Source organism: Leptodactylus fuscus, chromosome 5, assembly GCF_031893055.1.
Source record: "Leptodactylus fuscus isolate aLepFus1 chromosome 5, aLepFus1.hap2, whole genome shotgun sequence".
Taxonomy (NCBI): domain Eukaryota; kingdom Metazoa; phylum Chordata; class Amphibia; order Anura; family Leptodactylidae; genus Leptodactylus; species Leptodactylus fuscus.
In genome coordinates, this window is record NC_134269.1 from 18,420,085 (window position 1) to 18,540,283 (window position 120,199).

At 46.2% G+C, this 120,199-nt stretch overlaps 7 protein-coding genes across 7 annotated transcripts; 4 read left to right on the plus strand and 3 right to left on the minus strand.

Annotated features, from left to right (window-relative positions):
- Window positions 1-7,701: 7,701 nt before the first annotated feature.
- LOC142202424 (RING finger protein 11-like) lies at window positions 7,702-11,842 on the plus strand. The gene is made up of 3 exons (XM_075272527.1): window positions 7,702-7,909; window positions 8,847-9,016; window positions 10,884-11,842. Exons 1-3 carry the CDS (start codon window positions 7,811-7,813, stop codon window positions 11,053-11,055), a joined length of 441 nt encoding a protein of 146 aa, XP_075128628.1. The 5' UTR covers window positions 7,702-7,810; the 3' UTR covers window positions 11,056-11,842.
- Window positions 11,843-16,282: 4,440 nt separating this feature from the next.
- Window positions 16,283-23,110, minus strand: TRIR (telomerase RNA component interacting RNase). The gene is made up of 3 exons (XM_075272528.1): window positions 22,388-23,110; window positions 17,903-17,983; window positions 16,283-16,876 (listed from the first exon to the last, which is right to left on the minus strand). The coding sequence occupies exons 1-3, from the start codon at window positions 22,883-22,885 to the stop codon at window positions 16,769-16,771; spliced, it is 687 nt and encodes a 228-aa protein (XP_075128629.1). The 5' UTR covers window positions 22,886-23,110; the 3' UTR covers window positions 16,283-16,768.
- A 410-nt stretch (window positions 23,111-23,520) lies between these two features.
- Window positions 23,521-32,584, plus strand: GET3 (guided entry of tail-anchored proteins factor 3, ATPase). The gene is made up of 7 exons (XM_075272529.1): window positions 23,521-23,718; window positions 25,043-25,190; window positions 27,838-27,986; window positions 28,176-28,326; window positions 28,415-28,522; window positions 31,676-31,873; window positions 32,040-32,584. The coding sequence occupies exons 1-7, from the start codon at window positions 23,576-23,578 to the stop codon at window positions 32,172-32,174; spliced, it is 1,032 nt and encodes a 343-aa protein (XP_075128630.1). The 5' UTR covers window positions 23,521-23,575; the 3' UTR covers window positions 32,175-32,584.
- A 5,355-nt stretch (window positions 32,585-37,939) lies between these two features.
- On the plus strand, window positions 37,940-44,871 carry BEST2 (bestrophin 2). Its single transcript, XM_075272539.1, has 10 exons — window positions 37,940-37,997; window positions 40,702-40,876; window positions 40,950-41,044; window positions 41,197-41,430; window positions 41,632-41,786; window positions 42,819-42,896; window positions 43,235-43,387; window positions 43,489-43,569; window positions 43,926-44,080; window positions 44,251-44,871. The coding sequence occupies exons 2-10, from the start codon at window positions 40,725-40,727 to the stop codon at window positions 44,666-44,668; spliced, it is 1,521 nt and encodes a 506-aa protein (XP_075128640.1). The 5' UTR covers window positions 37,940-37,997; window positions 40,702-40,724; the 3' UTR covers window positions 44,669-44,871.
- Window positions 44,872-47,972: 3,101 nt separating this feature from the next.
- HOOK2 (hook microtubule tethering protein 2) lies at window positions 47,973-64,936 on the minus strand. The gene is made up of 22 exons (XM_075272538.1): window positions 64,794-64,936; window positions 60,340-60,425; window positions 60,127-60,199; window positions 59,876-59,926; window positions 57,371-57,503; window positions 57,207-57,274; window positions 56,506-56,568; window positions 56,045-56,125; window positions 53,863-54,026; window positions 53,460-53,600; window positions 52,877-53,078; window positions 52,676-52,786; window positions 52,486-52,573; window positions 52,034-52,100; window positions 51,814-51,951; window positions 51,642-51,729; window positions 51,526-51,560; window positions 51,342-51,424; window positions 51,048-51,151; window positions 50,416-50,520; window positions 50,189-50,260; window positions 47,973-50,106 (listed from the first exon to the last, which is right to left on the minus strand). Exons 1-22 carry the CDS (start codon window positions 64,839-64,841, stop codon window positions 49,945-49,947), a joined length of 2,163 nt encoding a protein of 720 aa, XP_075128639.1. The 5' UTR covers window positions 64,842-64,936; the 3' UTR covers window positions 47,973-49,944.
- A 23,903-nt stretch (window positions 64,937-88,839) lies between these two features.
- Window positions 88,840-91,394, plus strand: JUNB (JunB proto-oncogene, AP-1 transcription factor subunit). Its single transcript, XM_075272530.1, has one exon. The coding sequence runs from the start codon at window positions 88,917-88,919 to the stop codon at window positions 89,769-89,771; it is 855 nt and encodes a 284-aa protein (XP_075128631.1). The 5' UTR covers window positions 88,840-88,916; the 3' UTR covers window positions 89,772-91,394.
- A 19,729-nt stretch (window positions 91,395-111,123) lies between these two features.
- Window positions 111,124-116,580, minus strand: PRDX2 (peroxiredoxin 2). Its single transcript, XM_075272531.1, has 6 exons — window positions 116,488-116,580; window positions 116,148-116,258; window positions 114,542-114,695; window positions 111,908-112,030; window positions 111,701-111,831; window positions 111,124-111,345 (listed from the first exon to the last, which is right to left on the minus strand). Exons 2-6 carry the CDS (start codon window positions 116,248-116,250, stop codon window positions 111,260-111,262), a joined length of 597 nt encoding a protein of 198 aa, XP_075128632.1. The 5' UTR covers window positions 116,251-116,258; window positions 116,488-116,580; the 3' UTR covers window positions 111,124-111,259.
- Between the last annotated feature and the right edge of the window lie 3,619 nt (window positions 116,581-120,199).

The following is a 120,199-nucleotide window of genomic DNA, read 5'->3' on the forward strand; positions in this document are numbered from 1 at the left end:
TCTCAAGGTCTTGTAGCTCTTTCTCCACTAGCTTGCGGACATGGAATGGGATGCGCCTGTGAGGTTGAACTGACGGCTGGACTGACTGGTCAATGTGTAATTTCACTTGAAAGTCTTTCAGCTTTCCTATGCCTTGAAAGAGTTGAGGATATTTCTGCATAATAGCTTGGACAGAAGAGTGTGTTACGCTGTTTGCCAGTTTCACTAGGCCCAGAGATACCGCACTATTGCAGCTGAGAAGAGTGTCTGCAGAACACTCCACTACATAGAAAGTGTCCGTGATGGATTTCCCTTCAGCCGTTAGTAATGCCTGAAATTTGCCACATAGGGGTAATGCAGTAGCTGAACCATAAGGATATATCTTCAGGTTAGTACATTGCAAAGCAGGTTTGTTCTTTAGCTGGCTATAAGTGGCATGACTAATAACATTGACAGACGCCCCTGTGTCTACCAGTGTCTCCACCGGATTGCCATGTATTAAGATGACTTGTTTGGGATTAGACATTGCATGCACATTGTGAGACCCCTCAGTCACTGAGAATAAGTAGGTGCTGCTGGGCTCATCCGCAGGGGACACTGACTGCACTGCCTGGACTTTCTGTGGCAAGGCTTGTTTAGCAGAGAGAGAAGATTGTGATTTTGATCTGCAGACTTTTGCAAAGTGATTTTGTTTCCCACAGTTATGACAAGTTCCTCCCTTTGCTGGGCATGGTTTCTGATGAGGATAAGGACCTCCACAGTTGTAGCAGGTTGGAGCCTGTGTGTGAGGCACCTGTGGCTTCTGAGTGAGCTTTGCTACAGAAGATGGCTGCTCTGGTATACAGTCTGTGTTCTCTATAAGTTTAGCTTGATTCTCTGCTGCATCATGAATACGTGCAACGTCCAGTAGCTTTGCTAAAGTCATGGTGGGATCTCTGAGTGCTTGTCTCCTTAACTTAGAGGACACACAACCTTGTATGATTTGCATCAGAATTTCCTTGTCTATATCAGAAAATTCACAGTAAGCTGCAAGTTGTCTTAAGCGGACATGATATTCATCAATGGTTTCTGTTGCTGACTGTTTTGACTGTCTAAACTTGAAAATTTCAAAAGCTGCATTTATGTATGGAGAGAAATGCTTAGTTAGTGCTGCTTTGCTTAGCTCATAGTCACTGTCCTCCCCTGTATTGGGCAGAGTTGTGAAGATATCATAGACTTGCTCCCCTGCATAGTGTAACAACATGGCTTTCTTTCTTGCATTGTCAGTAATGTTCATTGCTTGCAGGAATATCTCAAAGCGTTTCAGCCATTTATTCCAGCATGCTGCCAAGTTTGCTTGGGGCTGGTGCACATCAAATACAGCAAAGGAGGGTAAGCAGGCCATGGCTGGTGCTAGGATTGCAGTCTTGTAAACAGTTTTCTGTAGCAGTGAAATACCTTTAGCTGATTATTCTTAATCCTCGTCGCCAATTGTAGTGTTGTAGTGAGGATGCAGGTCTTCTGGAATAAGTCCACTATGAGATGGTTACTCTTGTAGATCAGAACACCTTATTCCATGCTCCATCATGGCTCCCTGTCTAACAACCCCTCCCCCTAAGCTCAGCTCCTCCTCCATTACTACCTCACTGTTGCTAGGCAGACAAAGCAGAATAAGTAAGCAGAACAGAACATACAGAACATACTTATAACAACATCACACTGCCTACAACATCCTTCAGCATGACCGGTTTGGCAGTGGGTCAGTAATGGTGTGGGGTGGCATTTCTTTGGAGCCCTCCATGTGCTCGCCAGAGATATCCTGACTGCCATTAGGTACCGAGATGAAATCCTCAGACCCCTTGTGAGACCATATGCTGGTGTGGTGGCCCTGGGTTCCTCCTAATGCAGGACAATGCCGGACCTCATGTGGCTGGAGTGTGTCAGCAGTTGCTGCAAGATGAAAGTATTGAAGCTATGGACTGGCCCGGCCGTTCCCCAGACCTGAATACGATTGAGCACATCTGGGACATCATGTCTCACTCCATCCACCAATGTCACATTGCACCACAGACTGTCCAGGAGTTGGCAGATGCTTTAGTCCGGGTCTGGGAGGAGATCCCTCAGGAGAACATCCACAACCTCATCAGGAGCTGCCCGGGTGTTGTAGGGAGGTCATACAGGCACGTGGAGGCCACACACACTACTCAGCCTCATACTGACAGGTTTTAAAGACATTACATCAAAGTTGGATCAGCCTGTAGTGGGGTTTTCCACTTAAATTTTGGGGGTGACTCCAAATCCAGGCAACCATTGGTTAATACATTTGATTTCCATTGATAATTTTTGTGTGATTTTGTTGTCATCAAATTCAACTTTTAACTTCAACTTTTTTTTAATGCAGAGTGAACGCTATAGAAACAAAACCAAAACAATTATTACTGAATTGTAAGGTTTTTTTTTCCAGAAACCCCCCTAAAAGTGTTAATAAAAGCTAATCGCAGCTTTATATGATCTGCAAAATGTGGGCAAATAAAAGTAAAACTCATTGCGAAAAGAATAAGAGATAAGATAAGATAATCCTTTAATAGTCCCACCTTGGGGAAATTTCAGTATGTTACAGCAGCATAGTAATACAGGTACAGGATAATGGTAAAGAAAGGAGCTTCACACGAAGCTAATATATAACTGTGTATTATCCTGTACCTGTTTTCAATTTCGCAGGGATACAGTCGTTGTCCCAGTGTCGAAGCTAGGGTCCCACCCCGTATCAAATGGTAAAGAAAGGAGCTTCGTGTGAATAAGCCCTCATATGGCTTTGCTGAAAGAAAGTTATGAATTTTGGAAGGCAGAATAGGAAAATAGGAAAAAATGTTTTCTGGCCTAAAAAAACAAAATTCCATGTTTCTAAAGGGTTACTTTCCAACAGCCCCAAAACAGCCCAGTGAGTGACAACGAAGCCCATACACCCATTATTCAGCCCTGCTACTACCAACGCTGTGTTTCAATGTCTACAGCACTGGTAGGAAGCCAAGCACAGCAAGGAATTGGCCAATCTTGGTGTTGACGCAGGTCAGACTGTCTACCATTACTGACATTACTGCCTTCTTAAGATGTCCGATGTCTGAAAGGAAGGCTTAGCCCGAACCTTCCCCAGCTTCTTAAGAAAGTCAACCTGACAAAATATGAACAGTTATGTTGAAGAGAACCTCTTACTGCAAGACGTATCGCTATATGCCCAACAAACAATATTTGCCAACCCCCAAGGAAGAAACTCTCTCTGTCCCTATTAGTCATGACTAACCACACACACAAACACTAACAGGAGGTGCTCGGAATAGGAAGACATTTAGGAAAAATAGAAAAGTAGTTTTATTAAGTAAATATTAAAATACCACAAGAATAAGACAATACAATAATAGACAAAAAGTGGCAAGCAGATCAATAACACGGGGGTGAAGAAGTATTTCGAAATGTACCAAATCCCTGGAAGAAGTATTAAGTATCAGTTGTTAGGTACCATAGTCTTTTAAGGCTTGTGTTGACCCGCACCTCTCTACCAGTGTGCCCCCCCTTCCCTACTCCCCCCTGGTCCAGAAAAGGCTGCAGATCCCACACTTTATTGCAGATCCAGGTAGTGAGAGGAGGCGTCTGGGTCTGTCCTGTAACCTTGAGTCTGGTAAGACAATATTGCGCTTGCTTTTGTTCATGTGGCTGGTAATAAGCCACATGTATAGTTAGGTTATCGTTTCTGTTTAGTGAGTCGCTCAGACGAGCAGGATTTTGTTTTGCTTTTGCCTGAGGTTAAGGTTTATTTATTTTCCTGTTTTTTTTTTTTTTTTTTCTAAACAAACCTGTTTGCTGAATATTTTGTGTCTCTGTCTTTGACTGTTTGGGTCCGCACCTTTTCTTGCTATCTAGCTACCTTCCCCACATATGGTGCTTCGGATGAAGGCAAACCCTATTTAAATAGTCTTACAGAGACATACACCAATTTTTTCTTCTGTTCTGGGATATGTGGAAAAAGAAGAAGTGACCATGTTCTGAAAAGGTTAATGTTGTTAATGTTTTGCCTAAGGTTAACCCTGAACCTTTTGATTCTGACAGGGAAACACCAGCTGTAGGGGGGCCTGAGAAAACGTAAAAGTGGTAAACGGTGAACCGCAGTATCCAGGAGCTGATAAGGAGTTTCCAGGGCCGCACCTCTAATGAGGTGAGGTGAGGCGGCCGCCTCAGTCGGCACTTTTGGAGGGGGTGGCGATTTTACGATTTTATTTTTTAAAACAGATCTGAGCGGCCCTGTTCTAGGTTAGCTTTGACCTCTCAGGCAGCAATGAAAGAACATCATCACGCCTGTTGCGCTGAGACATAGACTGCGCAGGTGAAGGAAGAGGCAGCAGCGGCGGCACGGGGACTTTTTTGTTTTAGTTACCTCCCCCCTCCCCCCACACTCTTCCCAGCAATAGCAGAGTCATAAAAGTTCTTCCCCAGCAACAATACAGACAAATAGACTGAGTATCACATGTAAACCTAGTACAGGCCTAAAAGGCCCCTGGTGCGTGAATATGGGGTAGTCCCAAAAAAGGTTGTTATACCGAAATGCCTGTAACATAAAAATATATGAACAACTGGAAATTACTAACAACTGTATACCTGAGGAATACCTAGAGTTTCAAAAATCTAACTAAAATACTTTTACAGAAAATAGAAAACAAGTAACCTGGCAGGCCTGCGAGGCCCCAGGTATGCGTCCGCCAGCCTTTAGCTGGGGTCACCAGGAGGTCAGATCCATTACGGAATCCCGTCCTGGCGGACCCCAGCGCTAGTGGGAATGCATCCTTACTTTGCAATAAACTTTGAAAAGTATTTTTTTTTAGTTATTCCATGATAATTGTAAACAGGCCTAAAAGGCCCCAGGTGCGTGAATGTGTAGATTTCTATGGGTATGCGTTCTAGGGTTAAGAAAGTCACACTAAGTTTTTCTTCAATTCCACTCTATTCTGAATTTTTTTTCCAGCGTCTCAGTACAGAATAATACAGGGTACCATTCCGAAATACAATGCTTCCCGCAAACATTAAGCCACTAATATGGCTCTGAGAATGGAAAAACAACAAAGTTATGGGGTTTGGAAGGCAAAGAGTCAAAAATGTAAATCGAAAATCGGAAACTGCCTGTATGTGGTTAGTTATCGCCAATAAATAATTAAAGTGAACCCTACATGGCACAACTAAGAATGAAGCACTAGTTTATTTTAATTAAATAGACAATTCGGAGTCTGATATTACTATACAGGGTCTGGCTATGTAACTGTACCCTTTAATAAAGGTAACTTACACCTTTGCTGCGACTTGCCATGTGACGGGTTCTCCCAAGTTGATGTCTCTCCCTATTACTTGTATAATAGCAGCTCTACACATCCCCCCCCCCTTACCACCAGCTTCTGACACCCAGGATCCAGGTGTTGGGCCCCCACAGATCACATACTGGTGACCTACAGCACCGCACCTCCCATGAGGCGACCTGAAGTGACCGCTTCAGGCGGCGCTATGTCAGGGCCCCGGGGAGGGCGGCATTTTTGCTGACCTAAGCCAGTCCAGGACAAGCTGTCCTGGACTGGCTTAGGGTCACCGTCGCTGAGTGGTGGATTGGGGAGCTCCAGCGGCCGCCCCTCACGCTCAGGCAGAGAGCAGGTACTCTCCCTGCCTGCTAAATAAGTGGCTTTCTGACGTCCGCCTCAGGCAGCATAAACTCATGGTTCACCCCTGGTGACCTATGCTGTGGATAAGGCTAGGTTCACATCTCTGGTGCAGATTCTGCCTAAAATCGACAATTAAAAAAGTCTCTAGCCTTACCAAAACTGCTATGTAGTATGCCCGCTGCCCCGGGGTTGTGTTTAACCCTTCACATCTCCAACTCGAGCTCTCCGTTCACTCAGACTAACATCTGATAACACTATTATCAGAACCTCCCACGCTCGTATACAAGACTTCTCCCAAGCTGCACCACTTCTCTGGAATACTGTACCCCGGACAATCAGATTAACTCCCAATTTCTTCAGTTTCAAACGCAAACTAAAGACACATGTTATCAGACAGGCCGATCACAATGTCTAACGTAAACCCTTAACCCTCCTCTGTCCCCGCTCCCACATGATATGATGTCATCTCAGGATAACTTCATATGTCCAAGCTCCATCCATGTTACAGGACACCACTAGTGATGGCTCACACAGTTTTCTGTTTGTGTAATGGCAGTCACCTCTATTACAAAGAGTCTGACCTCTGTATAAGCAATGCCGCCCCTGCTACCTCTTGTGTCACCCCCTCTACCTCATAGATTGTAAGCTCTTGTGCATACCTCCCAACCGTCCCGATTTGGGTGACATGTCCCGCGGTCCCGGTTGGAGGGAGGTATGTCCCGATTTCAACTCAGATCGGCGTCCAGAGGACGCCGATCTGAGTTGAACACATACGCGGCTGAAGCAAGGAGCTGACACAGGTCAGCTCCTCGCTTCAGCCGCATGTGTCAGCGAGAGAGAGACGCAGCGGCGAAGCGAGCACGCGAGCAGCTTCAGCCGCATGTGTCAGGGAGAGAGGCGGGCAGCGGGGAAGCGAGGAGCTGACCTGTGTCAGCTCCTTCCTTCAGCCGCATGTGTCAGCGAGAGAGGCGGGCAGAGAGCGGCGAGGGAGCGGAGGAGAAGGTAAGTTTAATGTGGAGGTGGAACGTGAATCTGGGGGCAGATGAAGGAGAGGACAGCATGACACTGGGGGCAGAGATGGAGGGACATGAATCTGGGGGCAGAGATGGGGACATGAATCTGGGGGCAGAGATGGGGGGACATGAAACTGGGGGCAGAGATGGGGGGACATGAAACTGGGGGCAGAGATGTGGGGACATGAATCTGGGGGCAGAGATGGAGAGGACATGAATCTGGGGGCAGAGATGGGGGGACATGAAACTGGGGGCAGAGATGTGGGGACATGAATCTGGGGGCAGAGATGGAGGGACATGAATCTGGGGGCAGAGATGGAGAGGACATGAATCTGGGGGCAGATGAAGGGTGTATATGAAACTGGGGGAGAGATAGAGGGGGGGCATATAGTTTACGGGTGACTGTAGGAGGATTATACTGTGTGCGGGCACATGAAAAAATTAACGAGTGGGCGGAGTCAGCACAAAAGTGGGCGGGGCTAAATTTGCAGCACATTTTGTCCCTCTTTCAGTTCTTCAAAAGTTGGGAGGTATGCTTGTGTGCAGGGCCCTCAGTCCCATTGTGTGAAGTGACTATATCTCTGTAATGTATTGTACAGCGCTGCGGACTATGTTGGCACTATATAGATAAGGTGTAGTATTATTATTACTAGTCTATGTAACCACTCTTCCAGCAGACAGGCTCCATGTTTCTGGTCTCCATATGCCCAGCAGAAATCATCAGTCTCATAACTAAATTTTGGGCCCTTAGAAGACATAGTCATGCCTTGTCTGTATGTTAGTGCACATTAGGATGTATTATCCCCACCCCCTCCCCCATCCCAGTGCTCTCTGTGCCCTGCTGGGACTTGTAGTCCGCCAGCTGCAGGACAGTCTCAGGTAGGAGAACAGACAAGACGTGACATAACACAGCACCGAGGTAACCCATAGACACAGTACTGTAGGAAACCTGGATCACGTGACTGCGCAAAATGCCCGTCACGTGCTCAGAACGTCGCAGGGCGGTGACGTCACCTTCACGCGTAGCGCAGGGGGATGCCGGGAGATGTAGTTTAGCCAAAAGACAGACTTCCCGGACGTGAGCAGGAGTGTAAACAGCCCGGAGCTGGAGTCCCGGGGCAACCGGAGCCCCGGGATTGGGGGATGGGGAACTGCCTGTCATCGCAGACTGCAGATGATCTGTCACTGCTCAACGACTCAGACGGGGCGAGTCTGCCCGGGGAGCCGCCACCTCCATACCAGGTGATCAGCAGCCTATACTGCCCTCTCTATGTGCATGTATGTAATAATGTGGATACATAGGTATAGTATTAGTACTGCAGCTTGTGCTGTGTATTACTGGTCCTGTATACCTGCCCTGACTGACAGCTATATACACAGTAGTCACCCACTTGTCACTGAGCAACCAGCAATCTGCCCCCCTCTGCAACCTTCATGTATCTAAGGGGGGAGGGGGATTATTTGGGCCCTATCAGTAGAGCAGGTATATGGGGGTGCAGAGGCAGAACCTAATGGAAGGTGAGGGGGGTCCCGACCTTCAGAATACACCCCGGACCCTCAGTAGTGCATGTAGCCTGCACATTATGTGATGTCACTGCACTGCACTGCAGGGTGTGATGTCATCAGATACATGGCGAGTCAGTGACGGCACTATAACCCTGCAGTGCTGGAGTCTGAGCAAGGACACATCTGCCTGGGGTTTGTAGGGTCTCCCCCTGTTGTGTAGGTTTCTTGTTATATGCCAAAAATCTACTGATAGGTAAAATGACTCCCCGTACGACAGCCAATAACTCCCCAACACTTGGAGTGAGAACAACACATTACAAATGATGTCCTGTCTACCTCAGTCCTGACCGCCAGCAGAGGGCGCAACGCTAAAGTATGGCAGAATTTTAAAGGGGTTGTACCAAGATTCCTATCCTCAAGCTGAGTGTATAGTGTCAGTGCTGGGAGAGTCTGACCGCCAGGAGCCCCACTGACCCTGAGAACAGGGGCCCTTATAACCCCATCTGATGTAGCGGAGGTTCTGCCGCTATAATACTACAGATAACTGTGCGCTTTACTTCACTGGTTCATTGGCAGGTCCATACAGGAGCTTACAAATTACAAATTTTACTTAGTTTCTTTTTACAAATTCGATTATTTTACTTTATCTTGAAATGTTTCTCTTCATTTTCAGGAGCGGGAGCAGGTCCCTGTTTACCACCCCACACCCAGCCAGAGCCGCCTGGCTACGCAGCTGACTGAAGAAGAACAGGTTTGGATTGCCCAGAGGATCGGCCTTATACAGCACTTGCCTAAAGGCAGATATGACCCGGGGTCTGAACCCCCAGAGAAGAAACCAAAGGAGTGAGTGATATTATAATACTGCCCCCTATGTACAAGAATATAACTACTATAATACTACTCCTATGTACAAGAATATAACTACTATAATACTGCCTCCTATGTACAGGAATATAACTACTATAATACTGCCACTATGTACAAGAATATAACTACTATAATACTGCCCCCTATGGAAAAGACTATACAGTGTTGGCCAAAAGTATTGGCCCCCCTGTAATTCTGTCAGATAATCCTCGGTGTCTTCCAGACAATGATTACAAGCACAAACTCTTTGGTAATATCTTCATTTATTTTGCTTGCAATGAAAAAACACAAAAGAGAATGAAAAAAAAAAAAGTCACATCATTGATCATTTTACACAAAACTCCAAAACTGGTCCGGACAGAAGTATTGGCGCCCTCAGCCTAATACTTGGTAGCACAACCTTTAGACACAATAACTGCGCACCACCGCTTCCAGTAACCAGCAATGAGTTTCTTACAAGGCTCTGCTGGAATCTTAGACCCTTCTTCTTTGGCAGACTGCTCCAGGTCCCCCCTGAGATGTGAAGGGGGCCTTCTCCAAACTGCCACCAAGAGATCTCTCCCCCTCCCCCACAGGTGTTCTATGGGATTCAGGGCTGGACTCATTGCTGCCACTTTACAAGTCTCCAGGGCTTTCTCTCACCACCATTTTCTAGTGCTGACCTGAAGTGTGTTTTGGGTCATTGTCCTGCTGGAAGAGCCCTGACCTCTGAGGGAGACCCAGCTTTCTCACACGGGGCCCTACATGATGCTGCACAATGTGTTGGTCGTCTTCAGACTTCATAATGCCATGCACACGGTCAAGCAGTCCAGTGCCAGAGGCAGCAAAGCAACCCCAAACCATCAGGGACCCTCCGCCATGTCTGTCTGTAGGGACCGTCTTCTTCTCTTTGAAGGCCTCTTTTTTTTTTCCTGTAAACTCTATGTTGATGCCTTTTCCTACTTTTGTCTCATCTGACCAGAGAACATTCTTCCAGAACGGTTTTGGCTTTCTCAGGTAAGTTTTGGCAAACTCCAGCCTGGCTTATGTCTCTGGGTAAGAAGTGGGGTCTTCCTGGGTCTCCTACCATACAGCCCCTTCTCATTCAGACGCTGACGCTGGATAGTACGGGGTGACACTGTTGTACCCTCAGACTGCAGGGCAGCTTGGACTTGTTTGGATGTTAGTCGAGGTTCTTTATCCACCATCCGCACAATCTTGCGTTGAAATCTCTCGGCAATTTTTCTTTTCCGTCCACATCTAGGGAGGTTAGCCACAGAGCCATGGGCTTTACACTTCTTGATGACACTGCGCACGGTAGACACAGGAACATTCAGGTCTTTGGAGATGGACTTGTAGCCTTGAGATTGCTCATGCTTCCTCACAATTTTGCTTCTCAAGTCCTCAGACAGTTCTTTGGTCTTCTTTCTTTTCTCCATGCTCAATGTGGTCACACAGGGCAGAGGTTGAGTCAACTTGAATCCATTTCAACTGGCTGCAAGTGTCAATTAGTTATTGCCACCACCTGTTAGGTGCCTCAGGTAACAGGTGCTGTTAATTACACAAATTAGAGAAGCATCACATGATTTTTCAAACAGTGCCAATACTTTTTTCCACCCCCTTTTTATGTTTGGTGTGGAATTATATCCAATTTGGCTTTTTGACAATTCTTTTTGTGGTTTTCCATTGAAGACAAATTAAATGAAGATAATAATACCAAAGAATTTGTGATTGTAATCATTTTCTGAAAGAAACGGAGGATTATCTGACAGAATTGCAGGGGAGCCAATACTTTTGGCCAACACAAGAATATAACTCCTACTATAATACTGCCTCCTATGTCCTGCTTGTTGTCTCTATACAGGTGTGTGATCTGTATGCTGGATTTCGTCAGTGGTGACCTGGTCCGCTTCCTGCCTTGTATGCACGTCTATCACATGGAGTGTATAGATAACTGGCTCATGCGGTCATTCACATGTCCATCGTGTATGGAGCCGGTGGACGCTGCTCTCCTCTCCTCCTATGAGACCAGCTAAGCAGTCTATAGACGTGTGGTGTCATGGTCGCCGGTGAACCAGTCGTGCTCTGTGCATTGCTTAGTGCTCTGGCCCATAAAGCCCATCTCGCGTGACTTTGCTTCTTCTTGAGTAGTGGGATGATGTACCAGCTGCGTGTTGGAGATGGGATCATGAAAATTGGAGATTCTCGTGTGCGTGACATTGACAGGAATGTGAGGGGACTGAGCCAAGGACCCAACCCCCTTCTTAAAGGGACATCTCTATACAGACAAGTGAGGAGGCGCCATCTCCCAGGATACTCCTCATGGGTACACCACTGCCTCCTGAGTGATCGTAACGTCTCCAGCCAGCAAAGTGATACCAAATAGCTTGTGTGAGTGTGTGCCTGCAGAGACTGTCATGCTTGCATTTAGGATTTAGTCATTTAAAGGGCACCTGTTGCCAAGAAGACCCCATTAAAGGGAACTATACTTCCCCCAAGTAATTCACCAATGTTATATTTAATGCCCAAATGGGTTATCACCCAGCTTTTCCAGAATCCTGAATTGCAAATCTGGTATTATTTTATAGTGCTGCAGGGGTGAGGAGGCAGGATGTAAATTAACTTCACTGTCGCCCCCTAGCTGTTAGTGATGGTCACTTTACCTATAGGAGAGCTCACTAAAGATGCCTCACAAACTTACCTGATGTATCATGACATAAAGATTGAAGGTGTAAAATATATCCTGCTAAATTACTGAGTCTCCGAGTGCTGAGCTGTGTGACAGACTGCCGCTGGACATAATAAAGTATATATAATACAGTATATATAGTGCTGAGTTATATCCTGGACTATCCTCCAGAGCTGCGCTCACTATTCTGCTGGTACAGTCACTGTGTACATACATTACTTATCCTGTATTATACTCCAGAGCTGCACTCACTATTCTGCTGGGGACATACATTATTTAATCTGTTCTGATCTTGAGTTACAGTCAGTTCTGTTGGTTAATGGAAACAGTCAGCAATGGCAGGCAGCAGTTTGTTGTGCACACCCCCAGAAGACTGTGCAGAGCCTGTAAACCACTAGAGAAGCTCAGTGTAGACCTGATATAAATGCGGTCACTGTAGAGTAACATGGCCGTAAGCTGTGCAGCCCTGGGGGACAAAGTGACATCACCTAAAACAATGACGTTTGTACAGAGGTATCAGGGAGTCCTGGAAGTTGCTGTAGAGGGGCTCTGGAGAAACCTCCTTAAGCTGAGGCCACACGTTGCAGAAAAGCAGTTTTTTGTGTAAAAGCCAAGAGTGGATTTAGAGGAGAGAATTAGAAGAGATTCCTTTATATTTCACATTCCTTTTGCAGCTTTTTGTATGGTCTTAGCCTTTAAAGGGGCTCTCCGAAGACTTACATTTACCTGACTGACTCTGGCTATTTCTTTACTCTGCACCTAGAGGTTCTGACCCCAGGTCACATGATCAGATCCAGCATTTAGGTAGCTCCGCCCTCCTAATGCCACAGATAGTAGTAGTAGTCACCTAGCACAGGCAATTCATTAGCTATGAAATCAGGAGGGCGGGGCCTGCTTGTGATCACATGACCAGCGCTCAGACTTCTGTGTCCACCATGAAGAACCAACCAAATTTAGCCATCAATAATGAATGGGTAACCACAAAAACCTATACCACAGCAAAAATTGAGGAACACAAAAAATTTGATAAAAATATCAAATATATTTATTGAAAAATAGTAAAACACATACAAAGACATATAACACACATTGGAGGGCAAGACAGAGGGGTCCGCTGTATGAAAACAGGCGCACAGTACCGTACCCCTCTCACTAGTGATGAACCGGAGATGACATCCCCTACAATATGTATGGCATATAATCCTAAAAGATCTGCTCCTCACAATGGGAGGGAAGTATATATACTGCACTATTCACATATACACCTAAAGGGTAATCAATGTGCGTAATACTAGCCCCATATATAGCAGGGTCTACCCATATATAGCAGGGTCTCTCCATATAGTAAACCTATAATGAATAGTATCCTGAGTGTATATAAATAGATACTGATAAGACATATTAGCAGTGTATGTGCACCATAAGGGGTCAGCACCGGAACGTCACCAGCAAGGTTGTACTCTCTATTTATATACTCTCAGGATACTATTCATTATAGGTTTACTATATGGAGAGACCCTGCTATATATGGGGCTAGTATTATATACATTGATTATCCTTTAGGTGTATACAGTGGGGCAAAAAAGTATTTAGTCAGTCACCAATAGTGCAAGTTCCACCACTTAAAAAGATGAGAGGCGTCTGTAATTTACATCATAGGTAGACCTCAACTATGAGAGACAAAATGAGAAAACAAATCCAGAAAATCACATTGTCTGATTTTGTAAGAATGTATTTGCAAATTATGGTGGAAAATAAGTATTTGGTCACCTACAAACAATCAAGATTTCTGGCTCTCACAGACCTGTAACTTCTTCTTTAAGAGTCTCCTCTTTCCTCCACTCATTACCTGTAGTAATGGCACCTGTTTAAACTTGTTATCACTATAAAAAGACACCTGTACACACCCTCAAACAGTCAGACTCCAAACTCCACTATGGTGAAGACCAAAGAGCTGTCAAAGGACACCAGAAACAAAATTGTAGCCCTGCACCAGGCTGGGAAGACTGAATCTGCAATAGGCAACCAGCTTGGATTGAAGAAATCAACTGTGGGAGCAATAATTAGAAAATGGAAGACATACAAGACCACTGATAATCTCCCTCGATCTGGGGCTCCACGCAAAATCTCACCCCGTGGGGTCAAAATGATCACAAGAACGGTGAGCAAAAATCCCAGAACCACGCGGGGGGACCTAGTGAATGAACTGCAGAGAGCTGGGACCAATGTAACAAAGCCTACCATCAGTAACACACTACGCCGCCAGGGACTCAGATCCTGCAGTGCCAGACGTGTCCCACTGCTTAAGCCAGTACATGTCCGGGCCCGTCTGAAGTTTGCTAGAGAGCATTTGGATGATCCAGAAGAGTATTGGGAGAATGTCCTATGGTCTGATGAAACCAAACTGGAACTGTTTGGTAGAAACACAACTTTTCGTGTTTGGAGGAAAAAGAATACTGAGTTGCATCCATCAAACACCATACCTACTGTAAAGCATGGGGGTGGAAACATCATGCTTTGGGGCTGTTTCTCTGCAAAGGGGCCAGGACGACTGATCCGGGTACATGAAAGAATGAATGGGGCCATGTATCGTGAGATTTTGAGTGCAAACCTCCTTCCATCAGCAAGGGCATTGAAGATGAAACGTGGCTGGGTCTTTCAACATGACAATGATCCAAAGCACACCGCCAGGGCAACGAAGGAGTGGCTTTGTAAGAAGCATTTCAAGGTCCTGGCGTGGCCTAGCCAGTCTCCAGATCTCAACCCTATAGAAAACCTTTGGAGGGAGTTGAAAGTCCGTGTTGCCAAGTGACAGCCCCAAAACATCACTGCTCTAGAGGAGATCTGCATGGAGGAATGGGCCAACATACCAACAACAGTGTGTGCCAACCTTGTGAAGACTTACAGAAAACGTTTGACCTCTGTCATTGCCAACAAAGGAGAGAGAACAAAGTATTGAGATGAAATTTTGTTACTGACCAAATACTTATTTTCCACCATAATTTGCAAATAAATTCTTACAAAATCAGACAATGTGATTTTCTGGATTTGTTTTCTCATTTTGTCTCTCATAGTTGAGGTCTACCTATGATGTAAATTACAGACGCCTCTCATCTTTTTAAGTGGTGGAACTTGCACTATTGGTGACTGACTAAATACTTTTTTGCCCCACTGTATGTGAATAGTGCAGTATATATACTTCCCTCCCATTGTGAGGAGCAGATCTTTTAGGATTATATGCCATACATATTGTAGGGGATGTCATCTCCGGTTCATCACTAGTGAGAGGGGTACGGTATTGGCCGCCTGTGTTCATACAGCGCACCCCTCCATTGTGTGTTACATGTCTTTGTATGTGTTTTACTATTTTTCAATAAATATATTTGATATTTTTATCTCATTTTTTGTGTTCCTCAATTTTTGTTGTGGTACCCCATGAAGAAACTGCCAGGTACATGAAGCTCTGGACAAGCCCTTTAAAAACGGGTATGCTACATTAGAAAACATGGCTACCTTCTCATCAGGGAGCGACCGCACGTCTGGTTGTCTCATGTCATTTTTGTTATGTTCTATTTATAAGAGGTAAGTGGGGATTTGGGATTCCTTTTGTATAGGAATGGCTGCCGATGCCCTCATCTCTATGGGACCACCAGGAGTAGCTGAGCACCTCACTGAGATAATTGGAGAGATGGAGAACATGCTGAGCCACAGTTACACTCACAGGAGAGTGGCGGGACCCCCTGTGCTCATGATTAGAGATGAGCGAATATACTCCATCGAATACCTCTGCCGCATAGCTCCCGGCAATGGGGGAGGGGCAGTAAAAATTTGATGCCCCAGAAGTGTTTTTACACGGGAGCTATGTGGCCGAGTTATTCAATCAAGTATATTCACTCCTCTCTACTCATGATCCCCATTGCTAGTACCAGGATGAAGCATGTTAAACCCGCACCCCAGTTAGGTCTGGATCACCTGGAGGGAACGCTTTTTTCTTTACACCCATAATTCACAACTTTGTTGCAAATGAGCAATTTGGAGCACCAAGGGCGGCTCTGCTGCTCCAAACTGTTGGCGTGGGTGAGATATTGTGCATTAGGGGAGTGTGGGATGCAATAGTTTGGAGCAATCCAGAATATCTGGTCATGGCGGCGGACATATCCATGGGAAAATGGTGTTACATTCAGGGAAGCCTGAGCGGTGTTACTGGTGTAACATGCTTCAACCCCATGGCAGACTCCCTTATAAAGTGACTACTGATCACTGGGACCCCGTCACGCTGATACATATCACTTATAGATTATCTGGTATATTGATACCTGCGGCTGATGGTGGGACATCTGCACAAGTGGTCCTCAGCACTCCTGCCATTGAGTTATCACAGACTGGTATTGATGGAGTCTGCGTAAGACCTTTAGTTCTTCACAGCCCAAAGCCCAGGGGTCAGAGACCGAACGCAGTGCCATAGACCAATGGCAAAATAACACTCAACCTGCACCAAACATTGAGGGGGGAGGCGCATGGGAGCAGCAGAGAAGGCACGGTGTGTAACATGTCAAGACCACTCCAGCCGTTCATTAGGATGGGAATGTATTTCAGGCCAACCTTCAGTTTAATAAGACAACATCCTATACAAGAATATATAACACAGGCATCCTTACAAAACAGAAGTGGAAAGTAAACCAGGCCCCGCACGGGGGACAAACCTAAAGACAATAAAAGGGGTGGGAGGGGGGAAAGAAAGAAAAAATATACAGGACAAAATCTATTCCTCCATGTGGCGGCAGCAGCAGCAGCAGCAGACGGGTTATGGGTCAGAGCTGCCCTCATTGGCCAGGGAAGGCAGATCCGCTCTCCTGTGGGGGTCAGTCACCACTGGCACTATGTGAGGATCCAAATGGAAAGTCTCTTCTTTCTCTTTCCAGGAGTCCAGAGCAGGCTTAGCATTGTATAATCCATAGGACAGAGAGGAGCTCGCAGTAACAAGGTGTGGTGTCGGGTAATACATAACCTATTAGGCCGACCCCGCCGCTGCGTCCTGCACAAGTTCATGATTCTCCGCATTACTTCACCAGCGGCCGGGTTTTGTCATCATCACTGCACTGATGGGCTTTGTATTTTTTCACTTCTGCCATGTACTGTGCCCAAGCTCCACCTTTGTGTGTCATGATCTGGAAGATGGAGGAAAGGAGAAGGTCAGTCACCATCATGAGGCTGGAGAGGTGCCTGTGTTCTGCTCAGGGGCGCTCCTATGTTCTATTTGTGTTTGGGGTTACTGTGTTTAGTTGCAATGTGTGCTTAGCACCACTGGGGGGAGCAATGTCAAGTGCTGATATAAAAGACCTAAAGGGGTCGCCATCAATTAAGAGTATTTCCTATCCATAAGTTAGGGGGGCGAGGGTGTGATCAGGGCGGATCATTTGCACATGCTTGGTGCCGCTCCATCCATCTCAGCTGACTCTGCTTTTGGAGATGAACTCAGGGGCAGCACACGTGTGACCTGCATGGCCGCTGCTCCAATACAACAGCAGGACTTGGACACTACTTGTGATGGTCGGAGGAGTTGGACCCGTTTCCTAACCTGTGGATAGGTTAGAGCAGGAGTAGGGAACCTTTGGCTCTCCAGCTGCTGTGAAACTACAACTCCCAGCATGCTCCATTCACTTCCATGGGAGTTCCCAGAACAGCAGAGCCAGTATGCATGCTGGGAGTTGTAGTTTTGCAACAGCTGGAGAGCCGTACGTTCCCTACCCCTGGGTTAGAGCATTCACTCTTGGCATGACCCCCATATAAGAGCACTACTATTTACAGGCCTGTACTAGGTAGAAGACCAGCATGTTCTTATTGGATACACCAGAAATTCTACGCGCCCTGCCTTAAATGGGTACAAAGCCACTTCCTCCATGTACTGCCTTATTTCTCTCTACAGTTTGGGACTTTAGGGGTTATTATATGAGAATATACTGCAGGACAAGCACTCCACTAGATTAGGGGAAGCGTTGGCCCTCAGACTGGCCTTACTCTAGGCGCTCCCTTAGGGTCTGGCCTGGCTGGATCAGACAGTATGAATACAAACACCTCCAGGATTAGTCAGGCTGAAGCTTTGTGCATCACTTCCAGCAGGCTCAGCCCTGTACTCTGTATAATGGCCCTGCACCAGGCATGAATTTCAGCAGCTCATCGCACACATTTCTTACCTCTTCATCGTCCGTCTTTGGCTTCTTGACTACAATGCCCGTCTTCAAGGCCAGCTTTGCCCCTCCTCTACGCTTGCCCACCTGGGGGTGGAAGGGACAGAAGACTGCAACCGTTATACGAGCCCTGGCAGCCTCTCTGTGTCCCTCTATATAACAGAATATAAGGGAGGCCTGGGTTAGACAGGCACAAGACACTCCCCACCTCCAGACAGCACCACCCTTCCTTCACCAGATCCTACAGATAGGGGGCGCAAGCTTGTGGAGATCAGCAGGATTAAGAGGGGCTGCTTCACCCACAGTGAGTACAAATACACATATGTATCCACCTGTACGCCGGGCAGTAAGGGAAACCTGAAGATGCCAGCACTAGATGGGCCTGGTACCCATAGATACAGCCCAATAGATTTATGGCACCCAAAAAGGTGCCCATACCCTCACTTTACAGAGGCTTGTTTGCTGCATAGATGGATAAGAAAATCCAAAAATCCGGAGCAGTTTGGGAGATTCTCAATTAATTAGATCTGGAGGAGGTTTTCCTTTAGTGGTGTTGTGTTCCTCTGTTATTCCTCTGGGAAATGTATAAATAGATTAGATCTTACATAACTATCTGGCAAGTGCCAAATGTGTATGGAAGCCAAAACATGGAGCAGCCTGGCCAAAACCAGTGCGTGATCCTGCCACCACACCCCACTACATGTACAGGCATCCTTCAAGGGGTTTCCAGGTTTATTAGTCGATGACCTAACCTTACAATAGGGCTGGGGGATTATGACCTAAATCAAAATCCTGATTAATCTGGGATTTTATCTCGATTACAATTAATGGTGATTATTTAGGCCACGCCCCTTTTACAGTTTTGGGCACCTGGTAGTTTCATTCAGACCAAACCGACACGGCCATTAGAGTCTGAGGTCTCTTCAGACCCTAAAGTATAAGAGGAGGTACTGGGAAGTGACGAGACATAAAAGTTATTCACCTCTCCCGGGCTCCGGCATGCCTCCTTGCTGTCCTTGGCACGTCTGCATGACATCCAGGAGAGCTAAGGCCTGAGACTGGGCCACAGCATCACATGGTTGTGTGACAAATACCAGAAGTGCGAAGGACAACAGGGAGCCATGCCAGAGCCCAGGAGAGGAGAGTAATACTGGTTTTTAGGTTTGCTCACCTCCTTGGGGCCTCCGCTTAATATACTCTGGGGTCCAAAGAGACCCCACACTATAATAGCAGTTTTGGTTCGGCTGCAATTGGTGCAAATGAAACTGCAAATATTGTAATAACCGAACACGCCGGACGATCGACTGTGTGAAGACAATGCAGGTTTTGGGTGATTGCAGCAGCTTCTTTACTACAGACCAAGCACAAGGACAGACATGTTACACTGGCTGGCTGCACAGCGTGATTGGCGCTGCGAGGCAGAAAGACGTCTCTGGCTAATGGTCAGAAACGCCCTTCTGACCATACAGCACTACGGTACCGGCACCGTAAGCTCTTTACACCGGGCACGGATTGGGAAAGCCGACAGTGCGCTGAATTCAGCGCACTGTCAGCTTTCCGGCAGTATGTAACACTGCATGTGCCCAAAAGTGGTGAAAGGTCCTCTTTAAATGGGCCATGTGACATCATATGGTCTATGATACAAAAGTTTCCAACAGCTGACCCTTTAAAGAGGACCCTTCACCTCCTGGGGCACATGCAGTGTAATACACCGCTAGAAAGCAGACAGTGCGCTGAATTCATTGCACTGTCGGCTTTCCTGTTCTGTGTCCCCAGTGAAGAGTTGTCAGCGTCGGTACCGTAGCTCTTCAGTGTCAGAAGGGGGTTTCTGTCAGTCAGTCAGGAACGCCCTTCCTCACAGCAGCGTCTATAGCGCTGTACAGTGTGAGTGGGAAGGAACGTACCCTCCCATACTGATAGTAGAGTACATAGAAGAGTACTGGGGGGGTTGGGGCGTTCCTCACTGCTCAGCATCATGGATGGGCAGTAAGGAGCGCCTCCTCTGACAGTACAGTGCAATGCAATAGACACTACCGTGAGCAAGGGCGTTCCTGACTGACTTGTCAGAAACGCCCTTCTGACAGTGAAGAGCTGCGGTACCGACACCTATAACTTCACCAGGGACACAGATCGGGAAAGCCAATAGTGCGCTGAATTCATCACACTATTGGCTGTCTAGCGGTGTATAAAACCACATGTGCCCCAGGAGGTGAAAGGTCCTATCATGCCTGGAATGGTAAATACCATTTGTCACGTTATTCATACATTTCCAGGAGTAGTAACAGAGGAACAGTAGAACACAGTTATAAAAAAAACCCTCCATAATGATGATTTCATGGCAGTACAGTAGATACATATGGAGTTGGTGATGGGTTTCTTTAGGTCACGTCCTATCCTCTACACATAGGGTATGCGTCTGATCACTGGACAGCAGCCACTCATGACCATGGGGGTCTCAATTTCCCTGCTAAGCAGTCGCACATCGCTCCGTTCAGGGTCTAGTGCTGTACTTTACCCTTTCGGTCAGTCTCATAGTGACTGGATAAAAACAGTAAAGCACAAATGTGACACTCGCTCCATTCACGTGACGGACAAGGACCTTCAACCTCATGATGGGTGGGGGAATCACAGTGATCAGTCGTATCCCATGAACATAACCAGAATTTTTTTTTGTAGACAAGTTATTTTTGCAAATATAAATACATTTCTTGCAGCAATTTTTTCCAACAGCATCTGTTGTCTTGAGGGGTTGCTAATGGACACGACTATGAATGCAGAAAATATCTGTGGTCTGAACTTGTCAGAAAACCAATTTTTTTTTTTTTTTTTTATAACTGCAAAATTATTTTTAATTATATTTTTTGTCTACAGATTTAAAGGAATTGTCCAGATTGTTTCCAAGAAGAACTTTCACCACCTTTTTGCATCAGATAATAGTCACTGCTCAAACGATTCTAGTAACGTTGGAATTTTTTTCTCTAGTCCCCACCATTCCTGAGCAATCAGTACTGTTAGTTTTGGTGCCTGATATACTATTTAGGCTCTGCAGTGTCAGACAGGAGCAGACATGGGGTGCGATCCTGAGCCCCGACACTGGCTGCTTCTGAATTAAGCGCTGACATATTACCCCGCCTGACATTACAGAACCTAAATAGATCAGGCACCAGAACTAAATGCAATGGTGGGGGCAAAAGAAAAAAAACTCCAACTGTGCTGGAATCAGTGAAATAATACCTATTAATAGGTTGTAAGAACTGGAATTGGTGGAGGGGTGAAAGGTCCTCTTAAAATTGACTTGCCTGATGTGGTGGATGGCCATAATGGACATGGGGGGGCTTCTGCCTCATCACAACCCCCAGGTCACATGATCGGAAGTAGCGCCCTCCCTCATTGTGAAATCTTAGGCGGAAATCAATGGGAGCCGGTCATTTCTTTGTTCCGCGAGCGTGAACAGAAGTGACCCTGCTCTTTCTTCAGGAGGATTCCGCGGCAGATTCAACCTCGGACGTCCGCGTGAAGGCGCTCCCGACTAGGTCCATTCATTTGGGCCTAATTCGGAGCGCAGTGCCGCGACTGGATGCTGGTGCACTGCATCGGCATCCAGTTACGGCTACCCGTTTTTTGGTCCGGAATCTGAGGCGGCCTCCGCGTCAAATTCCAGACCAAAAAACCCCATCTGTCCTGTGGGATTGGGGAAAAAAGGAGGGGCGGTGGTCACATAACCTGGAGCTCACGATGAGGCTGAAGTCTCCCGGATCCATCACATCAGGTAAGTCAATATAAACTCCCCGGACAACTCCTTTACTCTGGGTTCACACCTTGCCTGGGTTTGTTGTTCTGGTCTGCACTTACCCGCAGACCCCATAGACTATGAGGTTCCCACCCTATAATACGAACAGAAGTCCGGCTGGACGGAGCACAGTCGCAGGTGTGAACCTAGCCATAGACATTTCAGGTTTTCCTTTGGCTGTTACTAATGTGTAGCTATTGCTGTGGATCCTGTGGTAGAAAACCCAAGTGTGAGCCTTGACTCTCTGCTGCGGTTATGGCCACACTACTGAGCGCTACTCAATGTGGCTGCAGATGGCGCTCTCTACCCCGCAGCATCCAGCGGAGCACCTGCAGCCATTTTCCCTGAGCACATTTTGCAGTGTGAATATACTCTTAAGCCTAGTTCACATCAGCGTTCCAAAACGGAAACCTATACGCATTAAATAGCGTTTACCCGGGAAACCCCATAGACTATAATGAGGGCCGTGCGGTCTCCGCACAAAACATGCCGACCTCATTATAGTCTATGGAAATCCCTGGGCCGTACAGTGCGCCATTTGTTCATTGCTAATCCAGCTTTCCCAGGCTCCAGAAAGGCACAGAGCAGATGTACAAGGCTCCCTAGCGGCAGGAGAACTACAAGTACCAGGAAGCCCCAGGACTTGTATTTCCCCAGCAGCAGGGGCCGGGGTGTCGTGTACGGGGCCCCGGGGATCTTACAAAGCTGACGGGCTTCCTCTTGTCCGGCTCGGGCTTCTTCTCCTCCGGCCCCTTGCTCTCCTCCTTCACCCCTGAGCTGGTCGCCTCCATCTTCTTCTTGAAAAGCTCCAGGAAACTGCCGTCATTGGCGAAGTGATTGACCCCGGGAACGGCGGGAGAAGAGTAGGCCAAAGCCTCGGGGATGTAGCCCGCCTCTACCGGGCGTGTGGGGTAGAAAGCCGCGGCCGCGGTGGGGAATATCCCCGGGGGAAAAGTCGGGAGCCGTGGCGGGCGGGAGGGACTGTCCTGCTCTAGCGGGGGCTGCTGTGCTTTGCTCGGTATAGCAGGCGGTGAGGCCTCGTCCTCTTCCCCGGGAGGCGGCGGAGGTGGAGAGTCCGGGGCGGCGGCGGTCTCATCTCCCGTCTCCTCCAGCACTTTCCTCACCGGCGCCTCTGCGGCCTCCTCCCCTTCTTCCTCAGTGTCTTCCTCTGTGCTAGGCCTCGGACTTTCCTCCGCCATTTTGAAACGTTGACTGGTCACTTTAGAACACGCGGAAGGCGTCCACGGCAAGCGGCAGCCGGCCCCTGCCCACACGCATAAAGCTCCCCGTTACACCGGACCCGCCGCCACGTCACGGAGCCAAAACAAATGGCGGGAAAAGGTGTTTGGAGAAGAAATAAAATGGCGGACTGCTTTTACTTCACCGAAGAAGTCAGTGGGGCGGGAGCAAGGGAAGAAAAATACTTGGAGACCCAGTGGCCAATGTGGAAGCGCTAAGGTTAAAACGTTGTCCAATCAAAGAGGATAATAGTTTGACTGACAGCTTAGTCACCCAATAGGCGAAGCTTTCTTTAGCTAAAAGCAGCCAATCAACTGAAACTAAGGGAGATTCTGTTGTGACGAAACGGAAGCTCATTGGCCAGTCCGCTGACTGACCTATAATTGAACCAACCAGCGATTTGGAAGACTCGTAGTGGCCAATGATATGATAGCTTCATTTCGTTGACAGTGATAGGCACCCAGGAGAGCCAATCACAAAACAGGATATCCCTCCCTTGCCCAATTGACATTGATTGACACATGAGACAACCAATGGCTTAAGCGTAACTGTGCGAAGTTGGTGACAGGAGATACCGGACTGTCTGATTGTGTAGGCTCCTGCGGGGGGGAGAAGGTTGGTTGCCTACGGTCACGTGACTGCACGGGAAGATGGCTGCGCCGGTGGATGATGAGTTTGAAGATGCTCCAGATGTGGAGCCCTTAGAGCCCACCCTGCTGAATGTCATTGAGCAGCGATCCCTCCGGTGGATCTTTGTGGGAGGAAAGGGCGGAGTGGGCAAGACCACATGCAGGTAGGGGACGTGTGGACGATTCCATCCCTGCACATAGTGCGGGGGGTGCGCAATATTTGCCCTGTAGATAAGACACCCTCCATACCTCACTGCTGCAGCTGCAACCTCTGGCTCTGAGCTGTGGTGGAACTACAAGTCCCAGCAGGCATTGCTGAGTTGCATTCTGGTCAGTGTACTCTGCAGCAGGCACTGTACTGTATATTATATAAGGGACAAGTACACCCCCCCCCCTGCAGTACAGGAGTTTCGCTGTCCCGCTAGGGGCGTGTCTGACAACAAGCTTGTTGACTGTTTCCAGTAGCAACCACCAGATCTTCTGTTAGCAAAAAAAAAAAAAAAACGTCCAATCACATGGTCTCTCCCGGCCAATCAAATGAAGCCAAATCGCACTATTTTAAAGGGAACCTGTCGGGTTGATTTGGGACACTAAATCTCCCGCAGGTCCTCAATCGCTTGGGGCAGCGCAGGGGGTGTTACATTAGGGCTATCAGAGACACTAAACCCCCGGCCCATAACGACTTGTGTGCTGCTTAAATCTCTTCTAGAAGTGACTTCACGTCCTTTGGTCACATGACCGTCCTGCAGCGAGTTCCCTGGACAAAGATGTGGCATTGTGACGTGACCAATGGACCTAAGGTTACTTGTGAGAAGAAGAAAGCAGCCATGTTTTTGAAGTCCTGCCCAATTCCTTTAATATTGTGCATGGCCAAGGGCTACAGTAATGTATTCTTGTAATAAATCAGTCCTACTGAGGGGTATTGTAATCTGGGCCATGATGGGAACCCGTAGCACCTTCTCCTGACCCCCAGGCTGTGAGGGATGATGGGCGCAGCCTCCTATTTATATCTACAAAGGTTATGGACATGGCGTGGAATAGCCGCGTTGGACTGTCTTCGCAACGGCGTTCCACCACATGGAGATAGAGCGAGCGCTATTCCTGTTATTTTTCACATCTCCGTCCCCATTAAGTGAATGGACTAAGCTATGATGCCCATATTCTGCAACAGTACTGCGCTGTGCTTGGGAAGGGAGGTTGCACGGCGCACCCAAACGCTGCAGCCTCTCCAAACAGCTGAGCGGTGGGGATGCCGGGCGTCCGATTACACCAATCATTATCTCCATAGCCTGTACATCCCCTTTCAGCTTTCCTGACTAATATTCCATCCCCTTGTACAAAGTTTTGACAACAGAACAAATAAAAAAATCCAGACGACAAAGACCTGACTACAAAGGGATTGACTGTAGTCTGTAACTCACTGTAACTCACTGCTGTCTATTCGCTCTATGTTGTATGATGGTGGCTGATCAGTATGTGTCCCCGCAGTTGCAGCCTGGCCGTCCAGCTGTCTCGGATTCGGGAGAGTGTACTGATCATTTCCACAGACCCCGCTCATAACATCTCAGACGCCTTCGACCAGAAGTTCTCCAAGGTCCCCACCAAAGTGCGCGGCTATGATAACCTGTTTGCCATGGTGAGTCCTCCTCTAGTAGGGTCAGATATATATAGTGTATATATATAACCACATCCGCGTCCCCAATTCCTCAGCCCCCTCCTCAATATAAGAAATGTCCAATTACGCCTATTATCGCAGCCAAGAACGAGTTGTCTAAGTAACAATTCTAGAGGATCTTTGAATGGTCTGCTGTTCGGTTCCTCTGTTATTCCTCTTGGAAAAGTCCATATAAATTGACAGTTGGGTCATAATCTTGTGAATAGGTTGTTATCCTGCTATATAGTCAGTGCTGGCAGTGAACATATCCTATGGTAACGCCCACTTGTCAATTTCTAGAAAAAAAAATTCCAGGGGGAATAACAGGATAGCATACAGTTAGGTCCATGTATATTTAGACACTGAACCAAATTTTGTGTTTTTGTTTTTTTCTGTTTACTGAAACATATTGCAGTTATTGTTCTATAATGGACATGGATATAGTTACATAATCCTATAAGGGACATGGACATACAGTCCAGACGTTCACCTTTTATTTGAGGGGATCCACATTAAAATTGGATGAAGGGTTTAGGAGTTTCAGCTCCTTACATGGGCCACCCCATGATTAATTGGACAATTGACTCTTGGGCTGTTTCATGGGCAGGTTTGGGAAATTCCTTCCTCATGTCATTCTCAATGAAGCAGATTTAAGACCTGGAGTTGATCTAAGGTGCGGTGCTTACATTTGGAAGATTTTGCTGTGAAGACAACATGCGGTCAAAGGAGCTCTCCATGCAGGGGAAACAAGCCATCCTGAAAGAGGACCTTTCACTGATTTGGGCACAGGCAGTTCTATATACTGCTGGAAAGCTGACAGTGCGCTGAATTCAGTTCACTGTCGACTTTCACGATCTGTGACCCGGGTAAAGCGCTATTGGTCCCAGTACTGTAGGGCTTTACAGTCAGTCAGGTACGTCCTTCTCCACAGCAGCGCCTATCGCGCTGTACAGTGTGAGCGGAGGGGGAACGCCCCCTCCCTCTGCTCACAGTGCTCGTCCATAGACGAGTATTATCAGGAGGGGAGGGGGCGTTCCTCCCGGCTCACACTGTACAAAGCGATAGGCACGGCTGTGAAGAAGGACGTACCTGACGTGCCTCAGGTTCCAGTCCAAAATACGGTAGCTATGACTGGATGCTGGATGCAGCGGCATCCACTTGCGCACTCCGCCCTGGATTAGGCCCAAATGAATGGGCCTAGTCGGGAGGAGGGAGTGTCTTCAGATGGATTGGTGAGGCGACTCGGTCTGAAAGAATGAGCATCTCACTTCTTTTTCTGGGAGCTGGAACAAACCAGCTCCCGGGAAAGAACTGACCGCCTCTCATTGATTTGAATGGGAGCCATCTTTTTGACAAGGATATTGAGGCGGATACGGCCTCAAAATCTTGACCAAAAAACTCCGCGTGAACTCAGCCTTAGGAGAGGCAAAATCTACAGTTTGGTAGATCCTGAGAAAGAAAGCCCTGGTGAATTCTTCAATGCAAAAAGACCTGGACGGCCAGGGAAGGCAACAGTGGTGGATGATGGCAGAATAATTTCCATGGTGAAGAGAAACCCCTTCACAAGAGCCAACCAAGTGAACACCACGCTCCAGGATGTAGGTGACGTATCAATGTCTGAATCCACCATAAAGAGAAGACTGCATGGAAAGAAATCTAGAAGGTTCACTGCACGGTGCGAGCCACTCGTAAGCCTCAAGAAGAAGAAGCCTAAGAAAGCCAGCACAGATCTTAGATGGAACCAAGATCAACCTTAACCAAAATGAAGGTCAGAAAAAAGGATGGTGCAGGCGCGGTACAGCTCAGGATCCAAAGCAGACCGCACTATCTGTAACACATGGCGGAGGCGGTGTGATGGCTTGGGTAGACATGGCTGCCAGTGGCGCTGGGTCACTAGTGTTTATTGATGATGTAACGCAGGACAGAAGCAGCCTCATGAATTCTGAGCTATTCAGAGACCTACAGTGTGCTCAAATCCACCAAACTGATACCTGATACAGATGGACAATGATGCAAAACATATTGAGCAGGTATTCACTTCAGACAGACTGAAAACCGCTGCAGTAAACAGGAGGAAACGCAACGTTGTCTGGTGATGTCCATGAGGGCAGTCCTTTCCAACAAAGGCAGAACAACCAACTATTAGACATTAACACTAGGGGCAGCACGGTGTCTCAGTAGTTAGCACTGGAGTCCTGGGTTCAAATCCCACCATGAACAACAACTGCAAGGAGTTTGTATGTTCTCCCCGTGTTTGTGTGGATTTCCTCCCATTCTACAAAGACATACTGATAAGAAAAAATGTACATTGTGATCTCTATATGGGGCTACCAATCTACATAGGAAAAAAAAAAGTGACATTTTATTTACAATTCCTTAACTCGTTCAATGAGCCCCTTAAATGAAGCGGTTGGTTTATCTCTAGGTTTTATCTGTCGGGTTTTGGTTTATCTTTAGACTTTAGTTCCTCACATTTTTATGCAGTAAATTTGTTGAACCCACCGAATTAAAGCCGAACGTCTGAACTTCATGTACAGAACAAAAACTAGAAAGATGGACCTAACTGTATATAGCAGAAGCTGTTACTCCATGGGGAGGTATTTACCGCTGCCCTGTGTCCTCTCTGCAGGAGATAGACCCCAGCCTGGGGGTGGCTGAGCTGCCTGATGAGATTTTTGAGGAGGACAATATGCTGAGTATGGGCAAGAAGATGATGCAGGAAGCCATGAGCGCCTTTCCTGGAATAGATGAAGCCATGAGCTACGCGGAGGTGATGAGGTGAGCAGTCTGGGTGTATAGATGAGAACAAACCACCAGGGGGCATATTATATGGTCTCCAGATTGTGATCGCTTTCAGCTTTCACCCTCTCGGTCCGTTCATCTAGTTGCAGGCAGCCATATTTCACTGTTTTAAGATCTCTGCTTGCTGCTTTGCTGAAATCCTTCTGCTGCTTCTGTCTCCTTCAGGCTGGTAAAAGGGATGAATTTCTCAGTGGTGGTCTTTGATACGGCCCCCACCGGACACACACTACGGCTCCTCAATTTCCCCACCATCGTGGAACGAGGCCTGGGAAGACTGATGCAGATCAAGAATCAGATCAGCCCATTTATATCCCAGGTAAAGCTTTTCCTTATTCAGAGGTTGGTATCAGTCCAATATCTACAGCAAGCCCCAGAAATAACACCACCATACTTACTGCCTGCAGATGTGTAATATGTTGGGTCTTGGCGACATGAATGCTGACCAGCTCGCTTCTAAGCTAGAAGAGACACTCCCTGTCATCCGGTCGGTCAGCGAACAGTTCAAGGATCCGGTGAGATAAACAACTAATCTGAATACAAGCTACATGAGATGCATTCTTATATACAAGAGTATAACTACTATAATACTGCCTCCTATGTACAAGAATATAACTACTATAATACTGCTCCTATGTACAAGAATATAACTACTATAATACTACTCCTATGTACAAGAATATAACTACTATAATACTACCTCCTATGTACAAGAATATAACTACTATAATACTGCCTCCTATGTACAAGAATATAACTACTATAATACTGCTCCTATGTACAAGAATATAACTACTATAATACTGCCTCCTATGTACAAGAATATAACTACTATAATACTGCTCTATGTACAAGAATATAACTACTATAATACTGCTCCTATGTACAAGAATATAACTACTATAATACTACTCCTATGTACAAGAATATAACTACTATAATACTGTGGGAAGAATATGCAAATCTGCCTTCCATGATGTAATTAGGAAGACAGTTGCTGCCTCATTGTTGCAAACCAATAGAGGGCGCTCACTGGAATGTGCAAGCCCGTCTTAAGACAGGATTCCAGTGAAACAACCCAATAATGGCTGCTCATTTTTAGCCTCATGCCCGACCTTCCAAGAGGCCTTTGTTTAGCAATGACGCTGGGATTAATACCAGGTATAGTCTCTCAATCGAGGACAGCTGTTTCGATCTGGTTGGATCTCATCAGCCCGATGTAGAGAGGACTATAACCTGGTATAGGTGAGAGGCTTAAACAGGGTTTGGGGGATATTGTCACTCCTTAGGGAGAGACCACCATATATGTGTGTGGAGACTTGTTAAGCCTTTAGCACTCCACTTTGCAAGGAACTATGGGAAGAATATGCAAATCTGCCATCCATGATGTAATTAGGAAGACAGTTGCTGCCTCATTGTTGCAAACCAATAGAGGGCGCTCACTGGAATGTGCAAGCCCGTCTTAAGACAGGATTCCAGTGAAACAACCCAATAATGGCTGCTCCCTTTAGCCTCATGCCCGACCTTCCAAGAGGCCTTTGTTTAGCAATGACGCTGGGATTAATACCAGGTATAGTCTCTCAATCGAGGACAGCTGTTTCGATCTGGTTGGATCTCATCAGCCCGATGTATAATACTGCTCCTATGTACAAGAATATAACTACTATAATACTGCCTCCTATGTACAAGACTATAACTACTATAATACTACTCCTATGTACAAGAATATAACTACTATAATACTGCTCCTATGTACAAGAATATAACTACTATAATACTACTCCTATGTACAAGAATATAATTACTATGATACTACTCCTATGTACAAGAATATAACTACTATAATACTGCTCCTATGTACAAGAATATAACTACTATAATACTGCTCCTATGTACAAGAATATAACTACTATAATACTGCCTCCTATGTACAAGACTATAACTACTATAATACTACTCCTATGTACAAGAATATAACTACTATAATACTGCTCCTATGTACAAGAATATAACTACTATAATACTACTCCTATGTACAAGAATATAATTACTATGATACTACTCCTATGTACAAGAATATAACTACTATAATACTGCTCCCATGTACAAGAATATAACTACTATAATACTGCTCCTATGTACAAGAATATAACTACTATAATACTACCTCGTATGTACAAGAATATAGCTACTATAATACTGCTCCTATGTACAAGAATATAACTACTATAATACTACTCCTATGTACAAGAATATAACTACTATAATACTGCTCCTATGTACAAGAATATAACTACTATAATACTATCTCCATGTACAAGAATATAACTACTATAATACTACTCCTATGTACAGGAATATAACTACTATAATACTACCTCCTATGTACAAGAATATAACTACTATAATACTGCTCCTATGTACAAGAATATAACTACTATAATACTACTCCTATGTACAAGAATATAGCTACTATAATACTGCTCCTATGTACAAGAATATAATTACTATAATACTGCTCCTATGTACAAGAATATAACTACTATAATACTGCCCCCTATGTACAAGAATATAACTACTATAATACTGCCCCCTATGTACAAGAATATAACTACTATAATACTGCTCCTATGTACAAGAATATAATTACTATAATACTGCTCCTATGTACAAGAATATAACTACTATAATACTGCCCCCTATGTACAAGAATATAACTACTATAATACTACTCCTATGTACAAGAATATATCTACTATAATACTGCCTCTATGTACAAGAATATAACTACTATAATACTACTCCTATGTACAAGAATATAACTACTATAATACTGCTCCTATATACAAGAATATAACTACTATAATACTACTCCTATGTACAAGAATATAACTACTATAATACTGCCCCTATATACAAGAATATAACTACTATAATACTGCTCCTATATACAAGAATATAACTACTATAATACTACTCCTATGTACAAGAATATAACTACTATAATACTGCCTCCTATATACAAGAATATAACTACTATAATACTGCTCCTATATACAAGAATATAACTACTATAATACTGCCCCCTATGTACAAGATTATAACTACTATAATACTGCTCCTATGTACAAGAATATAACTACTATAATACTGCCCCCTATGTACAAGAATATAACTACTATAATACTACCTCCTATGTACAAGAATATAACTACTATAATACTGCTCCTATGTACAAGAATATAACTACTATAATACTACTCCTATGTACAATAATATAACTACTATAATACTACTCCTATGTACAGGAATATAACTACTATAATACTACTCCTATGTACAAGAATATAACTACTATAATACTACTCCTATGTACAAGAATATAACTACTATAATACTGCTCCTATGTACAAGAATATAACTACTATAATACTGCTCCTATGTACAAGAATATAACTACTATAATACTACTCCTATGTACAAGAATATAACTACTATAATACTGCCCCTATGTACAAGAATATAACTACTATAATACTACTCCTATGTACAAGAATATAACTACTATAATACTACCACCTTTGTATAGAACTAGTATAATACCTCCCCCTATGGTCAGTAATAGAACTACTAGTGCCTTTCCCTGCTGACCCTTGTCTCGTCCTCAGGAGCAGACCACCTTCATCTGTGTCTGTATCGCCGAGTTCCTGTCCCTCTATGAGACTGAGCGGCTGATCCAGGAGTTGGCCAAGTGTAAGATAGACACTCACAATATTATCGTCAACCAGTTGGTATTTCCTGACCCTGAGAAGCCATGTCGGATGTGTGAGGCCAGGCACAAGATTCAGTCCAAGTACCTGGACCAGGTAGGCCATACATGGAAGGAGTGTTCTACATGACTGTGCGGTCTGTGGACTCTTATATCATTGGTACAGACTGGCTTGTGGTTGTGTAGTACCGCCTGTTACCAGTAGGCGTCACCTGTTGCTATTGATCCCCACCGCCTCCAGTAATGATCTGTGTATCTTGTAGATGGAGGACCTGTATGAAGACTTCCATATTGTGAAGCTTCCCCTTCTCCCTCACGAGGTCCGAGGTGCAGAAAACGTCAACACCTTCTCTAACCTTCTCCTGGAGCCGTACAAGCCTCCCAGCAGCGGGAAATAAGACGCCGGGGGCTGGGCGACAACCACCCTCTCTGATACACACTGCAAAGGCACGACGACACATTACACCCCCGACTGACAGATTTGGTTCCATCCATTCCCAGGACCTCCTGTCTTCTGTTCCTCCCCCCTAACCTGTTCCTACTTCATTTTGGGAGGGGTCTATTTATTTTCTGATTTTGGGGACCCAGTTGCTTTGTACATCCCACTCTCTTCCTCTCTCTGTGTTGTCTCGCCATGTTTGTGTCTTCATCTCAGTCTCACCTACCTGTCAGAATGCTGCACCATCCATATGGAGCATGACTGCCGCACTGACTAGTCACTGACCGGGCGCCTCCCAAACACCGGCCTCCTCCCTAATACCATGCTGTGTAGAGCTCTGGGGCAGGATGAATATTAAACTCTGTTTATAGAAAATCGAAGTCTCGTGTCCTCATTATCGGGGGCGGCCATGATGCCGATGGTCAATCTCCAGCCATTGACTTATAGGGGTTTACCAGGCATTACCTAGTGATAACTTATGTAATTGGTGCTTATGTTGTTGCTACTACAGCACCACCCCTGTCCCAAGTCATAGCTGGTATTGCAGGTGCAATACTACTACTAACCTGAGGACAAAGGTGGCGCTGTTTGTGAAAGAAAGCAGCCGTTTCTCTGCGTTGTAACAGCAGTGACTAGGAACCTGCACTAATACTGAGGAATCTCAGCAGGTTTACATTCCCAGGGCCCGTCGCGTCTTCCTTAGTCGCCCTTCCGGACCCCTCTGTGTTTTGATTTTTCTGCTTAATTTGCGTTAAACAAAGCACCAGAGGAGGCCGCAAAGGGACAGAAAGTTCTGAGCAGAGGGCAGGAGGCGTCTGAGCCCCTTACATAACCCAGCGCCACGTCTTATTACTTGCAGAAGAAAGTACAGCACACAGGAGGCTTAGATACAGCAGACAGTATCACACAGGTTTGGTAGAGATGTCCTGATGCAGCAGGCAGTATCACACCGGAGAGGTTCGGATATATCGGTTTAGTAGACAGTATCACATATGTTAGGCTTAGATACAGCCGTTCAGTAAACAGTATTACACAGGTTTGGTAGAGATGAACCAGCGGGCAGCATAGGTTGGGATATATTGGTTTAGCTGATAGTATCGCATGTATTAGGCTTAGATACAGCAGACAATATTAGATCAGACAGAATTGGCCTAGATACAGTGATTCGGTGAGTGGTATGGGACATGGTAAGCTGGTGTAGCAGAGAATGTCATGTAGGTTAGGCTTATATACAGCGGACACTATCGCACAGACTAGGCTTAGATACACCGGCTCAGCATTCAGTATCGCACAGGCTAGGCTTAGATACACCATCCCAGCAGACAGTATCACACAGGATACGCCAGGGATATACCAGGACTACAGGGTGCATCACATAGGCTTACATACAGCAGGTAGTATTGCATAGAATAGGCTTAGATACACCAGCTCAGCATTCAGTATCGCACAGGCTAGGCTTAGATACACCAGCTCAGCATTCAGTATCGCATAGAATAGGCTTAGATACACCAGCTCAGCATTCAGTATCGCACAGGCTAGGCTTAGATACACCATCCCAGCAGGCAGTATCACACAGGATACGCCGGGGATATACCAGTACTACAGGGTGCATCACATAGGCTTACATACAGCAGTCAGTATTGCATAGAATAGGCTTAGATACACCAGCTCAGCATTCAGTATCGCACAGGCTAGGCTTAGATACACCAGCTCAGCATTCAGTATCGCATAGAATAGGCTTAGATACACCAGCTCAGCATTCAGTATCGCATAGAATAGGCTTAGATACACCAGTTCAGCATTCAGTATCGCTCAGGCTAGGATTAGATACACCATCCCAGCAGACAGTATCACACAGGATACGCCAGGGATATACCAGTACTACAGGGTGCATCACATAGGCTTACATACAGCAGTCAGTATCGCATAGAATAGGCTTAGATACACCAGCTCAGCATTCAGTATCGCACAGGCTAGGCTTAGATACACCGGTCCAGCAGGCAGTACCACACATGATATTTATGCCACCATCCATATCCAGACATGACCACCAGTTAGTGGAGGTGATAGAGGCGACCCTAGCAGTGGAGCAGTACATGGCCCCCATATTCAGCCTTCGCCTTCCTTCTGTCTGTTATGACGTTCTGTCGCCCTCTATAGTGGCCACAATGGCGGCTCATAGATCGGGGGAGGGGGCTCTGACCGGGGCAGGTTTTACCTCCAGAACAATAAACTCATTTGGGCAGACTTATTACAACTCCATCTTAGTTGCCCCTAGTAACCAATCACAAGAGGGCTCCCATTTTGTATTCCACTCCTGAAACATGAAAGCTGCGCTGTGATTGGCTGGTATGGCCAACTAAGACAATTCCGCTATTGGCCACTTTAGTAAAGCTGCCCCAATTGGCCGGATTAATAGAAGAGATGTTGGTTGCCCATAAGAACCACTCACAGCGCAGCTCTAATATTTCAAGTACAGCGTAGGAAATGAAAGCTGAGCTGTGATTGGTTGCCATTGTATTTTCTGTCGATAACATTTTGGGGAAAAAAAAATGGATCTGAGCAGGGAATCTGGTTTTTGTGATAAAACAAGTATATGGACTACGTCTTGGAAGGTGTAGAGCTGCAGTACCGTTTCCGGCCACACCTGTATGAATGTCGCTGTGTCAGAGAGCAGCACTTCCTAGTGACGACCTCCCCGATCACACATTGATCACATCCATTGTATACGATGCTTTACATGGTGTGATATTAGGATTAACCCATGAGCTGCTGCTATTCTATGCAAATAACTGTGAAACCAGATCTGTGTCGGGAGAGGATCATGGCCCCCGCTGTATAAGTGAATGGCACCCATCACCTCCATTTTTTCATATAGATGGAATGAAAATGGAGCAGCTGCCCATGGGGGTCGGCACCCAGCTTTCCACAGACCCTGAAAGGCCTACAAATCAATAATGTCAGATATAGTATTATTTATACAACCATTCAGAGCCTTTAGAGAGCCGAGTATCACAACTATCACTTACACCATATTCACATTTGTGCTGGGGTCACAGGGACCGCTAAATAGTGGACAAAGACGGTGCCCGAAGGTCCCCATTGACTATAAAAGAATCCGTCAGGTGTCCCTTCTTTTGCGCCGAAGTCGCCAGACAAAAAAGTTGGACTTGCAGAGAACTCCGCCTTCGTTCAGTTCACAGAGCTGGAGGGTTGGTGCAGTGTATCCTTCATCCGTACACATATACAATCCTCTCCAGACTAATAGCTTTTACACTGATACAATGGAACGAGACCTCCTACTGTGTAAGCATGGGCTATACAAGGGTCCTTATATACAATCAGTTTCTGCACAGATAATTGGCTTTATTGACCATACAGACTGTACCAGACATGACAGACTTAGATACACCAGCTCAGCAGATAGTATCGCATGTGGTCAGCTTAGATACACCAACTATTTGTGATGTAGTGTAATAATCCAGTAACACCCGTCCTTCCTGAGCCATGAACGCCGCCACACACCTCCGCTCTGGTCTAGTCTTCTTCACCTCCATGTTCTTACTTCTAGAAGATTCTGGACTATTGGGCAGCATCAGCTTTCTATCCTATTGTAGTGTATGATGGATCACTTGGTGTCCTTAGAAAAAGGATGGAATCACCATTATGGCCACCGTGGCGTTACGGTATTATATATACCGCACTATGATGATGTGTGCCGGTACTAGTGGTGCTTGAGGATCTACGGCACCACCAAAACATCTAGAAGTCCAGCCAATGAAGATCACACCTCACAACATTCACGACTTAAAGGATCTATTGTCTATGTGTCCGATACCCCAGCCCAAATCCTTCAGAGGAATCCATGTCTCAATGGGTCAGCAAACGTAACACAACACGAGACAGATCATGTATGTGCATATGTGCATGTATGTATGTGCACCCATTGATCACTACAATGACACTCCCTGGCATCTACTGTTATGAGGGGCATGTGCACAATGCAACTCTGTGGGGGTGACGGAAACAGCCATGCGCATTGGACCTATTTACACAACGTGGGCCTTAGCCTAGGGCTGTGATGGCGAACCTATAGCACAGGTACCAGAGGTGGCACTCAGCGCCCACCCATCTGTGGAACAGATTATACTGTGTCAGGGCCACCGTGGAGCAAATTGAACTGTGTGGGGATCACTGTGCAGCAGATTGTATTGTGTAGGGGTTACTGTGCAGCAGATTATACTGTGTGGGGGACACTGTGGAGCAGATTGTACTGTGTGGGGGTCACAGTGGAGCAGAAAGCTCTACAAAGCCCCATTCATATGATCATATTTTGCAGGTCTGTAATTGTGGATCCGCACATTATTAAGGTTAAATTGCCTTGTTGTCCTTTTGTAATAAATTAGTGGGTTTTGGGTTGCAGTTTGGGCACTCCGTCTCTATGAGGTTCACCATCACTGGCCTAGGGGATATGTATAAGGCAGCATAGTAGTGTCTCAGGTTACCCCATGCCAATAAAGCCGGCCACTTTGCTCAAGCTTTGTGGGGTGTGATTGGGTGGGTGGGCCGTCTTGTGTTTGCTTGTGTTACAGACAGACATATCCTAACGTGATATCTCTTGGCGACTTACCTTTTCTCGGAACAAAAGAGCAGGCATGTTGAAATTGAACATGCCTGATCCTTCGTGGACACATTGTTGGGTCCCACCAAAATTGGCAGGTTCACTTGACCTCTATTCATCTGACCTGCAAGTGAAAGGCCAAAGCTCTGTCACATCTTTCCACTATAGAGAGCCGGTCAGTCAGTCTCAGTTCCTCTTCGCTTTCCGCCATCTGAACAAGCCGTAAGGCGAAGGTCTCAAACAGCTAAAAAAAACACAGCGATGACACCAGGATTTTTCACAGCTTTTTTGCAGCGTGTCGCATTTTTGCCTCCCCCATTTAAAGGGGTTGTCAGGTTTATTCTTTGTATGGATAGGATTGACAGGGGGACGACACCCGGACTGATTATCTCTAGAGAGCCACTTCCGATGCCCGTCCACTACACAATACAGGGCCGGAAGCAGAAAGCTCTGTCCACTGTATAGCGGCCGGGCACCTTCACTGCACCTCAGCTGCCAATGGAGTCAGCGGGAGCTCCGGGCCGCTATACAGTTGACAGAGTTTTTTCTGCTTTCAGCCCCGAAAGCCGCTCCGTACAGATCCCTGACATGACCGCGATGTGGGAATAAGCGCTTATCATGACAATCTGAAGCGTTGGTGGAAACAGAAGAGATGAGGCCCCACGTTGCGTTGCGATAAAGCGGTGTTTTTATTGGTGATTTTGCTGCATTTTTTTGGGCCAGAGCAGAATGAGGGTGGATATGACATTGATTTGGGGTATTATCCATCCCAAAATCGGCAGCAGATCTCACTGTGTGAACGTAGCCTCATACTTCTCCCTTTACTCTTGGCTTTCGCTGGTACCTGCTGTGGAGTATGTGGAGAGGAATGACCCCTAAGTGGTTAACAGTGGGCATCGTGGATTCGAGTGCCCGGCTGGATAATACCAGGAGGTGTAGGCAGAGGTCCAGTTTCGGTCTATGGGGTCCCATTGTATTCCAACCTGCATTCCCCCCTCCCCCCCACACCTGGACAATTCCATGCTGGGGATAGTGGGTGGGAAGGAGGAGAGCAGAGGTGTCTGGGTGGGGAGGGGAGAGACGGGCAGGCTGCTTAGTGGAGAGGGTTTCCATCTGTGCTCTGTGATTTGGGAGAGGGGCAGGCGGTGGAGACCTGGAGTGGTGAGTGTTATGTTATACCATTATTATACTATGGGGGGTCCTTATAATTAAGGATCATGTGACCAGGTGGTGATGTGAATGAGACCCCAGACATATAGCTTATCCTATAGTGTTTGGGTGCCTGGATGTAGCAGAGAGTTGGGTGTGTGATCTTACATGGGGTCTGCAGGTACAGTAAAGCCGCTATATACATGACCATTGCATCTTATGGCACTTTCAGCACTGCTACATCTGCGGTAAACGCTTTTGGGTTTGCAGTTATGTCCCTATAGCCTTGGTATAGGGTTACTGTGTCCTTACATGGTGCTGACGTCTATGAGCCCCTTATTCAGTGCAGAATTGGGGTTCACCCTCCATCAATCCTTAGGATACAGACCCAAACTGAGCTGCCCCCTGCTGGACCAAGGGGGCGTTATAGTGTTATAGAGCCTGTGCCCCCTAGTGGAGTTGTAGTTGCCATATCATCCTTTGTATCTTCTAGGGTCTATCTGACCACTGCAGTCACACAGGTGTCCCTAGTAATGGGGGCGCTAGAGATGTCCTTGCACCTTGGGTGGGTGTCTGTGATATTTTAGCCCGTTTTTCTGCTCCGTTGTGGACAGAACACATTGAATGTTAAAATGGATCCCGAGAGACCGCTGTGACTGTAATGGCTGTAATGGCATCCGCCCGGGATCCACTGTCGTCTATGGGACTTTGTCAGATGAAAAAGTTGCGCTCGCAGGACCTAATTCTCCGTGATGAAGATGTGAACACTGCCTTAGACTTGTAAACGATTGCATAGCATTGTTACATCATGTATGCAGCGGTGTGTTAACTGTTTGGGGGTATTATTCGCTCACTGTTTGGTAGTATTATTTAAGAACTATATGATGGTGTTATTTTGTCCCTGATAGGGGGTATTATTTAAGGACTTTTTGTGGGTTTTAGTTGGTCACTGAAATGCAGTATTATATAGAGTAGTGTGAGGGCCGTTCACACGGGCACAGAGGGGGCGGAATTCACGTCATAATCAGCGCCCTCACAATGGTGGTCTATGGAGACTGCTCACGATCTTTTTTCCGCTAGCAAGCTGCCCTTTCTTCAGGCGGATTCCATGGCGTCCGCCTCGCGGCAGCAATCTCCTGGGTCGGCCCATTAATTTGCGCCTACTCCGGAGGGAAAAGTCGTGGCAGGCGGATTTCGGCTCCCTGCGTCACTCTTGGTGCCAAAATCCGCCCTTCCGCTCCCCTTATTTCAGCACTGTATTTCAGTAAGGACTGTATGCTGGTATTACTTGCACAGAATACGATAGTTTTATTTATAGACTGTATTGTGGTGTTATTTGGTCACTGTATGGCGGTATTATTTGAATTGTACATGGTAATATTATTCATACATTGTATGGTGGTATTATTTAAGTACAATAGGATAGCATTATTTGGTCACCGAGTGGGGGTATTTATTTTGTACTGTATGGTGGTATTTAAGGATTGTATATTAGGTCACCATATGGCAGTATTATATAAGGACTGTATAGTGGTATTACCAGTGCCTACAATTGTATAAAGTCTTAATGTACTGAGTTATGACCCTGTTAGCAGAGTATAGAGGGACATTGATGGAAGGTTTGGGAATATAGTTAGTCTTGGGAGCTTCAGTTCAGTTTTTCCTTAGTTACATCAGTATCTGGAAAAGCTGGATGACAAGTAATATGGTCCAGGTATATACTAGTGCTATAGTGTTACATTCCTTGTTCCCGTATCACTATTTATCTAGCTATATTCCAGTCTCTGGGAAAGATGGGTAATAATACCTTTATGTATACTGGTGTAATATGGTAATACAGGGGAGTAGTGATGTCATAGGGGCCATACTGGGGGAATATGTTATTAGGCAAAGTCCGTTTTTTGTTGCCCCCTTTATTACCTACACACCTATGCTGGTTGCCTCTTATCAATGGTGGGGATGGATGTTTACTCAGCTACTTGTGAAACTTTACTTTATCCCGGACGAACCCCCAAGATTGAGTCAGCGCAGCGTAAAACCTATTCGGTGATCTCACTAAAATCAGAATTTATCTAATGTGTGACCAGACCATAAACAGGTCAGGATAGATAAGATGCACACTTTATGGGAAGTGCCGCTGTATTCCCATCATCTGCTTCTTATATACACTGTCCTTGAAACTGAGGATTATGTGCCCGTCATTGTCCCCAGGAATGTCTCCAAACATAGGAAATCCATAGTGAGGATGTGTGTGTCCGACGCTGCAGACGTCCAGGAAGTTATCAATTAACCTGATTCCCTGGATGTCTGGTATGTGTAGACTGGGATTATGACACTGCCTGCACAAACAGCGCCACCGGTGTCCACAGGCAGTGTCTGGTATTGCAGCTCATTCTCGTACCAAGTAAATACCAGACTTATTGTTAACCGGTTTATCAGCACAATAGAGTTTGCACATGAGCATTGTGACTTAGATACACCAGATCAGAAGACAGGATCACACATAATAGGCTTAGATACAGAGGCTTAGCACATAGAATCACACATGATACCTGAAATAGTGTCACACATAATAGTCTCAGATACACTGGCTCAATTGATAGTATTACACATGATATATGCTTAGATACACTGGTTCAGCAGGCTGTGTCACAGAACCGGCTTAGATACGCTGCCTCAGCAGACAGTACCACATGAATTTCTGGTTATTTTGCAGGTTCCCGTTCTTAGCTGGGCATCATGACGGTGACGTACACGGCTCGTGTGGCTAATGCCCGCTTTGGTGGTTTCTATAAGCTCCTGCTGCTATGGCGGGGCAGTATATACAAGCTGTTATATAAGGAGTTCCTGGTGTTTTTCGTCATGTATTCAGGCCTCAGTATCACATACAGGTAAGATGGCCGCCGGCGGGGGTCATTCACTGACTGGTCTTGTGGTTTTGAGATATTTCTCCTGTTTCCTCAGGTTCTTCCTCAGCGAAGATCAGAGACGCTGCTTCGAGAAAGTGTCACTTTACTGCAATAACTACGCCAACCTCATCCCCGTGTCCTTTGTGCTAGGTGAGGCTCCGCCCAGTACGGACATCTTACCGTGGCCAAATTCGTGACCTGTACATTATGCCATTTCACTATGACATATGCCGCAGTTTCTGTAAAATCATACCTAGGGGGCGCTATTGATGAACGCCATATTTCCTTCTCCCGTTTCTCAGGTTTCTACGTCACACTGGTCGTGAACCGCTGGTGGAACCAGTACCTGTGTATGCCATTACCGGACAGGGTCATGTGCGCCATCACGGCCACAGTGCAGGGATCGGACGAGCGGGGGCGCATGTACCGCAGGACTCTGATGCGTTACTGCAGCATGTCCGGCCTGCTCATCCTGCGCTCTGTCAGCACCGCCGCATTCAAGAGGTTCCCGACCATAGACCACGTGGTAGAAGCAGGTGAGGTGGAGACTGACTACAACTGTGACAAACCCTCAGCTGTGACAAGTTCATGTTTATGGATATTTCTATTCACTGACAGCAAGCAGACGCCTTGAAACGGGCGCCAAACATTTTGTGGAGTCCTTAGTAGTGGGTGTGGTCTAATATCAGGGGGAGGGGCATCTGGTAATGGGATTTTTTAAAAAATTTCCCCCGCAGGGTTTATGACACGTCACGAAAGGAAGAAGTTTGAGGATTTGCGCTCCTCTTATAACAAATACTGGGTCCCGTGCGTCTGGTTCTGTAGTCTGGCGGCGCAGGCGCGGAGCGAGGGCAGAATCCGGGATGACCACGCCTATAAAATGCTCATAGAGGTGAGTGGGGCAGATGTATTAGGGCGATGCTCTGCGCGGTCTTATTGGGCATCTCTTGCTTTAATGTCTCGTACCTTAGAATTTTCTAGATCTTTATCTTGTGGCTAGATGACAAACGCTGACTATGGGAAGTCCCCTTTAAATGGTTAAATTCTATCCACGACCACCATGGGGGGGGGGGGGGGTCAGTGGGAGCTGCATAAGACCCTATGGAAAGGGCTCCCCCTAGTGTTGGATACAGACAGGCAAATTTTACTATGAAGGATAGCTCCTCTTGGTGGTGTTACTATCAATGTGGTGAACACTAGGTGGCTCCGCTATCATTGTGGTGAACACTAGGTGGCGCTGCAATCAATGTGGCGAACACTAGGTGGCGCTGCTATCAATGTGGTGAACACTAGGTGGCGCCGCTATCAATGTGGTGAACACTAGGTGGCGCTGCAATCAATGTGGTGAACACTAGGTGGCGCCGCTATCAATGTGGTGAACACTAGGTGGCGCTGCTATCAATGTGGTGAACACTAGGTGGCGCCGCTATCAATGTGGTGAACACTAGGTGGCGCCGCTATCAATGTGGTGAACACTAGGTGGCGCTGCTATCAATGTGGTGAACACTAGGTGGCGCTGCTATCAATGTGGTGAACACTAGGTGGCGCCGCTATCAATGTGGTGAACACTAGGTGGCGCCGCTATCAATGTGGTGAACACTAGGTGGCGCCGCTATCAATGAGCTAACAACTAGGTGGTGCATTAATCAAAGTGGTAAACACTAGATGGCGCTGTTATCAATGTACTGAACACAAGGAATCACTGTTATGCAAATACTAGTTGGCGCTGTCATCCGCTCCTGAACAGTAGATGGCGATGCCTTTCTTTGGCACTAGAGCGCCCCTATTGGCTTGGAGGGGGAATTGCACATCTTACAATAAAATCTATATATGATAAAAGCTTCCTCAGTTCCGTTCTCTGTATCACTAGATATAGAATTATTGGATCTTCTCTACTTGTCCTCACTTCTTTCTGTACCGGCAGGAGTTAAACACTTTCCGTGGACATTGCGGCATGCTCTTTCACTACGACTGGATCAGCGTTCCACTTGTGTACACTCAGGTGAGGACGAGCACCTGGACACCGGCCCTTTAAATCTTCTATACTATCGTATGTGTAGAGCGACTCCCAGTGGCACATAAGAGAAATGCAACAAGTGTATATAGGTCTATAATTAATAGAAATGGATAATGAGAACCTGGGCGCGGCTTTGACAACCTACTTGTTTTCAATGATTTAGCTTTCAAGGGGTTGCTTTGTTTTCTAGAGATGGCGCCACTCTTGGCTTTAAATAAATTGAGCTGTAATACCAGACACTGCCCACTGACAGGAGTGGCGCTGTTTCTGACACGAAGCAGGTTCTTGTTTCTAATCTAGGAGACCTTGTTGCTCTCTATCAGGTGGTGACCATTGCCGTGTACAGCTACTTTCTGACGTGTCTGATTGGACGACAGTTCCTAGACCCCTCCCAGGGTTACGGCGGCCATGAGCTGGATCTCTACATCCCGGTCTTCACCCTCCTGCAGTTCTTCTTCTATGCCGGCTGGCTGAAGGTATACGTCCATTACAAATCACAGGACGGCTCCTATTCTATCAATCGGTCCATTATATAGTATAGCACATGTTTACACCCCCGCTCCCCTCCCCCTAATAGGTGGCGGAGCAGCTCATCAACCCTTTTGGCGAGGATGACGATGACTTTGAAACCAACTTCTTGATTGACAGGAATTTCCAGGTAATGGCGGCTACACCCAGAACCTGCACAAGTCAGTCCATCTACAGTGACATTGGCTGGAGAAGGGGTTAATAATACAATGGTATGATCCAGATCTATCCATATGGGGCAAACCATTTATAAATGGGGACGGTACAAGAATAATACTCCTGGGAGGTTAGGGGTTAATGGTACTGTAGCTCATATCCCTGCAACTGCCACTAGAGGGAGCTCATTACATAGCGCTATAATAAACCCGTATGCGGAGAGCACCCTCTAGTGGCACTAGGGGAATATACACAATTTATACCGACAAATCTCCGCCATTTTGTTGTATACCTAGGAGGAGCCATAACTCTCCCCTCTGCCATGTCTAGGTGTCCATGCTGGCGGTAGATGAGATGTATGGTGATGTTCCCCACTTGGTGAAGGATCGGTATTGGAATGACTCGGATCCTCAGCCTCCATACACGGCGGCCACCTTATTCCAGAAGCACCAGCCTTCCTTCCAAGGATCTACCTTTGATATGGCGTAAGTATCCGGCGCTCTATGGCTCCTTCTCTGTTGGGTCGTCACGCTGCAACCTCAAATCTCAGCTTTTTGGATCTCTGTGGTGGTTACAATCTGTACCCCTCCCCCCATAACTACTGTTGCCCCTCCATTTTTAGGGTCTGAGCTTTAACCATTTGTGTTCTCCTCAGGCTGGCGAAGGAGGACATGCAGTTCCAGCCGCTGTCGGACATTGAGGAGATGAATGAGGAGACTTACACCCAGCCGTGCCCTCTATTAAGCCGCCTCCTCCCCGGTGTGGGCCCCTCTCCGCTCTCCTCCTCCGCTGCTCTCGCTGCTCCATTTGTGGCCCCCGGGACGCGCATGACCCTACTGAGATCCACCAGCTCGGCCTCCAGGTCCTCAGACAGCCTGTATCACGAGAGTCCTGAAGACCCCACACAGGCCGAGACCCTCCCTCATCCCGAGAAACGACCCCCTGATGTGCGCACCATATTCCAAGTCGAATCCCACATGTCCTCCGCCCCCCCTATTGAACTGACTGACCCCATAGAAGACAACAGTGCTGCCGCCCCAGAGGGGGAGACCAACACTGCATCCGAGGCCTGAGGTGGCAGATTGTATTATGGACAATGCAGAGATGGACGCGACTCATCCCTGCAGATCATCGCTCTCCTGTGCCAAATACACCGCAAGTAGCGGTTTGTGCACTTAAGTAATGGCGCTGCTGGCGTCTAGATCAGTGTGTAGAAGAGATGGCACTGCCTTATAGATAGCACGTCTCTTCTGTACCGCTAAGATTTTATAATAAAACTGGGTTTTGATACAATTGTCTGATCAATGGCCGATAGAATTATATTCATATATTACATAGGGGTAGTATTATAGTAGTTATATTCTTGTACATAGGAGCAGTATTACAGTAGTTATATTCTTGTACATAGGAGCAGTATTATAGTAGTTATATTCCTGTACATAGGAGCAGTATTATAGTAGTTATATTCTTGTACATAGGAGCAGTATTATAGTAGTTATATTCTTGTACATAGGAGTAGTATTATAGTAGTTATATTCTTGTACATAGGAGGCAGTATTATAGTAGTTATATTCTTGTACATAGGAGTAGTATTATAGTAGTTATATTCTTGTACATAGGAGGTAGTATTATAGTAGTTATATACTTGTACATAGGAGTAGTATTATAGTAGTTATATTCTTGTACATAGGAGCAGTATTATAGTAGTTATATTCTTGTACATAGGAGGTAGTATTATAGTAGTTATATACTTGTACATAGGAGTAGTATTATAGTAGTTATATTCCTGTACATAGGAGCAGTATTATAGTAGTTATATTCTTGTACATAGGAGTAGTATTATAGTAGTTATATTCTTGTACATAGGAGTAGTATTATAGTAGTTATATTCTTGTACATAGGAGGCAGTATTATAGTAGTTATATTCTTGTACATAGGAGTAGTATTATAGTAGTTATATTCTTGTACATAGGAGGCAGTATTATAGTAGTTATATTCTTGTACATAGGAGTAGTATTATAGTAGTTATATTCTTGTACATAGGAGGTAGTATTATAGTAGTTATATACTTGTACATAGGAGTAGTATTATAGTAGTTATATTCTTGTACATAGGAGCAGTATTATAGTAGTTATATTCTTGTACATAGGAGCAGTATTATAGTAGTTATATTCTTGTACATAGGAGCAGTATTATAGTAGTTATATTCTTGTACATAGGAGTAGTATTATAGTAGTTCTACTTGATTCCATTGGCTTTTCATTTGGGTGGTAAGAACTTGTGTAGGATTTCCTTGTAGAGCTGTATTTTATTTTTTTTCCGCAAACAAGACACAAGGGAAGCACAAGGATAAAGGACACTATTTTCTTTTGACCCAAGTAGTAAAACACAGTACAATGAATCTCAATTTTTGTTGGGTTTAATTGTTCGTTAAAGTTTTCAATGTGACAACAAGGATGAAAACAATACAATTCGGTACATAGATGGACGTCAAGTTAAAGTGCTTAAGAAGTGAAACAAGAAGACAAAGGAAACAGAAGAAAAGAAGGAGGGGGGAGGGGAGGCATGAAATGGGGAGGAGGAGAGAATTCAGAGCCCTGCAAAGCAATAAGTGTCCTACGGGGACCAAATTGAGTCAAAAGCCAAGGGACTGTATTTAGTTCACAGAAGGCTGTCAGGTATTCCAGTTTATGGACGTCCTTGATTCAGGCTACAAGATCAGTATCAGGAGAGGCGAGACTTCCAAACCTCGTGTCGGCCCTTTTCCAAAAAATATGATAGAGTGTGTCTACGGCAGAGAGACATCTCCGACATAGTGTATGGGGGTGGTCTGATACGAATGTACGAGGAGTTTGTATTGCGCCTCCCTAAATGTGACACAGGTTGAGGATTTGGCTGCATGTGATCACATCTGCCATTGAACAGGGGCGATTGGGTGGCCCAAGGTTTCTTCCCATCTGGTCATATACCTGGTGACAGGTGGGCTGGTGGTGTCACAGACTCTCCTCTGAGGAGGACAGGAGCTGGTAGATTGTGGTGACGAGACCCTGCACAGGAGGTCTCCAGAATTTCTCAAAGGCCGTAGGGGGTAGAGACCCTCAGAGAACAAAACAAGGTAAACGTAAAATGGGTAACTTGGCGGTAATCACTCACTTTCAGGAAGGTCAAATGCTGTGTTAAAGTAGTCAAAGGGCCTGAGCGACAGAATCGGAGGGGGGGGGGGGGGATGTCAACCATAATTGGCCAGTCAGAACAAGCCATCTGTAGACCATGGAAGAGGACAGGCCCTTCGAGAGGAGGAGCAGATTATAGAAAAATGAGGCCTTGCAGGAATTCTCTGAAGCAACAAGAAACAACCCATCACAAGTGGTCCAGATAACCAGGCCCAAGACGAGAAACGGAGTCTACAAGAGATCATTGGGGTGCATAGGGGGCACAGCTTCCCAATCTCCACCCATTTGGTGTAAGCCTGCCACGTCCTGGGTGGTCCAATAGTACTGAGGACCGATAAGCCTCCAGCATGACAGACCTAGGGATCCCATGTAGTATAATATGGCCCTCTGCAGCTTGCGGAGATCCAAGAGGGGAACAGACCCTGGGGAGGTTTTTGAAGTAGTATTAAAGTTTGGGGATGAGGGTCATTCTGACTGCGGTAATCCTGCCAAGCAAGGAGACATGTACCGGATGCCACTTTGTTCCTTGAATTTAAGTTGCTGTTGGACATTTCGGGTAGGTCACCGAGTACAGTACTGAGTAGGAAGGGGTGAGCTGAACCCGCAGACATTTAAGGGACTGTTACCAACATTGGAAATCAAAGTTGTTGTGTAAAAGTTGGGCAAAGACCGTAGGGATGTTCACGGGGAGGGTCTCTAGCCGGACAGACGACCATAATCTCTAAGGGCATGGATAAGATTAGGCAGGAAAATGTGGGGGTAATTATGGTCTATGTACACCACAAGTGATGGGGAAGAAGGGTCTCCCCTAGTTATGGCCCCTGGTCAGGACAGCTCTGGGGCAGACACTGATTCTATGGCGGGTGTATCATGTAGACCAGGAGTAGGGAACCTTTGGCTCTCCAGCTGCTGTGAAACTACAACTCCCAGCATGCTCCATTCACTTCCATGGGAGTTCCCACAACAGCAGAGCCAGTATGCATGCTGGGAGTTATAGTTTTGCAACAGCTGGAGAGCCGCACGTTCCCTACCCCTGATGTAGACCAAGAGCTCCTACATTACTAAACCTACACAAGGTTCTTCTTAAAGGATTTTTCCATATCAACCTAATCAGACCAATACATCTGTATAAGGAGACCATCGTATTAACCCTTGACATTCAGCACCAAGAGACAGAGGTTTTGGTAAAAAGAGAGATAAAAGTTTATTTGCAGTGTATAAAAGTAGACAATGTTATAAACAACACTACGAACGGTAAACTAACAGCGGATAGAAAAGGAGTCGAATTTGGAGGGATCCTTAAGACAACCCCCCCTCCCCCACAACACTAGAGGTCATTTGTACCGATTGTAAAACTGATCAAGGGATACTGGATGGAAGTCAGCTGATCTGTAATTTATACCAGCACTGCCCCATCTAGTGGCCACAGGGCGGTACTGCACCACTATCAATATGGTTAAAGGTGTTATGCCATGGAAAGTATTTAGTCTCTATCTATAGATGACAGACAACCCCGTTCTTGGGATCGGTGGGTGGGGTATTATTTAGCTTGACTGCAGAGGTGTCGCCTGGTGGATGGACGAACCCAAAATCACATTCATTTTAATAGGAGCGCCAAGAGTTTTACCATTGATGTGAATGCTAGCAGTGCCCACCAAGTAACACATCTACATTTACTCTGGTGAGGAACGTAACCCCCATTCTCAGGATTGGACCCCATAGATAGAGATTACCTTTTTATGGCACAACCCCTTTAAGCAGCTCTCGACCCCAACAGGTAAGTATTCTAAAAAAAGCAGCTTCTCCTAAGAGATCTGAAAAACGTCTACCTTTAAGGTGTGACACGAAAACCAGATACAGAACAATAAAAACAATACAATATGGACAAAGGCGCAATTCACAGCTTAAAACGTACATAAATAGAGGCAGGAAACAACATCCATGTAGAGAGACCCCGAAAATACCCCAAAGAGGTGATCTAAAACGTATAAGGGACGGGGGAAATGTGGCGGCGAGATTTAAAGGGTCAGTATAATACTTTGGGCTCATATATATATATATATATATATATATATATATATATATATATATATATATATATATACACACATACATACACACACTGTATATAGGGCCTACCATGTGGCTAGCTGTGTGTTGCTAGCAGGGGTTAATAAGGCAACCAGTCAGGGCATGGGGGCAACTTCTGTACCTTTAGTGATCCTATACTATTGCACATGGACAAATTTGATTATATGGCCCCCAAATTTGCCCTTTATATATACTTAAGTAGTGACGTCAATGGAGCTTATTCTATATTATTAGTGTTACTGACTTGTATAGAACGGAGGACAGGGCCTAATAGGGTCTTCACCCCCTCCTACAAAGGTGGGGGGGGGGATTGTGAAGGTAGTGAATGTACAAGCTCTTCCTATGTCAGCTCCAAGGCTCTAAGGAGGTGAATGTGCAGCCTAAGGAGACGTCTTTGGCTTGTGCTCAGCTACGACAGAAGTAAAGTGCACCAGTTGTGCAAGGAGACAAGAAAGAAAACCTTACCCAGAGATCACACCGGGGACGGGTGGTGGAATCAATAAAAATCCTAAATTGTCCACACTGCAGTAACCACAAGCCACCACAAGGGGGCGCTACAATGCTACATCAGACGACATAAGGACAGGCCGGTCGGTTTTCTTCACAAATCTCTCCTATAATGTGACAATGAAGTAGTGTATGACTTAGACACATGGACTCTGTATTAAAACCATCTGCAGTAATAAAATCAGAATCTAATAGAGGGCGCTATAGCCTAATGAGCAGGAGGGGTCCCCGGGGGCCACTGCTGGTAGCCTGTATATACGTTCTATAGAGTCCTATGCACATAACTGACCCAGCAGCAGTTCCCAGGATCACCTCCAGGGGGCGCTATGATGCACATTGAATGCTCTGCAGATATCGAAGATGCTCGAGGCGAAGGAAAGCGCGTAAGGAAGTGCAACACGAAGGTAAAAGAAGGCAGCAAAAGTTTAAAAAGGCAGGTTGGTTTCATTAAAAGGAACGGCAGCGCCCCCTACAGTAGTGTGATTGTCCAGACAGTGACAGGCTGGTTCCTACCACTACGCTGGCCCTTAAAGACTTATAGCTTATACGATGACCCCGCTATACTACGTCATACGGGTTCAGGACAAGTTCTGGCGCTTTTCGCTGTATCTGGGATGGAAGGATCGGGAGAGTTGTCCACGTCGGGCATTGGTGGCCAATCTCTGCTGGGCCAGGAACGACTGAGCTCCACTGGGGACTTGTGTCCTTTCATCTGTGACCTTCTGCTGCAGCGCCATCCCCTGGTGAGAGAGGGGACAATACATATATAGTCTGTGTAATACCCAGCTGGCTCCCACCCCCATGCCCAGGCCAGTCACCCACCATGTTATACCAGGCACTTATTATCAGCTTCTCCTCCTGATCTCGCTGGGACTTGGTCTTCTCATAGTCAGTCTGGTGGACGGGAAAAAAGAGGTAAGAATATTGTGGCAAGTATACCACCCCTCCCCCACCCTGAGCTGAGGGTGGGGATCAGGTTGTCAGACATCACTTTTCTCAGCTCCGGCCTCATCACACTAATACAGTATATACCAAGATGTCTGCCTCACCTCCAAGTGCCGGATTCTGGTCTCCTTCTCCTGCAGCTGGTTCTTCAAGGCCTGGATCTCCGGGGGGATGGGACTCTGCTGCTTGGGATCCAGAGTTTTAATAACCTGAGGAGAAGGTGCATAGTGAAAGCAAATCCAAAAATCATCCCTAGGCATGAAACAGGGGTGAATATCTGGGGAGTGACGGCAGTGATGACAATGAAATGAGTCGGAGCAGTGCCCAAGCTCACCATCAGGGTGCGCTGCACGTTAGGCTTCATTCTGTGGGCATATCGCTATGAGTGATCTATACTGGTTACCTGCCAGATACCTGACCCCACTCTACTCAGTTCACAGGTCCATGGAGTAGAGGGGGGAGGGGGGGGGGAGGCGGGCAAAGTCATAGCAAAGGAATAACAGTTCTGCCCCTCCACAATGGTAATAAATGGGGCTCTTGGGTGTATATTACCCAGCAGGGTATGTACTAGTCATCTTTATTACTCCCCAGGTAACCCCTTTAAGGTAGGTGCGCAGTGCAGGATACCCGCCAGTAGGTGGCCGTGCTACACCCACTAATGTAACTCTCATGTGTAGACTGGACGACTACATATAGGTAATCCAAGGAGAACTGTCTACAAGATGTAGCCGCTCACCGTCCGCGCTTTCTCCACGTATCGCTTGTATCGCTCCTCCATGGCTCGCATGTCCTCCTCCTTCTGCCGCAAGATCTGCTGCAACTCATCCACCTTGCGAGACACTGAGGAAGCGAAGAAGGGGGTGAGCGCTACACACAGAAACCAGACCAGCCATACAGTCTCATAAGCTTTACACAGAATGGACCCCAGACCCAAAAGGGATTAACACAGCTCACTGTGAGCTTTATGACTTTGTATACAGTGAGCTCCCTCTAGTGGTGGATCAGATATATAGGATTGCACACTCCTTACTGTTCAGGTCGGCTTTGGGCTGCAGGGTATCAATATATTCCCTCTTCTTCTGTAATTCCGAGTGGGCATCATGTAGCATCTCCCTAAGAAAACATAAGGTATCAATACACGATGCCCTATGTGTATTAGATTGTCAGCTCTGCAGGACAGAACCCTTCTAGTGCACCCATTAGTATATACTTACAGATGCTCCTCCAGCTTCCTCTTCAGCTGTGAAGACTGTAAGACAGAAGAGACAGGTTAGGGTCTAAGTCACATGACTAGATGGTGCAGTGATCACACCCTATAGGGGGCACTCACGTCCTCCGCCCGGCTGCCCTGTTCCCGTAATTGTCTCTGGAGATCCTCGATCTGAGTCTTCAGCTCCTGGATCTGCTGCTGGTTCAGCCTGAAACAAGAGACAGTCACCATATAGACTGTTGTATTGGGGCGGTCCCTGCGGTCACACGCACCGTGCCCCCGCCCCTCTCACCGGTTCTCACTCTCCAGTCTATTGCGGCCGCGGTTTGATTCTTCTAGCAGATTCTGCAGCTCGGACAGACGCTGTTGGTACGAGGCCTCCTGCACACACAGCATCTTATTCTCCTGCTGAAGACGGAACACAGTCTCCCTATGGGAGTCAGAGGGGTCAGTACAGCGCAGCCCATATACAGCGGACACATATATACGTTATATACTATATATCCACTTACTTCAGCTCCGCAGGGAGGATCTCCGCAGCTAAGTTGTCCACTGGAGACGGCAGCCCGGAGAGGGCATCTGCGAAGAGACAAGTCCTATATAGTCAGACGTCCCCATAACATAAAATATCTCCTGACCAGCGTCTCATATTGCTATACGCTGCCCGGTTCCTCTATTACTCCGCCTGGAAATTTATGAAGCAGTTGAAGTTATGAGTTGCTCGTTTGTCCCTACACACGGTGACCGTGACTGTATAGGGCGAATCATTTTGAGTGTAATGGTGATGCTCCAATATCAGTTTAGTCATAAATTTCCAAGAGGCGTAACAGAGGAACAGCACAAAGCAGAGTTATAGCAGAAGGAAATGGTTAGTTACTAAAGCAGACATGTCAGGAGGTGACAGGATGTCTTGTCATCACGGGGGCCAGGGTTTTTCGGATACGTGGAGGTAGTGCCCGCTCACCTGCTTGTCCCAGGCACGTCTGCTGTAGGTGAGAACAGCGCAGCTCTTCATTCGTCTCCCGCAGAGAGTCTCTCTCTACCAACAGCCTCTGCAAGAAAACACACGACGGTCAGTGGCCATGTCTGGAACTCATGTGACCAAAGACTTCTGGTCAGTGTGTGTGGGGGGGGTCCTATAGACATATCCTCACCTCTCGCTCCTTCTGTAAAGCCTCAAACTTTTCCTTTAAGGTCTGGAACTCGAACTGCCACTTCTCTGCCCGTAGAGACTCTGCGGAGTGCTTCTTATTCAGTTCCTGGACCTGCAGATTCAATCACATATCACTGTGTTCTTCTAGTCATGTCTGGATGACACGGTCAGTCATACATCTCTGTGTTCTTCTAGGTCTCACCTGTCGGCTCAGACTCTCCACCTGTCCTCGGGATGCATGCGCCTTGTGGAGCTCCTCCTCCAGCTGACATGTACGCTGCATGTAGACAGTGTTTCTCTCCTCCAGGAGTTTCACCTGGCGTCGCAGATCTCCCAGATCTTCCAGCTTCTTCTTGTAAGACTCCACCAGAGTCTCCAACTTCCCCACACGGTCTGAAGAGTGCCTGATGGGAAAGGTGACAACCGTGGGACAGTGACATCAGTCATGAGGAACCCTGGCAGACGTCTTATTACTGGTTATAATGGGACAATACTTAGGTTTCCACCTGAGGTCAGCACACAGTAACCCATACCCCAGCTTCCTAGGCAGATGGTGCGAGTATCACACGAGGGCACAAGTATAGTCACCCGCAAATGTTTATATTTTGTCCAAATTTTTTTTTTTTTTTTTTAAAAAAAACAGGCATAAAATAGATCCTACATCATCTGTTGTGCAGGGCATTTACTCCCTGTTATCAGCCATTACAATTAAGTATACGAGACTCCCGACGCACCCCCTCCTCCCCCGATTATTGGGAATTTTCATAACAATCCTGCAGCCTTACCTCAGTATGTCCATCTCATCCCGTAGTGACTGGGCCTTATGTGCCAGCCCAGTTAGGTCCTGGTTGCGCTGATGTAGATCCTGCGTCTCCCGATCCAGCTCCTCGCACCTCTGCCTGTAGTCATCGCGGGCACTCTCCAGCCTGGAATATGGGGCCACGAATGGTGAATTATAGGCCACAAATGAGACTGGTCATCTCTGGTTATCTCTAACACAGGTAACAGCCACCATAAGGGTCATTACCCATCACTTAACATGTTGTTCCTGGTCTGCTATCTACCAGAGAAATACACAGGCCCCTCCCATAAGGTTCAGGTCATGTGTCAGTCTTCACTGCAGCTTTGTCATTATATTCATAACCCACTAAGATCAGTAGGAACACTGTATCTGCATTTTCTCCATACCTGTAGTTCTCTTCTTGAAGTTGCTCAATCTGACTCTGCAACAGGAGCAGCTTCTTGCTGAACATCTGGGGTGTCCCGATATCTCCGTCGGGCGTCTCCTGCTGCTCTCGGAGGGCTCGGTTCTCAGAAGTCAGATTACGCTTCTCTTCCATCAGCAATGAGACCTTAAGGATTAAAGGTGGGGGGGGAGGAGGGACAGGACACGGGAAGGAGAGGAGCAAGGAGCACATAGTGTGAGAAGGGTTAAAGACAACAGTGGAAGGGGGTTAAGGGTGAAGGGTCATAACAATGGGGCTCCCTTGTGGTTACCCTGAAGTAGTCATCAGGAGTCAGGGGTAACACCCTGGGCTTCAGTGACTATTGACAAGAAGTGACACGACAGAGGCAACCATAGGCCGTCCAGCTGGTACAGAACTACAAGTCCCAGCATGTCATGCCAACCCAGATGTCCCAGGGTAGCAAAAACATGAGGCTTAACAGGTAAAAGCCCATGATGCAGTGCGGTCCATGGGCAGTTCCATGCATTTGGGGACAAGGACGGATATTACATGCAACATTCTGCAATGCCCTCACTTGTGTTTTATCCCCATCTGTGCTCGGGGCTTGGTCCAGTCCAAAATAACATCCTTTGCAGCCAGGGTCGCATTTATGAACCCCTCTATATGAGCAGACTAATGGTACAACCCATTCTGATAAAGGAGCGGCTGTCATCTAACTGCAGACATAAGTAATGGATGCCAGAACAGGACACTATGTGCAGGTTGTCTGCACCAGTCTGCTTAGATATCGGTTCCAGGAGACTGGTAAAGGAGCCGGGTGTAGGTCTATATGTGCAGGGTGGGCACATGTGGCTAGAACGTGGCGTGCCAAGGCATCCATTTCCCTCCCCCAACCCTGTGCCCACAACAATGGCTGTAAACAACATGTATAAGTAATACACAGACAACAGGATTAATAAGGCGCAGTGCATAGACAGGGTACAGGATGCCATCAAGCACACAAAGGCGAGGGACATCCCTGGCATTGGGTTACAGGGCAATGCCCCCCGGGGTTAGACAGCTGGCAGGCATGCAAACAGGATTAGAGGTTTTTAGGTAAGAGGCAGGCATTCAACTCACCCAACATCTCCGGATGCCAAACCAAACTCAGCTTAACACCTTTTTAGAGGGTGAAATCACTCAATGAGGTGCCATGTACAGAAGCCCAGCCCCCCCCCATCACCAGTCTGCAGGTCAGAAACCGCTTCGGGAAGTAGACTTCCCCTTTAATTATGATGGATACTTAAAGAGGACCTGTCAGGGTGATTTTGGACACTAAACCCCCAGTCTATAGGTACCTGTGGGTGGTTTAGTGCGACGCGAAAGGGGTTTTCCAACAATGCAATTCCCTATGTGACTGCTGCGACTCCTCTTAATCATGAGAGCGAGGAAATTTCATCCCCCCGTTGTGAATTGAGCAGTGATCAGGCAGAGCGCGCCGCTCCAATAGACATAGCCGGGTGCTGTACTTCAGCCCAACCACTGTTCCATTAGAAGTCTCATCCGTTCCAGATCAGCGAGCTGCCTATGGATAGGGAATAACTTGCTTTGTGGGAATACCCCTTTAAAGGGCAGGCACGTATCCTGAAATGGGGTTTTCCAGGCTCACAAATCAATGACCTATCGTTAGGGGGAGGGGTCATCAATTAGTGATCGGCACAGGCCTGACACCTTGACCCCCAGTTTGCTGATCAACAGCTGATCCACAGGGGTCCCGGGTCCCACATGGATCTTCAAAAAAAAAAAAAATCCTGGAAAACCCCTTTAAGCACTATTAATCTCTACTGAGGTTTGTCATAAGGGCGGGGCTGTGACAACCTATAGGAGTGTGAATGACAACTGTATAGGGCGACATACCCGCCCACATATTACCCATCAGGCCTCCCTGGAGGTTTCTGCCAGCAGACTTTCAATTAGCAAATCAACAAGTACTGGGTGATAACTCTGGAAAATGACGCAAACGTAAATGGTGGTGTTGATAAATCTCCCCCAGTGTGTCCATACTGTAGGAATATTAGAGCTCCCCCCGCAGGTTATGTAGGGTATGGGGTCTGTAACGGAGAAATGTAATACACGCCACCACCACCACCGTGCAACCAAGACACGCCATCACCATAAACAGCACATGCTCAGTCCCGGCCTACCTGTTGCTCCAGCTCATGGCACCGATGCAGGATCCCCATCTTCTCATCCGTGTCCTCACTGAGGAAGTAATATTTACGGGACTGCAAGACAAAAGCAGGATATAAGGAGAAGTCTTGAGGGGTGTCCTAAAATAGCCATTGTATGTTCTACTCCAGGCACATCCAAAGCTGTAGTAACAATCAGGTTTCCAGCATTGACCAAACCCATCGTCCTGCTGGTTCAGCGTCTTTGTAAAACACTGTAGGACATGTAGCGGTTACACCAGATATCTGCGACCTGCCTGCTCACGTGCGGGTGTGAAACTACAACTCCCAGAACGTCCCAGCATCTTGAGACTGGTCGTTTCCAGGACAGACTGAGGTTACGCAACACCAAGACACAGTAAACTAAGTGTAGGAATAGGAAACCAAATATCTCACAACTACAGGAGAGCGGATCCGTCTTGCTGGGCGCCACTTACCTGACTGTCGTAGTTGACATAGGTGTCGCCCGTGGCGGTGTCTGTAGGTTCCTTGTTCAGGAGCTGCAGGGGGTTAATAGACGCCGTCAGTAAGTACAGAGAGGACACAGAGCCCCAGGAAACACTTGCACTTCCCAAGAGAAAATAGTGCTGGTGGTATTTCTTCTAACTCTGGCTTGTAGTGTTCCTCTGTTACTCCTCCTGACAATGTATGTATGTATAACTGATAATGGTCAGGACTGCCTACCATGAGACTATGTAGGGACCGTAGAATGGCAACACGTCTAAAGGGAGTTATCCAGTTTCTAAGACTGATGGCCTACCCTTAGGATAACCCATCAATATTAGATGTGGGGAAGGGGGTCCGACATCCTCAGGTCACTGGTACTGAGGCTGTACAAACTGTAGTGGAGAGTGTAGGTACTGCAGCGCTGCCCTACAGACCTCAACCTATACTTGTCGCTGCAGCTTATATGGCAAGATGGCTGTAGAGCTAATAGTGATGGCCTATCAATCTTAGAAATCGGATAACCCTTTTAATGAGAAACTACAACTCCCAGCATGCTCCATTCACTTCCATGGGAGTTCCCAGAACAGCAGAGCCAGTATGCATGCTGGGAGTGGTAGTTTTGCAACAGCTGAAGAGCCGTACGCTCCCTACCCCTGTTCTAGACCCAAGCCGCAGGGTTGTCAGCACCTACCTCCTGTATGGACTCCATGACAGCTTGCTGCACCGATTCTCCCAGGGTCATGATTTGCTGGATATGCTCTGAGTAGAGATAAAACACAACCAGATCAGAATCATAGCTGAGGCTGGGGGTCTAATCCCCCCTTCTATGTCCGGCCTCACGGCCCCCTGCCTCACCTTCCTTCTTGTCACAGCTGATAGCACACCCCAGAACCAGCTGCACCATCTTCCGCAGTTCTGTAGTGTCTGAAAACTCCCCGATCATTGCAACATCTGGGATGTGGTCCTCCGACACCGGATGTCCAAGAACCTGCTCAGAAAAACAGATCCCAATTCAGAAGGCTTCAGAGCTGAAATCTCCCAGCACATCCTGCTTGTTCAGCAACTCCATAGAGCTTACTCTGGGGGCCTGAAGTGTGAGAAGTGTCACCTTCATACCAGTTACTCACCTACCCCTGGTCCTCCATTCCGGAGTCCCCCTTTAAACCTACATATTGGAAAACCTTATGGGCTGTTGTCAATGCATAAAGCTTCCCTGAATCTGGAACGCGATCAGTAAGGTGCAGGGGCATCAGTGACCACCAGGGGGTGCACTTACATGGCACAATTAGTTCTGTGTGATTGTATAATATATGGATTCAACCTTATTCTATCTGATGGATCTTTGTGCTTTTGTGTACAAGAAAATGACACGTCGTCAGTCAAAGAAGAACTCAGACCCGACCTCCAGCCATTCACTGCCGACCAGCTTATCAGGGTAGATCATATATGTGTCCCCGGCTTTACACACATTGTGTACACAAGAAGAATTTTCTTTGCCTTTGGGGCTGGACAATGATTCATTCTGGTCACAGGGGACATTTTTTGGGATGAGACCAAACAGCAGGTGAAGAGGAAGTGCGGGTGGAGGACATAACTTTACATAGATAAGAGCGATGAAACTCCGGATAGGGAAATCCCAGCCAGAGAAAGACTCCATTTTTTATACTGCAGGGAACAAGTGCACAGCCTGGTGAGGGGGGCAAGGGATGGGTTACATGTCACCTGGTGAGAGGAGGAGAGTGGGGAAAAACATCACATAGACACTGTATAGTCCAGGCCAGTGATAATGGTGATAGCCTGGAAACTCTAATACATGGACCTATTATGTACTTATTTATTTAGTTACCTTACTTGTATAGTGCCATCATATTCCAGAGCGCATTAAAGACATGGTCACACTGACCCATATAGGGCTCACAATCCATAGTCCCTATCAGACTAATTTGGGGAAATACTATACTACCTCCTATGTACAAGAATATACCTAGTATAATACTACCCCTATGTACAAGAATATAACTACTATAATACTACCTCCTATGTACAAGAATATAACTACTATAATACTGCTCCTATGTACAAGAATATAACTACTATAATACTGCCCCTATGTACAAGAATATAACTACTATAATACTGCTCCTATGTACAAGAATATAACTACTATAATACTGCTCCTATGTACAAGAATATAACTACTATAATAATGCCCCTATGTACAAGAATATAACTACTATAATACTGCTCCTATGTACAAGAATATAACTACTATAATACTGCTCCTATGTACAAGAATATAACTACTATAATACTACCTCCTATGTACAAGAATATAACTACTATAATACTGCTCCTATGTACAAGAATATAACTACTATAATACTGCCCCTATGTACAAGAATATAACTACTATAATACTGCTCCTATGTACAAGAATATAACTACTATAATACTGCTCCTATGTACAAGAATATAACTACTATAATACTACCTCCTATGTACAAGAATATAACTACTATAATACTGCTCCTATGTACAAGAATATAACTACTATAATACTACCTCCTATGTACAAGAATATAACTACTATAATACTGCTCCTATGTACAAGAATATAACTACTATAATACTACTCCTATGTACAAGAATATAACTACTATAATACTACTCCTATGTACAAGAATATAACTACTATAATACTACCTCCTATGTACAAGAATATAACTACTATAATACTACCTCCTATGTACAAGAATATAACTACTATAATACTGCCTCCTATGTACAAGAATATAACTACTATAATACTGCCCCCTGTGTACAAGACTATAACTACTATAATACTGCTCCTATGTACAAGAATATAACTACTATAATACTGCTCCTATGTACAAGACTATAACTACTATAATACTGCCCCTATGTACAAGAATATAACTAGTACAATACTGCTCCTATGTACAAGAATATAACTACTACAATACTGCTCCTATGTACAAGAATATAACTACTATAATACTGCCCCTGTGTACAATATAACTACTATAATACTGCCCCCTATGTACAAGAATATAACTACTATAATACTGCTCCTATGTACAAGAATATAACTACTATAATACTACTCCTATGTACAAGAATATAACTACTATAATACTGCTCCTATGTACAAGAATATAACTAGTATAATACTGCCCCTGTGTACAATATAACTACTATAATACTACTCCTATGTACAAGAATATAACTACTATAATACTGCTCCTATGTACAAGAATATAACTAGTATAATACTGCCCCTGTGTACAATATAACTACTGTAATGATGAACATCACTTTGTGTGAATAGTTGTTACTCACATCTTGATAATACTCCAGAACACTCTGCAGGATTCTCTTTAGATTACTGACCTGAGAGAGGAAAAGATATATCGCCTGTTAGTGACCAGTATAATGGCGTTAAGTATATGACATATAATCATACACAACCTACAGGCCAAACAATAAGCTACTTATGTGATATATATCAGTATGCGCCCTCTAGGGGCAGGGTCATTGCTGTAATCAGTACCCCCGCCTTCCTCAGTATAGAGTACTATAATACAACTTACTTTCAGCCTCCATTTGTCGGTAGAGTCCGGCTTTATCCTCATCAGCCAGGCTTCATTAAACCACGAGGAATCTCTGTAGATACAAGAGAGAGAATGAAGGACCCCAACCTCAAATCCAGCAGAGCGCTGTGACATTACAACCCCCAATATCTCCACACACACTGGCAAACCTTCACTGGGATCTTAGGATCCTAACCCTCATCATGTACTCACATGAGATTCAACACCTGAGCAATGGCCAATCCTCCCGCTAAGTCCTCATAAGACGTACAAGGACCGGATACTTGGAAGGTCTGAATCTATGGGAAAATAGACAACATGGTCAATATCTATCCAGAATCGCAGCTAAGGAGTATCTGACTTATCACAGTCCTCTCATAGTACAGATGAGGAGTAGAGGATCTAGTACAGTCCTCTCATAGTACAGATGAGGAATAGAGGATCTACTACAGTCCTCTCATAGTACAGATGAGGAGTAGAGGATCTAGTACAGTCCTCTCATAGTACAGATGAGTAGTAGAGGATTTAGTACAGTCCTCTCATAGTACAGATGAGGAGTAGAGGATCTAGTACAGTCCTCTCATAGTACAGATGAGTAGTAGAGGATTTAGTACAGTCCTTTCATAGTACAGATAAGGAGTAGAGGATCTACTACAGTCCTCTCATAGTACAGATGAGGAGTAGAGGATCTAGTACAGTCCTCTCATAGTACAGATAAGGAGTAGAGGATCTACTACAGTCCTCTCATAGTACAGATGAGGAGTAGAGGATCTAGTACAGTCCTCTCATAGTACAGATAAGGAGTAGAGGATCTACTACAGTCCTCTCATAGTACAGATGAGGAGTAGAGGATCTAGTACAGTCCTCTCATAGTACAGATGAGGAGTAGAGGATTTAGTACAGTCCTCTCATAGTACAGATGAGGAGTAGAGGATTTAGTACAGTCCTCTCATAGTACAGATGAGGAGTAGTAGATCTAGTACAGTCCTCACATAGTACAGATAAGGAGTAGAGGATCTAGTACAGTCCTCTCAGAGTACAGATGAGTAGTAGTAGATCTAGTACAGTCCTCTCATAGTATAGACGAGTAGTAGATCTAGTACAGTCCTCTCAGAGTACAGATAAGGAGTAGAGGATCTAGTACAGTCCTCTCATAGTACAGATGAGGAGTAGAGGATTTAGTACAGTCCTCTCATAGTACAGATGAGGAGTAGAGGATTTAGTACAGTCCTCTCATAGTACAGATGAGGAGTAGTAGATCTAGTACAGTCCTCACATAGTACAGATAAGGAGTAGAGGATTTAGTACAGTCCTCTCATAGTACAGATGAGGAGTAGAGGATCTAGTACAGTCCTCTCATAGTACAGATGAGTAGTAGTAGATCTAGTACAGTCCTCTCATAGTACAGATGAGGAGTAGAGGATCTAGTACAGTCCTCATAGTACAGATAAGGAGTAGAGGATCTAGTACAGTCCTCTCATAGTACAGATAAGGAGTAGAGGATCTAGTACAGTCCTCTCATAGTACAGATAAGGAGTAGAGGATCTAGTACAGTCCTCTCATAGTACAGATGAGGAGTAGTAGATCTAGTACAGTCCTCTCATAGTACAGAAGAGTAGTAGAGGATCTAGTACAGTCCTCTCATAGTACAGATGAGGAGTAGACGATCTAGTACAGTCCTCTCATAGTACAGATGAGGAGTAGAGGATCTAGTACAGTCCTCTCATAGTACAGATGAGGAGTAGAGGATCTAGTACAGTCCTCTCATAGTATATATGAGTAGTAGAGGATCTAGTACAGTCCTCTCATAGTACAGATGAGTAGTAGAGGATCTAGTACAGTCCTCTCATAGTATAGATAAGGAGTAGAGGATCTAGTACAGTCCTCTCATAGTACAGATGAGGAGTAGAGGATCTAGTACAGTCCTCTCATAGTACAGATGAGGAGTAGAGGATCTAGTACAGTCCTCTCATAGTACAGATGAGGAGTAGAGGATCTAGTACAGTCCTCTCATAGTACAGATGAGGAGTAGAGGATCTAGTACAGTCCTCTCATAGAAAAGATGAGAAGTTGTAGATCTAGTACAGTCCTCTCATAGTACTAATAAGGGGGAGCACACTGTAATACTAATAAGGTAGGGATTACCACAGTAGTACTAATAGGGGGGCACACACTGTAGTACTAATAAGGGAGGGGGGTACACTGTACTACTAAAAAGGGGAGGAACCACTATAGTAATAATAAGGGAGGGGGGCACCACTATAGTATTAATAAGGGAGGGGGGATGGACACTGTAGTACTAATAAGGGGGGGGGGAATGTAGTACTAATAAGGGAGGGGGGGACACTGTACTACTAATAAGGGGATGGGGCACACTGTAGAACTAATAAGGGAGGGGGGGGCACTGTACTACTAATAAGGGGATGGGGCACTGTAGTTCTAAGGGGGGGCACACTATAGTATTAATAAAGGGGGGCACTGTAGTATTAATAAGAGGGGGACACTATACTACACTATACTACTAATAAGGGGGGGACACACTATAGTATTAATAAGGGGGGGGGGACACTGTAGTACTAATAAGGGGGGGACACTATAGTACTAATAACAGGGGGGACGACACTATAGTATTAATAAGGGGGGACGGACGGACACTGTAGTACTAATAAGGGGGGGGATGTAGTACTAATAAGGGAGGGGGGGAATGTACTACTAATAAGGGGATGGGGCACTGTAGTTCTAAGGGGGGGGGGCGTGGCACACTGTAGTACTAATAAGGGGGCACACTATAGTATTAATAAAGGGGGGCACTGTAGTATTAATAAGAGGGGGACACTATAGTACTAATAAGGGGGGGACACTATAGTACTAATAAGGGGGGACACTATAGTACTAATAAGGTGGAACACACTATAGTACTAATAAGGGGGGGACACTATAGTACTAATAAGGTGGAACACACTATAGTACTAATAAGGGGGGGACACTATAGTACTAATAAGGGGGGGGACACTATAGTACTAATAAGGGGGGGGGACACTATAGTACTAATAAGGGGGGGGACACTATAGTACTAATAAGGGGGGGCACTATAGTATTAATAAAGGGGGGGACACTATAGTACTAATAAGGTGGAACACACTATAGTACTAATAATGGGGGGGACACTATAGTACTAATAAGGGGGGGCACTATAGTACTAATAAGGGGGGGGCACTGTAGTAACAATAAGGGGGGGCACTGTAGTACTAATAAGGGGGGGCACTATAGTACTAATAAGGGAGGGGGGGCACTGTAGTAGTATAAGAGGGGGGGCACTGTAGTACCAATAAGGGTGGGGGGCACTATAGTACTAATAAGGGGGGCACTGTAGTAGTATAAGAGGGGGGGACACTATAGTATTAATAAGGGGGGCACTGTAGTATTAATAAGGTGGGGGTCACTGTAGTAGTATAAGAGGGGGGGCACTGTAGTATTAATAAGAGGGGGGGCACTGTAGTATCAATAAGGAGGACACTATAGTACTAATAAGGGGGGCACTGTAGTACTAATAAGGGAGGGGGGTCACTGTAGCAGTATAAGAGGGGGGGCATTGTAGTATTAATAAGGTGGGGGGCACTGTAGTAGCAATAAGGAGGGCACTATAGTACTAATAAGGGGGGGAGCACTGTAATATTAATAAGAGGGGGGGACACTATAGTATTAATAGGGGGGGACACTGTAGTAGCAATAAGGAGGGGCACTGTAGTACTAATAAGGGGGGGGCACTATAGTACTAATAAGGGAGGGGGGGCACTGTAGTAGTATAAGGGGGGCACTATAGTACTAATAAGGGGGGCACTGTAGTACTAATAAGGGAGGGGGGTCACTGTAGTAGTATAAGAGGGGGGGCACTGTAGTATTAATAAGGTGGGGGGCACTGTAGTAGCAATAAGGAGGGCACTATAGTATTAATAAGGGGGGGCACTGTAGTAGTAATAAGAGGGGGGGCACTATAGTACTAATAAGGGGGGGACACTATAGTACTAATAAGGGGGGGGACACTATAGTACCAATAAGGGGGGTGTCACTGTAGTAATAATAAGAGGGGGGGCACTGTAGTACTAATAAGGGGGGGACACTAGTAATAATAAGAGGGGGGGCACTGTAGTACTAATAAGAGGGGGGGTCACTGTAGTAATAATAAGAGGGGGGCACTGTAATACTAATAAGGGGGGGGGGGGACACTGTAGTACCAATAAGGGGGGGGGGGTCACTGTAGTAATAAGATGGGGGGCACTGTAGTACTAATAAGGGGGGGTCACTGTAGTAATAATAAGAGGGGGGGGCACTGTAGTACTAATAAGGGGGGGGGACACTAGTAATAATAAGAGGGGGGGTCACTGTAGTACTAATAAGAGGGGGGGGGTCACTGTAGTAATAATAAGAGGGGGGGCACTGTAGTAGCAATAAGGGGCACCAGCCTGCAGAGCAGCATGCCATACAACCTGTTACATAAGCACTTCCTTCCTCCAGGCTGACACCACACTGCCTGGCCATCCACAGTATTACAGTTAGTCACACACTGGCCGGGCTGAGTAACACTCAGTAACATGGAGTAAGGATGTAACATAAGGAAAAGTTCTGCTCCAAGTAGCCAGCGCCGCCACCTCCCCGGGGGGCCATACCCATGTCAGCAGGGGGTCGCTCTGCTCTGCCTTCCTCTTGCCGCTCATCTCCGCTCTATCCCCGGCTCTTTTCCCTCAGAACATACGGTAAAGCCAACAGGCCACGCCAATCGAATTCCAGCGGCTTTTGCCCCTCACCGGCCACCGTAATGTTCACGTATGACAGACACCTTACTCAAGTAAGAAGGACCGCCCACCGTCAGAGATCGTCCAATCACTATGCAGCATTCTCGGTTTCCAAGGGGAGACAATCCTGGTTTAGGGGTCCTTCATAAGCGCTGTGTTACCATTAGAGGTGTCTGTAGCGCTGCCTGATTATTTGTGTTATATTAATAAAAGCAGTTTATATGTCGGGCACACCCAGAGTGCAGCCACAGTGACAGCTGCACATGAGCTCATCCCCTAGGCACTGACACCTTCACCCTGCTTAGTAGCTGCTTATAACCTTTGGCTCCTGAGCTGCTGCTGCTGCAAAACTACAACTCCCATCATGTACTGACAGCCAATGGAGCATGCTGGGAGATATAGGCAGGAGCTCACCGAGTAATCTTATCATGGGGCTCTATGTTGGGCTTTATGCCACATAGGGCTGCGGTCTATGGCTAAGGCCTAATGTTGCAGAAACACAGCTTTTTTTATTGCAGATTTTGCTGCAAAAAAGTGGATTGAGCAGAAGGGAGAAGAACTTCTAATATCTATCCCACTTCTTTTATAGCAACTCTTGACTTTGGCTCAAAAAAATGCAACAAAAAAAAAAAAGCTGAGTATCCGCAACGCGGGGCCTCAGCCTTGCAGAATTTGCTGCATTTTTTTGAGCCAAAGTCATCAATAGCTGCAAAAAGAATGGGAAATATATAAGTAAGTTCACTCCTGGCTTTGGAAAAAAAAAAAATCCAAATCTTCAACAAAAAAGCTGCATTTTTTGCAACGTGGGGCCTTAGCCATTGACCGTGGCACAAAGACAACATAGAGACCCCCATTAGATTACTTGGTAAGCTCCTGCCTATATCTCCCAGCACGGTCCATTGGTTGTCAGTACATGATGGGAGTTGTTGCATTTTGTTTTTTTCGAGGTCAGGGAGGCATTTTTCACAAAAATCTCAAAGTCATCTGCTTCCCTTCACTTGTCTTACGCTGGGTTCGCACCAGCGTTTGGCACTCTGTATTAGGTTTCCGTCTTCTGCCAGCAGAAGATGGAAGCCTGTCATGCCGAGTCTAGCCGTGAGCATTTTGAGCTTTCCGCGGCGAAACATTTTTTTTTTTAAGTACTGCATGTCCGACTCTGTGTCCGGTTATTTATTATGCTTACTTGTATATCGCCATCATATTCCACAGCGCTTTACAGACATTGACAGTCACTGTCCCATATAGGGCTCACAATCTACAATCCCTATCAGTATGTCTTTGGTGTGTGGGAGGAAACCAGAGTACCCAGAGGAAACCCACGCAAACACGGGGAGAACACACAAACTCCTTGCAGATGTTGTCCCTAATATAACAAAAAAAGAAAAAATCCAGCTCACCAATAGTTCAATTTCATCCACCGTGATTGCCTTGAAGAAGGAGCAGACATGCAGCTCCGAAACGCGTAGCCATGCTACATTGTTATTCCCTTACAAATGCATACTCATTTTATATGAAATTTAAATAAAAGTTAAATTTTATTCATCATCACCTGTTGGATGCTGGACTTACCTTTTTCTTGGAAATCAGATGTTGTCCCTGGCAGGATTCAAACCCAGGACTCCAGCGCTGCAAAGCTGCAGTGCTAACCACTGAGCCACTGTGCTGCCCGGTTAAAAATAAACGGTTTGGCCACGGAGCGCATAAAACGCTCCCCGGCGCTCATGGCCGGACACTTTTCAAACCCATTCAAATGAATGGGTATGGAAAGATGTCGGCAGGTTTCCGTCTCCTGTTCTGTTTTGTGCAGGAAATGGAAACCTGCAGAACAGAGTCCCAGGCGCAGATGTGAACGAGCCCTTACTCTAGGCTCACACCTGCATTCAGGTTTCCGTTCAGGGGGTCTGCTAAATAATGGAAAATAATCTTCAAAATGTCTGCAAATGAATGGACCTGCACAGGTAACAATATACTGTAAATTGCTGCAGGTTTGCAGTGCAGTTGAAACAGGAAATTGGAACTGATTTATAGGAAGATTCCACCTCAAAATTAGATCCAAATCCCAGCTGGAATCTTCCTCCTGTTCTGCACAATCTTGTCACGGATTCCATGGCTGATTCAGCTACAGAACCTGCGGCACAAGGCTCGAGCTTATTAGCAAGGAGAGTCCGCTTTTCACCCCAACATCCACAGGGCCAGAATTTGGAGAGAAATCTGAGGTGGAAGACTGCCTTAAATTCCTCTCCATACGCCAAGAGTTCCAAGAAAAAAATCTGCCTCTGCATTCAATGCTTTGTGACAGAAAATCGTTTCGTGTTGGGTCCCCTTTTACCAAGGGCCCCATGACCGTCTCATGATCTGCCTATGTAGTATCTACAACACTGATAATAAGTTCTGCGTCTTTCTAATATATTGTGTGTTTCAGTTCTTCACCATTTTCCATAATCTCTGTTGGCTGTAAGTGAATTGAAACATTAGATATATCCAGACAATACTTCTCGTAACTGAGGGTTTGCTACAATTGAATCCCCGCGTAGCTAAATCTCCATCAGCTAAACAAAGCAACTGAATCTCTTTAGTGCTGAATGTTTGTTACAGTGTATCAGTGCAGGGAGGATGTTTTCGCCTGTAATGCCGGAATCCGAGCCTGCGAGTACTCAGCATTACACAGAACTATGACGCCACTTACATTTTCCTTGAATGCTCAGGACAGGCTGTGAGTGATAGTATAAAGCTGCTGCTGACAAACTACAACCCCCAGCATGCCCTGACAGCCAGATACTGTCTATGGGGTGTATTTGGTGTTGCACCTTGGTGCCATAGAAGTGAAAAGGACTGAGCTGCAATATCATTCACAACCTGTGGATGGGTGTGGTGCTCTTTCTGGAGGAAAGCAGCCATATTTTTCTAAATGTGGACAATCCCTTCTGAGACTTTTGGGTTTTGAGGTTGGTGGCCTGCCGAAACAGATATTGGTGATGGTGAGCTCTACAAAGGGGCATTTGTGTCTGAAACCGGGATGGGTATTGTAGATGGCCAAGGACCATCAAACACTCCCACCTAGTAACATATGGGCTCATAGAGTAAGACAGTGTACTGTACCGTCATGTTCACCTATGTTATGGGTAGAAGGCCCTGGCCCTAGCGTGGTGCGGACACTAGCCCTAGCACCCACAATACAATGGGCGGACTGTCCTAAACTGGCCATGCTCACCAGTTATATGATGGTCGCTATGCAGCTATTGGTCCGATGGTGGAACTGGTTTAGCTAAACTGTTCAATCTGGAGACATTGGCAGGAAATCCCAGGAAAACCTCATTTTTGGGGTGGCCACTTCCCTCTTGCCAAGGGCACACTCCCTCCTGGGCTATGACACAACCCCTTTTTGGGCATGTCATGCCCCTTCTTTATGAGATGATAACACATAATATACCCATGTCAAATACAAAATGACAGATTCTGGTGGGTGCAGGAGATTTGCTGACTCTTTGGGGACTTCAGGAGGTTCCCCCTTTTATTGTGCAGTGTCCCTGTGATGATCGGAGACCTTGGGCAGATCACGTTAAACCCTAACCACAGGCCAAAAATATCCCACAGCCATCTTCATTTGATAGACACAAGTCTGCCATTGGCTGCCCACAGTAATAGTTTAGGTGACATTTTCATGGCCCACTGTGGTCTGAAATTGGGCATTTTGCCTGAAAGAGGACTAATGTGTGACCAGCCTAAAGGCCAGTATAGGTCATCAGTATGTGATCTGTGGGGTCCACCGTACAGGGTCAGAAGCAGAAATCTGTATCCCCTGTATAGAGGTTGGGTACTTTCACTGCAACTCAGCTCCCACTTCAATAGGAGATGAGCTGTAGTGATGGGGCCCAACCACAATACAAACCTTGTAAGTGTCATGTAGCCTTCTCTACTCCAGACATTGCATAGACAGCTACTTGAACAGCGCCCCCTATCTGAGGCCATTTGTGAAAAATCTTTGGATTTATAGCCAGGCTTGCATATAAGCAGGGATCCAAGGAGTTGATGCTTTGTCTATAGGTTCAGCATCTTCAAGCGAGGATGAAAGACTCCTGTGACATGTCATTACTGCCATCACACGTGGCAATTATCAATGTACACTCTTATTATCAGTAATCGGACACAAACATGGCAACCTGAGGTATTTGATATACAGCACTCATCAATTACGTTTATTCACACATACATAACATTGGATGGTGTTCATGGAGCCCGTTGGTTTCAGGGTGCTATAGCCTTTGTTCCTGCCACTTGGCGCCCACCTTCTCGGCATCAGTTTGTCATCTGGTCCTATGTGAAGGGTCCGCTCCTTGTTTGTTTGCCTTGTATATGAGGTGTGTAGGCTTCCTGCGCACTCCGGTGACCTCACCCCATAAAATATCTGTGTGACCCATCCTGTAAACAATGTGCCGTCACCCGCTGCCTGTTTTACTACAACTTATATAGAGTGTCAGCTGTGTGGATGCCGCTCCTTACTGTAAACAGAGAGACATACATGTTACATAACTCACCCGCAATGGGCGGTACAAATACAGACACATGGAAAGCCCTCCGATACAGGAGATCATGTGTGAAAACAAATGGATCTGTCAACAGCATATTGCAATATGCAATAGGAGGTTGGTTGCAAAAATGGAACATAGGTGATCCAATAAAGACACACAGGAAGAGGTCAAATACATTACAACGCATGCATATATTGGGGAAAAAAAATACAAGATCCATCAACAGCATTCTATTATCTAGGGCAACTTACCTCTAGGAGGTTGGTTGTTAAAATTGAACTTGAGCGACCTAATAAAGACACATGGAAATCTCTCACAAGGATTACGTCTCAGGCAAAGTTTGGGGCAAAAGATGTCAAGATCCATTAACAGCAATTTTCTATATGGACAGATTAGCTCCAGGGGGTAGTTTGTTAAAACTCAACTTGAGTGATCTAATAAAGACACATGGAAAGCTCTCACAAGGATTACATCTCAGGCAAATTTTAGGGGGAACATTTTTTTAAGATCCGTCAACAGCAATGCTCTATATAGACAGATTACCTCCAGGGGGTGGTTTGTTAAAATTAAACTTGAGTGATCTAATAAAGATACATGGGAAGCTCTCACAAGGATTACATCTAATACAAATTTTAGGGGGAAGAAATGTCAAGATCCATCAACAGCAATGCTCTATATAGGCAGATTACATCCAGGGGGTAGTTTGTTAAAACTGAACTTGAGTGATCTAATAAAGACACATGGGAAGCTCTCACAAGGATTATATATCATGCAAATTTTAGGGGGAAAATTTTTTTAAGATCCGTCAACAGCAATGCTCTATATAGACAGATTACATCCAGGGGGTGGTTTGTTAAAATTGAACTTGAGTGATCTAATAGACACATGGGAAGCTCTCACAAGGATTACATCTCATGCAAATTTTAGGGGGGAAAATGTCAAGATCCGTCAACAGCAATGATCTATATGGACAGATTACATCCAGGAGGTTGGTTGTGAATAATGAACATGGGTGATCCAATAAAGAAACACACAAGTAATTTGCGACAAAAAAATGGCAAGATCCATCAACAGCATTGTACTTTCTATGGGCCAAGAGGTCGGTTGTGAAGATAGAAGATGGGAGTCCTAATAAAGACACACAAGAAGCCTTCAAACACGTTACATTAGATGCAAATTTTGGGGGGAAAAGTGGAAAGATCTATCAACAGCTTTCTTATGTATAACTTCACAGGCCCTGGCGTCTGCAGCTTTTATCGGACATGGCCTCCGTGGACTGAAGCGGCTGATAACAGAGAACAATAGACTGTAGTGACCTGTACAGTATATAGGGACGAGGTCTCGAGGTTCTCTGGGGTTGTCTCTGTTTACCAGCACTAAACCTGCAATACCACATTTTTACCTGGCCTGGCCTTCACGCAAGACTGGGAGGAGGGAAAACCCATCCCGTAGTTACAACACACCGGCACAACAAAAACAGAAGTCAGGCTGGACGGGGCGCGGATTTATGCGCTGTTCCTTTAAGAAGCAGCAGCCTGGGTTTCACTGATACTGCACAATCTGAACGCCGGCATGTGCAATATTAATTGTGTAATTACGCAGAATTAGTCTGTGGTCCGCAAGAAGCGATGATGTGGGATCTTCTGAAAAGTCGTGGTTTTCACCTTCCACTTCCTGTCATGCGGCTCCTGAGATGGCGGCGGAGCAGATAACAATCGCAGCACTTCTCTGGAAAAGAAAAAACTGCGTTATTAGTGGAACTAGAAACCTAAAATAGTACAGATAAAATATACTGCACAACCGCACAGCCTGCACAAGTCTCAGTATACATGAAGGGTACTCAACTACTACCAGTAAAGGGTCCACTGACCGGGGTCCGCCATATGGTGAAGGTCCGTATTATCCGAAAATTTGATGTCTGACGTACTTCGGGTTTATACAACAAAAATCATATTATATTAATCATATTAATTTAACCTTTCCCTGGGGGTCAAATGGAGTCGAGAAGTCAATGTCACTGACTAGTGAGGGGGCGGTAAGGAGCTTTATACTGTGTGGGGTAATACATGGCATTGTATTGTGGGGGGCACTAACATGGCATTATACTGTGCGTGGTGTACATGCACATGGCAGGGTTTTTCACAGCTAACACACTGACCCATTCAATTCTATGGCCACATACACAACCTGTATATTATCACAGGCCCATGTATGCATCAGTGAGCCTGAGGTGCCACGGGTGTCACACGGATATTATCCATCAGCCATCTGTGTACATGTAGACTAAGGACCATTATACTGTATGCCATTAGTGTCAGGTATCAGTGGTCAGGAGGTGAAGGTTTAGTCCAGTCAATGTCATAATGAAGGGGCCAGTTGAGTATCCCCATTATAAAACATCAATATAGTATTATCACTAACATGTCTAACAACAGCTGACATCATATTACTCAGTAACATCTTATTACAGTAACCGGCTCCTGATCCTCTTATTACCCCTGTAACATCTTATTACAGTAACCGGCTCCTGATCCTCTTATTACCCTGTAACATCTTATTACAGTAACCCGGCTCCTGATCCTCTTATTACCCTGTAACATCTTATTACAGTAACCGGCTCCTGATCCTCTTATTACCCCTGTAACATCTTATTACAGTATCCCGGCTCCTGATCCTCTTATTACCCTGTAACATCTTATTACAGTAACCCGGTTCCTGATCCTCTTATTACCCTGTAACATCTTATTACAGTAACCCGGCTCCTGATCCTCTTATTATCCTGTATCCTCTTATTACAGTAACCTGGCTCCTGATCCTCTTCTTACCCAGTAACATCTTATTACAGTAACCCGGCTCCTGATCCTCTTATTACCCTGTAACATCTTATTACATTAACCTGGCTCCTGATCCTCTTATTACTCTGTAACATCTTATTACAGTAACCCGGCTCCTAATCCTCTTATTACCCTGTAACATCTTATTATAGTAACCCGGCTCCTGATCCTCTTATTACCCCTGTAACATCTTATTACAGTAACCCGGCTCCTGATCCTCTTTATTACCCCAATGTAACATCTTATTACAGTAACAGGCCCCTGATCCTCTTATTACCCTGTAACATCTTATTACAGTAACCCGGCTCCTGATCCTCTTATTACCCTGTAACATCTTATTACAGTAACCCGGCTCCTGATACTCTTATTACCCCTGTAACATCTTATTACAGTAACCCGGCTCCTGATCCTCTTATTACCCTGTAACATCTTATTACAGTAACCCGGCTCCTGATCCTCTTATTACCCCTGTAACATCTTATTACAGTAACCCGGCTCCTGATCCTCTTATTACCCTGTAACATCTTATTACAGTAACCCGGCTCCTGATCCTCTTATTACTCCTGTAACATCTTATTACAGTAACCAGGCTCCTGATCCTCTTAATACCCCTGTAACATCTTATTACAGTAACCTGGCTCCTGATCCTCTTATTACTCCTATAACATCTTATTACAGTAACCCGGCTCCTGATCCTCTTATTACCCCTGTAACATCTTATTACAGTAACCCGGCTCCTGATCCTCTTATTACCCCTATAATATCTTATTACAGTAACCCGGCTCCTGATCCTCTTATTACCCTGTAACATCTTATTACAGTAACCCGGTTCCTGATCCTCTTATTACCCTGTAACATCTTATTACAGTAACCCGGCTCCTGATCCTCTTATTACCCTGTAACATCTTATTACAGTAACCCGGCTCCTGATCCTCTTATTACCCTGTAACATCTTATTACAGTACCCCGGCTCCTGATCCTCTTATTACCCCTGTAACATCTTATTACAGTAACCCAGTTCCTGATCCTCTTATTACCCCGTAACATCTTATTACAGTAACCCGGCTCCTGATCCTCTTATTACCCTGTAACATCTTATTACAGTAACCCGGCTCCTGATCCTCTTATTACCCCTGTAACATCTTATTACAGTAACCCAGCTCCTGATCCTCTTTATTACCCCGTAACATCTTATTACAGTAACCCGGTTCCTGATCCTCTTATTACCCCGTAACATCTTATTACAGTAACCCGGCTCCTGATCCTCTTATTACCCTGTAACATCTTATTACAGTAACCCGGCTCCTGATCCTCTTTATTACCCTGTAACATCTTATTACAGTAACCCGGCTCCTGATCCTCTTATTACCCTGTAACATCTTATTACAGTAACCCGGCTCCTGATCCTCTTATTACCCTGTAACATCTTATTACAGTAACCCGGCTCCTGATCCTCTTATTACCGCTGTAACATCTTATTACAGTAACCCGACTCCTGATCCTCTTATTACCCTGTAACATCTTATTACAGTAACCCGACTCCTGATCCTCTTATTACCCTATAACATCTTATTACAGTAACCCGGCTCCTGATCCTCTTATTACCCTGTAACATCTTATTACAGTAACCCGACTCCTGATCCTCTTATTACCCCTGTAACATCTTATTACAGTAACCCGGCTCCTGATCCTCTTATTACCCCAGTGTAACATCTTATTACAGTAACCCGGCTCCTGATCCTCTTATTACCCTGTAACATCTTATTACAGTAACCCGGCTCCTGATCCTCTTATTACCCCAGTGTAACATCTTATTACAGTAACCCGGCTCCTGATCCTCTTATTACCCTGTAATGCCCTACGCTCATACTGCCTCCTAGCTCCTGAGCACCACTATACCATTACTGGAGTATATATAAACATTGCACTATATATTATTTATTGCTGTCTTCCAGTTTCGGACTTCCTTATTGCTATACGTCACATAAGTTTCTTGGTCCTTGCCAAACAGGACTTGTAATTAAATTGTCACCTCCCGAGGACACTTAATGACATGTAATTATACACTTAGACGCGCCTATAATTACCCTGACGTGGAATCTCGCCCTCTCGTTAATCCGTTTGAGGATTGGATAATAAGGCAGCTGGAGTGGGGGCGGGGAGGACATGTCACTGCTCTATACCATAGCGTAGTTCCAGTTCCAGCCATTACGCCTTGTTTTCCTTCTCTCTTTCCTGCTGTCTCTCTGGGTCTCGCTCTGGTTTGGGAGCTGTCCAGCTCTGAGAGCTGTTTCTGGGAAATACAGACACCTGGCATCTGTCTTCCCATGTTCAACCTCCCCCTGGAGACACAGACTTAAACTTTCCCGTTAACCCCTCATAGGCAGTGTTTAACCCTCTCACTGCCAGTGACCTCAGGCTCAGTATACTACTTTCTTTTTGGGATGATTAAGCCTCTTTCTACAAAATCCCACGACATCAGCGCAGTCATCTCACAAGCGCCACATGTAATCGAGAGAATCTAGAATGTGACTAATCCTTCACTCGGTACCGTGGGGGTCATTCTGAAAGTGTGAACATGTGCGAATGGTGCAAGGGAGGTTAAAACAATGCTGCGAGTATTTTTTTTTTAACCCCTGCGTAAAATCTAATATGTAAGGTGAGTGCAGATTGGGGGGTTGAATAGTGATGACCTGCAATACCAGACACAGCCTATGAACCACAGGGGTGCTGTTTCTAAAATAAAGGTGGGATCCTTTTTATAAATCTGGACAGACATTGAGGCTGTGATGATTTTCCCCAATGGAGCAGCCACATAATACAAGATGGGTGTCTTGATGTCCCCTGTGCCAGTGGAGGTAGGCGCTCTTAATTCATTGAATTTCGTAGAACCTCTCGTCACCCATGCACCCAGGTGCAAATCTGTGCAATCCCCTCACTGCTTATGTGGCGGAAGTGATGATGAATTTGGCACACCCACTTTCGAAAAAGTGGCGAGAATGAAGCAAAATCGCCATTTGACCCTATTACACCAAAAAAGTGATTATAATGATGACGGTCTTTGCTGCTGCTCTTCGCACTGGCCAACAGAGTGGGACCCGACCAGATCCCCCTCCTATGGTGTCCATATAGGGATACCCTTTAAATGGGTCCGTCCTATGTGCTCCACTTGTTGTCCCCCTCCCTTCCTCCCGACTACAGTAATGAAGTGACAACTAAGCAGAGAGGACGGGATCAGAGGCGCTATTCTGTAAGGGGGGACGATTAATTAGCTTCCTGGACACAAGGGGCAGTGGATATTGGAGTGGGGGTGACTGTGGCCATCTCAGGTCTGGGGCAACCACTAATCTGCCCCCCCCCCCCCCTATATATATGTACATACAGTAGAGGACATGGAGTGTATTATATCTGAACTTCCTCCTTATGTTTTCCAGACAAAGAATTTCCTCCTCAGGGACAGAAAACATGTTTTTGTCTGGATGCAAAAAGAGACAGACACCCCCTCTCTCAACACCCAAAAAGACAGACAGACAGACACACACCCTGCCCTGTCTGGGACATGTGACTCACCTCTCAGGGACTGACCCCCAGACACACACAGGTCACCCCCCAAGGTGTGTGACTCACCCAAAGAAAGCCGGGTGTACGCTGCACACACAGATCACACGTACAGGCAGCCGCAAGCTACACAGAGGTCAGCCACACTGACATTATATACACTATATGTACATTACAGCTCTTAGAAGTGTTGTCATTCAGCTTTCCCAGGCTCCTGAACAGTCAATTAGCAAGTGCAATAGACTACCCTTAAGTGTTTCTGTATCAATACACATGTTCATCTTTCAGGGTCCTGGGAAAGCAGTGTGAGGGCTATATTGGTTGTCACCCAGCTTTCCTGACAATGAAGGGGTTAATGGCGGCTGTTCTTAAAGCGGTACGGCAGGGACGTCGGTGACAAGGATTCAGCCTGCCGGTATGCTTCAGATGTGATTCAGAAGCTTCATTAAAGGATAATGGGGCGGCCCTGCCGCGGTGCGTAAAGGACACCTTGAGAAGGCGGAGGACCTCCTGTACAGAGGGACTCTTTATAGCGCCGGATTATAGAGAGGGGTGTGAGGAGGCTTACAATTGTTGGGTTATTTTGTAAATCTGTTCCTAAGACGCCCATAGGTAAATTAGCCAAGGTTTTGAGGGTGACAGAGGTAACGGCGCTTGTAGGGCTGGCTATGGGTGTGTGTGGGCTATAGGGTCACGGTGGCCCCCTCTGGCTAACTCACTTTTGGCTCGACTATAGGAGAGGATTGCCCAAACTGGGGGTAACGGACAGGCTTGCTGATCCTATTGTTTCCTATAGGAGCCAACTGTACAGTATGGATATACTTACCAACTTGGTAACATGGTCCTGCCCACCTATTTTGGGATGGGGTGACATAAACCACATCCCATTTTGGGTCAGGAATGAAATTTGGGACAGTTGGGCATGTTCACACTATGTTTTCTGCTGATTCTGATGTGGATAATACAATATAACACATACTAAGTGACCCCAATGACAGGGATTTATCAGCCTCACCCCCAGCAGTCACACATTCAGCAGGACAGGCCTAGATTTTGGAACCGTCCCGCTGTCCTGGGTGGGGGTGACGGGAGGAATACCCAGGCTCTAGCTTTTTATTTTATACATTTTTATGTGGGGGCCACAAGGAAAGGGCCTTATAGTAACGGGCCAGAGTGAGGGAGCATTATAGTGTAGGGAACCCATTATAGTGTAGGGAGCCTTAAGTAGGACAATATACTGTGTGGGGGCCATTATACTATATGGGGCCCAGAAGGGGGGTATTATTCTGTGTGAGGTCCACAAGGGGGTCATTATAGTGTGGGGAGCCATAAGTAGGACAATATACTGTGCAACAAGGGGAACATTATACTACATGGGGCACAGAAGGGGGGTATCATTCAGTGACGTCCGCAAGGGGGACATTATACTATATGGGGCCCAGAAGGGGGGTATTATTCTGTGTGAGGTCCACAAGAGGGTCATTATAGTGTGGGGAGCCATAAGTAGGACAATATACTGTGCAACAAGGGGAACATTATACTACATGGGGACCAGAAAGGGGGAATTATTCAGTGACGTCCGCAAGGGGGACATTATACTATATGGGGCCCAGAAGGGGGGTATTATTCTGTGTGAGGTCCACAAGGGGGTCGTTATAGTGTGGGGAGCCATAAGTAGGACAATATACTGTGCAACAAGGGGAACATTATACTACATGGGGCACAGAAGGGGGGGGGGGGGTATTACTCAGTGGTGTCCGCAAGGGGGATATTATAATGTGTTGGGGCACAAGGGGGTCATTACACTGTGTGGAGACCACAAGGCCATATTATAATGTTTAGAGTCACAGTTTGGGGCACTAAGGGGACATTATAATGTGTTGGGGCACAAGGGGGTCATGACACTGTGTGGAGACCACAAGGCCGCAGAGTCACAAAACAGTTTGGGGCACTAAGGGGACATTATAGTGTGTGGGGGGCAGAAAACGGTCTAAAGGGGAATTATACTACATAGGGGCACATTGGAACTGTATAGGAATGAATCAGAGTGGGCATGCTCAGGGCTAGTGTTGTGGCTTTTGATTTTCTCTGTTGCCCTTAGCCACCAACCACTAAAGCTTTGCTGTGATTGGTCGCTAGGGGGCCACAAATACAGTTTTAGGGTATGTTGACACTTTGTAGTATTACTGTGGAGCCCGCGTGCTCGGTCGGCTTGAATGGGACTGAGCTTTGATCAGGCCATGTGACCTGGGTGCGCCGCCGCTGCTTCCTACAACTAATCTATGGCGGACCCCACAGATATTTATTGTACGATTTATCCTTAGCGCAGGTTATCCATTAATAAGTACTTATAGCGGCGATTGCCCGTTCCCTGTGCCTGGAATAGCCGGTGTAGTCTATTGTTCTCTGTTATCAGCCACTTCAGATTGGGCAGAGGCTTGTCGGTATGACTAAGAGGAAGTGCATGGAGCTGGCGGCCACCATGATAACGTATCTGTATATGACGGTGACTCGTACTATATTATAAGCCGGGACCCTTTGAATGTAGGGATTTTACCTTCCCAATGTGTGACACAGGGTTGGGGTGAGCTGCGGCTACACGTGACATTATGTGGCGATTCTTCTACATCTGGCGGGCCCAGCCTTCCCATCTCTCTGTGGGGCGTCCAGCTGTAAAGCTGGGATTTTTACAGATGAATCACCCCAGTCTTCCCCTAACCGCAGGATTAACCAGTTCTTGTCCTGTGCAGATGACTGCCAGGCTGACATTAGAATTCTATTCTCACTTACAGGACTGATGTACGGCTCTTAGACTGCGCCGTGTCAGTGCGCAAACCAGTAACAAGATGCCGCTGACTATGTAGGCGTCCGTGAGATCATAATCTGAGCTGCCACACGTAAGGAATAACTAGAGTACAAAGAAAACTATGGTAAGGTAGGTTGTCAGCAGGTAGCCTGCTTTCTGGTGGTTTCCATAAAGATATTCCAGACTGGGAAACAGTTACCGAATAATCTCCTTTTTCTTGATGACTTTATGGCTTATAGCAACAGGAGTCCCTGATATTGATAGCAACAGGGTCCCTATAATAGTCACAGATACAGGACCCCATAATAGTGATAGACATACAACCTTCATATTAGTAACAGTACCGGGTCCCCCATATTAGTGATAGTCATACAACCTTCATATTAGTAACAGTACTAGGACCCCCATAATGGTGACAGATACAGGACCCCATAATAGTGATAGTCATGCAACTTTATATTAATGACAGTACCAGGACCCCCATATTAGTGACAGATACAGGACCCCATAATAGTGATAGACATACAACCTTCATATTAGTGACAGATACAGGACCCCATATTAGTGATAGTCATACAACCTTCATATTAGTAACAGTACCAGGACCCCCATATTAGTGACAGATACAGGACCCCATAATAGTGATAGACATACAACCTTCATATTAGTGACAGTACCAGGACCCCCATATTAGTGACAGATACAGGACCCCCATATTAGTGATAGTCATACAACCTTCATATTAGTGACAGTACCAGGACCCCTATAATAGGAAGAGCTATAGGGCCGCCATAATATTGACAGATACAGGATCCCCATAATAGTGGTAGAGATACAGCCTTCATATTACTGACAGTAACAGGACCCCATAAAAAACACACAGCACACAGACAGAAGATTGAACCTTTATAATGAATGGCGCCACGCATCACGCGCCCATTTTCTTTCACGGCACTGAGGGTCAGTGAGATCAGACTTTGCTGTGTTCTCTAATTTTTTTCTCTCATTTTTCTATTCGTCTTGGCAAGTCTATGGGACTGTGAGAAGAAACAGACAGCAGAAGAATCATCCATGTGCTGTCCACGTTTCATCCGTTTTTCAGATTCATTGGTAGGTGATGACACATGGATCAACAATAGAAATACGCTAAGATTCATAATCCTCAAAACGTTCATGTGATAGCAGCCAGAAAGTGACAACTAATGGACCCCATAATGGTCACCGGCATACAACCGCCATAACAGTGACACACCATCTATAAAGAGGTTTGAGGAGGTGTTGGTATATTCTCTCTCAGGATCTTTCTGGATATGAGTATGGAGGAGGTGAGTATAATTGTGGAGATACCACCTGGATATAAGAGTATGGAGGAGAAGAGTATAATTGTGAAGAGACATTCCTAGTATAGAGGAGGTGAGTATAATGGTGAAGAGACATCCTTAGTATGGAGGAGGTGAGTATAATGGTGGAGAGACATCCCTATCATGGACGAGGTGAGTATAATGGTGGAAGGAAGCTGTGAATATAACAGTATAGAGGAGGTGAGTATAATGGTGGAGATACCACCTGGATATAAGAGTATGGAGGAGGTGAGTATAATGGTGAAGAGACATCCCTAGTATGGAGGAGGTGAGTATAATGGTGGAGAGACATCCCTAGTATGGAGGAGGTGAGTATAATGGTGGAGAGACATCCCTAGTATGGAGGAGGTGAGTATAATGGTGGAGAGACATCCCTATCAGGTGAATATAATGGTGGAAGGAAGCTGTGAATATAAGAGTATAGAGGAGGTGAGTATAATGGTGGATTGGAGAAAGTGTGGTGGCGCGTATGACATATAGGTTGGTGCCTGGACGTCTGTGACATAGGGCGGAGCACAGCTGGAGCGGGCCGGGTTAGGATTTTTGAATACTATTCTCCTGGATCTGACACATAGGTTTGGCATTTGAGAAATGGGAAGAGGGGTGGATAATAACATGAGGATGGATTGTAGAGGTGCCAGTTTGTTCAGAATAAGATAATAAATAAAGCTCTCACGAGATCTTTCAAAAACATTTCCTGCTTGCTGACAGTTTCCAGGTAGCAATTAATAAACAAAAAAGATCACAATGAGACAACTCAAGACAGCGACATTACTGAGATGTCGCACGTTTCACCTATAGATAGTATAGGAAACATATAGCGTAATGCAATATTCCCTCTGATGTCCATAAGTAGCATTGGGTGGGGGTTGCTTTTTGGCAATAAAGTGAGAGCGAATCCTGTGCCTCATCACTGACTCATTCCCACTCTCAATGGAGCTTGTGTAATGTGCCGGGAGGATTGGGGAAATTCTTCCTCCCAAAATCCTCAAATTACCAACAGATGTCAAATATTACACAGGGTATTGTGGTCAGGGCTGGAATAGATACATTGCCCCCCGCCTAATACCGCCAGACTGTGGCTGTAAAGATGGCAAAATGTGATAACACATATATATGTATAGGTTCACACTAGGCAGAATGATCGTCAGAAATGCACAGTCTGGGGGGTAAAGTGAGCAACTGACCTCCCCGGACTGTAGGGGGCAGCACTATGGTAGGGTCGCAATGAGAAATGCTACTCTCACGTGTATCTGCCCCACTTTGGGGGCCACTGATGATTTCCTATCATTTCCAGGAAGATATCACAAGGACAGGAGTGAGGAAATGAGATTCCCCGCAGCAGCCAATAAATCAGAGGTTGCTGCAATTTTCCAACAAGCCTCACGAGGGCCCCACTCACATAATGGGGGTGTATACTGACCAGGAAGAGCAGCTGCTTCCCTTTAGCCAAAGTATCCCAAACTGGAGGACCCGACAAGTCACTGCACTACAATGCAGGCCAATGGTTTTAATGGACATCGTGTAATGCTTTGTTTCTCCAGCGATGGCGCTGTGAAGAAATGGAATACTTCCTTCCTTGATGATAGCGGATCACAATCCCGTGATGAATTTATTTGGAGGAACCCTTCTAATAAGAATACTTACAGGGTGACCTATTCAGGGCTCTCTAGGGAACCTTTGATGTGGGAGATTGCCTTTAAGATAGACTTCCCCTTTAAATGTCACTAGTACTTCTGGTAAGGAGACGTTACTGCTTAATCTGTAAATCTTTCTCAGTATTCAAGCAGTTAAATCGAAATTTCTGGTGTAAAACGGCTGGACGCAGCCTCGACGGTGTAAATAAGGCGGCCGGACAGGAAGGGGTTAACACGTTCTTCCCACAACTGATTATCGCGCCCGTCATTTCCCGCTGTGTCATAGGATATTAATAGGAAGAAGGAAGTATGGGCGGAGCCAGGAGGGATCAGGAGAGCCTGCACAGACGGCACAACCTGGCCTGTGGATCTAGGGCTGGGCTCACATCTGCGTCATTGCAGTCCGTTCTTCTGATCCGTCATAGGGACCCAAGGACGGACTAGCTAGTAAGGAGGGATCGGTCTAATGGTGGACAACAGATCCCGAGGGGGCCGCACTCACTAGAATGGGGTCTGTCAGGTGTCCGCTGTCTTCTCTGGGATTTGGTCAGATAGAAAAGTTGTGTTTGCAGAGACGTTTTTGTCCAGGATTTTGGATGGAGTCCAATAAAGATGTGAACACAGCCTAAGACCTGTCGCCCTACAATCCCCTGTACTGTCTGTATCACCCTGTAGTGGGAGGAGTAAACTCAGGTCACATAGCTCCTCCCTTCTGTCTGTATCACCCTGAAGAGGGAGGAGTCTCTATATCACATAGCTCCTCCCTTGTCTTTTGCCCTGTAGTGGGAGGAGCAGATTCCATGTCATATAACAATTCCCTCCTATGTCACCCTGTAATGGGAGGAGACGCCACATCACATAGCTCCTATCTATGTCACCCTGAAGAGGGATGAGCAGATTCCATGTTATATAGCTCCTCCTTCCTAAGTCACCCTGTAGAGGGAGGAGACTCCATATGACATAGGCCCTCCCTTCTTTCTGCCACCCTGTAGTGGGAGGAGCAGACTCAGGTTACATATTTCCTCCCTTCTGTCAGTATCACCCCACAGTGGGAGGAGACGCCATATCACATCCGCTCCTCTCTCCTCTCTGTGTCACCCTGTAGAGAGATGAGCAGATTCCATGTGATATAGCCCCTGTAATGGGAGGGGTCCATGTGTAAGTCACCCTGTAATGGGAGGAGACTCCATGTCACATAACTCCTCCCTTCTGTCTGTGGCACCCTGCATCGTGAAAAAACTCATGTCACACAACCCCTACGTCCCGTCTGTATCACCCTGTGGTGGGAGAAGCAGACGCAGGTCACATAGCTCCTCCCATCTGTCTGTATCACCCTGTAGTGGGAGGGGCAGACTCAGGTCACATAGCCCCTCCCAGCTGTCTGTATCACCCTGTAGTGGGAGGGGCAGACTCAGGTCACATCGCTCCTCCCAGCTGTCTGTATCACCCTGTAGTGGGAGGGGCAGACTTAGGTCACATAGCTCCTCCCAGCTGTCTGAATCACCCTGTAGTGGGAGGGGCAGACTTAGGTGACATAGCTCATCCATCTGTGTCACCCTTTAATGGGAGGAAAAGACTCCATATCATAGGTCCTCCCTCCCGTCTGCATCACCCTGCACGCCATGTCACATAGCTCCTCCTTCCTCTTTGTATCACCTTGTAGTGGGAGGGGCAAACTCCCCGCCAAGTAGCTCCTCCTTCCTTTTGTTTCACCCTATAGTGGGAGGAGACTCCAACTCATATAGCGCCTCCATCCTTTCTTATTATCTGTAATGGGACTCCCATGTCACTCTGCTACTCCCTGACGTGTATCACCCTGTGGTGGGAGGGGCAGAGACCATTTCACCCTGTAGAAGGAGGGGCATGTGTCATACCTGTTCCCTCTCTTCTACGACACCCTATGATGTGAGGGGCATACCCGTACACATAGCTCCCTTCTATGTGAGTTGCCCCATGGTAGGAGAGCCAACCTCTGCGTGACATGGCTCATGTCACCCTATAGTAGGAGGAGCAGACGCCATATATCCGAGCCCAGCATATGCCTTGCAGCCCTGTCAGGAAATCTCGCCTTTTACCTAGAGTAGGTAAGCCTTCCGTGGGTGTTTAAGGAGTGTCCGCCACTTGGAGACTTGACAGGATGATGAAGGAGACGTGACAGGAGCAGGCTTGTGCCAGACCTCGCCCTCTCACACCCCTCCTTCCTATATAGTAGCCCTGACCTTTTACTAAGGCGAACACCTCTGTGACCTCACAGCGACAGTATGACAGGAAGAGACAAGTAAACACGTAAACGGCGAACTACCGGAAAATGAGAACTGCAGCACACCCTTATACAGAGAGAAACGAGAAGTGGGCGAGAAACAGGTCATAGTGGGGGAGGGGGTTACTGAGTTCATGTAACCGTCACTACCATACATAATATACTGATACTGCCGTAAAGCGGTCGTCTGACTGCTGCTAGAAGGTATGGCCGCCCATAAGGAAAAACATGAAAAGTCTCGGGTCCGTTGGCGATAGCGGATTACACGCTAGGTGACGGGAGGTGACAGGTGGTGACACGTGGTCACAGGCCAGTCCTGCAGGATGCCAATACTGGAATTCCAGGAATGAAAATCCTGGCACATAATGACCTCCCCAAATAGGGTGCGGCACATCCGGATTCCATAGGGTGCTGAGCGCCTCGGGCCAAGGAGCAGTCGGCCTCAGATGCGGCTTCTTCTGGGACAGGCGTACGTGAACTTGGCACCTCCATAGTAGCCGGAGGGGAGGGGACGGCGGATGAACTCGCTCCTCCAACAAGCAGACATCACTGTAACAGGATCTGGGAAGTGAAACCTGCTGTTACTAAGGAGGTCTATGGTCAGGCTCCTGCATGCACTTCCCTCTTAATATGTCACCCCCCCCCCCATCTTTCCGTTCCTCATTCCTATTATATCCACCTCTGTAATTGGCGTACAGAAATAGACTCTTTTTTGGTTTTCTTCCACTGTCCAGACATTCAACATGACCAATACAAGCACGGCACATCATGAGGATGATATACTCTAGGCCTAACGCCCCTCCTGTATCAGTCTGATGCTATCGCTATCCTTCTCAGACCTCCGAATTCCTGTTCTAATCGCCCATATAAATAAAAGAGCAGTAAAATAAAGCTGATTCCTATAAAGAACAGTGCCACCCCTGTCCACAGGTTGTGTGTGGTATTGCAGCTCATCCCCATTCATTTCATAGGAACCCATAGACAGGTGTGACATTGATGTGGAGTTCCTCTGCTTACTACCCCCTCTATTAGCCACACAAATTCTTGTTATGTGCTATAAGGGTACCCTGCCATCTGAGTGGGCACCAGGTAATACAGTTACCCCAAAGTGTCTAACATGTGCCGCTGCAACTCTCCCCACTATCAGCCATTACCAGGGTCAGAGGATTGACTTGTTAATCAGCCTATAGTTGGAGGACCCCTTTAGGAACCTTTTATCCTCCTTCTTCCCATATTCATTTACTTATTATTTTCATATAATCTCCTAATTCTATAATTTCCTAAAATCGTATTAACCCTTAATTCTCCCCCGCTAATCTACGTCCTCCCTTCCCTGCAATTCTCCTTCGATCCACTCATCATCCCCTATATAATATCCATAATCCTCTTATCCTATTATTACTGCCCCACGTTCCTCTCTTCATCCATCTCTCTATAATTATCATCCTCCTATTATTATAATTTGCTTCCGTTCTCTTCTTAACCCTTTGATACCGCCATGTTCACCTTTACCCCCAGCCGATGATCCTCTCTAGCTTTACATACCTATGCATCTAGTCACATCACATCTTTACTAATACCGCCATAACACTGGAATTTATACATATAGCCATAATGCTACAGATCCCCTATATCATCGGCAGCTACAGATGTCCCATAATAACGTACCAGTCACAGACGTTGTCATAGATAGATGATCCCATAACAAATTTGGTAGCCCCAGAAACACCCTTAACAAGGCCACTGCAGCTGCCCTGACCATAATATGTCAGTCAGAGATACCCCATAACAGTGTCCCACCTGGAGATGCCCTCAAAAGAAGAAATCAGCCCTAGAACGCATAACGTGTCAGCGAAATACACCCCACCAGGAACAAGACACAATGTCAGCTACAGATCCCCATAAGACCACCACTCTGAGATGTCTGGATAACAGCGGCAGCTACAAATGTCTCCATATCCATGTGCCAATGATGAGGTCTAGACATAGATAACCCATAACAGTGTGCCAGCTGCAAGAGACCCCATAGCACTATCAACTATAATAATGTGCCAACCGCAGATACGCCATAACATTGTTTTAATTACAGATGTCCCCATAACATTGTGCCAGCTAAAGCAGCCCCCATAATAATGCCAAGTATAATAGTGTGTGCACCATAGATATCCCATAACATTGTGCCAGCTGAAGGAGACCCCATAATAATGCCAAGTATAATAGTGTGTGCACCATAGACACCCCATAACATTGTGCCAGCTGAAGGAGACCCCATAATAATGCCAAGTGTAATAGTGTGTGCACCATAGATACCCCATAACATTGTGCCAGCTGCAAGAGACCCCATAGCACTATCAACTATAATAATGTGCCAACCGCAGATACGCCATAACATTGTTTTAATTACAGATGTCCCCTTAACATTGTGCCAGCTAAAGCAGCCCCCATAATAATGCCAAGTATAATAGTGTGTGCACCATAGACACCCCATAACATTGTGCCAGCTGAAGGAGACCCCATAATAATGCCAAGTATAATAGTGTGTGCACCATAGACACCCCATAACATTGTGCCAGCTACAGGAGACCCCATAATAATGCCAAGTATAATAGTGTGTGCACCATAGACACCCCATAACATTGTGCCAGCTGAAGGAGACCCCATAATAATGCCAAGTGTAATAGTGTGTGCACCATAGATACCCCATAACATTGTGCCAGCTGCAAGAGACCCCATAGCACTATCAACTATAATAATGTGCCAACCGCAGATACGCCATAACATTGTTTTAATTACAGATGTCCCCTTAACATTGTGCCAGCTAAAGCAGCCCCCATAATAATGCCAAGTATAATAGTGTGTGCACCATAGATACCCCATAACATTGTGCCAGCTACAGGAGACCCCATAATAATGCCAGGTATAATAGTGTGTGCACCATAGACACCCCATAACATTGTGCCAGCTACAGAAGACCCCATAATAATGCCAAGTATAATAGTGTGTGCACCATAGATATCCCATAACATTGTGCCAGCTACAGGAGACCCCATAATAATGCCAGGTATAATAGTGTGTGCACCACAGATATCCTATAACATTGTGCCAGCTACAGGAGACCCCATAATAATGCCAAGTATAATAGTGTGTGCACCACAGATACCCCATAACATTGTGCCAGCTAAAGCAGCCCCCATAATAATGCCAAGTATAATAGTGTGTGCACCACAGATACCCCATAACATTGTGCCAGCTGAAGGAGACCCCATAATAATGCCAAGTATAATAGTGTGTGCACCACAGATACCCCATAACATTGTGCCAGCTACAGGAGACCCCATAATAATGCCAAGTATATTAGTGTGTGCACCATAGATACCCCATAACATTGTGCCAGCTACAGGAGACCCCATAATAATGCCAGGTATAATAGTGTGCACCATAGACACCCCATAACATTGTGCCAGCTGAAGGAGACCCCATAATAATGCCAAGTATAATAGTGTGCACCATAGAGACCCCATAATACTGTGCCAGCTAACGAAGACCCCATAATAATGCCAAGTGTAATAGTGTGTGCACCATAGATACCCCATAACATTGTGCCAGATGAAGGAGACCCCATAATAATGCCAAGTATAATAGTGTGTGCACCACAGATACCCCATAACATTGTGCCAGCTACAGAAGACCCCATAATAATGCCAAGTATAATAGTGTGTGCACCACAGATACCCCATAACATTGTGCCAGCTGCAGAAGACCCCATAATAATGCCAGGTATAATAGTGTGTGCACCATAGATACCCCATAATACTGTGCCAGCTACAGAAGACCCCATAATAATGCCAGGTATAATAGTGTGCACCATAGACACCCCATAACATTGTGCCAGCTGAAGGAGACCCCATAATAATGCCAAGTATAATAGTGTGTGCACCATAGATACCCCATAACATTGTGCCAGCTGCAGAAGACCCCATAATAATGCCAGGTATAATAGTGTGTGCACCATAGATACCCCATAATACTGTGCCAGCTACAGAAGACCCCATAATAATGCCAGGTATAATAGTGTGCACCATAGACACCCCATAACATTGTGCCAGCTACAGGAGACCCCATAATAATGCCAAGTATAATAGTGTGTGCACCATAGACACCCCATAACATTGTGCCAGCTACAGGAGACCCCATAATAATGCCAGGTATAATAGTGTGTGCACCATAGATACCCCATAACATTGTGCCAGCTACAGAAGACCCCATAATAATGCCAGGTATAATAGTGTGTGCACCATAGATACCCCATAATACTGTGCCAGCTACAGGAGACCCCATAATAATGCCAAGTATAATAGTGTGTGCACCATAGATACCCCATAACATTGTGCCAGCTACAGAAGACCCCATAATAATGCCAGGTATAATAGTGTGTGCACCATAGACACCCCATAACATTGTGCCAGCTGCAGATATCTCCATAACACTGCCAATTATAATGTGGCAGCCAGATACCCCATAATACTGTGCCAGCTACAGATGCCAACTCTAATAATGTATCAGTCACAGGTAGCCATAACACTGTGCCAGCCAGTGGTGCCCCCATAACCCTGTGCCAGCTGCCCCCATAACACTACCACCTGGTCCCCACTGACAATGCAGCAGCCTCTTCCCTTATTTGGCAGTGTGCAGCCATTGTGGGCGCCCCTGACCCCCAGTCACCCCGGTACCCCCGCCATCCTCCTCCTGACAACCTCCCCTCCTCCCCCCTGTTTACAAGCAGCACGAGTTTCCTGGCACTGACGTCACACGCACGCCTCCCCTCTCCTCACAGCCGTGACGTCCCTGCCCGTGGACCAATCAGCGTGGAGCCTACAGCTTCCGGGGGCCGGGCTTTGGTATAAAGGCTATGGCGCCTGAGCGAGACCTGTCAGAAGGACTAAGCGCGTCGTCCCGGTGACAGCAGCAGCCTCATCCTGTCAGCTTTCCCGCCAGTTCCTGTCACCAGTCTCATGTGCTCGCAGATGGAGCAGCCTTTCTACGACGACTCCCTGCTGTCTCCGTTCTCCCGGCCGGACCCGTCACTCCTGAAGCCCAGCTTGGCTTCCCTCAGCGAGCAGTACCGGGCGGCGAAGCCCGACCTGTCCTACTACACGGAGCAGCCGAGCCTGAAGATGTCCGCCCCGGAGCTGGAGCGGCTCATCATCCACAGCGGCCCGGGCGTCATCAACAGCGCGGCCGGGGGACAGCTCTACTACCGGGGCGGCACGGAGGAGCAGGAGGGCTTCGTGGACGGCTTCGTGCGGGCGCTGGACGATCTGCACAAGATGAACCGGGAGGCGCCGCCTAATGTGTCCCTGGGCGGAGGCGTCCCCGGCGGCGGAGTGTCCCCGGTCAACAACCCCGGCCTGTACGGAGGAGACCCGGCCGTCTACACCAACCTGTCCGCCTACAACAGCTACCGCCAGCCGTCCGCCACCATCAGCTACCTCCCGCCCGCCAACGCCGGCTACGGCCTCTCCCCCGTGTTCAAGGAGGAGCCTCAAACGGTGCCGGACGCCGGCGGCAGCAGAGACAGCACCCCGGCGCCCATGTCACCCATCAACATGGAGGAGCAGGAGAAGATCAAGGTGGAGAGGAAACGGCTGCGGAACCGCCTGGCCGCCACCAAATGCCGCAAGAGGAAGCTGGAAAGAATCGCACGGCTGGAGGAGAAGGTGCGGGAACTGAAGAGTGAGAACAGCGGCCTAAGCGGGACCGCAGGAGCCCTGAGAGAGCAGGTGGAGCAGCTGAAGGGCCGAGTGCGGGAACATGCCAGGCATGGCTGCCAGCTACTGCTAGGGGGCAAGGGGCACGCCGTATTCTGAGGAGGTGCAGCGCCCCCTGCTGGCTATAGACTGGGCTATCACAGTGTGTGGGATCTCATCGCCCCTTGTCTTTAGACTCACCTGCAACATCCAAGGGTGGAAAACAGCGCCCCCTGTTGTCTATAGACTCAGCTCCAAGATCGGGGGCTGTCAGAGAGTGTGCCCCCTGCTGTCTGCCCTATCAAATGTCAGAAGCCTGCAACATCCAAGGTGGCAGGGGTGGACAGTGACTACAGCGCCCCCTGCTCTGCCCCATCAACATCCAAGGGGCAGGGGTGGACAGTGACTACAGCGCCCCCTGCTCTGCCCCATCAACATCCAAGGGGCAGGGCTGGACAGTGACTACAGCGCCCCCTGCTCTGCCCCATCAACATCCAAGGGGCAGGGGTGGACAGTGACTACAGCGCCCCCTGCTCTGCCCCATCAACATCCAAGGTGGCAGGGGTGGACAGTGACTACAGCGCCCCCTGCTCTGCCCCATCAACATCCAAGGGGCAGGGGTGGACAGTGACTACAGCGCCCCCTGCTCTGCCCCATCAACATCCAAGGTGGCAGGGGTGGACAGTGACTACAGCGCCCCCTGCTCTGCCCCATCAACATCCAAGGGGCAGGGGTGGACAGTGACTACAGCGCCCCCTGCTCTGCCCCATCAACATCCAAGGGGCAGGGGTGGACAGTGACTACAGCGCCCCCTGCTGTCTGGCTGTGACTTGATTGTGGAGGTCTGCAACATCCAGGGGTGGAGGAGAAAGATGATGATTACAGCGCCCCCTGTAGACTCTCTCTGGGGTCCAGGACTATGAACTGATGAGACTTGTGGCTTTTGGAGGACCCCAGAATCTGCCCCATTCTCAGACTGTGCCCACTGCAGGGGTACAGAGACTGTTCTTGAATTTCGGGGTTGATGCCAACCATCCATGGTATTGCTGCTCTATACTCCAGAAGGACCACGACTTGGGAGAGACCTCTGACCTCCTCCCTGAGGAACTACAAGTCCCAGAGGCTCTCTAGAGCTGTGGCTTGTAGCTCCACAGTGGTCGGGTGGCTTGGGTCAGAACCCCCCCCCCCCCTGCTGCCACATGGGCACTGGCCCTGCCTCCCCCTGTGGCAGCCGGAGGGTTAACCCTAGCCGTGGTGACTAATTCCTTCCCCCGCCTTGTGTCGTACCATGATGTGAAATGAGGAAGAGGAGGCCGGTCATGTGACTGGTATCTTGTGAGCGGAGGGCGGGTGAAGCTGGCACAGGGACCATCTCTCGCCAGCCATGCACTGTAGTGTGAACTGGACCAATGATGACAAGTGCAAATATTGGATTTCTTCCAGTGTAAGGTTTACAGACCAACGTGTGACTCCTAGTAATGCGGGTGCTTGCTGTGTGGACCGGCACCATACAGCAAGGCCTTATCTATAGAGGGGTGGGGGGCTCTGCAGGTCTCGGACCCCCCTGCCCCCAGTAATAAGTATTTAATGCACAGTAGTTTATTTAAGGTACTTTACAGGGAAGTCTTAGCGGCAGATTTCTTGGAAGTGTCAGATTGAATGGTATTTTTATGTGTTTTTATACCGCGCTGTCAGCCATGTTTTCTATGTCTGTATTTAAGTAAATGATTGTTTACACATGAACGTGTGTCCGCTGCTTTATTACATGTCACATGATGGGGGTTATACTCCGGGGTGGTCACTACCATGTTATACAAGTCTATAAACCAAGTGTCGTCTTGGGGCGCCATAGGAAGTGCCCATAGCCAGGTAGACTATATATATATATATATATATATATATACATACGTACCCTGCTCTTCATAAGGCCCTATGGCCAAGTTCTTAATCATACAGGGGTCTTCTAAGAGGACAATAAGGGTGGGGACTGACACCTAGGACTCTCCTCTATCGTCTATTGCAGGGCTAGGGAACCTTTGGCTCTCCAGCTGCTGTGAAACTACAACTCCCAGCATGCTCCATTCACTTCCATAGGAGTTCCCAGAACAGCAGAGCCAGTATGCATGCTGGGAGTTGTAGTTTTGCAACAGCTGGAGAGCGGAACGTTCCCTACCCCTGGTCTATTGCAATAGACTGCAATGTTTGCCAACTGGTGTATTCAATATCAAGCACAGCGCCGTGCATTGCATAGTGGCTATGATTGGTATTGCAGCTCAGCCCCATCTACTTTTAATGGGGCTGAGCTGTAAACAAGCCATGTGACTGATGCACATGACATTACTGAGCTGTGGGGAAGTGGCGCTCTCCTAGAAGCAGGCCATCGGGGGGGGGGGGGGGGGGGGCAGCATAGGCCAGGACCCCACAGATTGGATCCAACCATATATAAGGGGTCATTACAGAAATAATCCGCCACATAGGACTCTATACTAAACACTGACTTTGGGGTCTACTATGCTGCAGTGTAAACATTGGGGCCATACTGACCACTCCTCTACATCTGGGTACATTATATATAAACCAACCACTGTGCCCCCAAACATCTCTACGTGGATATAGGGAAGGTATCATGGGTCAGTCCTATTGGATGCTGGAGGTCACATCACTGCCTTGTATATAGGTGACCTAGTTATAGAGGATTATACTGCCAGGAGATCCTCTTTATGGGTCATGGGCCGCACTCATGTGATGTCACAGGGTCTCGCCCTGACTGTAATGCTTTACTGCTCCTGTATAACATGAGGCTGTGATGTCACCACAATCTGTTGGGAGATAGAGCGTGTCTGCTAGTAGACTTGGTATGTAGATATAGCAGAGCTGAATTTGTCACATGCTGGGTGATTCTCTGTAGCGTCGGCTCCTGGTTCATGAGGACAACAGGGCTGACGACTGACCATATGGACACAAAGGCTTACGTCAGCTGACTGATACAGCACTGCTACATGCGGCTACTGGAGTATGACCACACTAATCCCGGGGGACTCACAAAATCCCAGTGTGGTGTATTAAGCGCCTGGTACGTTCCTACAAGGTCTCTACATACCCCTCACCATATATACAAAGTGTAGAGTGGAGGTCAGGCTTCAGGCCCCGCCCCTCAGCTTCACTTTTCCCAGGGTCCCTGCATATAATTGGACAGTCTGATCACATGACCTGGGTAACCTGAAGTAAGATGAGGTATGCAGCTCCTGTACAGATCTATGTGTCTCCATGGTTACAGACAGCAAACAATTTAATGGGAGTCCTGGTATACGCACAGGCCCAAACAAACTGGACATCCCCTTGGCGCCTCCATACACATCGCCCTGCAGTGTGGCTGTGTACATGAGGCCTGGTGCCCCCTATGGGGGTGTCACTCATCGTCATCTAGTTTTCTGGAGTTTTGCAGGGATTTTACACCTATCAGACGTTCCGGTACATAAGACAGCGGCTTCCTGTAATTCCTCTTTCACTATCAGTTCTGCGACTTCTCTATTATGTGTAGAACTGGTGGAAACAAAGTCACTGTATATGTTCTAGGTGTCAGGGCTGTATATATAGGAGCGGTGTACATGTGTCTCTCTATATACTCATATATATATATATATATATGTTAATATAGGGGGTTCTGTATACATGGAGGTGTCAGTATATATAGGGGTGCTGTATACATGGAGGTGTCAGTGTATATAGGGGTGCTGTATACATGGAGGTGTCAGTATATAGAGGTGCTGTATACATGGAGGTGTCAGTATATATAGGGGTGCTGTGTACATGGAGGTGTCAGTATATAGAGGTGCTGTATACATGGAGGTGTCAGTATATATAGGGGTGCTGTGTACATGGAGGTGTCAGTATATATAGGGGTGCTGTGTACATGGAGGTGTCAGTATATAGAGGTGCTGTATACATGGAGGTGTCAGTACATAGAGGTGCTGTATACATGGAGGTGTCAGTATATATAGGGGTGCTGTGTACATGGAGGTGTCAGTATATAGAGGTGCTGTATACATGGAGGTGTCAGTATATAGAGGTGCTGTATACATGGAGGTGTCAGTGTATATAGGGGTGCTGTATACAGGGAGGTGTCAGTATATATAGGGGTGCTGTATACATGGAGGTGTCAGTATATATAGGGGTGCTGTGTACATGGAGGTGTCAGTGTATATAGGGGTGCTGTATACATGGAGGTGTCAGTATATATAGGGGTGCTGTATACATGGAGGTGTCAGTATATATAGGGGTGCAGTATACAGGGAGGTGTCAGTATATATAGGGGTGCTGTATACATGGAGGTGTCAGTATATATAGAGGTGCTGTATACATGGAGGTGTCAGTATATATAGGGGTGCTGTATACATGGAGGTGTCAGTATATATAGAGGTGCTGTATACATGGAGGTGTCAGTATATATAGGGGTGCTGTATACAGGGAGGTGTCAGTATATATAGGGGTGCTGTATACATGGAGGTGTCAGTATATATAGAGGTGCTGTATACATGGAGGTGTCAGTATATATAGGGGTGCTGTATACATGGAGGTGTCAGTATATATACTGTATATAGGGGTGCTGTATACATGGAGGTGTCAGTATATATAGGGGTGCTGTATACATGGAGGTGTCAGTGTATATAGGGGTGCTGTATACATGGAGGTGTCAGTATATATAGGGGTGCTGTGTACATGGAGGTGTCAGTATATATAGGGGTGCTGTATACATGGAGGTGTCAGTATATATAGGGGTGCTGTATACATGGAGGTGTCAGTGTATATACTGTATATAGGGGTGCTGTATACATGGAGGTGTCAGTATATATAGGGGTGCTGTATACATGGAGGTGTCAGTGTATATACTGTATATAGGGGTGCTGTATACATGGAGGTGTCAGTATATATAGGGGTGCTGTATACATGGAGGTGTCAGTATATATAGGGGTGCTGTATACATGGAGGTGTCAGTGTATATACTGTATATAGGGGTGCTGTATACATGGAGGTGTCAGTATATATAGGGGTGCTGTATACATGGAGGTGTCAGTGTATATACTGTATATAGGGGTGCTGTATACATGGAGGTGTCAGTATATATAGGGGTGCTGTATACATGGAGGTGTCAGTATATATAGGGGTGCTGTATACATGGAGGTGTCAGTGTATATACTGTATATAGGGGTGCTGTATACATGGAGGTGTCAGTATATATAGGGGTGCTGTATACATGGAGGTGTCAGTGTATATAGAGGTGCTGTATACATGGAGGTGTCAGTATATATAGGGGTGCAGTATACAGGGAGGTGTCAGTATATATAGGGGTGCTGTATACATGGAGATGTCAGTGTATATAGGGGGCTGTATACATAGAGGTGTCAGTAAATATAGGGGTGCTGTATACATGGAGGTGTCAGTATATATAGAGGTGCTGTATACATGGAGGTGTCAATATATATAGGGGTGCTGTATACATGGAGGTGTCAGTATATATAGAGGTGCTGTATACATGGAGGTGTCAGTATATATAGGGGTGCTGTATACATGGAGGTGTCAGTATATATAGGGGTGCTGTATACATGGAGGTGTCAGTGTATATAGAGGTGCTGTATACATGGAGGTGTCAGTATATATAGGGGTGCTGTATACATGGAGGTGTCAGTGTATATAGAGGTGCTGTATACATGGAGGTGTCAGTATATATAGGGGTGCTGTATACATGGAGGTGTCAGTATATATAGGGGTGCTGTATACATGGAGGTGTCAGTATATATAGGGGTGCTGTATACATGGAGGTGTCAGTGTATATAGAGGTGCTGTATACATGGAGGTGTCAGTATATATAGGGGTGCAGTATACAGGGAGGTGTCAGTATATATAGGGGTGCTGTATACATGGAGATGTCAGTGTATATAGGGGGCTGTATACATAGAGGTGTCAGTAAATATAGGGGTGCTGTATACATGGAGGTGTCAGTATATATAGAGGTGCTGTATACATGGAGGTGTCAATATATATAGGGGTGCTGTATACATGGAGGTGTCAGTATATATAGAGGTGCTGTATACATGGAGGTGTCAGTATATATAGGGGTGCTGTATACATGGAGGTGTCAGTATATATAGGGGTGCTGTGTACATGGAGGTGTCAGTATATATAGGGGTGCTGTATACATGGAGGTGTCAGTATATATAGGGGTGCTGTATACATGGAGGTGTCAGTATATATAGAGGTGCTGTATACATGGAGGTGTCAGTATATATAGAGGTGCTGTATACATGGAGGTGTCAGTATATATAGAGGTGCTGTATACATGGAGGTGTCAGTATATATAGGGGTGCTGTATACATGGAGGTGTCAGTATATATAGAGGTGCTGTATACATGGAGGTGTCAGTGTATATAGGGGTGCAGTATACATGGAGGTGTCAGTGTATATATGTATAGAGGTGCTGTATACATGGAGGTGTCAGTATATATACTGTATATAGGGGTGCTGTATACATGGAGGTGTATATATGTATAGAGGTGCTGTATACATGGAGGTGTCAGTATATATAGAGGTGCTGTATACATGGAGGTGTCAGTATATATAGAGGTGCTGTATACATGGAGGTGTCAGTATATATAGAGGTGCTGTATACATGGAGGTGTATATATGTATAGGGGGTGCAGTGTATCTGGTGTGAGCAGTGCGGGCAGCTCCCTCCTCTCTCTCTCTCTCTCTCTCTCTCTCTCTCGCTCCTTCCCAGTAATTGCCCGCCCGCATTCTCCTCACTCCCCCGCACTCTGCCCTTCCCGCCAATGACGTCTGAACACGGGCGGGACCTGTCAGGAACACCCGAGAGGAAACTGTCCATATATGGACAATTGTTGGTACAGTGACGACACAGAGGCATTCCGGGAAGCCACGCCCAGGACTTCCGGACAACCTGGTTGGAGGGCACGTGATGTGAGGGGAAATCCCTGCCTGGGAGCGAAGTAGAAAGTGGAGAGATACAGGAGAGCAGCTGTATACTGAGAGTATATAGTAATGTCCCCCTGTGTACCGAGAGTATATAGTAATGTCCCCCTGTGTACCGAGAGTATATAGTAATGTCCTCCTGTGTACCGAGAGTATATAGTAATGTCCCCCTGTATACCGAGAGTATATAGTAATGTCCCCCTGTATACCGAGAGTATATAGTAATGTCCCCCTGTATACCGAGAGTATATAGTAATGTCCCCCTGTATACCGAGAGTATATAGTAATGTCCCCCTGTATACCGAGAGTATATAGTAATGTCCTCCTGTATACCGAGAGTATATAGTAATGTCCCCCTGTATACCGAGAGTATATAGTAATGTCCCCCTGTATACCGAGGGTATATAGTAATGTCCCCCTGTATACCGAGAGTATATAGTAATGTCCCCCTGTATACCGAGAGTATATAGTAATGTCCTCCTGTATACCGAGAGTATATAGTAATGTCCTCCTGTATACCGAGAGTATATAGTAATGTCCTCCTGTATACCGAGAGTATATAGTAATGTCCTCCTGTATACCGAGAGTATATAGTAATGTCCCCCTGTATACCGAGGGTATATAGTAATGTCCCCCTGTATACCGAGAGTATATAGTAATGTCCCCCTGTATACCGAGGGTATATAGTAATGTCCCCCTGTATACCGAGAGTATATAGTAATGTCCTCCTGTATACCGAGAGTATATAGTAATGTCCTCCTGTATACCGAGAGTATATAGTAATGTCCTCCTGTATACCGAGAGTATATAGTAATGTCCCCCTGTATACCGAGGGTATATAGTAATGTCCCCCTGTATACCGAGAGTATATAGTAATGTCCCCCTGTATACCGAGGGTATATAGTAATGTCCCCCTGTATACCGAGAGTATATAGTAATGTCCCCCTGTATACCGAGAGTATATAGTAATGTCCTCCTGTATACCGAGAGTATATAGTAATGTCCCCCTGTATACCGAGAGTATATAGTAATGTCCCCCTGTATACCGAGGGTATATAGTAATGTCCCCCTGTATACCGAGAGTATATAGTAATGTCCCCCTGTATACCGAGAGTATATAGTAATGTCCCCCTGTATACCGAGAGTATATAGTAATGTCCTCCTGTATACCGAGAGTATATAGTAATGTCCTCCTGTATACCGAGAGTATATAGTAATGTCCCCCTGTATACCGAGGGTATATAGTAATGTCCCCCTGTATACCGAGAGTATATAGTAATGTCCCCCTGTATACCGAGGGTATATAGTAATGTCCCCCTGTATACCGAGAGTATATAGTAATGTCCCCCTGTATACCGAGGGTATATAGTAATGTCCCCCTGTATACTGAGGGTATATAGTAATGTCCCCCTGTATTTCCTTTTTGTATATTGGAACTACACAAAAAGCAGAGAAAAAAAAAAGGAAAATGGGACATCATTTCACTCAAAAGTCAAAAAATGGGCCTGCTGAAATTGTTGGCACCTTTTCAAAATTGGTGCTTGATCAAACTCGAATGTGGCTAGTAACAGGTGTGGGCAATGAAAAATCCCACCTGAAACTAGATAATAAGGAGAGAATATGACTCAATCTTTGCATTGTGTGTCTGTGCGCGCCACACTAAGTATGGAGAACAGAAAGAGAAGCGAACTGTCTGAGGACGTGACAACCAAACTTGTAGAAACATATCTACAATCTCAAGGTTACAAGTCCATCTACAGAGATCTTGATGTTCCTTTTTGCACGTTGCGCAGCATAATCCAGACGTTTACAAGCCCTGGCACTGTAGCTAATATCCCTGGACGCGGACAGAAAAGGAAAACTGCTGAAATGTTGTAACGCAGGATAGTCCGGATGGTGGATGAGCAGTCCCAGTCATGTTCCAAAGAAATCCGAGCTGTCCTGCAGGCTCAAGGGGCATCAGTGTCAGCGCCAACTAGCCATCCACATCTGAATGAGATGAAACACTATGGCAGGAGACCCAGGAGCAGGGGCATAACTACCAGGGTAGCAGCGGCCACAGGCCCCGGGACATTAGGGGGTCGGCAACAGCCGTGTTTTTTTTTTTTTCTTAATAGGCCGTTACCGGCTGGAGTTACTCCAGATAATAACGGGCCCTATTTACTTACTGATCATGGCAGGGGCCGGGATCAGTAAGTGACGCCGCAGCCCAACAAACACTATTATTAGACCCCCAAATATAATGATCGGAGGCCCGGAAAAGGTAAGAGAACATAAAAAAAAAAACACTGTTACTTACCTCTTTGGGCTCCAGGCAGGCTTCGGGCCCACTATACGGGCAGTGTATAGTGATGTCCTCCTGTATACGGGCGGCGTATAGTGATGTCCTCCTGTATACGGGCGGCGTATAGTGATGTCCTCCTGTATACGGGCAGTGTATAGTGATGTCCTCCTGTATACGGGCGGCGTATAGTGATGTCCTCCTGTATACGGGCGGCGTATAGTGATGTCCTCCTGTATACGGGCGGCGTATAGTGATGTCCTCCTGTATACGGGCGGCGTATAGTGATGTCCTCCTGCATACGGGCGGCGTATAGTGATGTCCTCCTGCATACGGGCGGCGTATAGTGATGTCCTCCTGCATACGGGCGGCGTATACTGATGTCCTCCTGCATACGGGCGGCGTATAGTGATGTCCTCCTGCATACGGGCGGCGTATAGTGATGTCCTCCTGCATACGGGCGGCGTATAGTGATGTCCTCCTGCATACGGGCGGCGTATACTGATGTCCTCCTGCATACGGGCGGCGTATAGTGATGTCCTCCTGCATACGGGCGGCGTATAGTGATGTCCTCCTGCATACGGGCGGCGTATAGTGATGTCCTCCTGCATACGGGCGGCGTATAGTGATGTCCTCCTGCATACGGGCGGCGTATAGTGATGTCCTCCTGCATACGGGCGGCGTATAGTGATGTCCTCCTGCATACGGGCGGCGTATAGTGATGTCCTCCTGCATACGGGCGGCGTATAGTGATGTCCTCCTGCATACGGGCGGCGTATAGTGATGTCCTCCTGCATACGGGCGGCGTATAGTGATGTCCTCCTGCATACGGGCGGCGTATAGTGATGTCCTCCTGCATACGGGCGGCGTATAGTGATGTCCTCCTGCATACGGGCGGCGTATACTGATGTCCTCCTGCATACGGGCGGCGTATAGTGATGTCCTCCTGCATACGGGCGGCGTATAGTGATGTCCTCCTGCATACGGGCGGCGTATAGTGATGTCCTCCTGCATACGGGCGGCGTATAGTGATGTCCTCCTGCATACGGGCGGCGTATAGTGATGTCCTCCTGCATACGGGCGGCGTATAGTGATGTCCTCCTGCATACGGGCGGCGTATAGTGATGTCCTCCTGCATACGGGCGGCGTATAGTGATGTCCTCCTGCATACGGGCGGCGTATAGTGATGTCCTCCTGCATACGGGCGGCGTATAGTGATGTCCTCCTGCATACGGGCGGCGTATAGTGATGTCCTCCTGCATACGGGCGGCGTATAGTGATGTCCTCCTGCATACGGGCGGCGTATAGTGATGTCCTCCTGCATACGGGCGGCGTATAGTGATGTCCTCCTGCATACGGGCGGCGTATAGTGATGTCCTCCTGCATACGGGCGGCGTATAGTGATGTCCTCCTGCATACGGGCGGCGTATAGTGATGTCCTCCTGCATACGGGCGGCGTATAGTGATGTCCTCCTGCATACGGGCGGCGTATAGTGATGTCCTCCTGCATACGGGCGGCGTATAGTGATGTCCTCCTGCATACGGGCGGCGTATAGTGATGTCCTCCTGCATACGGGCGGCGTATAGTGATGTCCTCCTGTATACGGGCGGCGTATAGTGATGTCCTCCTGCATACGGGCGGCGTATAGTGATGTCCTCCTGCATACGGGCGGCGTATAGTGATGTCCTCCTGCATACGGGCGGCGTATAGTGATGTCCTCCTGTATACGGGCGGCGTATAGTGATGTCCTCCTGCATACGGGCGGCGTATAGTGATGTCCTCCTGCATACGGGCGGCGTATAGTGATGTCCTCCTGTATACGGGCGGTGTATAGTGATGTCCTCCTGTATACGGGCGGTGTATAGTGATGTCCTCCTGTATACTGAGAGTATATAGTGATGTCCTCCTGTATACTGAGAGCAGGGGTACAGGGTCTGTATTTTGTCACTCACCCTGTATCACTACCTGAACCACCGCTCATATAGAGGTGTGGGGAATTGCTATATAAGCGATTTCCCCTGTGCCAGCATCTTGACTCATCTGTGTATTGTTATACAATATAATATGGGTCACACCAGGCACAGACATGGCTCAGTATTATTAGAAGCACTGACTTGTGAAAATATTAGCGCTCGCTTCAGTTCTCCCCTATGACACATTCAACGCCTGTCAGTTAATGGTGTTATCTGGCTCAAAGCGAACACCCACGGCCATAGAGCTGATTGCGAGGGTAAGCGACGTCACACGATGTATGAAGATAGCACCGAGCCAGCGCATCACCCACCATCTAGTGATGCAGCAGTGTGGAGTGTGCGATGTGCGTAACACAGAGGACAGGGACTAATATAGGAAAGATATCGTCTTATGTCCTATTACATGGCAGCAGTAACAGCTGTGTAGTCTGAATACTAAAGGGTAAGATATTAGATGTTACAGGGGTAATAAGAGGATCAGGAGCCGGGTTACTGTAATAAGATGTTACAGGGGTAATAAGAGGATCAGGAGCCGGGTTACTGTAATAAGATGTTACAGGGTAATAAGAGGATCAGGAGCCGGGTTACTGTAATAAGATGTTACAGGGGTAATAAGAGGATCAGGAGCCGGGTTACTGTAATAAGATGTTACAGGGTAATAAGAGGATCAGGAGCCGGGTTACTGTAATAAGATGTTACAGGGTAATAAGAGGATCAGGAGCCGGGTTACTGTAATAAGATGTTACAGGGTAATAAGAGGATCAGGAGCCGGGTTACTGTAATAAGATGTTACAGGGTAATAAGAGGATCAGGAGCCGGGTTACTGTAATAAGATGTTACAGGGTAATAAGAGGATCAGGAGCCGGGTTACTGTAATAAGATGTTACACAGGGGTAATAAGAGGATCAGGAGCCGGGTAACTGTAATAAGATGTTACAGGGTAATAAGAGGATCAAGAGCCGGGTTACTGTAATAAGGTGTTACAGGGGGTAATAAGAGGATCAGGAGCCGGGTTACTGTAATAAGATGTTACAGGGTAATAAGAGGATCAGGAGCCGGGTTACTGTAATAAGATGTTACAGGGTAAGAAGAGAATCAGGAGCCGGGTTACTGTAATAAGATGTTACAGGGTAATAAGAGGATCAGGAGCCGGGTTACTGTAATAAGATGTTACAGGGTAATAAGAGGATCAGGAGCCGGGTTACTGTAATAAGATGTTACATTGGGGTAATAAAGAGGATCAGGAGCCGGGTTACTGTAATAAGATGTTACAGGGGTAATAAGAGGATCAGGAGCCGGGTTACTGTAATAAGATGTTACAGGGTAATAAGAGGATCAGGAGCCGGGTTACTGTAATAAGATGTTACAGGGGTAATAAGAGAATCAGGAGCCGGGTTACTGTAAGAAGATGTTACAGGGGTAATAAGAAGATCAGGAGCCGGGTTACTGTAATAAGATGTTACAGGGGTAATAAGAAGATCAGGAGCCGGGTTACTGTAATAAGATGTTACAGGGTAATAAGAAGATCAGGAGCCGGGTTACTGTAATAAGATGTTACAGGGTAATAAGAGAATCAGGAGCCGGGTTACTGTAATAAGATGTTACAGGGTAATAAGAGGATCAGGAGCCGGGTGACTGTAATAAGGTGTTACAGGGGTAATAAGAGGATCAGGAGCCGGGTTACTGTAATAAGATGTTACACTGGGGTAATATGAGGATCAGGAGCCGGGTTACTGTAATAAAATGTTACAGGGTAATAAGAGGATCAGGAGCCGGGTTACTGTAATAAGATGTTACAGGGTAATAAGAGGATCAGGAGCCGGGTTACTGTAATAAGATGTTACAGGGTAATAAGAGGATCAGGAGCCGGGTTACTGTAATAAGATGTTACAGGGTAATAAGAGGATCAGGAGCCGGGTTACTGTAATAATATGTTACAGGGGTAATAAGAGGATCAGAAGCCGGTTTACTGTAATAAGGTATTACAGGGTAATAAGAGGATCAGGAGCCGGGTTACTGTAATAAGATGTTACAGGGTAATAATAGGATCAGGAACCGGGTTACTGTAATAAGATGTTAGATGATAATAAGAGGATCAGGAGCCAGGTTACTGTAATAAGATGTTACAGGTTAATAAGAGGATCAGGAGCCGGGTTACTGTAATAAGATGCTACACTGGGGTAATAAGAGGATCAGGAGCCGGGTTACTGTAATAAAATGTTACAGGGTAATAAGAGGATCAGGAGCCGGGTTACTGTAATAAAATGTTACAGGGTAATAAGAGGATCAGGAGCCGGGTTACTGTAATAAGATGTTACAGGTTAATAAGAGGATCAGGAGCCGGGTTACTGTAATAAGATGCTACACTGGGGTAATAAGAGGATCAGGAGCCGGGTTACTGTAATAAAATGTTACAGGGTAATAAGAGGATCAGGAGCCGGGTTACTGTAATAAAATGTTACAGGGTAATAAGAGGATCAGGAGCCGGGTTACTGTAATAAGATGTTACAGGGTAATAAGAGGATCAGGGGCCGGGTTACTGTAATACGATATCACAGGGTAATAAGAGGATCAGGAGCCGGGTTACTGTAATAAGATGTTACAGGGTAATAAGAGGATCAGGAGCCGGTTTACTGTAATAAAATGTTACAGGGTAATAAGAGGATCAGGAGCCGGGTTACTGTAATAAAATGCTAAAGGGTAGTAAGAGGATCAGGAGCCGGGTTACTGTAATAAGATCTTACAGGGTAATAAGAGGATCAGGGGCCGGGTTACTGTAATAAGATGTTGCAGGGGTAATAAGAGGATCAGAAGCCGGGTTACTGTAATAATATGTTACAGGGGTAATAAGAGGATCAGAAGCCGGTTTACTGTAATAAGGTATTACAGGGTAATAAGAGGATCAGGAGCCGGGTTACTGTAATAAGATGTTACAGGGTAATAAGAGGATCAGGAGCCGGGTTACTGTAATAAGATGTTACAGGGTAATAAGAGGATCAGGAGCCGGGTTACTGTAATAAGATGTTACAGGGTAATAAGAGGATCAGGAACCGGGTTACTGTAATAAGATGTTAGAGGATAATAAGAGGATCAGGAGCCGGGTTACTGTAATAAGATGTTACAGGTTAATAAGAGGATCAGGAGCCAGGTTACTGTAATAAGATGTTACAGGGTAATAAGAGGATCAGGAGCCGGGTTACTGTAATAAAATGTTACAGGGTAATAAGAGGATCAGGAGCCGGGTTACTGTCATAAAATGTTACAGGGTAATAAGAGGATCAGGAGCCGGGTTACTGTAATAAGGTATTACAGGGTAATAAGAGGATCAGGAGCCAGGTTACTGTAATAAGATGTTACAGGGTAATAAGAGGATCAGGAGCCGGGTTACTGTAATAAGATGTTACAGGTGTAATAAGAGGATCAGGAGCCGGGTTACTGTAATAAGATGTTACAGGGGTAATAAGAGGATCAGAAGCCGGGTTACTGTAATATGGTATTACAGGGTAATAAGAGGATCAGGAGCCAGCTTACTGTAATAAGATGTTACAGGGTAATAAGAGGATCAGGAGCCGGGTTACTGTAATAAGATATCACAGGGTAATAAGAGGATCAGGAGCTGGGTTACTGTAATAAGATGTTACAAGGTAATAAGAGGATCAGGAGCCGGGTTACTGTAATAAGATGTTACAGGGTAATAAGAGGATCAGGAGCCAGGTTACTGTTATAAAATGTTACAGGGTAATAAGAGGATCAGGAGCCGGGTTACTGTAATAAAATGCTGAAGGGTAATAAGAGGATCAGGAGCCGGGTTACTGTAATAAGATGTTACAGGGTAATAAGAGGATCAGGAGCCGGGTTACTGTAATAAGATGTTACAGGGTAATAAGAGGATCAGGAGCCGGGTTACTGTAATAAAATGTTACAGGGTAATAAGAGGATCAGGAGCCGGGTTACTGTAATAAAATGCTAAAGGGTAATAAGAGGATCAGGAGCCGGGTTACTGTAATAAGATGTTACAGGGTAATAAGAGGATCAGGGGCCGGGTTACTGTAATAAGATATCACAGGGTAATAAGAGGATCAGGAGCCGGGTTACTGTAATAAGATGTTACAGTGTAATAAGAGGATCAGGAGCCGGGTTACTGTAATAAGATGTTACACTGGGGTAATAAGAGGATCAGGAGCCGGGTTACTGTAATAAAATGTTACAGGGTAATAAGAGGATCAAGAGCCGGGTTACTGTAATAAAATGTTACAGGGTAATAAGAGGATCAGGAGCCGGGTTACTGTAATAAGATGTTACAGGGTAATAAGAGGATCAGGAGCCGGGTTACTGTAATAAAATGTTACAGGGTAATAAGAGGATCAGGAGCCGGGTTACTGTAATAAAATGCTAAAGGGTAATAAGAGGATCAGGAGCCGGGTTACTGTAATACGATATCACAGGGTAATAAGAGGATCAGGGGCCGGGTTACTGTAATAAAATGTTACAGGGTAATAAGAGGATCAGGAGCCGGGTTACTGTAATAAAATGTTACAGGGTAATAAGAGGATCAGGAGCCGGGTTACTGTAATAAAATGCTAAAGGGTAATAAGAGGATCAGGAGCTGGGTTACTGTAATATGATATCACAGGGTAATAAGAGGATCAGGGGCCGGGTTACTGTAAGAAAATGTTACAGGGTAATAAGAGGATCAGGAGCCGGGTTACTGTAATAAAATGTTACAGGGTAATAAGAGGATCAGGAGCCGGGTTACTGTAATAAAATGCTAAAGGGTAATAAGAGGATCAGGAGCCGGGTTACTGTAATACAATATCACAGGGTAATAAGAGGATCAGGGGCCGGGTTACTGTAATACGATATCACAGGGTAATAAGAGGATCAGGAGCCGGGATACTGTAATAAGATCTTACAGGGGTAATAAGAGGATCAGGAGCCGGGTTACTGTAATAAGATGTTACAGGGGTAATAAGAGGATCAGGAGCCGGGTTACTGTAATAAGATCTTACAGAGTAATAAGAGTATCAGGAGCCGGGTTACTGTAATAAGATGTTACAGGGGTAATAAGAGGATCAGGAGCCGGGTTACTGTAATAAGATGTTACAGGGTAATAAGAGGATCAGGAGCCGGGTTACTGTAATAAGATGTTACAGGGTAATAAGAGGATCAGGAGCCGGGTTACTGTAATAAGATGTTACTGGTTTAGGAGTCGGGCTTTCAGTAGTAGTTGGCTCTAGTCTCACACCTGGTTAGGGCCCCTCCTGTACTTGTACTCATTGACCTCGCAGCGTCTGTAGTTGGGCAATCCTTCAATGTTGAAATCACTTACAAGGCTATTTCCTTTGAAGATCGGAGAGATCACACCCGCCTTATAAGCAGGAAGCAGAAGCGTCTGGAAACTTTAGGATCATTGAGTTCATTTTGTGCTGAGATTTGTCTGGGCCCATCCCACACTATATATGTCAAGAGGTAATGATCCTGGTGGTAGCCCTAATTATTAACCCTTCCAGGTTATTGCTAGGTATGGATTATATGCTGATTTTAGCCCCTTTTAATGGGGGGAGAGTAGACAAAAAAAAAAAAAACCCATACAGGGCAGCTGGGACCCAGTAGTTTCATTAATATTGATGTTCCACTCCCCTCTTTATGGGGTGTACGTATCATGTTTGCTCTCGGAGTCTCCTCATGGGGCTGGCGTGGGTGTCTCTTTCATAAAGCTGTTATACCACAGAAGAATTAACTCTTTAAAGCCCCCTATACCATCAGGAATTGTATCTCTAACCATTTGTACCCACATACTGCCACAGTTGAGACCATTATCCCCATTCACCACACTATCTTGCCAGGAAGTAGATTTTTAATATCTCCACCACCCTGACTTTCGACTCCCCTAGGCTAAGACCCTACATAGCAAGCCGCATTCAAAAACACCTCCCATTCCCAAGAAAAAAATAAATAAATACATTTATTCCTCAGGGCCATTATATTGAGTGGGTGAACAAAGACATTGATGAGAATGGACGGGGCCAAAGTGGAAGCGAGTCGGGCTGGTGGAGGGTCTTGCTATACATAATTTCTCCACAGTGGACATAGTGCAGCACGTTCTATACCTCTTCAGTCCTTTGAACGTTGGGAAGGTATATATCATTTTATCCATGGTGATACTGCATTGTGAGTAAACCCTGCCCCCTAGAGGTGTTTATGTATACTACACCTTGACATGTCCTAATAATCAGGTAATGTACAGTGAACTACTATGGATCCCACTCCCTGTAAGTGCTTGTCTAGGATTCCTTCATCCATGATCAATGGGCTGTGTCTGGTTTTGCAGCTCAAGTCCATTGAAGTGAAATGATGATAGTAGACAACCTGTGGACAAGCGTCACATACTCTCTGGTCAAAGTCAGCGACTAACCCCATAAATCCTGGGTAGGAGCCCATGAGAAAGCGCTTACAGCAAATGTAGTAAGGATTACAAGGAAGGGCCCTATATGTATGGGTTCCCATGATACTGAGGTATAGGACAGGATATGTCTGGAGTTGGGCACCATCTAGTGGCACATGTACAACCATTATTTAAAAAATGGAAATTGCACCACCTAGTGGTAGGTGACATGAACTGCACTCATTTGAAACTTCCAGCTAGGGCACCACATTTAGTCCATGATTATGAGCGGTATATTAGTGATAGCCAAGATATATTAGGAGCTCAGATATGGAGGCAGCATTCACCGCCATATAGCGTACAGGCGCAGAATGTCTCAGTCTTTATAGTCCAACATTAGTCTATGCAAGGAACACTAGTAAAGGATACACCTCTTGTTACCTAATAGGCACACAGTCTTCTAGCTTTCAGTGTATATAGCATAGGCCATTAGTTCCCTCTAGTGGTAGCTGCAGGTAAAGCATGAAACTATACTCCTACTTGGACGCATTTCACTTTTGAAAGCCAAAACCAGGAGCATTGCCTTGTGTGCACAGGGCCTCACTGCAGACTGGAATCATAGGCAGATATAATACTAGTCAGATGGAGAACCTTTAAAGGTAACGTCTTATATCAGGTATGAAGGGACTGCCTAGACGTCAGATAGGTCATCAGTAGGATATTGGTGGTAGCGAATACCTAGCACAAGCACCAAGTAACTGATCACAGCCACTGCCTGTGCTACATAGTGGGTGAGCCAGAAGGAGGTGCCTGCCATACACTGAGGGTGTGCTGGACCTCACTGATCTAGTGTCACCGACCTGTCCTAGGGAATAAGCCATAAATATAACACCCCCTCCTCACCTTTAACCCTTTCCCCACCATAGCCATTTAGTTTGTGCATTTATTTACTCCTCCCTCCAAATGCCTTAATATTTTAAGGCCATGAAGACACCAATTCACCCATTATGAGTTCTCATGCAACAGCATTGACCATATGACATTTCTCCATGTCTAAGTCAGGCAAATTCCAACTTATTTGGCCTTTTCTTTAAGCAAGCCTCAATTATACACAGTACAAGGCAGGGAAACCATCACGATGCTCCTGCTGTCATTTTATAGTCAGTAGTAATGCCTGAGACTTTGTGGTTATGAGTCTGACCTCTATTCTACTTCTCAGGAGTCAGCCACCGAATCCGCTCCTTCCTCACCCCTGAAACCACTAAGATGCTCGCCCAGGCCCTCATAATCTCCTGCTTAGACTACTGCAACACCCTTCTCCATGGACTCCCAGCAAACACCCTCGCCCCCCTCCAGTCCACCCTAAACTCCGCTGCTCGCTTAATCCACCTCACCCCCCGATCTTCATCGGCTGCTCCCCTCTGCCAGTCCCTCCACTGGCTACCTATAGCCCAGCGAATTGAGTTCAATCTACTAACACTAACATACAAAGCCATCCACAACCTGTCCCCTCCATATATCTCTGACCTAATCTCCTGCTACCTGCCCACACGTAACCTCAGATCCTCCAATGACCTCCTACTCCGCTCCTCTCTCATCCGCTCCTCACACAACCGTCTCCAAGATTTCTCCCGTGCATCCCCCATACTCTGGAACTCCTTACCAAGACACATAAGACTGACCCCCACAATCACAGGCTTCAAGAAGGCCCTGAAGACTCCCCTATTCAGGAAGGCCTACACCCCCCACCCCCATTAACACTATCATCACACCATCTAAATAGTTTCCCCCTCTCCTTCTGTCTCTACTCCCCTTCCCCATAGATTGTAAGCCCTCGTGGGCAGGGCCCTCTACCCCACTGTGCCAGCCGATCACTGTTAGTATTATATCTACCTGTATATTCTGTGTATTGTATGTAACCCCCAAATGTAAAGCACCATGGAATTAATATAATAACGTACAGCACCATGGGATTAATGGTGCTATATAAATATGTAAGGACCAGACTTAAAATGGGATCCTAATGATAGAATCCCTTTAAGCTAAACCCCAATCAGAATAGCCAAGAGAGACTATTCTTCCCCTACCTTGAGACTTTTTTTTTCTGCACTGCCGTTCCTTAGATATCCCAGTTTTCTTCCATATGCTAGTTAGTTTCCTTGGAGCTTTGGGGGTAGTCCCCAGCAAACAACACTGGGGCATTCCTAGTGCTGTGAAAAAATTATCCAACGCCACCTTCTTGTTCCATCACATCTTCAAAAAGCACCAACTGCACATGTCTCAACATTTTCCTGTGGCTGAACGGGAGAGTCTATAGAAACGTGGCCAACCGACATGCAGCCAGCCATTTTCCTGGGCCCAAATAGGAAAGAGGCAGCGCAGGATAGTTTTCTTGCAGCACAAGGGACACCCCCAGCACTGCAAGAAAACTAATTAGCATATGGACAAAACCCAGGCTATTAAGAGACGGCGGCACAGAGAAGACATCTAAGGGGAAGAATAGCCTTTAAGGCTATTCCAACATGGTAGGCCTGGAAAAAAGGGATTCTAAGGATAGAATCCTTTTACTGGTATGTGAATGTCAGGAAGGGGTTAAAGGGGCTCTTCTAAGATCTGCCCCCCCCCCCCAATAGCACTATTATATTGTCAATGGGCAGTCCCTACTATAGAGCATGTGACTACATTTCATCCATCCTGATAGAGAGACTACTGCTCCTGAATTCCAGGCCAATTCTCATTACTGACCAATTTTGTTGCCATTGAGGATATTAAAGGGAGGTAGCCTGGAATTAATCTGGTTCCTTGTTAGTGAGGGCCTTAGAACTGACTGTAGTAATAACTGCATCCATGGGCACGGGGGCAAACCCACCTGAAGTCTATGAATGGGGCACCAACCTGTGCGCTTGTGAGCAGGCTGTATTCACTGCTGCAAATGTTCGATTAGTCCTGGAAACCCCATAGAAGTGAATGGAGAGCAAACAATGCGGCCTGACAGAAGGGGATGAAAGTCATGTTACTGATCAGTAGGAGTGAGAGTTTGTTTTTGTGAGAGTACAACTTAGAAGTAATGCCATTTCAGACTGAATGACTCCATTATAGGCCCCTGGTCAGACCTGCAGTGGAGGTTCAACCTTTCCATCTGAAGCCAACCTAAACCCCAGCCCTATAGGGCAATGCACACCAAAGGAAAGACTTATAACCAAAGGGACTGGCAAGTGGGTGACAAGAGTGGTCATGATCAAAACCTTTTCTGAAGAGAAAATCCCCTAAAGGGATTCTACCCTAAAAAAAAACAAAAAAAAAACAAAACACACATTTTCCTCAATCACACGTAGGAACAGCTTTAAGGCTATTCTTCTACCTTTAGAGGTCTTCTCCACACCGCAGGTTGGTCGAAATCCCAGGCCACAAGAAAATGGCTGCTTACTTACTATGTAAGCACCCATTTTTCTTGTGGCTGTAGGCATGCCCGAGGCCTAGAAGTTTGAACCCCATCTCTGGAAGAAGCAGAGGCCATTCCAGAAGATGGAGGCAGCACTGGAGATTCCTCACAGCATTGGGGACACCCCCAGTGCTATTTGAGTGCTGGGGACCGCCCCCAGTGCTGCAACAGCTCATTTGCATACCAGGATTTCTACCAAACTACGGCGTGAAGAATAGCTTTTAAGGCTGTTCCTATGTGTGATCGAGAAGAAAAAAAAAAGATTTTAATGGTAGAATCCCTTTAAGTGAATATAAAACACCGTCAGCGCCCTCTAATCCCTTGCATTGGACTAACATTCCCCTTGTGCGTTGATAGCTTACCTAGCTCATGAATTTCATAGAAGTCACCACAAAGCCGGCACTAACTAGTAACTTATTTTTATTTAAGAAGACTAAGTGCTGTTATTTCCCTGGGCATGGAGAGGAGTCTGCATCGCCAGGTCAGTGCACATGGGGATCCCTCCGACCACAGGACACCAGTGTGGAGTCAGGACGGGCTCAGTTCTCCTTGGAGAAGTATTCCTTGCTGTCCTTCACATTGGGTTTGATGGTGCGGCTGCCGGGCTTCCATCCTGCGGGGCATACTACAGGGAGAGACCAGAGATAGAGGTCAGGCAGACTGAAGAGCGGCTCTCGTCCTAGGTAATGTATGACTATAGGTACACTCCCCTCTAACATGGAGGTGTACAGGAACGTGCTGTATATGGAGGCAGAGTTTTAGATTCTAGGGTATTTTACCATGGACTGCAGTAGCTACAGATCCAGTACTGCATGGAGGAAAGTTCTAGAAGCAAGAGAACCAATTACTGCTTTTCCCAAAAGGTAACCTCCAAGATTTGATAGATGCATCAACAAGATGGCTTTAGGTTCAGACGCCCATTTACACTGTAACCCCACCATTCCCATAGACAACCAATGTTAATAAACCCCACGTCTCACCCTCTCCATGCTGATCAGTAAACTGGAAAGCTTGTACCAGTCGTAGCACCTCATCTACAGAGCGGCCAACTGGAAGATCATTGATGGTAATCTGACGGAGGATGCCCTTGTTGTCTATGATGAAGAGGCCCCTGAGGGAGAGAATATGGTCAGTCCCTGAAGTAGTATGACAAATAGACAAGGCGGCCATTACTTCAGGTCACTTACCTGTATGCAACTCCATCCTCCTCCTTCAGTACACCATAGTCTGTGGAGATTGTATGCTTCAGGTCTGACAGCAGAGGAATGTTCATGGGTCCCAAGCCTCCGTCCTTACGAGGGACATTTGTCCTAAGACACAAGGCACATCATTCAGAGTAATAGAGTATTAACCATCCTAGGTTATAGGATAGAGAAGCTGAGTGATATATAGGGTTATATGACCGAGGAGAGAAGCTGAGCTCTGTGATATATAGGGTTATAGGATAGAGGAGAGAAGCTGAGCTGTGTGATATATAGGATTATATGATAGAGGAGAGAAGCTGAGCTGTGTGATATATAGGGTTATATGGTAGAGGAGAGAAGCTGAGCTCTGTGATATATAGGGTTATATGATAGAGGAGAGAAGCTGAGCTCTGTGATATATAGGGTTATATGATAGAGGAGAGAAGCTGAGCTCTGTGATATATAGGGTTATATGATAGAGGAGAGAAGCTGAGCTGTGTGATATATAGGGTTATATGGTAGAGGAGAGAAGCTGAGCTCTGTGATTATATAGGGTTATATGATAGAGGAGAGAAGCTGAGCTCTGTGATATATAGGGTTATATGATAGAGGAGAGAAGCTGAGCTCTGTGATATATAGGGTTGTATGACAGATTCTGTGCATTGTGATGGTTATATGATTTGTAGCAGGATATCAAGTAAAATGCAGAGTAAATCCTATCAGGATTCCTAGGTGTGGGCAGTGTTCTGCCCATTTCAGCTTGCTCATATGTAGCAGGGCTGAACGGCTGCTGTAAAATCCATCAATTACTTATCAATAAAGCGTGAGGTGTCACTGTGTAAGCTGAGCGGCCATGCACAACACTGGAAACAGTGACAATGAGGCAGATCACGTTTCTATGAAGCATGACAGTGCATGTTACTCAAACCTCTATGGTCTTGCATGTGACATGATACTCCAGTATACAGAGTCATCTATAGTATATACGGTAGGTAGCCTAAAGCAGATATACCAGTGCTCAGCAATGATAGAAGCTGCTGCCTTTGCTTATGGAGCACTATAGGAACAGCTGCAGTCAGCAGATAAGACGAGACTCTGTAGAGCCGTTACTTTAAGATGTCTGCATTATATTTACAGGGTGGAGACAGGCAGGACAGTGCACAGATAAGAGGATGCTACCCATGAGTAACCTCCACACCCTGTACTATTCTGCTGAGTTTTCATGATCTATTAACACACTAATGCACTGGAGTAACTTACCTGAGCCCATCAGTCTATAGCTTTACACTGTACTACTATATTGTGCCCAGTGTGATGCTGCAGATACCAGGGACTGTCACTGTCCACAGTATAGGCCAGAGGCTTCCATGCTGCAGTTCTCACAACACTGCTCCTGACTAAGCCAATGCTCAATCCCTAGTCACATGTTTAGCCAAGGATTTAACGGCTGTGAATGGGCCCATTCTTCTCAGTAGGTGGATCTGGCTCCTACAGAGCATGCCCCTTATTCACAGATCTCTGGTGCCCCTCGGCCTGAGAATGAGCTCTCACCCAATTTATGCAGGTGTATTTTATCTGTCCTGAGCTGCAGTAAACCCTCTAAAGCAGGGGTAGGGAACCTTTGGCTCTCCAGCTGCTGTGAAACTACAACTCCCAGCATGCTCCATTCACTTCCATGGGAGTTCCCAGAACAGCAGAGCAAGTATGCATGCTGGGAGTTGTAGTTTTGTAACAGCTGGAGAGCCGTACGTTCCCTACCCCTGCTCTAAAGCTAGTCTGGAGAAATGGCAATACTTCACAGGGCAGACGACATTTAGGCAACTGGCCTAGAACTGTTTGCTCCCCATACTGCACAGAAAAGTCACTGTAGCATGCAGCAGACTTCATCCCTATTACCAAAGCAAATCAACCATAGATAAACATACTGCAGACTCTAAAATCCACAACACAGATCAATTCCTGTATGTGACACTACTATAGTATGTAAGTTACAGTATAAGATTGTCCACTCCAGCATTCCTGGGGCAGGTCCAAGGGTTGACCACAACTGCACCCTGCTCCGGTTCATACCTGCTTTTGGCTTTCTGTTCCAGGAGTCCGCTAGGAAAACACATGGACCCCATAGACTGTGGTTTCTGCATGAAACATGCAGAGAGAAGAGTCCTGCAAGCAGCACTTTTCGCTCTGCATGTTTTGTGCAGAAACCAAACGGACCCCCATTATAGTCTATGAGGTCCACATGTTTGCCCAGGTAACTGCTTTTCAGTGCATATATATTTGGGGGTCCCTAAGTGTACTCCCCAAACCGAATCTCAAATGCAGATGTGAACCAGGCTATCTATCCACACTGGTGTGAATCACACCAGTCTTCATAAACCCTCAAGCAAATCTACTTGGGAAAGTGTACACTGGCTTGTGGCTGACACTTTCCCAATCATTTACAATAGATTTCTGCCATGAAAGGTTGTACGCCTGGCCCTGCCCTGCTTCACTCTGGCTCTTTCCTGGAAAGTTGTGAAAGCATAGATTAAAAAAAAAAGTTACAATTCTTGGCATAAACTGGTGTAAAAGGCGCAAGAAATCCAACCCAATGACTATAGTCCTATGTAGAGGAACAGACAAGCCGCAGGACCTTACCATGCCAGGTGTGTGAAGTGCGAGTCTACAGAAGCGCCGATGATTTCACAGCCAATCTTTCGGAACTCATCTGCGTGCTCGCTGAAGGCGATGATCTCCGTAGGACAGACAAAGGTGAAGTCCAGGGGGTAGAAGAACAGTACAACATATTTACCTGGAGGAGACAATGGCAGAATAAATATAACACTGGAAGTTACAGAGTGACCTTGGGCAAAGTCCTGCCATAGCAAATTCCTTACTGTATGTAACATACGATGCCCTGGATACTAAACCTGCCTGTGCACTCACCGTGTGGCTATACGTAGTAAACGCCACAGAAAGATATATGCATGTAGTTTCTTAGTTTGACATTTCTCATTGCAGAAATTAAAATGCCTACAAGTTTTACCGTACTGTGTGAATGAACCCTGAACAGCTGTAACTAGTAAAGCCGGTTTCTGTATTGTTTCCACGACAAGTCTGACTATCTCTGCAAGTCAGGGGGCGAGCTTTGACCTTGGGCTAGTCCTGCCAATAAGCAAGCGGTCACCTAATTTCTATTGCACCTTAGAGGACCTTTCATAGACACCATCAAAAGCCAGTATAGTCTTATAATGTTAGGGGCACTCCTCACCTCACAGTGATGCTGAGGTCAGCCCCTTTAACAGTGCAGTGATATCCGTGCAGAAACCACTGGCACCCATACCTCTGCACAGGAACAGAAACCAGCAATGCCAAAAGTGGCAAGTTTTGTGCACTGTCAGCTTTCCAGCTGTATATAAATATGGCCAAGGACAAAATTAATTCTTTAAAAGGGGAGTTTGCCTTCTAGCCAAGTGTCAAAAATGCTTAGAATAACCCCCCCAATATCAGGGCTCATAGCCCTCACTAAGGGTGCTACACTTCTATAGGTGCACCAATATGGCAGCCATGTCCCGTACATACACTGACCACTCCAGTGCAATATATCTATAGCTGGTCCAAGATGGCAACTGTGTCCTGCACTAAACACATCCATCACGGTGACACATGGCGCTGCCATCTTGGACCACCTATGGGCTAGTTCACACGGGGTACGAGGGGGGCGTATTATGGTGCTGAATTCACATCATAATCCGCCCTCTCACAATGGACATCTATGTAGACCACCAGGTTACTTTTTTCCGTGAGCAGCATATTGCCACTCAAGGAAAATAAAGAGCTGTCCTTTCTTGAGGTACTCCGCAGCTGGTTCAGCCCCAGTGTCCGCCTCGTGGCAGCACCCTCCGGCATAGAGCCATTCACTTGAGCCTACTCCAGAGGCCGTGACAGGCGCATTTCGGCCCGAGTGTGACACCCAAGAGTGGGGCAAGATCCGCCCATCCACTCCCCGTGTGAACGGGGCCTAAAGGTTAATTTTTTAACACTTGCTATACCACAGACATCCCAGTTACAGGCCTTTCCATTAAAATGTAGGTGATACTACAGAGAATTTGACTACACAGACCCCGAACCCCACAAGGAGTCATTAATTCCCTTAGAAAAGGTCTTTAATGAATGGAGAGTTGCCCACATGCAGGACCACCACCCCGTCTACAGGGCTGACAGACAGCCGGGACCCCATCGGGCACTGGTCCGCACCCCTTACCCCTGTAGTCGGAAAGTTTCACTTCCTTGAACTCGCCATTGACCAGGGCAGTAGTCTGGAAGTCTGGAGCTGGCTTTCCAATGTGAGCTTTTCCGGCAGCCATGATGATATCTGGGGAAAGAGAAATTTCATTCAAATGAAGAATTTTGCATTGATTTCCTTTGTTCCCCTCCATACACAAAGCCACAAACCACCCCTTACATAAACCAGTCCTATAGCAGCAGCTAGAACAAGCAGACTAGAAAGCTTACCCTAAACAGCATCTATAAGACACATATAGCATATTCTATAGTGGAATACCATACAATGACTAGTCACCCGCACTGCAGCCCGACCTCACCTCCTTCTTCCGCGTCTCAGCACACAGTGAGCGGGCTCCTCACAGACTGACCCTTATACATCCTTGGATCCTACCACTAACGACGGAGGGGGGAACGAGCGTTTGCCGCGCTCCGTTTTGGAAGCAGCCCGCCCTGTACAAGATGGCTACGATAACAGAATAGAAATATCAGCTCCATGGCAGGCGGTGTGATGTCATGTGTCGAGTACTAGGACACACGGATAAGCTCCCCCTATTCTGCGCTGCTAAGTAAGCTCGTCCACACCTGCCGCCTTCTCCTCACAGCATCCTCGTGTGGTGGGGATGTGGTCACGTGATGCGGCCCTGCATCCTGTATATTGTGTTATATATACACTCTATAGGCGCCCAGTATATCCTGTATAGCTGTAGTGTGTGGGTGTTCAGACATCTATACAAAACACTTAGTTTATTTTTTAAATTTTTTTTCAATTCTTTGCAAATTCACATCAAAATAAGGATATTTCCACAACTGTGGATGTAAAAAACCGCAAAATGACAAACGCGATGGAATTATTTTATTTATTTCCCATATATAGCACTAAGGCGGTGTTCACATCTGCGTCAGAGTCTCCGTTACGCTGAGGCCCGACATTGCGGAAACGCGTCTTTTTTTTGGTGCAGATTTTGCTGGGGTTTTTTTTAGCTAAAGCCAAGAATGTGACAAAAGTAATAGGAAATATATCGGAAGATCTTATACGTCTACCTGTTGTTCAATCCACTCCTGACTTTGGCTCAAAACCCCCCCCAAAAAATGCAGTAAAATCTGCAACAAAAAAAGCGGCGTTTCCGCAACGTGGGGCCTCAGCACACGGAGTTAGCGCGAGCGTATTTTAGTATAATACACGTGTATAGAATTCACATGTAATGATAACACAACCATTGACTTCAATGAAATCTTTCACATGTTTTAAAAAAACGTGTCAAAAACGTGACGCTTTTTTTACACGTGAAAAAGATTTCATTGAAGTCAATGGGCGTGTTATTTTTATACATGTATTCTATACACGTGTATTATGCTAAAATACGCTTGTGTTAACTCCGTGTGCACGAGCCCTTGGAGACTACATCGCGGAGACCACAGAAAATTGGACTTTTTTCTCTGCCACTTTCAGTTTAGGATTAGTGGACACCTAGGGGACCCCATTATAGTCAATGGGGTTTGTTGTGTCCATATGAAACAAATGAGCTCCACACCAGTTAATCCACCTCACCCCCTGATCTTCATCGGCTGCTCCCCTCTGCCAGTCCCTCCACTGGTTACCCATAGCCCAGCGTATTGAGTTCAATCTACTAACGCTAACATACAAAGCCATCCACAACCTGTCCCCTCCATATATCTCTGACCTCATCTCCCGCTACCTGCCCACACGTAACCTCAGATCCTCCAATGACCTCCTACTCTGCTCTTCTCTCATCCGCTCCTCACACAACCGTCTCCAAGATTTCTCCCGTGCATTCCCCATACTCTGGAACTCCTTACCACGACACATAAGACTGACCCCCACAATCACAGGCTTCAAGAAGGCCCTGAAGACTCACCTATTCAGGAAGGCCTACAACCTCCAATAACACTATCACCGCAGTGCCATCTGTACAGTCTCCCCCCTCTCCTTCTGTCTCTATCCCCTTCCCTCATAGATTGTAAGCCCTCGCGGGCAGGGCCCTCTACCCCACTGTGCCAGTCAGTCATTGTTAGTATTATATCTACCTGTATATTCTGTGTATTGTATGTATCCCCCAAATGTAAAGCACCATGGAATTAATATAATAATGTACAGCACCATGGAATTAAAGGGGCTCTATCAGCAAAATCATGCTGCTAGAGCCCCACATATGCGTGCATAGCCTTTAAAAAGGCTATTCAGGCACCGGTAAAGTTATATTAAACTACCCCCCGTTTTAAAATAATAACCTAAAAAAGAATGTGATCTACTTACGGATCGTGCACGCTGGGCGGGCATTCAGGGTGTGTCTTCTTCCTCCATGCCTCTTCTTCCTCCGATGTCCTCGGGTCCCGTCCTCCTCCGGCGCTGGCGAACGGACTTTGATAAAAAAAAAAATGGCCTGGGCGCATGCGCAGTAGCCGTAGTAGCAGCCCCATGCTACTGCGCAGGCGCCCAGGTCATTTTTTTTTATCAAAGTCCGTTTGCCAGCGCCGTAGGAGGACGGGACCCGAGGACATCGGAGGAAGAAGAGGCATGGAGGAAGATGAAGACACACCCTGAATGCCCGCCCAGCGTGCACGATCGGTAAGTAGATCACATTCTTTTTTATGTTATTTATTTATAACTGGGGGGTAGTTTAATATAACTTTACCGGTGCCTGAATAGCCTTTTTAAAGGCTATTCACGCATATGTGGGGCTCTAGCAGCATGATTTTGCTGATAGATAGATCAGTATGTCTTTGGAGTGTGGGAGGAAACTCCTTGCAGATGTTGTCCTTGTGATGAGTCCTTGGTCAGACTCAAACCCAGAGCTCCAAGGCTACAAATCTACAGTGCTAACCTCTGAGCCACTGGGCTGAATTACAGCATACTGTCCAACATATGCATAAGGAGCTATGCAAGGACGCCGCACACCTCTTTGGGGCCATATCACCAAACAATTTTTGTGACCTAGGCATGCCATTGTGCTGTCCATGCCCCTTTTATGTGATGTGACCAGCATATAATGTCACATATAAGGTAACAGAGAGCCTGGAGGATACAGGAACATTCTGCTGGATACAGGAAAATTGCCCACTCTTCCAGGAGTCCCCACTTTTCGGGATCCTTCTTGATGTTCCAAGAGTGTATGATTTTGAGTGACGTCATATTTTTTATCATGTAACACGTTGATCACATTACGCTGGGCTCACATCTGAACCCAACTTTTTCATATAATGAATTCAATATTTGTTAGAAGCCATTATAGTCAGTGGGATTCCTTGGGCTCCATTTGTGTCCGCTATTTTTGCAGTCGGCTTTTCCATTCTTCTGGTCCTTTCTGTCCTGGCTCTCCGAAGGACCAGAATGGAAAGCCGACCACAGATATGAACCTAGCCTTAGAATGAATGCTTTCCCATGGGCTCAAGTACATGTCAGTTTTTATAACTGATCAGTGTATCCGTTCCTGTCCTAGTCACTGACCGGAGCTGCCCATTGAAGTCTATGGATCAGTGCTAAAAATACAGCACTCCATGTCAGCTGAGTAACACCAGTTTTGTTTTTTCCATTGATCCATTGCCAAGACATGAATTCGAAAAATGTGATTTGTTGAAAACAGATGGAACAGGAATATTAAAAACAGACACACGGACCGGAAACGGATGCAAAAAAAGGACAGTTGGATCAGATCCAAAAGTGAAATGGTTGTATACAAGGGGCGCTAGGCCTTAGTCACACAACTGTTCCATTGAATGTCCATGACAAAGGTGACAAAGGGGCATAGCAGACAATTTTTGCCATTATTCACATGACAGCGGATAACTATGGCGGAAATCCAAAGTGGTTTTCCCCACAGCGATTTTTACAGAAAGTCTGCTGAGTTTTCCTCGGCAGGCCTCTCTAATATAGGGTAAGATCACATGGAGTTTTTTTGGTCAGGATTTGGAGGCCGTATTCGCCTCAAAATCCTGACCAAAAAGACAGCTCCCATTGAAATCAATGGGAGCCGCTCAGGAGCTTTTTCCAGGAGCCAGGTTGTGCCGGGT

What these genes read in the sequence shown, in the direction of transcription:
- JUNB (XM_075272530.1), top strand. Translation starts at nt 88,917, where the DNA reads ATGTGCTCGCAGATGGAGCAGCCTTTCTACGACGACTCCCTGCTGTCT.
- HOOK2 (XM_075272538.1), bottom strand. Translation starts at nt 64,841, where the DNA reads ATGAGCGGCAAGAGGAAGGCAGAGCAGAGCGACCCCCTGCTGACATGG. An exon ending in ACGTGGAGAAAGCGCGGACG is followed by an intron (nt 50,521 to 51,047) that starts GTGAGCGGCTAC and finishes CCTTCTCCTCAG; the next exon opens with GTTATTAAAACTCTGGATCC. An exon ending in TAAGTGCCTGGTATAACATG is followed by an intron (nt 50,107 to 50,188) that starts GTGGGTGACTGG and finishes CTCTCTCACCAG; the next exon opens with GGGATGGCGCTGCAGCAGAA.
- TRIR (XM_075272528.1), bottom strand. Translation starts at nt 22,885, where the DNA reads ATGGCGGAGGAAAGTCCGAGGCCTAGCACAGAGGAAGACACTGAGGAA. An exon ending in AGAGGAAGCCCGTCAGCTTT is followed by an intron (nt 17,984 to 22,387) that starts GTAAGATCCCCG and finishes TTCCACCCCCAG; the next exon opens with GTGGGCAAGCGTAGAGGAGG. An exon ending in CAAAGACGGACGATGAAGAG is followed by an intron (nt 16,877 to 17,902) that starts GTAAGAAATGTG and finishes TCCATCTTCCAG; the next exon opens with ATCATGACACACAAAGGTGG.
- LOC142202424 (XM_075272527.1), top strand. Translation starts at nt 7,811, where the DNA reads ATGGGGAACTGCCTGTCATCGCAGACTGCAGATGATCTGTCACTGCTC. An exon ending in AGCCGCCACCTCCATACCAG is followed by an intron (nt 7,910 to 8,846) that starts GTGATCAGCAGC and finishes CTTCATTTTCAG; the next exon opens with GAGCGGGAGCAGGTCCCTGT. An exon ending in CCAGAGAAGAAACCAAAGGA is followed by an intron (nt 9,017 to 10,883) that starts GTGAGTGATATT and finishes GTCTCTATACAG; the next exon opens with GTGTGTGATCTGTATGCTGG.
- PRDX2 (XM_075272531.1), bottom strand. Translation starts at nt 116,250, where the DNA reads ATGGCTGCCGGAAAAGCTCACATTGGAAAGCCAGCTCCAGACTTCCAG. An exon ending in CACTTCACACACCTGGCATG is followed by an intron (nt 112,031 to 114,541) that starts GTAAGGTCCTGC and finishes CTTGTGTCTTAG; the next exon opens with GACAAATGTCCCTCGTAAGG. An exon ending in GAGGATGGAGTTGCATACAG is followed by an intron (nt 111,832 to 111,907) that starts GTAAGTGACCTG and finishes TCTCTCCCTCAG; the next exon opens with GGGCCTCTTCATCATAGACA.
- BEST2 (XM_075272539.1), top strand. Translation starts at nt 40,725, where the DNA reads ATGACGGTGACGTACACGGCTCGTGTGGCTAATGCCCGCTTTGGTGGT. An exon ending in GGCCTCAGTATCACATACAG is followed by an intron (nt 40,877 to 40,949) that starts GTAAGATGGCCG and finishes CTGTTTCCTCAG; the next exon opens with GTTCTTCCTCAGCGAAGATC. An exon ending in TGATTGACAGGAATTTCCAG is followed by an intron (nt 43,570 to 43,925) that starts GTAATGGCGGCT and finishes TGCCATGTCTAG; the next exon opens with GTGTCCATGCTGGCGGTAGA.
- GET3 (XM_075272529.1), top strand. Translation starts at nt 23,576, where the DNA reads ATGGCTGCGCCGGTGGATGATGAGTTTGAAGATGCTCCAGATGTGGAG. An exon ending in TCAGCCCATTTATATCCCAG is followed by an intron (nt 28,327 to 28,414) that starts GTAAAGCTTTTC and finishes TACTGCCTGCAG; the next exon opens with ATGTGTAATATGTTGGGTCT. An exon ending in AGTCCAAGTACCTGGACCAG is followed by an intron (nt 31,874 to 32,039) that starts GTAGGCCATACA and finishes TGTATCTTGTAG; the next exon opens with ATGGAGGACCTGTATGAAGA.